The sequence below is a fragment of the Mirounga leonina genome, unplaced genomic scaffold (genome assembly GCF_011800145.1).
Source record: "Mirounga leonina isolate KUSES-001 unplaced genomic scaffold, KU_Mleo_1.0 Mir_115, whole genome shotgun sequence".
In the NCBI taxonomy this organism is placed as follows: domain Eukaryota; kingdom Metazoa; phylum Chordata; class Mammalia; order Carnivora; family Phocidae; genus Mirounga; species Mirounga leonina.
Genome location: NW_023270268.1, coordinates 61699825 through 61843583, shown reverse-complemented (window position 1 = coordinate 61843583; position 143759 = coordinate 61699825). Strand labels below are relative to the sequence as shown.

The 143759-nt window shown below is 40.4% G+C and overlaps 5 protein-coding genes and 1 non-coding gene across 8 annotated transcripts; 3 read left to right on the top strand and 3 right to left on the bottom strand.

Moving 5' to 3' along the window:
- Positions 1-30700: 30700 nt before the first annotated feature.
- Positions 30701-55462, top strand: LRRC31 (leucine rich repeat containing 31). Its single transcript, XM_034998720.1, has 9 exons — positions 30701-30949; positions 36170-36313; positions 38039-38206; positions 40845-41012; positions 41250-41417; positions 42195-42362; positions 44680-44847; positions 48522-48689; positions 54847-55462. Exons 1-9 carry the CDS (start codon positions 30760-30762, stop codon positions 55176-55178), a joined length of 1674 nt encoding a protein of 557 aa, XP_034854611.1. The 5' UTR covers positions 30701-30759; the 3' UTR covers positions 55179-55462.
- A 1185-nt stretch (positions 55463-56647) lies between these two features.
- LRRIQ4 (leucine rich repeats and IQ motif containing 4) lies at positions 56648-70504 on the bottom strand. Its single transcript, XM_034988773.1, has 6 exons — positions 69482-70504; positions 65368-65541; positions 63989-64127; positions 62871-63067; positions 57531-57647; positions 56648-56659 (listed from the first exon to the last, which is right to left on the bottom strand). The coding sequence occupies exons 1-6, from the start codon at positions 70502-70504 to the stop codon at positions 56648-56650; spliced, it is 1662 nt and encodes a 553-aa protein (XP_034844664.1).
- A 6331-nt stretch (positions 70505-76835) lies between these two features.
- On the top strand, positions 76836-92966 carry LRRC34 (leucine rich repeat containing 34). 2 transcript variants are annotated; one of them, XM_034998699.1, is made up of 11 exons: positions 76838-77308; positions 80154-80274; positions 80968-81086; positions 81187-81251; positions 82291-82374; positions 84938-85066; positions 86782-86877; positions 89912-90066; positions 90429-90584; positions 91140-91266; positions 92517-92956. In XM_034998699.1, exons 1-11 carry the CDS (start codon positions 77206-77208, stop codon positions 92718-92720), a joined length of 1359 nt encoding a protein of 452 aa, XP_034854590.1. In that variant the 5' UTR covers positions 76838-77205; the 3' UTR covers positions 92721-92956. The 2 variants fall into 2 exon arrangements, with proteins under 2 accessions (XP_034854597.1, XP_034854590.1); XM_034998706.1 differs by lacking the exon at positions 82291-82374 and having other exon boundaries at positions 76836-77308; positions 92517-92966.
- A 12919-nt stretch (positions 92967-105885) lies between these two features.
- MYNN (myoneurin) lies at positions 105886-122043 on the bottom strand. 2 transcript variants are annotated; one of them, XM_034998679.1, is made up of 9 exons: positions 121682-122043; positions 120529-120825; positions 115379-116172; positions 114471-114630; positions 112289-112467; positions 111310-111393; positions 110234-110320; positions 108235-108555; positions 105886-106609 (listed from the first exon to the last, which is right to left on the bottom strand). In XM_034998679.1, the coding sequence occupies exons 2-8, from the start codon at positions 120792-120794 to the stop codon at positions 108293-108295; spliced, it is 1833 nt and encodes a 610-aa protein (XP_034854570.1). In that variant the 5' UTR covers positions 120795-120825; positions 121682-122043; the 3' UTR covers positions 105886-106609; positions 108235-108292. The 2 variants fall into 2 exon arrangements, with proteins under 2 accessions (XP_034854570.1, XP_034854579.1); XM_034998688.1 differs by lacking the exons at positions 105886-106609; positions 111310-111393 and having other exon boundaries at positions 106618-108555; positions 121682-122038.
- Positions 122044-123311: 1268 nt separating this feature from the next.
- TRNAV-AAC lies at positions 123312-123384 on the bottom strand. Its single transcript has one exon. It is a non-coding gene; the product is annotated as a tRNA-Val (tRNA).
- Positions 123385-125158: 1774 nt separating this feature from the next.
- On the top strand, positions 125159-126809 carry ACTRT3 (actin related protein T3). The gene is made up of 2 exons (XM_034989838.1): positions 125159-125358; positions 125891-126809. Exons 1-2 carry the CDS (start codon positions 125159-125161, stop codon positions 126807-126809), a joined length of 1119 nt encoding a protein of 372 aa, XP_034845729.1.
- The last annotated feature ends 16950 nt before the right edge of the window (positions 126810-143759 follow it).

Sequence of the window (143759 nt, the reverse complement as noted above, 5' to 3'; positions counted from 1 at the left end):
ACCGCCGCAGCCTCCAGCCTCCTCAGGGCGCATCCCCTTCCCCCCTACACCTAAACACAGGAGTCCCCGTTTTGCACAAGCAGTGCTTCATTTTCATTTTTTTGTAGTGTCTCCCTCTTAGATCTCTGGTCAAAACAGCAGAGATTCACACAAAAAATTTGAGAATCAAACGTCCCCAACTTTTAAGTAAAGAAAGTCACCCCTGACCAAACGTTTGCACCTCGTACCCCCACCTAGGTCCGCAAACCCAGGTTCTCTGGATTGGATGAAGAAACATGCTTCAGAGCAAAAACAAGCTGCAGCTGGTGACCGTGCTGATTACCCAAGTGGCTTCCCCGAGTTCGACCCACTTAGGAAGTGCCCAGAGGGGACGCTGGGGCAATGAGGGACCAGCCAGCGGAGCCAAAACCAGTCAGGAAGAGAAGTCAACTGCAAATACGAGCAACTGCCGGTATATCAAGTAATTTTCTGGCTGAATTATGAATTCTTTAGGTACAACAAAAAAGTAATTTTTCTCTTTTGTCCATAAGGTTAATGCATCACTTTTTCATGTTGCTCGTTTTTCGACTTTCTGCTCATCTACTGTTGCCCTTCTAAAGACACACTAAGAGAAACAAGGGTGAGATCTTGTCCGTCTATTATAATGCAGAAATAGTATTGCTGCCTCTACCCCTGTCAGAAACCATGGCAACAGCCTTGGTTGAAACCAAAGCCCAGAAACCTGGATGCCGGCAGCTAGAGTTTCCCCCTTCTTACTCTTGAAGAGAAGGCTGCCTGTGTCCCTGCCCTCCATTAGAGAGATGTCCGTTGGGTTCAAGTCCTTCTAGGCATGCCTTTTGGGACACGGTTCCAATTTTGTGGACGTTTCATTTTCTTTGGTGAGATTGATGAGCTAGCCACGTTCTACTGAATTGTCGAAGGTGTAAAGACAGGGAGATTCTGAAATGTGACATTGGAAGATGCATGCACCTCCACCTTACAAAATGCCAAAGAAATTCGGCAGTTTTGCCCTGGCCTCTGGGGGAAATGTGCCAGCATGTTTTTCATAGAGTAACACTGACCTCAGGTGCTGATTTGAGTTGAGAGAGGGAATTCTTTGTCCATAAATGCGGGTGGCTCAGGCTAAATCGGTCACCTCTGTTCCTCCAGCAGAACAGAGCCATGGACTTCATACAGCAATAACGCTGAGAGCTAACATTTATTGAGTCCTTACCCTGTATTAAGTCCTGGGCCATGTGCGTCTCACACACTGTCTCATGCATTCATCACAATGAACCTGTGAGGTGGTACTGTTATGACTTTCATTTTATAAACGAGAATGCTAAGACAAGGACACAGGTGGGTTCGCACTGCTGGTTAGAGGCAGCTGGGATTTGAACCCACGTCTGTCTGGCTTTACAGGCTTCTCACCCTCACCCACTGCCTTAGGTTGGAGTTGAATGGATTGGCGTAGAACACCTCCCCTCCCACTCCCCACCCCTGCTCCCCAAGTCTGTGCCATTGGAGGCTCTGGGCCTTTTCTTGGTTCTCCTGCTCCTAGTCCTGTCTCCCCAGGCTAGTCATTTTTTCTTCTTGCAGTTGAGGTCTTGGCATGCAATTATTACTATTGTCTGGTGACCTGGAGTATAACTGTCCACTCTCAGAAAACACAAGGGGAGTATACGTTTCTTAAGGTTCTATGCTAATGATGCTTGGCACTCTTTAGCTAAGGGGCCATGAGTGCACAGCTGTCATCTTTCTAGCTCTAATTTTGGAAGTACTCTGATTAAGAATGTAGCCTATCAGGTTGGGCATCTATATATCCAAAAGGACAAGGCTTTCCTTTGTTAGCTTGCTCTGGGCAGAGACTACAAACAGCAGGAATGATAGTTATATGAAGATGTAATCCTATAGTGAGAGCTAGATGGCCACGGGTTTGCACACTGGCTGTGAGAAATCTGGAATATCATAGCCGGTTACTAGGATTTCTATTGCATGAGAACCCCTCAGGGTCCTGGAAAAATGGGGAAGTGAATTTTGAGAAGTTATAAACTCCTAGACCATCAAGAAGAGGAATCTCAAAGATGTGATGAAGGCTTCCTTCAATTTAGGGGGATATGGGTACCCTGAAAAGCAGAGCATGTACCATGTCCTGAATGAGAGAAGGAAAACTGGTCCCTAAAAAAGGGCTCAAGGTCAATAGGGGAGAAATACTCTATTACCTGCCCACATTTGTCTAGATCTGGGAAATCTTTCCCAAGTTCCTCCAAAAGGAGCAGGCTACCTTTCAAAGAAAGCTCAAAGAATAGAATAACCAGTGTAAGGCCAGGCCACAGGAAGTTAATCCAAAAAAGGTTTGCTGGTAGAGAAGAAACTCTTCTTTAGTGTTAAGGATCATTGCAGTGAAAGAAGAGGGAGCAGAGAAGAATATTCCAGTGACAGGGAAGTAACAGCCACAAACCCAGGCCACCAAGAGCCAGAACAGGCAACATTAAGTGCAGCCATGTCGAGAAAGCTTCAGAAGCAAGACCAGGAAGACTACTGTGGAGCCAATAGGGAAAGGAAGAGAGCTCGTGACCTTGTCACCCAGTGACTTCCTTGGAAAACTCAGTCTAAGATAGTGTAATTGTCCCTGAGGACAGGGAGGCCTGGGAAGATAGGGGATACCCAATATTATGGGTTGAATTGTGCCCCTCCAGAATTTATGTGTTGAAGTCCTAACCCCTCCCTCGCCCCCCCCCCCCCCCCCGCCCCCTACCACAGAATCTGACCTGGTATGGAGATACGGTTTTACAGAAGTCATTGCCCAAATTAAAGTGAGGTCATTAGAATGGGCTCTAATCTAATGACTGGTATCCTTATAAGAAGGGAACTTTGGACATAGACATTCAGGGAGAATTGCTTGTGAACATGAAGGCAGAAACCAGAATGATGCTTCTACAAGCCAAGGTATTATAAAGAGTGTGAGCAAATCATCTCAAGCTAGGTGAAAGGCATGGAACTAACTTTTTCTTACGGTCCTCAGAAGGCACCAGCCCTGCCAACACCTGGGGGCTAGAAGTCCGAAGATCTTGGACTTCTAGCCTCCAAACTGAGACTAAAAATTTGTGCTGCTTAAGCCACCCAGTTGTGAGGCTTTGTTAGAGTAGCCCCATGCAACTAACATACCCAGTAAAGCCCTCAGAGCACCAGTAATGGAACATTTTAGTTCTAATAGCAGGGAACCAAAGGGACGGCAGGTCCCACTATCACGATAAAGTTATGCCCCTTAAATTGTGTTCTCCATTCAGGCCATGTTCTGGTGAATCACTAGAATGACCTCTCTCCTGTGGCCTAAGTGTAAATTCTATGAAACACTCGAAGCACAAATTTTCATTCAAAGACCGCTTACAGGCAAACACTATATGCCCGATGACCTTGCAGATTTTAAAACATGACAAATGAAATGAGGTTACATACTCAGTCATCTCCTTTTGAAAATATTTTAATAAACAGATTTATTGAAATCCATCTCCAACATTGCTGCCCTGGCCAGCTCTCCAGAGGGAAGTTGGGGTGGGGAGGAGAACTGACATAGCAATCAGGGCATGCAACAGGGTGTCCTTTGTTTCAACGATGCTTTATGGTTCCTGTATGGAATGTTTTCTTGAAAGCACTAAATGCTGCAACATTTCCCTTTCCAGAGTGGAAATCCTGTATGGAACAATCATCAGGATAATCGTGGACTCTTTTGCTCGGCTTTCCCTTAGAGGCGAGATTGGAGCAGAGATTCATTGGTCCACTTCATCTAGTTTTGTTGGATTCCACTAGAGCATTTGAAATTCTTGTTTCTGAGGAATATTTTCTCTTCTCTGGTGTGTGGTTTAGGAATATAGAGGAGGATGGTGGTTGGACATAGCCTTAAAAAAAAAAACAACAAATTCTCATTGTAGATAATTTCAAACATACTCTAAAGGAGACAGACTAGAACAATAAACCTGAATGTACCAGTAATGTAGCTCCAACAATGACAAACTCTTCCCTGTTCTTGTTTCATCCATGCCTTCTGCTTCTCCTTCCCCACACTGGATTATACTGAAACAGAGGCCAGCAATGATATCATTTCATCCATAAATATTGCAGTATACATCTCTAAGAGAGAAAGATCCTTAAAACCATTATCATGACACCATGACCACAACTCAAACATCCACAATTCTAAACATCGTTTATTGTCTAGTCAAGGTTCAAGTTGCCTTGATGGTCTCATAGTTTTTAAAAAGTTGGTTTGTTTGAGAATCAAAAAAATGCCCATGTGGTTTATGTGCATTTGTTGATGTGCACTGAGTTTCTTTGAAGCTATAGGTTCTCCTCTCTCTTCTTTTTCCTTGGAATGTATTTAAGAAAACAGGTTATTTTTTTCTGTCAGGTCTCTGGTTTTGGTTATTGCATTCCCCTGGGGTTGTTACCATGTTCCCCAGGCCTTCATATTTCTCAAATATTAGCTTTAGATGCTCGATCTGATTCAGGTTTGATATTTTGGCAAGGTCAAAATATATATAAAGATGGTGTTGAATCTTCCATCAGGAGGCACATCCTGTTCAGTTCTCCCCTGTGATGTTAGTGTCTGCTGATAACCAAAACCTAGATCTTATTTCTTTTGAGATTTGCCAAATGATGGTATTCTAATTCTATTATTTCTTGAGCGTGAGGGTACAGCTCACACAGGAAAGACAGGTTCAATGCTTGATTGATTTTAGAATAATTGGTTTACTAATATCCTTCAAAGGTGACCAGTGAGTTTACTTTAAAAAATTCATTATTGGGGCACCTGGTGGTTCAGTCAGTTAAGTGTCTACCTTTGGCTCAGGTCATGATCCTGAGGTCCTGGGATCGAGCCCTGCATTGGGATCCCTGCTCAGCGGGGGGTCTGCTTCTCCTTCTGTCGCTGGCAGCTCCCCCTGCTTGTGTGTGCTCTCTCTCTCTGACAAATAAATAAATAAAATCTTTAAAAAAAAATAAACTTCATTATGAACTCATTACTTTTTAATTTATTTACTATGTTTTAATCCATTGTTGGCATTAGTACTCAAATTGTCCCATCATTGGCTATTTGGAGCTGTTTCAAGTTGGTTCTTGAGTCTTGGACATAAGCTTTTCAACTGCTTTTGGGGAAAGGGCACAGAGACCCTTACCAGAACTTTCACTCATGGATCAGTGGTGTCCAAACTTTTTTGATTGTGAACTCCCATTAGAAAATATTTTCAAGGGGGGCACCTGGGTGGCTCAATTGTTAAGCTCGGGTCATGATCTCAGGGTCCTGGGATCGAGCCCCACATCGGGCTCCCTGCTCTGCTGGGAGCCTGCTTCTCCCTCTCCCACTCCCCCTCCCCCATCTGTGTGCTCCCTCTCTCCCTCTCTCAAATAAATAAATAAAATTAAAAAAAAATATTTTCAAGCATGAATCCCCTCTATATGCTTATTTATAAATTATACACATATCCTAGGATTTAATATATTATATACATAACAAAACACCTCCAAATAGAAATCTTGGATCATAAGAAAAAGCTGAAATAAACAATGTTTAAAAATGAGAGTCACTGGGGCACCTGGGTGGCTCAGTTGTTAAGTGTCTGCCTTTGGCTCAGGTCATGATCCCAGGGTCCTGGGATCGAGCCCCACATCAGGCTCCCTGCTCCGCGGGAAGCCTGATTCTCCCCCTCCCACTCTCCCTGCTTGTGTTCCCTCTCTCGCTGTGTCTCTCTCTGTCAAATAAATAAAATCTTAAAAAAAAAAAAATGAGAGTCACCTAGGAGGTCACTAGACCTAGCTCTCTTAGCCAACCCAACAGGGGAGTTGGAGGGGGAAGAATCTTTGCCTGCTGAGGAGCCAGGAATCCTAGAAGAGACCAGGCTGCTGGCCTCCAGCCCCACGGCCTGGAGAGCTCAGCCCTGTTTCCTGCCAAGTTCTTGGCCATGAGCAGGGAGGAGATGCCTAACAGTGTCCTGGCACCCCACCAAGCTCTTTCACTGGCCAGCAATCTGGCAAGCAGGCCTGGTTGGGTCAATGCTCAGGAGAGGAGGCATGCAGGCTGGCTTCACGGATATGGAAGTAGAATCATGTCTGCTTTCTTTCTAGGAAGGAAAAGTCTGAAGTTGCAAAAGTTTAACTTCCTTTAAAAAGGGAATAGGCTTTAATTAAAAAGAATTGATAAAGCAAATTATTGTAAAAGGACCTTTTCGGGGCATCTGGGTAGCTCAGTGGGTTAAGTGTCTGCCTTCGGCTCAGGTCATGCTCTCAGGGTCCTGGGATTGAGCCCCACATCGGGCTCCCTGCTTAGCGGGGAGCCTGCTTCTCCATCTCCTGTTCCCCTTTCTTGTACCCTCTCTCTCTCTCTTGCTCTCTGGTAAATAAATAAATAAAATCTTAAAAAAAAAAAAAAGGATGTCGTCATTGGCTTTCTATGCCGATAAAACCAGAAGATGAATACTGATGACTCAGGCTGCTACACCAGTGACTTGGTTAAGTAACCTGGTTGAGACAAGCTCTTAGGTAGAGATTTGGCTCCATCATAAGTAGCAGATTCCCTCAGCTGTGTTTTTATGATACTCAGTTTAAATTGTGAGGACCCCTTACTGCCAAATTGTTTTGATATCCATTTAAATGGCAGAACTTTGTGTTTGTCAATAACTCTGAAATGTGGCTGGAAAATTATGGAACATCAAAAAGTAAGGCAGGTATTGGAAGTAATGGTGGTTTATGCAAGGAAATTGTCCTTAATTGCCTCAAAGTATCTGAACGTAAAATCAACTCCAAAATTTGCTACGAAAAAAAAACCATCTTTTGTTCTCCAAAACAATAAAAAAAAAATCAGAATAGCATTTGACTTTTGAAGTGTTGGTTACTATTTCCTGATTCTTGGTTGTAAAAAGCTCGAAAGCAAATTTGAATAAAATAGAATGTTCTCTTCTGACAGTTTCTAAACTTAAATATAGAATTTTGCTCATAATTTGCAATTGTAACAAGTAAGTTAAGAGGAAGTAGACCTCAGACAGTAAGATAATCTTTAAGAGGAAGTAGAAACTTCTGAGTAGTTCATCATCTGAAGTCATTCCTGTGAGTTAAGGATTGCTGATCCTGGAAGAATATAAATATCCCCAGGAAGTGGAGCATCGTGTTGCTAACATTTTGTGTGTAGAAGTCATGGTTTTCTACTGATCGGTGGGACCCAGGCAGAGACACTGAAACTTTTGAATGAGTCTTTTCAAAGAATGGGAAAATTTCTCACCTACTGACTTATTTTCTATATAAGCACCTAAGCCCCATTTTTGTAACCCCAACCACTCTTACTGAAAAATAAAATATGACCAATTTTAGTATCCATATGAGAAATTATCCAAAAGTTCAGTTCACAAAATTGGGGGGGAAAAAAGGCCCAAACTGAAACCTTAAGAGCCTTTACTCTATCACAACCACCTTGACCGGAAGGAGGACTGGGGGGCCCCTCAGTCATGTGGTATTAACCCACCACTCTCACTTCTTCGTTTATAAAGTGCCTTGGGATTCTAAACGATTTTTCAACAAATGCTCAGCATCACCGATTTATCAAAAAAAAAAAAAAAGGAGACAAATAGATTACATCATCATGGAAAAATATTCCATTCCTTTTGATTTCTCAACTGGATTAAGTGCTTAGAGGCCCCAAGGCAGGTGTTGTAAAGACAACAGTGCTGTTTCTATTATGTAAACAAGTAAAAAACTTCCAAACTACATAAAATACTTGTAGGGAGTCCAGCAAAGGATTTCTGTTTCCCATGATGATTACTTCAATTTTTAAATTTTTTTTTCAGATATCAAATACGAACTTTTTCAGAAAAGAGGTTATTGGGTGCTTCTCTTTTGCTCATCAGCCTGTGCCTGCTAGTCCCCTCTGCGGACCTGGTCCCACATGTTTTCATCACAAAAGACCGTTTGCTCCAAAAAGCTCAGTGTCAGGATTTCAGTTTCTCAGGGGAACAGGCTTACCAGTTACTACACAGGTTTTTATTAAGCGTTTGCTAATGCCCAGCACCGTGCTAAGTCCTGCAGGGAACTCCAAGACTTACGAGGGCGAAGATAGTGTGACATTCAAAGAGTTTATATTCAAGTAGCGGAAGACCACTTACGTAAAAAAATGAGACAACAACCAAATGTCAATTGTTGGTCAAGGTGAATGTGGAATTGAGGGCCTGGGAGGCCCTTTGGAAAGAAGTTGGACTTGTGGGTTGTGTTTTTATTACTTTACATTTTATTGTATATTTTAAGTAAATATGTATTCCCAAGGCCCAAAATTCCAAAGAGCTCCCTTTCTCCCCTGCCCTTTGACTGCAATTTCCCTCCTCAAGGCAATCAACCTGGTGACTTTTGCCTATTTTTTCAGAGCTGTATTATGTATATATGTAAATAAATATGATAAATCTTTCCTTCCCCTTTGGCGTTACAAAGGGTAGCTATTCTGTGCCTTGAAACACAGAGTGGTAGAACGGTAGAGTTATTAAAAGCTGAGGCTCTGGAGCCTGTGTTCCAGTCTTGACTCTGTCAATTTTTACCAGGGTGACCTTGGGCATAAGTCACAGAGCTGCTTCCTGATCTCTGTAAGGGAGGCAAATACGAGTACATGCCTCTTATGTTTGAAACAAGCTAATGTATATTAAATGCTTAGAACAGTGCCCAGCATGTAGAAAGCACTGTAATATATGCTAGATTGTGCTATTTTCACTTAATATATCTTAGAAATTGTTCCGTATCAGCACAAATAGACAAATTTATTTATTTACAAATGCTTAATATTTCATTGAGGGACATGCTCTCTTGTGCTTGGCCTTGTGTGATGAAGACCGTTTAGAAAATTAGGAAAACAGTGTTCTAGGGTTTCCAGGAGGTAGAGCAAAAGTAGCAGGTTATCACTACACACCTTTATTTGGCTAAAGTTTAAAAGACTAACCACACTGAGTGTTGGTAAGGATGTGGAACATTGGAACTCTCTCACACACTGCTGATAGGAAAGTGAAATAGGGTGATCATGTTGGAAAACAGTTTGAGCATATCTTATAAAGTTAAACACACATCTGCCATTTTCTTCAGTCATTGCACTAGGTATTCACCCGAGAGAAACAAAACATATGTTCACACAAAGACTTGTACCCAAATATACCTAGCAGCTTTATTTGTAATAGCCAAAACCTGGAAACAACCCAATGTCCATCAATGTGTGGATGGATGAACAAGTTTTGGTAAATCTAAACAATAGAATATTACTCAGCAATAAAAATGAGCAAACTAATGATAAATGCCACATGGATAGAACTCAAAGTAACGTTGTAAAAGAGTACATACTATATGATTTCATTTTTATACAGAACTCTAGAAAATGCAAACTAATCTGTAGTAAACAGAAAGCAGATTAGTGTTTGAGGATAGAAGTAGAAGAATGGGGGGTGAATTACAAACGGCACAAGGAAACTTTAGGGGGATGATGCATATGTTTATGATGATAGTTTCACAGGTATGTACATGTGTCAAAGCTCATCAAATTATGTACTCTATGTGCAGTTTATTATGATAAAATATACCTCAACAGACTTGGGGAAGGGAAAAGAAAACAGATGTATTCAAAACGAAAGGATTAAAGCACCCCTAAGAAGCTAACAGAAAAACTAAAATTTTTGGAATCTCCAAATTTCAGTTGAGTATGCATGCAAACATAGCCTAATACCTAAATAATCATTTACATTTAGTTCTTCTTTTGTGCTTTTCCTTCCTCATATCCATACTAGGTATGTTGGTAGGGGAGGCAAAACCTTTCCTTCCAACCTTCTATGTTTTCAGCTGGGCCTCTGGAACAAAGACAGATTAAACAAAACAAAACAACCCAAGTTTGTTAGCATGTATATCTCATATATGCATGGGAGAAACTCAGAAAAACAGAAACTAAATAAAAAAGGTGGCTTAGGACTCCTACTTATGCAGCATCTTTGGCATAGAGCAATAAACGTTGGAAGAAATGACAAGACCCAGGAAGGCTATGTTAGCCTTCCAGGGGAGACAAACTGAGGGAAGGAAATACAGGGGTGGAAGCTGATGGAATTGGATTTGTGGGCAGATTCCTCTGGTGCTGTCTCTGGGCTGATGCGAGTCTAGAGTCATCTCCAAGAAAGGGGAATTGGCATACTGCCTTTAGGCAGAAAAGGTGGAAGGTAGAGAGTTTTCCCGTGTTTGCTGCTGCTTAATTGCCTTCAGCTCAACGTAAGAGTTCAAAGAGGTATATTTTGGGGTGACATACCCTGGTTTCCTCCTTCATTGCTCAGTTGGGGGACTTTTTTCTTTCAGTTGCTCTGATGAGTCGCTTAATATTTACTTATTGAATGAACCTGTTTTTTTTCTTAAGTAAGAGATGGGAAAGAGCTCAGTTGGTGTGTGTGTTGCGTGCTCTTCAAGGTGGGACATGTGGAAAGGTGGCTAGTAAATGGTAGGGACGTCTCAACATTTCCCTTACACCAGCAATTCTCAAACTGTTTTTGGTCTCAGGATCCATTTTGTTCTTAAAATGTATTGAGTGCCTCAAAAAACTTTTGTTTAAATGGGTATGTATATCAATATTTACTGTATTAGAAATTCAACCAAGAGAATTTTTAAAAATATTTATCAATTTGGGGCATCTGGGTGGCTCAGTTGGTTAAGAGTCCAACTCTTGATTTCTGCTCAACTCATGATCTCAGGGTTGTGAGATAGAGCCCTGCATCAGGCTCCACACTGGGCATGAAGCCTGCTTAAGATTCTCTCTCTCGGGGCACCTGGGTGGCTCAGATGGTTAAGTGTCTGCCTTCGGCTCAGGTCATGATCCCAGGGTCCTGGGATCGAGCCCTGAATCGGGCTCCCTGCTCAGTGGGGGGCCTGCTTCTCTCCCTCCCTCTGCTTCTCCCCCTACTCATGTTCTCTCTCTCTGTATGTCTGTGTCTTGAATGAATAAATAAAAAATAAAAATCTTAAAAAAAAATCTCTCTCTAACAACAAAAAATTTAATTAAAGAAATATTTATCAATTCATTTAAAAAACAATAAACCCCTTACGTGTTAATGTGAGTAAGATGTTCTTATGAACAATATCTTTTCAAAAAAAATTTAGTGTGAAGAATGGCATTGTTTTCCATTTTTGTCAATCTCTGGAACATCTGGCTTAAAAGAAGACAGCTGGATTCTCCTATCTGCTTCTTATTCCATCTGGTGTGACATCATGTCATGTAGTCACTGGCAAAGTCCACTGTACAATCATGAGAGTATGGGAGTGAAGCAGGCAAATAACCTCTTAGTATTGTTATGAAAATTGTTTTTACTTCAAGGACCTTAATGGAAGGATTTTTATTGGCCCCAAATCTCTTCTCTGGGAGAGACTTTGAGCCCATGTCTTATAGGACCACATGTAAGTCACAGCATACAGCTAAAAATCTATCCTGTTTTACAAGAGTACCTTTGAAAGAGAGTCAACAACTGTCCCAGTTTTATAAAATATTTGCCAGATAATGAAGCTGGAGCCGGAGAAATGTTAGGCTGGAAAAAACGGATATGAGGCCAGAGATGAAAAGGAATGTTTGTGTATATATATACATAGTTAACGTTTACCCCTGAAACCTTAAAGAATGTATCTAACACCGGATTTAAAAAATCTTTACTATGGCCAGACTACTCTGAAAATTGACCCACTAAAACATCCGGGAGTTGCTTTAGCAATCAAGGGAAGAGTCCCCTGACCACATTTTTCTTGAATGGCAACAGAGTTTCCACTATTTTCCTAGACAACAACAGTTAGTCATTAAGGGCTCTTTTAGGGCAGAATGTGGTCTCACAGTCATGCCCAAACCAGTGGATTAATTTAAAGTAATTATGTAGTAGAAACCCAGTATTGTGTTTAAATGATACTGCTCCTAGCCACAGAATTTGGGAATTGGTGGTGATTGCACCTCCAGAAAAGATCTAACTTCGCTTAATGTATAAATGACATAAAGCTTATTTGAGGAACAAAACAGACAGTAGGTTTTTGTTGTGCGTTGGTTCTTAAGGTTAATTGCATAATTTCTCAGTGGGACAAAGACATAAAATATATTAAAAACCAGAGCAAAATCCTCATGGCAAAATCCCTCCTTTCCCACACTCCAGGAGTTCTTTCGGATGGTTTCTGTTTCCATTCAACCATGTGTAATTTTACCCTGTCAATGCTGTGCAGAAGATCTGTGATTGATAGGTATCCAGGGCCAGAACCAGTCATACAATCCTTGGCAACTAACTAATTGAGGGGGAGGGGGAGGGTAAAGGAGCTTGCTTTCCAAACCTAGGACAAAGTAACAATATGCATTGTGGGGATCAAATAAATCAACGTAGGCAAAAGAAACCTACAAAATTCTAAACTGTTTCATCATCAACAGATGTTTATTGAAGCCCCACTATGCATTCTGCCAAGCAGTTATCAAAGTGTTCTGTGCTGGGCAAGGTGCAGCATGTATCGAGGTGTAAAGTACCTTCCAACTCTGGATTTTACACTCTAGTTGGAGAGAGAAGCACACAGGTAATATTAGACCAGATCAGAGGTGTGGGGGAAGATTTCACAAGGCTGAGAGATCCCTTCTGCTATAGACTGAATGTTTGCATTCCCCCAAAACTCGTATGTTGAAACCTACTCCCCAATGTGATGGTATTTGGAGGTGGGGCCTTTGGAAGGTGATTAGGTCCCTCCTGAATGGGCTTAATGCCCTTTGAAAAGGGGGTCCAAAAGAGCTCCCTAGCCCCTTCTGCTGTGTGAGGGCACAGTGAAAAAATGGCTTTCTGGGGACCAGGAAGCATGTTCTCACCAGACACAGAATCTGCCTGTCAGTACCTTGATCTTGGACTTTGCAGCCTCCAGAACCTTGAGAAATAAATTTCTGTTTATAAGCCATCCAGTCTATGGTATTCAGTTAGAGCAGCCTAAATGTAAGACAGCTTTTGTCTGGAATTGCCCGAGAAAGTTTTGTGGGTATGGTGTGATGTGAGTACTCAAGGTCTGGAAGAATGTGGTCCATAGGATATTATTAACACCAATATTATTATTCATGATTTCCTCACCTGAAACTAGGTTTTTGGTTATATTAAATGTTTAAAATACCTGGTATAAACTTCTTTACTCTTTTTCCCACCAATATTTAAAGAAGAAGAGAACCACAAAATTTCCATTGTGAAATTGTTTAATGAGTTAAGTGTAAATGATTCAAAAACATAAGGATTTTTATTTCCCTTAAAATACACAAAGATCCCTGGCCAAGGGGAAAACGTGTGGCCCCAGTGTAGTTTGCTGTTTGCCAGAGGGGGCATGTTTGGGCAGAGAGTGAATTTGGGGGGATCATTTGACCAGGGTCCTGGCATGGTTTCTCTTTGCCACATGTTGAGCCAATTGCTGTCAAGGACACTTTTTGTTATTGAGTCAATTGATGGGTCTTCCTATTTTGTTTGATTAAATACATTTCTTTTTTTTAATAGGAACTTTATGTTTTTATTTATTTTTTTCTGTTTTATTTTTTTAAATTTTATTTTATTATGTTAATCACCATACATTACATCATTAGTTTTTGATGTAGTGTTCCATGATTCATTGCATATAACACCCAGTGCTCCATTCAATACGTGCCCTCCTTAATACCCATCACTGGGCTAACCCATCCCCCTCCTCCTCTCCTCTAGAACCCTCAGTTTGTTTCTCAGAGTCCATAGTTTCTCATGGTTCATCTCCCCCTCCGATTACCCCCTCTTCATTTTTCCCTTCCTCCTATCTTCTTCTTCTTCTTCTTTTTTTCTTTTTAACATATAATGTATTATTTGTTTCAGAGGTACAGGTCCGTGATTCTTCAGTCTTACACAATTCACAGTGCTCACCGCTCACCATAGCACATACCCTCCCCAATGTCTATCACCCAGCCACCCCATCCCTCCCACCGCCCACCACTCCAGCAACCTTCAGTTTGTTTCCTGAGATTAGGAATTCTTCAATCAGTGAGATCATATGATACATGTTTTTCTCTGATTGATTTATTTCGCTTAGCATAATACCCTCCAGTTCCATCCACGTCATTGCAAATGGCAAGATTTAGTTTTTTTTGATGGCTGCTATTATAATATTCCATCGTATATATATACCACAGCAAAATGGCGGAGGAGTAGGAAATGTGATTAAATACATTTCTCAGGAAAGAAACTGGATATTATTTTTTAGGGATTTATTTATTTATTTGAGGGAGAGTGAGCAGGGGGAGGGCCAGAGGGAGAGGGAGAAAGGGAATCTCAAGCGGATTCCCCTGACATGGGGCTCGATCCCATGATCCTGAGATTATGACCTGAACCAAAATCAACAGCCAGACGCTTAACTGACTGAGCCACCCAGGTGCCCCCCAAAATTGGACATTATTAATTAGATGTTTCCCAGAAAAATTTTATGGAATCGATTCTGTTTTTGGTACTGCATGCCGAAGAATCTAGCCTTTACACCAAAAAGAGGTCTGGTCTCTGTCCTCAGCTTCCTGATAGGAGTGTCTTTGTTTGCCTGGGAACCCTGCACCAGACAGATAGTCACAACTCGAAAGAGGTTGGGGGATTTGAGCCATGTGATATCAGTTGAACTCCCAAGGGGCTAGAACCGAAGATCGCCCACTGGATGGGGCCCTAATAGAGACTCTGGACCCCAAGGCTTGGGTAAACCTCCTTGGTTGGCAATACTCACTGCATATTGTGTCACATCAATGCCAAGAAAGTGACAGTGTCATGGGTTCATGGGGAGAGGACAAAAGTTCAGGATTTCGTACTTCATCTTGACTTCTGCGCTAGGTACTTCTTCCCTCACCTGATTCTAATCAGTACCATTCAGCTGTGTTATAGCCTAACCATTGCATAATAGCTTTCAATGAGTTCTGTGAGTTCTAGCAAGTGATCAAACCTAAGGATAGTTTTAGGTACCCCTGAACTTGCACCTGGTATCAGAAATGAGGGTAGTCTCTTGTGCAGACTGTTTGTTCTAATTTCTCAGTTGGCTAAACTCACACAGGTATAAAGGCACATTAGTATGTCCTACAAAACTCCCTGTGAGTTCAACTTTACTGCCTGAAGGCTGTCCATCCTGGCCTATCCTAATAAAGTACAGACTAGGATTTTTCTCCCCAACATTTTGGTCAGGAGAAGTCACATTAAAATGAAGATTAAGGGCAGTTTGGGAAAAGAGGACACATACACACATAAAGATGTCCATTGGGCGTTTGGCTTTCGGCTCAGAGGAGGAGGTGAAGATGCAACTGTCTTTGGTCATCCTGATTCTGGGCTCATCTGACACCAGCCACTTCCACCATGCCACCTCAGTTCAACCTCAGCAAGATCAAAGTCATGTACCTGAGGTGCACCCATGGGAAAGTCAGTGCCTGTCTGCCCTGGCTCCCAAGATCGGCCCTGAGTCTGTCTCCCAGAAAGGTTGGTGATGACATCACCAAGGCAACTGGTGATTGGAAGGGTCTGAGGATAACAGTGAAAATGACCATTCTGAGCAGATAGGCCCAGACTGAAGTAGTACCTTCTGCCTCTGCCCTGATTATGAGAGCCCTCAAGGAACTGCCAAGGGACAGAAAGAAGCAGAAAAACATTCAGCACAGTGGAAATACCATTTTTGATGGGATTGTCAACATTGCCTGACAGATGTAGCACTGATCTTTAGCCAGAGAACTCTCTGGAACCATTAAAAAGATCCTGGGGACCCCCCATTCTGGGGGCTGCCATGTTGATGGCCGATAACATCAACACTGTTGCACTGGAATGCCTCACTAGTTAAGAACTACAAAGGAAAATATTTCAATAAATATTTCAATCAATTTGATGATGCCCCCTAAAAAAGATGTCCATTGAAGTATTTATCATAAGAATGAATAGAGAACTGATTATATGAAGTATGATATTCTGTAGAGTGAATACTATTTTAAAAATTAGAAATACATGTACTAATATGAAAAGATCTCCAATATAACTTATTAAATTATAAGAGCAAGGTGCAAAGAATTTGCTTTTTTTTTTAAACTTTTTATTTTTTTTAATTTTTTTATTTTTTTTAAAGATTTTATTTATTTATTTGAGAGAGAGAGAATGAGAGACAGAGAGCATGAGAGGGAGGAGAGTCAGAGGGAGAAGCAGACTCCCCGCTGAGCAGGGAGCCCGATGTGGAACTCGATCCCGGGACTCCAGGATCATGACCTGAGCCGAAGGCAGTTGCTTAACCAACTGAGCCACCCAGGCGCCCCAAGAATTTGCTTTTTTTTAACCTCAGTAAATAACCCTGAGGCAAGGGGGTAAATGTTTAATGATGAAATAAATAAACAAGTTTATTATTTATTTATTTATTTTTAAAATAAGCAAGTTTAAAGAGTTTTCTTTCCTTATTTGGGCATGAGGACTTACTTCTTTGGGGACCTGGAAGATGAAACAGAAGAAGGAAAAGCCAGTCCAGAGTGTGTTAAAGAGGGCAGTGGTGGTTCACTCCCTTTGGGGACCCCCTGTGGAAATATGTAAAATACCCTCAGAATTGTCAGCCCAAGAGACAGAAGAGGGGAGCATGTATCTGCTGCATTTCCTTCCCGCAGAGTTCCCCTTTGGTGAGGTTTGCCCCAGAGGTGCTAACTCCCTGGCACTTGAGGCTTGTGCCCACAGAAGAATGTCTGGGCAGCTTCCTCCAGCATCTTTCAAGATGGCGGCAGAGCTCCAGAGCAGGGAAGAGCCCTTGGGTTCGGCCAAGGCAGTGCTGTTAGCTTAGGCCTGCTCATGCCTGCTTGTGGCAGCAATGGCCAGGGCGGCCATGGGCTGAGAGGATGTCAGACACACACAAAGATGTTTGACGTGACATAGGATTTGGATATTAATCCCAATGCTGGACTTCCTAGAAGACCTAGAGTTTCTGGATTCTCAGGTGCAATTATGACCTGAGGACAACCCGACATCAGGACTGACATGGCTGGACCAACTGGAGGCCACCACTGGGCTAAGTCCCCTGCTTTCAGTATTTCTCCCCACTGCTTCGACAGCATCCTCTCTGCATCCGTTGCTGGTAAATGTTCTCTCCCTATCACTGTTGCTGATCATGCTACTCTCTGTCCTCTCTCAGGCTCTCCATAGGGAAGCCCAGGCCTGGTGGTGGGGTGGGGAGAACCATACTCTGCTTGCTGAAACCTACCACCCCCCAAGCACAGATCACTTTCCACATACCCCCACAGACCTGACTATACAACACTATGTGGAATTTTCTTGCTTCTGAAATTCTTTTTATCGCCCCACCACTGAGTCTGTGTTTAAATTTACATGGCCATGAGTTTAGGTGATATTTAGGGGGGGTTACATCTTGTTTTCTCAGCTGGAGTTAGTTCCTTGAGGACAAGAGCCATAAATTGTATTTCTTTGTCCCTCTTAATACCTAGTAAAGGAATTACAGGTAACAGATGTTCAATAAATGTGTGGTTGATTGGTGATGCAGGCCCCATTCTGCAAAGCCCCAAGAACAGCCAATTTCAAAGCAAATGAATGAAAGCAACAGTACACCCATGGTTCATGTGTAACAAAGGGACTAAATCTGCTTGTCCTCATTAAGGCAATGAATAGATGATGAGCCAGCTTGGGTAAGCGAATTCTGCTATTGACCTAAAGTTCATTTTCACAGGGACATTTCTGGTAAAGCCCTGAGCTTAGGACTGCCAAGATATGAATGCACATTAGCCAGTAGAGAACATAACAATAAAAGTGAAATGGGAAAAATGTGCCTTAGAACAAAGAATGCAATGTGCTTGCTTTAGGAAGTAAAACTCAAGCCACTACTTACAGACTAATCAGTTCTTCTCCCTATCCCAGCCTTAATGTTTGGGTTAGCCTCTCGGGTGGGGAGCTGCAACAGGCCAATATTTGCAGTTCTCTTCCCATTCTTGATCACCCTTTTGAATGCAGATGGCCTCGTGACTTGCTTTGGCCAATGAAATGTTAGTGGGAAGGGATGCATGTCACTCCCACGCAGAAGCATTTAGGAACCTGTGGCCGATCCTGCAGGCTATCTTCCCTTGCTGCAACAATCTGGGGGCAGGTGTTCAGATAGAGATACGACAAAATTGAACCAGGAAGATGGAGCGCGTTCACTCAAACTACACTTATTGAGTACCAGCCATGTGCAAAGCACTGTTAGACACCTTGAATATGCTAGCCCACAAGGCAGTTTCTGCTCCCATGAACTTCCTTGTCTGCAGGGCAGACGTCTATTTTTAACTTCCATAAATCAGTCTTTAATTCTGGCTGTGACTTATTATGAAGGGAGATAGAACATGTCAAGAGAACACATAACATGAACATGCCAAGGTCTGAGATTTGATGGGAGGATTGACTTAAGAACAAGTAGGAGTTATCAGTTAAGAATGTCCCAGGCTGGGGTTCTGAGGCAGAGAAGGGCATAGTGAATCTGAAAAAGAAAAGGCCGGCATGGCTGGGCAAGAAAAAGGGGGGGAACAGTCCACCAGGCTTGTGAAACGCAGAGAAACCACACTGGATGGGCCTTGTGGGCTTTGTTAAAGATCTCGATATCTTATTCTAAATTCATTTGGGTTTTCTTGAAACAAACAGTGGTCATGCATCACCCTTCTATAATCCTTCTCTTTACCCCAGCAGCCCCTGTGGAGCGGCACTGAGTTCCTCCTTGTTGGGAGGCACAGAACCAAGTTGAGAGATTGAGCATGTCCCCCTGTCCTAAGTTCAGCGAGTGGTGTCTCCCACTCCTTCAGAAGTTACCATCACCTCCTACCATCGGAGGTATCCAGCCTGATCCAATCTGGCTAGATTGGTAGAAAGGCATCTGTTACAGGTATTAAATGGCTTATGGAATCATGGAGAAATGGGTTCTACACTGTGTTTCCAGGAAGAACCTAGAGCCACCCCACATGACTGGCCCAGCAAGAACGCCACTGCCCTGGAGCCATGAGGATGCTGCTTGTGAAACTGGAAGCAGCTGTCCCAGCTGCTGGCTTGAAATCACACAATCAGGAAATTGGGCGTCACGTGACCTGCCCCTGTTCCCCAAGTACCTCGCTTGCAGAGTCAAGGCTTGCACAAATGAGAGGGATCAGCAAGACCTAGATCACATCCAGAACCTCACTTCAGGGGAGGCTGGGAAAAGTCCTTCAACGTTTGTAGTCTCAGGGCTCCTGGGGGGCTCAGTTGGTTAAGCGTCTGACTCTTGCTTTCGGCTCAGGTCATGATCTCAGGGTCGTGAGCCCCGAGTGGGGCTCCACGCTCAGCATGGAGTCTGTGTGAGATTCTCTTGCTCCCTCTCCCCCTCCCCCCAGCTTGCATGTGCTCTCTCTCTCTCTCTCTCTAAAAAATAAATAAATAAATAAATAAATCTTTTTTAAAAAAGAAAAAAAAAGCTTGTAGTCTCTGCAATATGGAAAAGCTGCTGGAAGAGGGTTGAAGGAGATTCTGAATGTGCAAATCATGGTGCTCATCACACCATGTCTCAGAGGAACCAAGTTTAAATAAGAGCCCTGCTTTCGAAAGCCTTCCCAGCTCTCACTTTAGCTCAAAACATTTTAGGTCTGATCTGCATTTATTTTATGCAGAATTGACTCCCAGGCCATAAGTTTTTGTTTCTTCAGTTTCTTCTGGGATATCTTGTTCTTCTGTGCGACCTCCTCTTCTGGTTTAGGAACAACCTGCTCTTTTTCAGTAAGGATCATCATCTTGATGCGGCAGGGAGGGCTCATGCACAGGTTAATCTGACCAGGAGCCCCGTAAGTTCTACACTGCCTCATAGGGGCTTTGTTTTCCTGGATGTGCTTGATGACCAGAGAATCTACATCTAAACCCTGAAGTTCAACATTACTCTCTGCATTTTTAAAGCATGCTCAGTACAAATTCAGCACTCCTTTTGAGCCCACAGGCCTGTGTCCAGTCCCACTGTTTGGCCCAGGCACACCTACTAGGTCCACCACTGTAGGGATGGAATGGCACACGTGGCTTCAGATACCTGGTGGCTTCTCGGATCTGCATACCCTTGATGGCCTGGGCAGTTTCACGTGTGTTCTTAAAGTGAACATGAAGATTTGAAACTCCTGCATGATTTTGTAAGGTTTTCTGGGTCAAGTGAATAGCGAACCATTTTCAGAGATCACCTCAGGCCACTTAGGGGAAGCTGAAAACCCTGTACGGATCTAGTGCTGCACTTGTTGTCTTTCGTCTTTTCTCTGCCAAGAGTGAAACCACTGTCTTTCTCCATTTCTCCTGCATTTCATTAAAGCATGTACCCTTCTGCTTATCTGTTCCTTATGTTAGGAACGTTAGAAGCTATAAGAGGACAAGTTCATCAAGGGTGAGCTTTGTCAGAACTCAGCGCTGTGTAGTGTACAAACACATGCGTATCATACAAATGTTGTTTGTCTCATTAAGTTCCTCTGTAAGGGAGTCACTACTCCAGACTGCTTGGAGAAGGTTTAAAAGGGAGTATAAGGAATACAGTTGGGATGAGCTACATTGAGCATCTAGCTTAAGGACCAGAGGGAAGTAGATGTTTCAAACCTCTCTGGACCTATATAATTTTCTGTGACTAACCGGGCAGTGTTTTTACAGCTTTCTAATTCTCTTAAAGCATTTTCTTTACCTTAAGCTGATTTCACGATCAGGATTTGTCTAGATAGACCTTTGATGTTTGGGATTTTGTCTGAGTTTTAATGTTTTCCTGGCACTGAGCACAGGGGAACTGCTAGTTTATTGTCTAAAGTGATTGTGCCCCCCCCCAAGAAAACAAAAACAACAAACAACAAAAAAAAACAAACAAAAACAAAAAAAGCGAACAAAGTGATTGTGCCATTTTCTGTTCCCACCAGCAGTGTATGAGGGTTTTGAATTCTCCACATCCTTGTTATTATCTGACTTTTTGATTCTAACCATCCTAGTGAATGTGAAGTGGTATCTCATCGTAGTCTAGGTTTGCATTTCTCTGGTGACTAATGATGTTGAGTGTCTTTTCATGAGCTTATTGGCCATCTGTCTGTTTTCTTAGGAAAAATGTATATTCAGATCATTTGCCCATTTTAAGTTACCAATTGGGTTAGTCTTTTTATTATTGAGTTGTAATAGTTCTTTATATGTTCTAGATACCAGTTTCTTATCACATAAATGATTTACAAGTATTTTCTCCTATTCTGTGAGTTTTTTCACTTTCTTGATAATATCCCCCAAAACTCAAAAGTTTTAAATTTTGATAAAGCCCAATTGATCTATTTCTTCCCTTTGTTGCTTTTGTTACTTGTGTTTTTGGTATCATATCTACGAATTGGCAAGTCAAAGTTCACAAAGATTTACTGCTATGTTACCTCTTAAGAATTTTATAGTTTTGCCTCTTACATTTTTTTAAAAAAGATTTTATTTTTAAGTAATCTCTACACCCAATATGGGGCTCAAACTTACAAACCCAACATCAAGAGTCACATGCTCTACTGACTGAGCCAGCCATGCGCCCCACCTCTTACATTTTAGGTCTTTGATGTGGATGGTACTAGAGGGTATTATGGTAAGTGAAATAAGTCAGTCAGAGAAAGACAGTTATCATATGATCTCACTCATATGTGGAATTTAAGAAACAAAACAGAGGAGCATAGGGGAAGGGAGGGGGAAAAAAAGATGAAATCAGAGAGGGAGACAAACCATAAGAGACTCTTAATCATAGGAAACAAACTGAGGTTGCTGGAGGGGAGGGGCTGGGGGGATGCAGTAACTGGATGATGGGCATTAGGGCACTTGATGTGATGAGCACTGGGTGTTATATATATGACTGATGAATCACTGAACTCTACTTTTGAAACTAATAATATACTATATGTTAATTAATTGGATTTAAATAAAATAAAGTTAAAAAAAACTAGCTGAACCACAAAAAAAACCCTCAAAACATTTTAGGTCTTTGATTTATTGAAATTAATTTTTGTAATGGTGTGAGATGAGGGCCCAATCTCATTCTTTTGCATGTGAATACAGTTGTTCCAGCACTGTTTGTTGAAAGAACCTCTCTTTCCCATTGAATAGTCTCAGCACCTTGTTGAAAATTAATTGACCATAAATAAGTGAGTTTATTTTTGGACTCTCAATTCTATTCCATTCATCTTTGTGTCTATTCTAATGCCAGGAGCACACTGGCTTGATTATTGTTACTTTGTAGTAAGTTTTGAACAGGGAAAATGTGAGTCCTCCAACTTTGTTCTTTTTCAAGAGTGTTTTGGCTCTTTGGGGTCCTTTGAGTTTCCATATGAATTTTAGGATCAGCTTATCAATTTCTACAAAGAAGTCAGTTGGGATTCTGATGGTGATCGTGTTGAATCTTTGGACCAATTTGGGGAATACTACCATCTTAACATATTAGGTCTTCTGCTCCTTGGACATGGAATGTCTTTCCATTTATTTAGATGTTCTTTAATTGCTTTCAACAATTGTTATAATTTTCAGAGTATAGGTTTCACACTTCTTTTGCTAAATTTTTTCCCAAGTATTTTATTCTTCTGATACTATTATAAATGGAATTGTTCTCTTAATTTCATCTTCGGATTGTTCATTGCTAAGTTATAAAAATTCAATTGATTTTTGTATATTGATCCTACAATTTTGACAAACTTAATACTTCTAATAGTTTCTAATAATTGTTGCAGTTAATTTTTTAAAAAATGTTTCAAGTTTTTATTTAAATTCTAGTTAGTTAACAGATAGTGTAATATTAGTTTCAGGAGTGGGATTTCATGATTCATCACTTACATATAACACCTAGTGCTCATCACAAGTGCCCTCCTTAATACCCATCACCCATTTAGCCCATCCCCCTACCCCCCTCCCCTTCAACAACCCTCAGTGTGTTCTCTATAGTTAAGAATCACTGCAGTTTAAAATTTGCTTTCTGTTGTACTTATTACTAATTCATGCACAGACTCTGGCAGAGCTTCAAAACTTCCTCCAATATGCCAGATAAATCAGAAATCACTCCTGCCTGTTTTTTTGTTTTTTTTTTTTAACTGAGAAATCCCTCTTAAAATCCTCTGTTTTTGACCACTAATGGACTGATTGACCCTAAACCTAGGGCCTGTCATTCTGGGATTTCCCTTTGTAAACATCTTGGGACTTTTTCCTTTCTGGATCCTATGTTTTTTCTTTATCTTGGCTAATTGCCTCATTTTCATGGAGCACATAATCCATTGGCTTCCTGAGAAAGTATACATGAGAGGGAAATTTTTCTGAGACTTAATTTGTTTGAAAAGCTCTATCCCTTACCTTCCACAAAACAGGTTACTTGGGAATGTAGACTTCTACGTTGGAAATAACTTTCCATAGAGTTTTGAAGACACTATTCTATAGTCTTTTAGCTTTTTTTTTAAAAAAAGATTTTATTTATTTATTTGTCAGAGAGGAAGAGAGAGCCAGAGAGAGAGAGAGAGCAAAAGCAGGGGGAACGGCAAGCAGAGGGAGAAGCAGGCTCTCCGCTGAGCAGGGAGCCCGATGCGGGACTCGATCCCAGGAGCCTGGGATCATGACTTGAGCTGAAGGCAGACGCTTCACTGACTGAGCCACCCAGGCATCCCTATAGTCTTCTAGCTTTTAAAGTTAATGCTAAAAGTCCAATGCCAGTTTGAGTCCTAATCTTTATGGACCTAAGTTTTTCCTCTATAGCAGCTTCTAGGATCCTCTATTAGTCATTGTTTAGAAATGCCAGGAACAAGTGCCTTTTTTTTTTTTAAAGATTTTATTTATTCATTTGAGAGACAATGAGATAGAGAGAGAGCATGAGAGGGGGGAAGGTCAGAGGGAGAAGCAGACTCCCTGCCGAGCAGGGAGCCCGATGCGGGACTCGATCCCGGGACTCCAGGATCATGACCTGAGCCGAAGGCAGTAGTCCAACCAACTGAGCCACCCAGGCGCCCAGCAAGTGCTTTGATACAAGTATTTTCTTCTTCATTCTTTTAATGACTACTCGGGAGGCTATTTCAATGTAGAAACTCATACTTTCCAGTTCTGGGCAATTTTCTTAAAAAATTTCTTTGCTTTTTTTCTCTTTCTGGAGAGAATAGACTATTATTGATAGTTTTACTTGCAGCTATTTCTTTTTAGCTTTTTCTGTAATACAGAAACCATATTCTGTTATACTATAGTTGCTATTTCTTTTTCATAGTTTTCATAATTTAATATTCATAATGTCAGAGCACACAACTATTAAATACTTGGTCTCCCTTAAATGTATCAATTATTCCTAGACCCACACATAAGTATACATTCAGTGATCAACATCAGTTAGTCCTTATGCTGATGTCATTTCAATTACTTTTGTTGTCTAAAGATCATTCTTTAGATTAAGATTCCCCCAGGAAGAGTTCATGGCAACAGTATTTCCTTATTCTTAAATGTTCATAGCAGAGTTCAACTTGGCTAATTATAAAATCCTTGGCTCATTTTCTTCCTTCAGTATTTTAAATATGTATCCCACTATCTGGAAAAAATAGTAAACTATTGTTGAAAAGTCTGCTGACAGTCTGATTACTTTCCTTTACAAATGACATCATCTTTTTGCCTATTCTTTATTTCTTTTTTTAAAGTTCATTTGTCTTACTCGAATATGTCTTGGTGTTATCCATTCCAGGTAGATTGTCCTAGGTATGCTCTATGTCATTTAAATACGCCAGTTTAAGTCTTCGTTGAGAAGTAGTTTCATGAATTAAAGGTTTTAGTATTAGCTTTGGGTTTCTTCAGGGAATCCCCTTATGCAGATATTGGTTTGTCTTTGCCTATCATCTATTTATATCTCTCACTTTCTACTTTTTTTAATATTGTAGGACTGTTTCTAATGTCCACAAATTCTTTTATACTCCTTCCTTGAAGGGGTAGAACCTAATTTCCCTTATCTTGTGTGAGGGCAGGACTTAGTGACTTACTTTTAATGAATAGAATGTGATGGAATGGATGGTGAGTTACTAGGGCACCATAGGCCTCACAGCTTTCTCCTAGTTCTCGCTCATGAATCATGTGCTCTTTTTGTGAGCTGCCATTTTGTGAGAACACATCAAACAGCCCTATGAAGAGACCTGCAAGGTGTACCTTAGGAGAGGAGAGTGGGCCAGGACTGCTTCCCTAGCTCAGTGGCTATTCTGTTGTTACTAGAAAGAGTTAAACCTGGGCGCCTGGATGGCTCAGTCAGTGAAGTGTCTGCCTTCGGCTCAGGTCATGATCCCGGGGCCCTGGGATCAAGCCCCGCATCGGGCTCCCTGCTCAGCGGGGGGTCTGCTTCTCCCTCTCCCTCTGCCGCTCTCTCTCTCTCTGACAAATAAATAAATAAAATCTTTAAAAAAAATTGCCTTGTGCTTTTTCAAACTACCTTTTCTGCCTCCTCCCCCACTTTATCTGGATCTTCTCTTGCCTTTGCCCACAGTGTCTCTGTGCTACTCTATTTAGATTCTACTCGCAGACTCTCCTCTGAGAGGGACTTTGTTCTGCAAAGGAGATTCCATTGGTTAGTGCTGAGACTTAAGAGGGCCTAGACCATCCCATACAATGTAACCTTTCTTTTGCCTCCACCCTCAGGAATCCCTTTCCAGCTCTGGCACCGCTCCCCAAAAAGTTCAATTAGCTTTCAATGGCGAGTGGGAACATTTACATTTTGGGATGAATACCTTTGGCAGTTTGATTATGAGTTTGCTGGCACTCAGTGCCCCCAGAAATCCTTTCTTTGCCTGCTTTCGACTGTCTCCCTCCACTTGATGATATCATGTGGGTCTTGCTGCTGCCAGTTAATCAGCCCTCTCCTTGTACTTGGAAACTCACAGGATACCTTATTACTTTTATAGTAGGTCACTGTTGTGCATTTGTGGTGGTGATGGCTATTGTTGGAGGATTAGGTAGATTCAAAACAATACCACTTTACTCTTATACAGAAAATATCACATTTTTCATTTCTAGAAGTCCTTCTGTTCTCTGGATTTTCCCTTTCTTACATCTTCTGGTTCTTGGTTTATGGACCCTCCATCAACTCCTAACTCTCTAATAGTGATTTTTAAAAAATCTTTTAGTCTCCCTACATTGTCCTTATTTTCTCTAAGTTCCCTTTCTCTTCTTGTTTCTGCATCTCATTTGCATGTCAGTCTTCCCTCCACTATCTTGAGATTTTTGGCCCTCCAAGCATATATAGAATTTAGGCATATTTTCAGGAGCTCTGTGTATATATTTGGAACTTCTCAATCAGTGAGCATCTCTGTAATTGCTTGGCAGAGACAGATTTATGTAGTTGAGGGATGCTGCACAGTCAGTATTGGTTTCCCCAGATTGGTGTCCTCCCATATGCCGCTTTGGGTTGGGGAAGTGGGGGATCAAGCTTGGTTGCCAGTGTATTCTTAGTGGAACTGAAGGGGGAGTAGGGAGGAGTCTCATGGTTCAATATACAGACCTTACTTAACTTCCCTATCCAATAAGGTACTCAAAACATGACCAATGTTTGAGTCCAGATCCTCTATGTTTCAACCTGTCCTGAAAATAAACTTTCTATCTTTTGCCAGGGTGGAGGAGAGGCCATCTCTTGTCTGCCCTGGTGTGAGAAATAAAATTTAATTGTTTAACCTCTCACAGATTGGGGCACCTGGCTGCTCAGTTGGCAGAGCGTGTAACTCTTGATTTTGGGTTTGTGGGTTTGGGCCCCATGTTGGGTGTAGAGATTACTTAAAAATAAAATCTTAAAAAAATAAAAACCAAAAAAAGGTCTTACAAATTTTTAACTAATCACTCTGTTTTCAGTCCACCCATACTCACCTCTTCCTTCAGAGTTACCTGGTACAATTATTGGTTCATTTACCAGTCTTTCGGGATACTGAATTTTTAAAAATTTGTTCCCCAACTCTTGCACACACTTAACTATAAAGTCAGTTCAATTCTTCTTATGCTCTCTAGATTCCAAAACTTTGCTGGCATCTATCCAGTTCTCTTTATCCTTAGAGATTTATGAAGTGGGTTTTTTTTAACCCCTTAATTATTATTTAAGTGGGGTTCAAAAGGATGCAGGCAAATACATGTTTACCTCTGCCACCCTCTTAATAAATTCTTTTTCTGCTTAAACTGAGAATAGTAATATTAACAATAATGCTAGAAATATATCTACAAATAGTGTGTTTTCTAGAGAAGAGTTCTGAATAGGGCTGAACTAAGTCCATCAGATATATAACTCAAGACACCATAATACTTTTTTAAACAATTACCTAGGATTTTTACTTTGTACTCAATAAAATATATTTTAAAAAATCATATCATACTTGTACACACGTAAGAAAAGTAAAATCAGAAATTAAGGTACTTCTAAAACTTCTTGCATTTAGTGTTCTAGTCCTCTGAGTCATATATCTAAAATGTGTAATTGTGTTAAAAAAACCACCATAAAATTTACCATCTTCACATTTTTTTTTAAAGATTTTATTTTAAAGCAATCTCTACACCCAACATGGGGCTTGAACCCACAACCCCAAGAGTTGCATGCTCCACTCACTGAGTCAGCCAGGTGCCCCCCATCTTAACCATTTTTAAGGGTACAGTTCAGTAGTTTTAAATATATTCACATTGTTGTGCAACCCATCTCCAGAACTTTGTCATCTCGTAAAACTGAAACTCTGTACCCATTAAACAACTCCCCATTTTCCCCTCCCCTCTACCTCTGGTAACCACCATTCTATTTTCTGTTTCTATGAATTTGACTAGGTTAGATCCCTCAAGTAAGTGGAATCATACTGCATTTGTCTTTTTGCGACTGGCTTATTTCACTTAGTATAATGTCTTCAAGGTTCATTCATGCTGTAACATGTGTCAGGACTTCCCCTTTAATGAAGCACATTTTGTGGAGAAAGAAAAATGCAATTCCCTTTAACAAGCAACAGTGGAAATATGATTCACTCTGAAACACTGGATCAGAAATGTTAAATAAGTGTTAAGCCCAAACCTGAGGATGGAAAAGAAAGAAAAGGCATTTCTCACTTTTGCAAAAATAAATAAAAACAGCTTAGATGCAAGAGAAACAACATGCCAAATATGTATTATCCTTGGGGTTTCATGGCAAATAACCTTATCTAGCGATAATATAGTAAATATAAAAAAATAACCGCTCAATTAATGTTGTTAAGTTGACTTGGAGTACCAGCCCTTAGTTTTCCCAAAGGGCTCTTAAATGAATGTGTCTGATCCTAGGAGAAGAGACAAAGCCCAGTTTTTAGCTGCTGTAGTCTGGTTGTTATGTTGTGATCTGCAAATTTCCCAATTCTGTTTCCAGGCTTTGCCTTCACACAGTAAAACCCAGCGCAGGGACAAGGGGAAAATGGAAGGTCTGTGTAAGCCTGAATTGGTACAGGAAGCTGGAGTACTTGTTCAAGTTTGTATAGAGAGAGAAATTTCCTGAACACATATTGGAAAAAAAAAAAAAAGATGTTTTTAGAGTGAGCATGGTAACCTACTACTCACCCACTGTAAGTTAAGCAACGTGCAAATGCTTTCTGCTTGACATTGACACGTCTGCCTTCCTTATATTTGGTCCTTTTCTATCTCCCTGGCTTCCTGTCTGTTGTTTCTTACCCTTGCCTTTCTCTTCTTTCTGCCTTCCCCCACCGAACTTCTGTTTGCTCTTCTGTCCCCTGAGTCCTGAGTCCTGCATCCTGGGTTGTGTCTTGCCTCCCCCGCCCCCTCTGGCCCTTCCCATTCTGCCTGCAAGGGCTCTCCTCTGCAGAGGACCTGGAGGGGCCTCCCAAGCTGGGTGGGGTTTCACTTGGCTAAATTACCACATCCTGGAGCACTATCCGGCAGTGTTTTCTTAAGACTTGGAAATTGAAGTCAGTGCAGTTAGTGGGGGGAAAAGTGAAACCATTTCGTGGGATGACACTCCAGAGAATGGCTCTGTGTTCATCTCTAAAAGGTGCAGTTGCATGACAATGACCATGGAGGTAAATCTTTGTTGTGGGGGAGGGCAGAGGACCAGCCAAAGGACAAAGACCCCTGAGGTGAGAGTGGAATCAGGATGGGACAGCCAGTGCTGCTGGTTGTGGCTAGGTTCATTGCCAGTGGTCTTTTTTTCTTTCCCACCTAACCCACTGACCTTGGTCAGCTGTGGGGCTGTAGCAGGAGGCTACTGTCTGGTTCCATTGCTGTCTGTTCCTGGGTAAACCTGGGCCACACCCTGCTCTAATTTGAAAAGAAAATGCAAAAAGAAAAAGATGCCCAATTGTGACTTCTAAAACAGTACTCCAGGTATTTTGAATATTCCACCTCCCTGGCATGGAGGTGGGCTCTCCAAGGTCATTTTTAGGAGCCCCTATGCAAAGGTTCTTGAGTCATTCTAGAATATAGTATTACAGAAAGACCTATTTAATAGGGAAGAAGCCATGAACAATGTAATTTCAAGAATACCTATTAGACTCTGTCCCAAGGACAGGATCTAAATTTTATTAACAAAAGCTAAAATTCCAAGAGGGAGTAGGGGATGGAGTAACTGGGTGATGGACATTAAGAGGGCACGGGATGTAATGAGCACTGGGTGTTGTAGAAGACTGATGAATCATTGAACTCTACCTCTGAAACTAATAATACACTACATGTTAATTAATTGGATTTTAATTTTGTTTAAATGCCAAAAAAAAAAATCTAAAATTCCATTGATGTTTTATCCCCAGTTTAAGTATTCAACCCTCCCTTAAAATGTAAGCAAATCCCAGGAGGGACAATAGATTGACCCTTATGAATCTTTAGCCTCAAATCACAGCAGACCCATTCCTTACCTCCATCCCCTACATCTTTTGCGCCAGGTAAACCAGAATTCACTGCTGGAGCCAACCCTAGGCTTTTTCCAGCCTTCATTCCTGGAGACTTCTGAGCTTGTTTTTTCTACCTGGGACACTCTTCCCTCTCCTCTTTTTTTAGCTAACTCCCCAGGCTAAAAATCAGGCTCCAAATTTGTTCTCCAAGGCAGGCATAGTCCATTGGAGCCTTCCCTGACTATCTGGGTCCCTCCTCCCTGGCGGCCCTTACCCTGGGGTGTTCTCTGGCTTACAGGTTAAGCCTCCATCAAAGACAGGAGCTGTGTCTTGCTCCTTGTCGAATCTCCCATCTGGAACAGTATCCAACCCAGAGTAGGCTCTGCTTATGGAGTGAGTGAACGTTTTACTGCCAGTGTGTTTTTTGTGGGGTGGCAGAGGAGGGCTGGAGTGGAAAAGGGAAGATGCCAGGAGAAAAAGCAGCAATACGTGAAGAGAGGAGGCTGGGCTCACCGAAGGCAGACTCTTCTGGGCGACAGTTTTGCAAAGGGCCAGATAGTTGAGAGACATGCTAAAATCCTCCTTTACTGTCGTCCCTTAGAAGGTAACTGTAATTGACTGCTGAAATATCAAATGTATTGGCACATTTGAGTGGTTTTAAATGACCTGTATCTCACACAATAGAATAGGGCAAAGTTAAAAACCAAGTTTGCTTTAGATTTGTATCTGCCACCATCTGTTGGTTCCCAGATCCTGGCTTACGTCATTCTTATTTTTACATTAAACATTACCAGTAATAAAAACAAAGGAAGGGGGGAAATAAAAACTCATGTAGGGAAATTCTGATTTCACACAGGCTTGACAGTCTTTTTCTTCTCAGTAATCCTAGAAACAGAAAACAACAGGAAGATGTCTTACTGAGAAAGGCCCCCTTTAACTTCACCATGAGTCAAACACGGAAGAAAAATTCTTCAGATGGAGAAACTAAACCCCGGACTTCATTTGTCAACAAATTCCTCAGGGGCTCAAAACTTATGTCCTCCAAAGCTGAAAGCAGAAAAGAGAGCAATGACCTTGCAACAACTGATTTCCAACCCCGCAACGACGCACAGAAAACAGCCACTTTAGATACGGGTAAACTTCTGACTGCTGTTATTTCTTTACTTTTTTAGAGTAATGTTTTTCCCTACAGAGATCATATGGGTTAAACTAAACCTAATCTGAGTCTCTATTCTAAGCATTTACTGTGTGACTTAAATGCTTTCAATACTTGCCTAATTTGACTTTTAAATTATCAAAAGTAACACTACAGGAAGGTATAGAGAAAATACCTTGTTTCCTTTCATTCTAACACAAATGATCATTTCTTCAAGATTCTTTTCAGTCTTTTGTTCATATGCATGCATTTACGGTCAGTCAGCCAGTCAACACTGACTGAGTACCTACTGTATGTCAGCTACTGTTGTAAGTGTTAGAAATGCAGCCACGAAAAACAGGACCTCATGTACACAAAGAACCGAATGCAGACATAATTTCAGTGTGATAAGTAATAGGAAGAAAAATAAAGCAGGCTAAGGAGACAGAGGATAGATGGGGTCCTACTCTAGGTGGGGTTGCAGGGAAGGAGTCTCTGATTTGGTGGCATTTGAGCAGAGATCTGAATAAAGTAAGCCAAGTGGAATGAATGAATCAAGCCAGTCCCATGGATGTCTATGGCAATGGCTTCCCAGGCAAAGGGAACTGTAAATGCAAAGGCCCGAGGTGGGACTGGGCCTGGCATGCTTGAGAGTGAGCCCAAGGTCAGGGGTGCTGAAGCAAGATGAGAGAGGAGAGAGGACAAGAGCAGTAGAACAGTCACCCACCCCCCCAGGGGTTCCTGGGGGCCAGAGCGGGCATCTTTTGTAGTTATAATAGCTTACAAATCCCTCTTGAGCTTACATGGAGCTGATATCCTACTTCTGCAACATATGATTATATTGCTCAGTCCCCACATGGCAGACATACATAAAATGATGTTCGTATGCCTAATTTTAACAGCTGCATAATATTCTATCCACACATATGCCATAATTACTTAAGTTCCTTTTTTGCCCTTCAGTGAATATTTTTATCTTTCCCTCTTGCTTATTCCCAGCTTCATTGTATTTCAGCCTTTTTCTTAGAACAGAGATTAAAAATTCAAGGGTTATGAAAATAAATATTGGCAGGTCTCTCCCTAAAGCTATGTGTCATACACAATGCCATTAATATAGTATCTATTAGATTAAATGTATTTTTTAAACATCTATATACACAGAAGTAGAGAGAACAGTCTAAGAACTCCCCATGATCACTTCCCTCTAACAATTATCAACCCGTGGCCAATCTTGATTCATTTATACCTACCCTCAATTCTATCAGATTATTTGTATCAAATACCAAAAATAGTATCATTTTATGTGAAAGCAGATTAAGTATCTTTTTAAATCTATTTTGGAAATAGGAAGTTAAAGTCTACTTTTTAAAAAAAGGACAACCTCTATCAGAAAATTGTTGATACTTGTTCTAAAGTAGGAATCGAACCTTCAGGAACATGGTTCATGAATACCTGTAACCATGATGAAATTAACAGTGCAAGGCTAGGCACTGGTTATCCCAGCTGGGTAACACTGGTCCCTCAACCTTGCATGGCTTCTCCATTTCCATAATTCAGTGGCTCCTGGAGTCATGTCAATTCTGCCCCCAAAATGGCTCTCAGACCTGGTTCCTCTTCTCCGTTGTTGTTCTGGCTTTCACTGTTTTTTGACTGGACCACTGGGCCAGCTTCCTAATTGGTTTCTCTACTTCTAGTCTGGCTTTCTTGCCAACTTGTCCTCCACAGTGCCATGGGGTGCTCTTTCTAAATCACAGACATGATGTCTTTTTGCCTGCTTAAAATCTTTCCCTGAGTCTTTCTTGCCTTGAAAAGAAAGTCTACACTCCCAAGCATGGTCTTCAAGGTATTTGTGATCAGATGGATCTCTCTTCATGACCTCTGCCTTCCCCCAACCTCATGTTCATCCTCGACTCCTGAAATTCAGATTCACTTGCAGTTTCCTGAACTGGCCATATTCTTCCAAAAGGGTTCCCTGGGCTTATAAAGACCTTCCCTTGTGTCACCATGCTCCTTCTGCACCCCTCCCCCATTTATTCCTCCTTCTTGTCCACCCACCTGCCTGACTATTGCTCACCCTTAAGGTGCAATTCATGTACCCCTTTCTCTTGAAAGCTTGCCAAGACCTGCCCATGGGACCTGAGGTACTTATTGTCACTACCTTGTGTTCTCATGCACCCTCCACATGCCTCCATCATTGCACGTCTCCTCTGTACTGTAAGCATGGCTTTCGTGTCTGTCTCTTCCATTAGACAGGTAGCTCCTTGAAAACAGGAACTTGTTATCTTGGTTCCCTGTACAGCTCCACCCATGTTACAAACATGTAATCATGTTTTATGAAACCACTGGGATTCTTGGTTGTTTATAACCAAGAAACCAACCCTTAGAGCTTTAGGTTAGAAAAGAACTTAATGTGAAGATACTGCTTAGCTCACAGAATCCCGTGGAGAAGGCAGAAGCTCAGTTCAGCAGTAAAGCAGCCAGGAAAAGGCCCTGAGTCACTCCACAGAACTGCTCACGTGTGATAACTTTGTCCTCTTCATGATGTGCCCATCATCCTACCTCAGCCAACGGGTAGCAACTCTGACTCAACCGTTTTATGTCTTGAGCTGTGATATAAGCTATTCTTTGAAGAAAGGGTTTTATGTATTTAAAAAAATTGAAATATGTGGTCTGTAAGGACATGTCCAGGGATCTCATAAATTGGTACTCATATTTATACTTAGGCGTTTGATAAAGATTTGCCATGTTGATTTATTTTGGTCATTAAGGAGCTTTAAAGCTAATATTTCTTCCTTCCTTCCTTCCTTCCTTCCTTCCTTCCTTCCTTCCTTCAATTATCTGTGCATTCAACAAATATTTACAGAATACCTCTCATATAAAAGGCACTGCGGAGTCCCATCTCCCTGGGAGGCCCCAATAAATGAGAAGTGAACCAGGCAGGAATTATAATCTCTACTTTATAGATGAGTAAACCAAGGCTCAAAGAAGTTCAGTGACTTGCTCACCTGAGGGACCCGTGATTTGAACCAGGTCTTCCACTTATGCTGTCTTAGCCTTGCCAGTCCTATCAAACATTACGGAGGACCCAAGTAGGATGCGGTCTGAGAAGAGATTCCTTGATCTGTCAATTGGTAGGTCACTGCTGGTGACCTTTGAGAATGTGAATGTGGTCACCAGAACATAGAGGGTTAATTGGCAAATGTGGTGAATTGGGACCAGCAAGTACAAACCACCCTTTCCAAACATATGACAGTAATCATTTCCTAATGATAGACAAAACAGTGGCTTGAGAAAACAAAGAAGCTTTTGTGAGGCTGGAACTTGAGCATGATTGTAAGTTGAGCCTATGGAGATAAAAAGTTCAAAAAGAGAAGGGAGAAAGCATCAGATAGCATGCAGAGAGATTTTTTTAACACAAAAATTCAAAAACACACACATATATATAATGGGCTTTGGAGCAGACTGTTCTGGGTTCAAATTCTGACTCTGCTACTTACTAATTGACAGTCTCTCTGTCTCAGGTTCCAAACTTATGAAATAGTGCGATTGTGTCTCCTTGCATGAAGTTTACACAAAATGTCCTGGCACATAAGAGTTAGTCCCTCTGCACCCCCCACCCACCATTCTCTTCTGCTCCACCCAAAATTAGAGTTGCCAGATAAAATACATGCAATATTTGGGATATAGTTTTACTAAGCAATGATTCCTTGTTTACTTGAAGTTTAAATTTAATTGGACAGGCTGTTTTTGTTTTTCCTAAATCTGGCAACCCTACCCAAAATGAAATACGTTTTATTTACCAGTGCATGATACAAGTGGAAGACCAGAATGGGAAGAGGTAAAATGGTGGTTGGTGCTGTCTCCTACTGGCGGAATGTGGCAACACCAGCCATCCCTGCAAAGATGTACACCCCATGGGCGTCGGGGCGTGTTTTCTTAAAAATAGCCAGCCACCAGACACACCGCGGAGGAGAGGTTGAGTTTGTATTACTCTCCTAATATTTAAGTCTAAGTTGATTACTACTGAAATCCTACTATTAATTTTCACTGGTACCAGTATATTTCTTTTTAGCGATGTGGTTTTATACTTTGGAAGGTATAGTAGAATATCACTGCATATTTGGAACTTAACACTTTCATGTTGGATTCCAGTATACTCTTTTTATATGTTTTAAATTGTACATTTTCATCTACAAAACCTCCTTAAAGTCACTGTCAGTACCTGCATATTCGTTTCTCCTTACAAAAGTATGATGTGTTTTTTTGTTTTTGTTTTTGTTTTTTTTGTTGTTTTTTTAAAGATTTTATTTATTTATTTGAGACAGAGAGAATGAGATAGAGAGAGCATGAGAGGGAGGAGGGTCAGAGGGAGAAGCAGACACCCCTGCCGAGCCGGGAGCCCGATGCGGGACTCGATCCCGGGACTCCAGGATCATGACCTGAGCCGTCGCTTAACCAACTGAGCCACCCAGGCGCCCAAAAGTATGATGTGTTTTATATGTGTCTTAAATGCTGGCACATACTGGGACATAATAGGTGTTCAATAAAAGTAAAGCTTTTCTTATTTTAGTGTTCGCATGTTAGCACAGCGTTAGTACAGAGGAACTTGATGAGGGTGCCATGTAAGTGGTCTCTAATAACAAGAAGGATTAACGGGGCTTTCTGAGCATATTCTCTGGCAGGGGTGGAGACAAGCTCTCCCCGGCACTCCCCTCTCTGGATCTGTCAACTGAATGGTCTAGGAGACAGCAGTGTTTCATTAGCTCCCAGTAGGCAACTGAAGCTCCCAGCCGGGTGACAACGCTTCCCCTTCTTCACCTGTTTGGTCAAATACCTGTGCTCCCCACCTGGCGTGCACCCGGCTGTGTGTCCCTCAGCAGCGCTCGGCTTAAACGCTGTGCTAACAAGTTCGCCACTTCGTTCGGGAAGACAACACTTTCTACACGCTGAGAACCCTGTCAGGCCGTGAAAGAAGAGCCCCTGAGTGCCTCAGTTTCATTGCTAAGAAGAGGGTCACTGGAGCGATCAGTGTCCAGCACCTGGAGGCAGGACAGCGGTCAAGTTCTGTCTCTGGTAAATGTTTCCCCTTCAGGGTTGAGGCTTCACAAAGGACCTGCTCAGGATTGTTGTTAGTCTGTTGACTTGTCTTACTGCAATCACTGTGCATCTTTAACACGATCTGTCATTCACGCAAGTTCTTCTTTATTCTTATAATGTAGCTCAGCCTCTCACTTCAGACGAGGAATGGGGATCCAGGATGGAGAAAAATGAGCAGTTCCTGCAGAAGCTGGGCAGAACGGCTGTGGACAAGTGTCTAGATCTGAATAACTGCAGACTAACGGCAGCGGACGTGAGGGAAGTGGGTCTGTATGCAGTTGACTTCGCACGGAGGGCCACGGGAGCCCTCAGGTTGAGATGAGCAGGCAAAACACGCTCATTACTCACCTGGCAACCCAAGGTCTCAGGGTGGCCCCAGACAACTCAGGAATAGCAGCTGTACCACTAAAACAAACAAACAAACAAAAAAACAAAAAACAAGTTAATTGATCCTTCTTCAAACTTCAAAGATTTGAGCTGAGTTTAGGAGGAAGGTTCATTTGTCTGTTTGTTCTTCCCGAGCATTTTACCTCCCTACTGATGGCTCCTTACTCCCTGAAAAACATTTGTCTTGCACACAATATGAGATATAAACTCGTGCAACTCATCCATTAAGCTGAGCCCCGCTGGGAATGTAACGGGGTGTTGTGCTCAGTTGTCTGTGGAATGAAAGAGGAACTACCAGCAATTATTGCTTACAACTTGTGTACTCAACAGCGTAATCACCACTTGTCACACGTAAGCGGGCCTCTGGTTGTGAAGACGCCCCTCCCCACACAACTATTACCACCTTTCTTTTCTCTTTTTCTCAGAGACCTTAAGTCGAGTCTTTCATCAAACTAGATGTGTCTACCAGCACAGAGGTATCAAAAAAACTGAATCGGGAGTGAGGGGTCCTTGACTATTTTAATTAAAATCCATGCCACTGTATTTTGGACAATTCTCTGAAGAGAGAACCCTAACCGTGTCTGTGTTTCCAGATACCTGTGTGTCAGAATCACTAGCAGAGCTCGTGTTCACTGCAGCTCAACCCAAGCCCACCAACTTGGAGTCTCTGAGAGCGGGCCCCAGCAATATGGTTTTTAATTTTTTTTTTCCTTCTTAATGTGTTCAAAAGACTTTCAGGCTTGATAAAGTTAGGATTTTGGCGAACAAGTTGAAATTGAAGGCTAGTAAAAAACCAAAAAGCAAAAACAATTTCACTCCTAATCATGGGCTCAGAATTTTGGACGCAGCTGTGTCTGTAACTGTAAAAGCTCAGCTTGCTACTTCTGACGGCTGCCCTTACCTTCAAGACAGAGATTTAAAAGCAAACAAAGATTTTTCATCCACTCTTCGTTGGCATTTCCACCCTTGAGTCTTGTTGCTTCAGGAGATAAAGATGGCCTTAGCAAATCTTTTTTCACAGACAGTAAGGTCACTTAATGGGCGATGGCAGATACTCAGAGAAGGTTCCGGACAGGCTTTGTGCCTGTCTAAACCTCTACATGTTGGTCTATTTAAATATAATGGGAGCTTTTTAAGGTGATGATACCCAGGTAAACAAGATATAAAAGAAAGGGTAACAGGTACCCTCAATCTCAGCAATCCTGGCCAACAGAGAGTCCTCTGGCTTTCAGCCCGAGGGTCCAATAGGATGAAGGGGTGAGGAATTATTTTTGCAAAATAAAGGGCTAGTATACATATCACAGTGGCAGTGGTAGTAACAGTAGAATTACCATTTCTGCTACAATAAAGGAGCTCCTATGAAATCTTATGAAGATACCACTCCATTTTTGGAGTGCATTTATTTGGCAGAAATAGAAAATATCCTAGGAAATAGGAAATATAAAGGTCACATTCTCCCCAGTTGCATGGCTGAGGGATCCCTGCTTTGCTGAAAGCCAATACATCCACCCCTCCCTTCTTACAGTGCAATAGGCATTGGATCCTATTTACTACCAGTCGCACATTACATATGCAAATCTGTATATCCTCTTGTTCTTTTCCAGTTGCTTTGCTGCCTTTTCTCCCAGACTTGGAAAAACTGGATATTTCCTGGAATGATTCTGTAGGTGGAAACCTCCATTCAATCACCCAGCAAATGCATCTCGTCAGCAAGTTAAAAATCCTGAGGCTGGGAAGTTGCAGACTTACCATGGATGATGTTCGAGCCCTGGGTATGATGAATGCTTCACTGGAAGCAGCTTTGAAGTGTCAAGGGCAAACTATCTGGGTCACACCCCCTCGGGTGCTCATGGATGAGAGCACATGGATGATGGAATGCCATGCTGAGCACTTGCATAACTTCTAAAAGGCTACACAGCCTGTACCTACTAGCACTGTGGTAAGCCCCAGGATAGAGAAGGGAACAAGGCTGGCCAGATAGATACCTGCTCTCATGGAATTTAAATGGAGATAATTTGTCAAATTTGCTTACTCTCAGTCTGTTACTCGTCTGTAAAATTAAGGAGTTGGGGTAAGTAATGATTATTTTCCAATTCCAAAATAATCTCTTCTATTTTTCCACTCCCATTTTAAAAAATGGATCAAAACAAGATATTTAAATTAAAAGCAATGGTTTAAATAGAACTAGAACCTCAATTAATTTATATACTGAACATAGAATTTAGGATAAAATTTGTCATGCTACTAATCCAACTCTTTACTATGATCCTTGATGGTTTTAGATGCCATTCATATTTTTTAAAGTCCTTTTGGTCTGAAGTTTCTTATTTCAGTGATTATTTTGGTCATTTACATCTTGGCAAACATTTCTGTAAAAACAACACAACTTATGTCAAATGTCTTCTCTCTGATCTCTCTGTAGAAAATCAGGATCCGTTTATGCCCCCTGGCCTTCCTGTAGCTGAGGAGAAACACCATACATCTCAGAGCCAGGTCTCAGTTCAAATTCTATCCCTACTTCTAACTAGCTTTGTGACGATGGACAATTATTTAAACTTCGTAAGCCTCAGCTTTCTTATCTCTGAAATAAGTTTGATATCCACCTCAAAAAACTACTGTGAGGATTAAATAATTTCTGTGACGCACTTACTACATGCCTGGCACATAGTACGTGCTCAGTAATTGAGCACAGTTCCTCCTTTCACTACTCCCACTGAAATTAACTTTCAGTGGTTTTATGTGACCAGTTGAGCCCCACTGGTTAGCAGCTGGTTATTGTGTAGTGGAGTTGCAAATTTAACTCACTGCTACTCAGGGGTGAAAAGAAAATGTAGTTTCTTTATTTCCTATGATTAATCTAAATTTTGTTCATGGTCTTCCATCCTTAAAAAATGGGGAAGTGGGGACGCCTGGTTGGCTCAGTCGTTAAGTCCTGGGATGGAGCCCCGCATCGGGCTCCCTGATCAGCAGGGAGCCTGCTTCTCCCTCTCCCACTCCCCCTGCTTGTGTTCCCTCTCTCGCTGTCTCTCTCTGTCTGTCAAATAAATATATAAATAAAAATCTTAAAAAAAAAAAAAAGAAGAAATGGGGAAATGGAATTTCTCTCCTGGGACTCACTCCAAACTTATCCGGTTCAGGAGAGAGTCTGCATCTTTGGTGCTGTGATGTTTTGTAACCTGCTCCCTCTCCCAGACTCCCTCTCCACTCTGGAAGGGCTTCTGCATCTTCTCCATCAGAAGGGACTTTCCTTAGCATTGATGGCAGATGGGGTACAGGGAGAATAAATGGTTTAATGAAAAGAGACCATAAATCAGGAGGCATTCCAACATTATTATACCTGTTACAACTGCTGAGTGTGGGATGACAGAAGCATGGCTCCCCAGTACCATGTGCACTGCAGACATGGCTGATCAGTCATGTACTCTCTGTCGCTGAAGCTGAGGAGTGCTTCAGGGCTATCGAAAGCCACCCCAACTGACTGGTGATGGCACACAAAATGGCACCTGTGCTGGGAGAACATGCATTTTAACGTGAGGCTCCTGGACTCCCGAAACCTCAGTCCTCACAATGAATAGCCAATGGCAGAAGTCCACGTCCAGTAGTGGACCATGGAGGAGAGGCTTCTAGACACAGGGGACTTTCCAGTACTCTTAACGCTTCGGTGTTGAGATCGACTCTGCACATTGCGTAAGTGCATTTTCCATGTGTGTGCCTCTCCGCCCTGTTCTCCCCAAGGCAGTGGAAGTCATTCCTAAGGCTGATTTCCCTGGTGACTTCCCTGTTCTCGCCCAGCCTCCGTTCTAGCCCTCGGTTGCTTTCCTCTGCTGAAGGGTTTCAGAAATGTGAAGTTCCACCCCTTTCTCACTGCATCCTCCTCTACCCTCCAAGGCTGCGTGGCTGTTATGAGCCGCTAGCGCCTTCTGCTTTATTACTAGTTCTCTGGAGGGCTCGTTTCAGTTGTACGTGATATTCTTGATGTCAAAGTGAGCTTTACCCCCGTGGCGGCCAGGGCTCTGCGTGGCCTCACCTCATCCTCTGGTCCAGCTTCCCAGTGATGCTGACCCCAGACAAGGTGGGCGAGAGAAAGGAGTTGGAATAGTACATGTATTTACTACCATAAAAACAACTCTGTGAAACCACCCTACTGACAGGTGGGGTTTTCTTGACAATAATTTTTGTACAGAGGCATGGCTTCTGAACCTTGGAGGGTCTAGAATTGCTGTGCCTGTAAATACAGGGGCTTAGCCTGCTGGGAGCGGGCGGTAACTGGGTCTGCTCTGTTCCTCGGCACCTGACCAGTCCCTGGCCCAGCCATTATCATTCCATAAATCACGCTTGTGCTGATTTCGAGGTGGATTCCCTGCTTTGTGGATTAGCAGTCGACCCCATCTTCGGGCTCTTTTGTAACAGGAGAAGCACTCGAGGTGATACTTGAACTGAAAGAGCTGAACTTGTCCTGGAACAGTGAAGTGGGAGGAAATTTGCCTCTGACCCTCCAGAAGTTCCAAGAAGGGAGCAAGATACAAACACTTGAGCTTGTGGATTGTGACCTCACATCTGAAGATGGGGCATTTGTGGGTAAGTGGAAATCGGAAGGGTCCTTCCCAGAATATAAATGTGAAGATACCCACAAGCAGACAGCCTGAGAGTCAAAGGGTCAAAGTTGGCTGTGCTTTGTTTCACCCTGAATGGGAGGAGTGGCTCACTATAGCCCCGGGGTCACATGAGGCTGCCCTCCCTTTCCTGCCCCAACATTCACAACCTGGGTTTTTACTGAGTTGCTCTTCTCATTTGGATTCACTTCCTTCCCTCTAGGTCAGTTGCTACCCATGATGCAAAATCTCGAAGTCCTTGATCTTTCCATTAACAGAAACATTGGTGCCAGTCTGAACAGTATTGCTCAGGGATTAAAAAGTACCTCAAATCTGAAAGTACTGAAGTTACACTCATGTGGACTATCACAAGAGAGTGTCAAACTACTGGGTGAGTTAGCAGTGACTGGGGTTTTTACATACACATGTAATTTTAGTTTATATTTAATTTTTTAAGGTGTTAGGAAATTCAACAAAATATACACAGTGGTTATGTTGGGGAATGAGATTATAGGTAATTTAAATCTTCTTTGTTTTATCCTTTTCAGAGTCTTTTACAGTAAGCACATACTTTCATGATTCTAAAAATAACCTCTTAAAATGGCTGCCTCTGAAAAGGCCAGGATATTCTGGGTTTGAGATAGACACTGGGCAAAAGAAAAGTTATGTGGTACAAAAGCTCTCCATTTTTCTCTTACTTCTGAAAATGTCAGCATTATTTTATGCTCAGTAGTAGGAAGGAATTGGTACTGATAAAAAGAATAGCTCCAGTGGCATCTGTGGGGAGAACATGACATGAAATTGTGTGTTCCCCTTTGACTTACAGAGTCTATAATATCCTTCTCACTGGCATTTTGAGGAAGTCTAGAATTCTGTGAAATGCCAATGCCTCCAGTGTAGGAGGAGGAGAACCATCCGTTGCAGGGTTCCACCAAAGCCATTGGCAGTCAACGCAGATCACGGGGTGCTGGGGGTGGGGTGTTTGAAGCCATGGTCAAGTCCAAAGAGGGCCAGATGGCAGGGAGTCTAAAGTTACTCCTCTGTCTTGGCTTTTCCCAACCCAGTGTATTTTCTCCATCTCCCTTCTGCACACCTGCCCCCTCCCCTGTTCCACAACTGCCTTCCACCTTCTAACCTGTCAGAATGGGACTTTTGACTTTCTTTGTAGATGCTGCTTTTAGGTCCTTGTGTGAACTGAAGAAATTAGACCTTTCCTGCAACAGGGAGCTGGGTGGGGGTTTTGAAGACTCATCAGCTCAGCTGGCCACGTTGGAGCATCTAGAAGTTTTGGATCTTCACCAGTGCTCGCTAACGGCAGATGATGTGATGTCACTGAGTAAGTGTGAACGATAGAGCCAAGGAAGGACTTTTGGAACCTCAGTATATGTTTGGAACTTGGCAAATTTGAGGTGTCCCCTGAAACTTACTTAAACTTAACCAAAAGCATCAAACCATAAAAGTTCTGTGAATGCCCCAATATTGTATTTGGCATATATTACGTGCCCAGTAAATGTTAGTGAATCTAAATTCCTCCTATACATGTTTGTAAATGATGGATGTGGCACTTGGTGGAGAACATTTTGAATATATGTTACTGTTTAGAAATGACTCTGTTAGTCACAAAGTTTGTTTCAAACAGGGATGTAGAGAGAAAGCCAAACAAAGGGCGTTGAGGCTTACTGACTAACAAGTGAAGTCAAGCCCCTTAGATACAAATGAAATTACAGAAGAATTTAGGGTGGTGCATCACAGGTGTATATTTTACCTTTAGGTGCCTACGCTTAACTTCCCACTGTAGGCATAATCCTGTAATTATAAAACGTAATGTATAAATGCAGTTTCCCATAACAAGCAGTGTAAGTGCAGCCTTGCCATTAAGGATTTTACTCCATCTGTGGCCACAGTAAACTTTCAAAATACCTCCAGGATCTCACCACAGCTCACCATCTAGACCTTTACCACCCTGGTTCAGGCTACTGTCATCTCGTGCCCAGATTATTACGAGTCCAAATGGTCTTACTGTTCCTCCTCTGTCGTTCTGACTTCGTTCCCTAGCCTTCCCCTCCTGGACTCCACACCAGCCACTTGTCTGGGCTGACCCTCTGTCCCTGGGGCCTTTGTCCTTGCTCCCTCTCCAGATCATGGGCCCCTCCTGTGTTGGGAGCCCCTTCAGCATCTCTCCTTTGTTCAGGTACGGGGGTTGGTACATAGTTGGCACCCAGGAAATGATTGTTGAATATGATCGAATGAATGAATCAATTAAGAACAAGAATAAAAAGAATTTTTTAGTTGTTTTTAGTACAATTTGGGAAGGAAAAGAGTAAAATAGGTTCTTAGGTCTAACATCTGTATTTTAGACCTGCTAAATTACATTTGGGACTCATGCCTCAATTTGGAAAACAGAAAAGTTCAAGGCTTTCATAAGGATTTTAAAGGAACAAAACAATCCGTTTCTGAGCTCCAGGTGGAGCGTATGGGGTATCACCATCCCCTTTACTTCTGAGCATCATACCTAGAGGAAACACTCTTGGATTATCAGCGAGCAGATTCCAAAGAATGAATTTCCCTTGGTACAACGGAGTAACATGAATATCACCTCTCATCTTGTTACTCAGAGGAAGCTTCCAGGGCCAGAGGGACCTCAACTGTTACCAATAGCCTAAGAGGGGGATCAGCTTCTCTTACCAGATTCACCACCACCAACATGGGTGAAAGGCCCTGGAAAGCTCATGATTTATTTAAGAACTGTAGCAAATTGCATCGTTCTACTGCCTAATTTTGAAAAGATGGAAATGAAAATACATTCCGTTTATACCTTAGGAGGCTAAATAACTCACCATTCTTTTATCTGATCATTCTAGATAGCTCCAAAGAAATGGAATTACAGATTGTTTAGCCAACAACTTTTGATTAACCATCTAGTTGTACGAGGCACTGTGCCATGTGCTAAGGGAAATTCACAGTCTGGGAGCCTCTGTCTGGTAGGGACAGGAATAAACCAACTACATGGTGAAGAGGAAGAAACCGTGACATCTCTTGGGATCCCACCTGCCTGTCTTCCTTTCCTTCCCATCTTCCTCCCCTCCTTCCACAAATGTCTGTGCCTCTAGTGTTCTGGATTCTTCTGCACACTCTGGGGAGGAAGCAGGCCCTACAGACAGAGCTCACCTTTGGTGGGGGAGGACAGAAAACAAACACATAAGCAAAAATAAATAGGGTGATGTAACAGTGACCAAGGGCTTCTGTGGCTTAGGGGGCCCTGAAGGCTCTGCGGAGGTGAGCCAGCCCAACAGAGATCCCAACATACCTACCTATACCAAGTCATTTTTTTCTTCCCGGTGACCCTGTGAAGTACTGTTGTTATTATTATGGCGATAACCGAGGTTCAAAGAGGTTAAGTAACTTTCCTAAAATCACACAGTTCTTTAGCAGCAGAGGCAGGATTAGAACCCAATTCTGTCTCCAAGGTCTTTGCTCTTAACGTCTAGCCTGGAGAGAGGCTTGGAAGTAGAACAGCCCAAGCTACACACTGGGGAGTGTGGCTGGTGTGCGTGTGTGTAAGGGACGGAGACTGTGGGACCGTGGGACCCAAATATCCAGAAGACTCTTTGTGAGATGGTGCCTAAAACATGTCACTGCTGACATTTTAACAGCCCAGGTAATCCCTTTACTCTCGAGTCTTCAAGAGTTGGATTTATCTGCCAACAAAAAGATGGGCAGCTCTTCTGAAAACCTCCTCAGCCGGCTCCGATTTTTACCAGCACTGAAGTCCTTACTCATCAACAGCTGTGCTCTGGAGAGTGAGACTTTTACCGCCCTCGGTAAGAGAATTCCCCAGATCCCTGCAGGCATGTACAGTAACACATGAGTCCACATATTCCTACATAGGAATTTCATGCCAAGCCTCTGCCAGAGGCAAAGTTGTGAATTACTAATTTGTCTTCTTCTCAGGAAATGTGCTTTCTTAAAAGTGGCTTTTGGGGGGCCAGATGAATGATTCTGGCTGGCATTTGCAAATTTAACATTTAAAATCTAAAGTGTATGTAGCCGACTCTGGAGGCCATATCCATGGTAACTTGGGATTTCACTGAGGTGCCAATATAAACTGGATTGCTGGGAGTCTGATGGGAAAAGTGAGGCAATTGCTAGTGTGTGAGCCTAGTTGACTGCCCAGCACCCACTTTCCAGCAGGATTTGTTGTCCTTTCTAGGAACCTGGGCCTGCTGGAAGGTCACAGACACAGTCCAGCTTAGATCAAGGGCCTACAGAATCTGGAATGTGCCTCTTCCGGGGCAAGAACATCGTCTGCAAGTAGAGGGAGATATTTTGAGGCAAAGGCACTTTGCATTATTTTGCAGAATCTGCCACCCAGGCAAAGAACTTTGGGCACACATTGCTGGATGGGGGTCCCCAACGCCACCTTTAGGTTCAGTGATTCGCTAGGAGGACTCACAGGTCTCAGCATAGAGTCGGACTCACTGTTGGGATTTATTACAACAAAAGGGTACAAAGCAAAATCAGCGAAGGGAACAGGGCGTGGCACAAAGTTTAGAGGAAACCAAGTACAAGCTTCCAAGAGACCTCCACCTGTGGAGTAACATGGGACACACTTCCTTCTCCCAGCGACTTCTGACAACACGTGTGAAATGATGCCTTCCGGGGAAGCTCACCTGAACCTTCCGTCTGGGGCTTTTACTGGGTGGTGGTCACACAGGCACCCTCTACCAAAATTCCAGAGCATAGAAGGAAACCTGGTGTTCCACATAAGTCATGGAATTTGTAGACACACAGGGGAGGCACAGCGAGCCACTCTTATTAGGTAAGGAATGGCTGGAACAGAGCCAAACTGCAAGTGCTCAGATGCCAGCCAACCTTGCCAGGAAGTCTTTAGGGGGTCGCAGCCTCAGGCCTGGCAGGTTAGCTCTTGTTTTGCACACATACACAGACTAGAGAGCTTGCATTCCGGGGCTTCCTGGATAAGGATGAAAACAGAGTCCTTCTCTCTGACCCTCAAGTATTGTTTGTCAGTTGACACTTCTAGAAAAATGAATTGTACCATGGACCAAACATGGATTATTATTAATGAAATAGGCATATTCTAGTAATAAAATAAGCTATTTATTGATATCTATTAACAGAAATGAATGCATATAACTCACCCCAAATTCTAAGACCTTTATATTTAAGGCACTCTTGCCTCCCTTTCAGCCCAAGTATTTTGTTCAACCCACATAGACTTGGTCTTTGCTGTGAACTGCGCCCACGCCTCTCCCAGCATTGCTCATCTCCTTGTCCCCATGTCTGGTTGGGGAAAATAGCAAGATATGTACCTTTCAGATCTGGAGTTCTCAACCTGGGTCAGAGAGTCAGTCTAGAGTTGTGCCCTGGGGGAGGGGACTGTGAACTCCCGGAAATTGATTGTAATTATTTTGTGGGGGACATATGTGGTACATTTTCTGGCTCCAAAGCACCTAGAATCAGGCTGCCTAAAATCAAATCCTGGCCCTGGCTCTTGTGACCTGAGATAGTTAACATCTCCGTGCTTCAGTCTCCTTGTCTGTAAAATGTAAAATGGAATAATAGTACATACTTCATGGGGTTGTAAGAAATAAATGTGTTGATACATGTAAAGTTCTTGAAAAGGTACCCAGCACATAGTAAATGCTCAGTGAATGTTAGTTGTTAATATTATTATGGGGAGGGAATCTATAAATTTCATTTACCAAGTAATTTGGATCTTATCACTCCCCAGTTTAAAAAGACACCAGAGGCTCATAGCACCTCTGGTAAAATCCACATTCCTTCATGGGGTCTAAAAGGCCCAGGTAATCTGGCCCTAGTACCTCTTGGCCACTCTCCCCCTTGCTCCCTGAACAAGCCTCGGCTGGCTTCTTTCCATTCCTTCCTGTCACTGAGCAATCCCTTGTCTCCAGGCCTTCCTGTTCTCTGGATGGAATGCCCCTCGCCTGCACCTGCCTCCTGTTCTTTCCTGGGGAGCTCTGACTTCAGGTCTCAGCATAAAGGCTCCCTGTGAGGACAGCATCTCTGATCTAAATGAGGAGGCCCTGTATCTTTTTTATAGCCTTTATTAGAATTTCTAATTATCTATTTATTTGTGTGTTTTTCTCAGTGTATGTATTTCCCACAGTTTATAACCTCCTTGAAGGCAGAGATTGTTTTTATTCTTCACTGCATACCCTAACCCCATTTTAGGTATTTCTGAATATTAGTTAAGCAAGTAAACAAACTAACTTTTCAAAGCGGTCTGTAATCCCCAAAATGGTTAGGTAAACACACATATACACATCAAACACACACGACACATTACACTGTTCAGACTAATGTTCAGTTAGGAAAGTTCCACAAAAAATAAATTTAGGGACAACATGATGTCCCTAGTTGGAAAAAGTTGGATATTTTTTAAAGAAAATTTTGTTTTTAATTTTGTGTCTTTTGCCATCAGAAGATAGAGCTCTTCCCAGTTATTGCTGCATAATGAATCATAATCAAGTAGATATTACATTAAATTATATAATCTGAAATAAATGTATCATTCAATTTGAATTAAGAAGTAAATCAAGCAGGGGCACCTGGGTGGCTCAGTTGGTTAAGTGTCTGACGCTTGATTTTGGCTCAGGTCATAATCTCAGGGTCATGAGATCAAGCCCCACATGGAGCCTGCTTAAGATTCTCTCTCTCTTGCCCTCTGCCCTTCTCCTCCCACCCTCCCAACACTCTCATGCTCTCTCTCCCCTCCCCTCCAAAAAAAGAAGTTAGTCAAGTAAACATATAATTCTCCATATCACTTTTAGAAGAAAAAGTTCCATTTCTTATTGGTAGGTCTCTGCACCATGCAGGTGGGAGGGATTTTCTTAATAGATATCATAAAAGGATATATATTTGCCGCTTGGACACCTGTTATTCTTTAGAAAGAAGAGTGGAGTTAAAGTATAATTAACTATATCTTAGGAATAAGTTGTTAGGGTTAATTTCAGCATTAGGGGCAACTGAGAATTAAGCAGAACCTTTTAAACCTCATTTAAAAATCTCTCCAAAATCCACTAGTTCTCTTCCTTGTTTCTATAACTGCAGGTAAGTCGACACAAACACATTTGGGTGTTTCAGAGTCCTGAGGAGGCTTGGCCCCATCTCTGAACTTCAGCCGTGACTGAACACAGGAATATATAAAACCAGGACATGCTCTGGAAATCTCAACTAGCTGTCCAAATCCTCTGCCTCTTTCTCCTTCCTAGAAGGGAACTAAAGGAGAAAAATCCCAATTGATAATGAATTCCACTTAATCAAGTTTTACTTTTCTAAAGTTTCCAACATTTCTCCCAATTAAAACTAGACAGTGTAAGTTGTGGTCATGAATTTCGGGCAAAAGAAAACAGTCTCTGTAACTTTCTTATCTCAGTTATATTAATATGTTGCCCCAGGTTCCTCAGTTTCAAAGAGGGAAACCTAACGATTGCTCGTCTGTTACCAATTTTAGCTGAAGCCTCCACTTACCTCCCTGCTCTGGAAATATTCGACCTTTCTTGGAATAAATGTGTTGGTGGCAACCTGAAGCTGCTTCTGGAAACACTGAAGTTTTTAGGGTCCCTTCGAGTGCTGAGACTGAGCAGCTGTGGCCTGGTGACAGAGGACGTCGCTCTCCTGGGTTGGTATCTACTGGTCCCAAAGCAGTCCCGGCCCGCGCAGCGCAGTGTGCCTCTGCCGCAGTGGAAGGGCGGGCGGGGAGCTGGGCCAGGCCTGTGGCTGAGCCCTCTGCGCAGCTTCCCTTCTTTCTCTCCGACATCTGCTTAGGAGAGAGCCGGCAAAAACGAAGAAGGGCAATCCCCAAGCCAGGAAGGCAGTGGAGGGCATTTCACAAAGGGAGAGATGAGCATAGCCGTGGCAGTGGGTCGTTCCAGCTTCTGTTCCTTGCCTTCCAGGTACAGGGGAAGGATCCTGTTCCCCGGCCAGCCCAGTGTTACTCAAACTTGGGTTACCTACAGTCTGCTTTCACAAAGTTTGCCCTGTCCACGTGGTACCCACCCCGTTACTTAATTTTTTCTTCATATTGACTCTTTAACCTAAATGTTTTTATTTAAACAGGAAACTCATCATCACCATAACTGAAATCTAGGAATCACTTCTCATAGACAGACATTATTAGACTGTTGCCAGCTGAAGGCTTTGAATAGAGGTTCATTCTCTCTCTGTTACAAAAAGGGGATGAGAGGGCTTTAAAAGCATACTAGCATCAATCTGACCCTTTCTCCATGTCAATTTAGAAAGGTGGAAAGAGATTTGAATAAGGAATAACTTTTGCACTGCAGGATTCCAGAGTATATAATACCTTTCCCAAATATCCCCTAAAATCACCTCTATTATGTCCACTTCTCATTGGCAAACAGTGAATTGGAGAGTACGTCTGTGTCTCTCATCTACCCTCGTGCCTGTGTCCCCAGCACTACGCAGCCATCTACTCCCAGACCTCTGAAGCAATGAGCACCCCTCCAAAAATTTTTTCGTGAATAACAAGTATTACTATGTGTGGTTAGCCATTGCCACTTTTATATTGCTTGGGTTATTTTAACAAGCATTCTTTAAGAATTACTTAATCACTTGTAGCTTTTTTTCTTTTAAAATTAACAACACTTTCTCAGAGTAAACTACAAAAGTATTTCCATAACCTATGATCCTACTACTCAGATTTTAAAAATATATAATAAGTATAAAACAGTGAAATATAATAATTAGGATACTCACACGATTGGAAAATTCAAACAGTACAGGAAAGTTAAAACAATGTCTGGGATTTGTTTTAAAATACAGTAATATCATCTCAAAAATCATATAATCATCTCAGGACATGCAGAAAAAGCATTTGACAAGATTCAACATCGATTTGTGATAAAAACTCTCAACAAAGTGGGATTAGAGGGAACATACCTCAAAATAATAAAGTCACATACATCAAACCTACAGCTCACATCATACTCAATGGTGAAAAATGGAGAGGCTTTTCCTCTAAGGTCTGGAACAAGAGAAGGATGTTTACTATTGCCACTTTTATTCAGCATAGTACTGGAAGTCCTAGCCACAGCAGTCAGACAGGAAATAAAAGGCATTCAAATTGGTAAGGAAGAAGTAAAACTTTTACTATTTGCAGATGACTTAGTACTATATCTAGAAAACCTAAAGTCTCCACCAAAAACTATTAGAACTGATAAATGAATTCAGTAAAGCTGCAGGATACAAAATCAATATACAGAATTCTGTTGCATTTTTATACACTAATAATAAAGCAGCAGAAAGAGAAATTTAAGAAAATAATCCCATTTAAAATTACACCAAAAATAATAAAATACCTAGGAATAACTTAACCAAGGAAGTGAAAGGCCTGTACTCGATAACTACAGAACACTGATGGAAGAAATTGAAGATGACACAAACAAATGGAAAGATATTCCATGCTCATGGGCTGGGAGAACAAATATTGTTAAAATGTCCATACTGCCCAAAGCAATCTACAAATTTAATGCAATCCCTATCAAATTTCAACAGCATTTTTCACAGAACTAGAACAAATAATCCTAAAATTTGTATGGAACCACAGAAGATCCCAAATGGCCAAAACAATCAAGAAAAAGAACAAAATTGGAGTTATCACAATCCCAGATGTCAAGATATACTACAAAGTTATAGTAATCGAAACAGTATGGTACTGGCACAAAAACAGACACGTAGATCAATAGAACAAAGACCTAAGGAAAAAAATCTATGCATATATGGTCGAGGAATCTATGACAAAGGAGGCAAGAATATACAATGGGGGAAAAGACAGTCTCTTCAACAACTGGTGCTGGGAAAACTAAACAGCTACATGCAGAAGAATGGAACTGGATCACTTTCTTACACCACACACAAAAACTCAAAATGGATTAGAGGCCTAATCTGAGACCTACAACCATAAAACTCTTGGAAGAAAACATAGGCAGTGATCTCTTTGACACTGGCCTTAGCAACACTTTTCTAGATGTCTCCTAGGGCAAGGGAAACAAAAGCAAAATTAAACTATTGGGACTACACAAAATAAAAAGCTTTTGAACAATGAAGGAAACCATCAAAAAACATGAAAAGGCAACTTACTGAATGGGAGAAAATACTTGCAAGTGATATATTTAATAAGGCGTTAATATCCAAAATATATAAAGAATTTATACAATTCAACACCAAAAAACAAAAACAAAAACAAAAACAAATAATCCAATTTAAAAATAGGGAAAGGAACTGAAGAGACATTTTTCCAAAGAAGACATATAGATGGCCAACAGACACATGAAAAGATTCTCAACATCACTAATCATCAGGGGAATGTAAATCAAAATCACAATGAGAGAGCGGCTGGCTGGCTCAGTTGGTAGAGCATGTGACTCTTGATCTTAGGCTTGTATGTTTGAGCACCACATTGGGTGTAGAGAATACTTAAAAATAAAATCTTTAAAAAAAAACCCCACAACACTATGAAGTATCACCTTCAGAATGGCTAAAATAAAAAAGATAAGAAATAAGTCTTGGAGAAGATGTGGAGAAAAAGTAACCCTCATGCACTGTTGGTGGAAGTGTAAATTGGTGCAGCCATTCTGGAAAACCGTATGGAGGCTCCTCAAAAAATTAAAAATAGAAATAGCAAATGATCCAGTAATTCTACCACTGGGTACTTACCCAAAGAAAACAAAAACACTAATTTGGAAAGATATATGCACCCCTATGTTTATCCCAGCGTTATTTACAATATTCAAGATATGGAAGCAACCTAAGTATCCACAGATAGATGAATGGGTAGAGAAGAGTGGTACACACACACACATGAATATTACTCAGACATAAAAAAGAATGAGATCCTTTTTTTAAGATACACACATTTTATTTATTTATTTTTAAAGTAAGCTTTATGCCTAACATGGGGCTTAAAGTCATGACCCAACAATGGGATCATTGACTCAACAATCTTGAACTTTTGTAGAGTCACATGCTCTATAGACTGAGCCAGCCAGGTGCCCCAAGAATGAGATCCTGCCATTTGTGACAAAGTGGTTGGGCCTAGAGGGTATAATCCTAAGTGAAATAAGTCAGAGAAAGACAAATACTATATGATTTCATATATATGTGGAATCTAAAATACAAAAAAACAAGACAAAAAATGGACTCTTTTTAAAATTTTTTTTAATTTTTATTTTTTTAAAGATTTTATTTATTTATTTGAGAGAGAGAGAATGAGAGAGCACATGAGAGGGGGAGGGTCAGAGGGAGAAGTAGGCTCCCTGCCGAGCAGGGAGCCCGATGTGGGACTCGATCCCGGGACTCCAGGATCATGACCTGAGCCGAAGGCAGTCGCTTAACCAACTGAGCCACCCAGGCGCCCCAAAAAATGGACTCTTAAATGCAGAGAACAAACTTACAGTTACCAGAGGGGAGGTGGTTGGGGATGGGTGAAATAGATAAAGGGAACTAAGTCGTACAAAAATAAATCATGCAGATGAAAAGTATAGAGAATACAGTCAATAATATTGTAGGATAAATAAAAATAAAATACAGTCATATCTCAGAGATATTGTGGGTTTGGTTCCAGACTACCACAGTAAAGCAAATATTGCAAAAAGGCAAGTCAAGTATATTTTCTGGTTTCCCAGTACATACAAAAGTTATGTGTACACTATACTGTGGTCTATTAAGCGTGCAGTTCATTATGTCTAAAAAAATGTACATACCTTAGTTCAAAAATACTTTATTGTGGGGTGCCCGGGTGGCTCAGTCAGTTTAGCATCTGATTCTTGATCTCAGCTCAGGTCATGATCTCAGGGTTGTGAGATTGAACCCCACTGGGCATGGAGCCTGCTTAGGATTCTCTCTCTCCCCTTCCCTCTGACCCTACTCCCCCTAAAAAAAAAAAAAAAAAAAAAAAATTCTTGCTAAAAAGTGCTAACCAACATCTGAGCTTTCAGCAAATCCTAATCACAGATCATTATAACAAATAAGGAAAAAGTGTGAAATATTGTGAGAATTACCAAAATGTGACACAGAGACACAAAGTGAGCAAATGCTGTTGGAAAAATAATGCTTGACGCAGCGTTGCCACAAAACTTCAATTTGTTAATTTAATAAAAGCAACATCTGTGAAGCACAGGAAAGCAAAGTACAATAAAATGAGGAATGCCTGTACTAAAAAAAAAAAAGTAGAAAGGAGGGAAATAGGTGGAACAGATTGGTGCAATGAAGGTAAGTGTTGAAGCTGAGTGATGGGGACATGGGAGTTTATGCTCCTATTCTGTCTGCTTTTTGTACCCTTGCAAATTTCCATAGTAGAAAAAATTGTAAAAAGGAAAAGCATGTACATTGTCTTTAACAGTTAGGTCTTGAGAACATGGTGAGTAATGTTGCAGAGAGAGGAAGAGACACACATCAACACGGACACCTACGAATGGAGTGCAGCTCTTGAGTGTACAGAATGCTAAGCTTTCGAATGCACCAAACTGTGGGCAAAGGAAAGCAATGGGGATGGAGCATGCTGCTTGCTCTGGGAGCCAGGACACATGAAGAATGACTGAAGGATTCAGGGCACATTTAATCCTAAAGGGAGAGAACTTGAGGGAACTGACTGTCGTCCAACATTCCAAGGCTGGTGTGAGGAAGGAGCTGAAGTGTTCAGCAGGCTGTGGGGTAATCAGTGAACGTCACTGGAAGGCAGAAAGGGACCCAAAGGATGGGGGCTTTCTCCTGCTGAGAGCCACCTCATTCTGTCAGGGCAACAGGAAAGGGTGCCTCAGGCAGGAGCTGGCTGGTGACCAGTAGAGAAGCTGTGAAAGAGTCATCTCTGATCATTGATCTGGAGGTTGAAGGAAGAGACCTCCAGGGTCCCTGCCAACTCTGAGATCCCATGCTACTCATCTGATCTCTGTGGTCCATCACTGCATTTGGCTGGCAAGGGAAGCACGCGCTGCTTGCTTTGGGTAGCTCTCCTATATCCTCTTACAAGCGTTACTATCTTTTCTTAGCTTCATCACTATTATTTATTAAGTGCCATTTTAGGTAGTACTGTGATATGTGCTCTTCAAAGGGAAAATTGTTCTGTGAATTGGAGGTCCCTAAGGTGACTTAGAAATTACCCACGTGTTGGGGTGCCAGGGTGGCTCAGTTGGTTAAATGTCTGCCTTCGGCTCAGGTCATAATCTCAGGGTCCTGGGATTGAGTCCCATGTCGGGCTCCCTGCTCAGCGAGGAGCCTGCTTCTCCCCCTGCCCCTCCCTCTGCTTGTGCTCTCACTCTCAAATAAATAAAATAAGATAAAAAAGAAATTACCCACGTGTATATTGCACGTGAAAAGTGCTCAGTTAATTACTTGTTGAATGAAGAATGACTGAATGAGCAGTGAACAATTAAACAGTATTAAACAGCAAGATGACTATTTATAAATGGTCCTCAGTTAAAGCCAGAGAGCCATCACTCCTCACATTTAACTGGAGAGAGTCTGCAGGAAGAGCTGGGACTGTAGTGGAGCCAATAGCAAAAAAGATATTCTTTGGGTTGGGATTTGGAAAGAGAAAAAAAAAAAAAACAATGTTCAAGCTGTACCTGGGATGTGCAGAGAATAGATTTGGTACTAAAGTGATTTCGGATGTCCTGAATAAAGCTGCTCGCTAATAACAAATCATTACTAAGCACCAATCTTGTCATTTCTAATCTTGGAATGACTGTGTTATTGGAAGTGGCAAACAGCCACAGGAGAAAGTATTCTTGTATTTTAGCATTTAGTGTGATTTTATTTTTCAGCTTCCGTAATACACACAGGTCACCTGGCCAAGCTACGGGAGCTCGACCTGAGTTATAATGACAGCATCTGTGATGCAGGATGGGCCATCTTCTGCCAAAATGTGCGGTTCCTCAAAGAGTTGACCGAGCTGGATATTAGCCTTCGGCCATCAACTTCTCGGGATTGCGGACAATGGTTTAGACACTTGTTATGTGCTGTCGCCAAACTTTCCGAGATCACGGAGATAGGAATGAAAAGATGGATCCTCCCCACTTCACAGGAGGAAGAACTAGAACATTTTCACCAAGGTCACAGATGCAACATTCACTTTGACCTTGGTGAGTTTCAGTAAGCTGATTTCCCAAGGCTTAACTAAGCTATAAACCATTATCTGGAGGAGGAAAAGAGCATGAGTGAAACTTAGTGTAATCAAAGGAGTATCAGCTTCTGGGATGTTTAATGGGATTGATGTTACAAAAGTTTTGTAAATATGTATATGGTAATCTAATATAAGTACAACTTTACTTTCTAATGACACGTATGACATGTTTCCATGAAGTTTCATTTATTTTGGATATATAGTTCACTTACTGTTTAGAAGACCTGCCAAAAATGTTTAGATTCTGGTAACACATTTCCTTTTTTCTTTTTTTTTTTTTAAGATTTTATTTATTTATTTGAGAGAGAGAGCACATGAGAGGGGGGAGGGTCAGAGGCAGAAGCAGGCTCGCTGCCGAGCAGGGAGCCCGATGCGGGACTCGATCCAGGGACTCCAGGATCATGACCTGAGCCGAAGGCAGTCACTTAACCAACTGAGCCACCCAGGCGCCCCTCCTTTTTTCTTGACCTGGAATTTTCTGTCTCTTCTTTTCCTACATGATAAATGTTCTAAATATAAGCATGCGTGAATGTGTGTATGTGTGAGTGTGTGTGTGAAATTCTACTGTGAAAGGCACTAGCTATGATAGTTTCATGTTATCTTTACTATTACATGTGTCTTCATGTAATCTACTTGCATTTTTGTCAGAAAGTATACCCTTCCATGGTTTATTATTTTATGTTCTGGTGCTTTTTATCTCAGATATAAACCATGAACGCTAATAATGGTCACAGACATATAAATCTTAGTTAAAAGTGGTCAAAACTTCGAAACCCAGTATCAAAAACACATCTTATTAAAACAAAGTAAAATCTTCTAGTGCTAAAATAAAATAACATTAGCTCTGGGCATTTTTTGGCATGGAATATTCTATGTAAAATCTATTTAATTCATTGATTAAAGTTTTTGTCTTGTTCTAAGTGATTTTTGAAATTTCTGGTTATCTTTTGCAGGAGCGTGAAACTCATTACACAGCAGAAGTGTTTGTTTGCTCACACATTTCTATTCTGATACACTCTAAGCAAATTATGCTTGGTTTCTTATCGTTACACTGGTAATTTATATTGCAATTACTGCTTGAAAGACATGTAGAATTTGAAATCAATATTACTCCAAAAGAAAGTCATCAGGATGGGGAGATTTTGGGTGGTGTAGATGGGGATGTTTTAGGCAATCGTGGTATTCTTCATTCTCTGGGCATTCCCATGAATTCCATGAGGACCTCTGCTCATGTGTTTCCATGAATATATGCAAAGCCTATGAACAACTAGCCAAAAACTGGGAACAGTCCAATATTCTTCAATGGGTGGATGGTTAAACAAATTATGGTACTAGGTGATATTACTCAGCAACAAATTGATCCATGCAACAATGTGGATGGACTTTGAGTTATGTGGAATAAAAAAGCCAATCCCCAAAGGTTACACATTATGTGATTCCATTTACATGACATCCTTGAAACAACAAAATTATAGAGCTGGAGAAAAGTTTAGGGATCGGGAGATGGGGTGGACAGTAGGTGTGACTAAAAGGAATAGCACCAGGGAGATTTGTGGTGATGGCTACATAAAGCTTACATGTGACAAAACCTCATTGAACTACACACACATACACACGCACACACGTAAGTGCACCTACAACCCATAGAATCCGAATAAGCTCGGTTGATGGGCAGATATAATATAATCTCTGGTTTTGGTATAAAACCAGATATATATTTATAAATATAATTTATATATATATATAAATTCTCTGGTTTTGGTATTGTATTAGAGTTATGCAAGATGTCCACACTGAGGGAGGGTGAAGGGTGCACGGACCTCCCTGTCCATTTCTTTGGAACTTCCTATGAGTATTTCAAAATTAAAAGTTTTAGGGGTGCCTGGCTGGCTCAGTCCAAAACGCATACAACTCTTGATCTCGGGGTCATGAGTTGGAGCCCCACATTGGGGGTAGAGATTACTTAAATAAAGAAACTTTAAAAAAAGTTTTAAAGTAGACAGGATAGTACAATGAACCTCCATTTACCTATCACATGCATCTACAATTATCAACTTATGGCCAATCCTGTTTCATTGGGATCTCCCACACTTACTTCTCCCTGATACTTTTCTGCTGCAGTTCCCAGGCATCAAATCATTTTATCTATAAATATTTCAATAAAGTGAGAACCTTTATTTTTATACATAATCATGATTCTATGAATAATTTTAGTGTCATAGGCATCTAATTCCTACATATTTTGCTTTCTTAATCCGACAGGGTTCATTACCTCAATTCATTATAGAATTATTTCCTATTTTTCTTTGCAGTTTTTTCTTTTACATCCTTTTTTCCTTTCTTATCTTTTGGAGAATTCTTTCCCTTCTTTAGCAATTTTTGCAGTTCTTCAAATCTCCCCAATCCTTTCTGGACCATTATTCCACGCCACCATGCCTGAATCTGAAAACAAGATAAACCCAAACAGCATTAGCTGGTATCACTTAGGACTGGGGAAGGTTATCTCTTCATTCTGGTATGTAGTTTTAAAGATGTGAAGAATGGAATATCATTAGAACTCTACACCTTATTTTCTCTCTCAATTGGCCAGTCATCCTGGCAAATGTAAAAAATAAAAATAAAAATAAATCAGTGCTTTTACGTCCCAGGCACTGCTGTAGACATTTAGGGAACAGCAGTTAAATGCCAACGTCCCAGACCTCACATTGCAGCGAGAAGAGACAAACACAGGGATGTACGATTTGATAGATGGTAGTAAATGCCACAGAGACAACAGTGCACACTAAGGGGAATCAGGAGGGCCTGCATCTGCCCTCCCTCTCATCACTGGACTGCTGGGCTTCTACCTACAGCCAGCCCCCACTCCTTCCGAGATCCTATTCCCTCCCACCTACTCAGAAACATCCCTGCCCTAGTGCTAGGCTCTGAACCTCCCCACTTCTCTCCAAATAAAAGCTCAAGTCCTTACAATGGGCTTACAAGGCCCTATCTGATCTGCTCACTTCCTCTTGACCGCACGGACCTCTTTGCTCCTTCGCTCACTCTGCTCCAGCTGTGCGGGCCTGCTCACAGTCGGACACACCAAGCACAACCCCAGCTCCAGGCCTTTGCTTTTGCCGCTGCGTCTGCCTGGAATGCTCTTCCCAATATTCAGATGGTTTACCTTCCAGTTCTTCAAGTATTTGCTTAGTTGGCACGGCTGTGGACTGAACTGTCTCCCCTCATCCCCAACTCATATTAAAAGCCCTAACCCCCAGTGTGATTGTCTTTGGAGATGGGCCCTGGGGAGGTAATTAGGCTTGGATGTGCTCACGAGGGTAGGGTCTTCATGATGGGATTAGTGCTCTTATAAGAGACCCCAGACAACTTACTCTCCTCTCTATCTTGTGAGGGCACAGCAAGAAGACAGCCACATGCGAGGCAGAAAGAGAGCTCTCACCAGAGACCGACCATGCTGGCACCCTAATCCTGGACCTCTTGTCTCTAGCACTGTGAGAAAATTTCTGTTGTTTGAGCCACCCAGTCTATGGTATAGTGTTATGGAAGCCAGAGCTGACTAAGCCAGTCATTTTTCCAATGAGGCCAACCTGACCATCTCATTTAAGTCGAACCCCCCAACCCCCCCAACACACACACACACACACACACACACACGACTCCTGGGCATCTCAGTTCCCCTTAGCTTGAACTTTTTTCCAATGCCACTTATCACTTTCTAACAGACTATATAATTTTATGTTTTATATTTCATGTTTTTATTTCCATCATACTAGACTTTAAGCAATATGAGGATAGAAAAATTTGTTTTGTTCACTGATGTACTTCTAGTGCCTACAGCAGTGCCTGGCACATAGCAGAAGCTCAGTAAGGATTTGCTGAATGAATGAACAAATGAATGAATGAGGTGGGTGGGGGATGCTGTTTTATATAACGTGGATCAAGGGCAGGTATGAGGATATTTGAGCGGGGACTGAACTAGGTGAGGGCTGGAGTCTTGTCCATATCCGGGGGAAGCATCTTTGGGCAGAGGGAGGAGCAGGCTTGGACTTTGGGAAAACACCAAGGACCCGTTTGTGACGTGAAAATGGGATGGAGGAGATGGGGAGTGAGAGCAGCCACACAGGAGTTCGGGTGGTGCTTTTCCAGGGGAACAGTACCGCCCCCTAGAGGCATTCTAGACTTTCGGGGCTTTTTGTTGTCTTGAGGTTTAGCAGTCTTCAACTGTGGGACGTGCGCCCTAGTGCAGACTTTCCCAGGGTGTGCGTGCTTACATAGTTTGGAGGCAATCCATTTCCAGAGCTTCAGCTTCCACATGCACCCCTTGCTACAATGAATCTGCCGAGGAACACAACTGCTGGTTCTCCGTTCCCGCCTCTGCTTCACCACTGACCCTCTGGCACACCTCTCAGCCACCTGAATCTGACTCCAGTGTGTTGCCCTAGACTCCAAAACCCTCTGGGACACCGCAAATACAATACAAAATAGTAGTATCGAAAAAATAAGACGAACAAACAACAACAACATAAAACAGACTCTTAAATACAGAGAACTGTTGGTTGCGGGGCGGGGGGGTGGGTAGTTGGGTGGTGGGATGAGTAGAATAGGTGAAGGAATGAAGAGGTACAAACTTCCAGTTATAAAGTAAGTAAGTCATGGAGATGAAAAGTACAGCATAAGGGAACATAGTCAATAATATTGTAATAATGTCGTATGGTGACAGATGGGGACTACACTTGGGGTGAGCACTGTGTAGTGCATAGAATTGTCAATATGTTGTGCACCTGAAACTAACATAAAATTGTATGTCGATTATATATCAATAATAAAAGACTAGCAGTATTGATGTTGGCCCTACGGACTAGGCAACCAATTCTTTTGTAAGGCAAGTGGTTCCCAGCTCTTTGCCTTCAAGAAAATTGAAAGAAGACCAGTTGATTTGCCAGCCATGAGCCCGCTATCTGGTTTTTGGGGATATAAATCTGGAAGAAGTTCAGAGAAGTGTGAAGCATTACCATTTAAAACAAAATAATATAAGCACACACACACAAAGGCTTCTTCCATTCTTGTCAACTTATCTGTGTCAACAAGGTTTCTCAGTGCTTCATCTGTAAAATGAAAAGTAGAAATAGAACCAATGTCAACCCTAGCAATAAGTAACATTTATGCAGGGATATATAAACTATGGGGGAAAGTCTCTCATTTGTGTATGTATTTTCCCCAAGTCCTCTAGGTCAAATAATTAAATACCAAAATTTGTAATGGATTTTATAGTGGTTTGGTCAATTTTATACCACTAATAATTGTAATATGACTTAATCCAGGACATTAAAAACCCTATGGTCACAGAAAAAAATTTTAATTTTAAAACTTAACTTGTATAAATATTTGTGTTGCCTGAAAATATGAAAGGTGATCTATAAATTACTTAAAATTATACACATTAAGCTCAATTCATAGGGGAAAGTGAAATAGAAATACATGTTCAAGAAGAAAAAGAAAGGATATAAAATTTCTGCTGGGCGCCTGGGTGGCTCAGTTGGTTAGGCGACTGTCTTCGGCTCAGGTCATGATCCTGGAGTCCCTGGATCGAGTCCCGCATCGGGCTCCCTCCTCGGCAGGGAGTCTGCTTCTCCCTCTGATCCTCCCCCCTCTCATGTGCTCTCTCTCTCATTCTTTCTCTCAAGTAAAAATAAAATAAAATCTTAAAAAAAAAAAAATTTCTGCCTATGGTTGGCTCAAGTCCGGCTCGTGATATCAGCTCAGGTCACCATCTCATGGGTTGTGAGACTGAGCCCACCCATGGGCTCCGCATTCAGCATGGAGTCTGCTTAAGCGATTCTTTCTCCCTCTTCCTCTGCCCCTCCCCCACTCAGCTACACACACACACACACACACACACACACACACAGACACACTCTCTCTCTCTCTCTCTCTCAATCTCAAATAAATAAATCCTAAAAAAAAAATTTCTGGGCGCCTCAGTGGCTCAGTCGTTAAGCTTCTGCCTTCGGCTCAGGTCGTGATCCCAGGGTCCTGGGATCGAGCCCCACACCGGGCTCCCTGCTCGGCGGGAGGCCTGTTTCTCCCTCTCCCACTCCCCCTGCTTGTGTTCCTGCTCTCACTATCTCTCTCTGTCAAATAAATAAAATCTTAAAAAAAAGAAATTCTGCCTATAAAATAAGAGCTTGCTCAAGTATTTTATAAATTGATATGACTGACATATCAAATCATAATGGTATTTAGATTCCACTGAGTGTGTTTAAAATACTGATCTAAGAGCTCTATTTTAAGATGTCAATATTTAAAAGTCACTGAAAAGTAAATCCTTTGCAATAATTTAAACTTAGTGGCAAAAGAATTGAAATACCAATTTCAAAATGTGCAAGAGGGTACATGGTTTTTCAAAATACTTTTAGGAAGTATCCAAAAAATATTATTTTCATTCTTCCAATGTAGCCACTCTTGAGTATATACATATTAAAATAAATATTTTAATATAAATTACTTTCCTTTCTCCTTTATGTTGCAGCTGAGGCATTATTTTCATTTGTTGAAATGATGGGTTTTGGTAGGTTATATTATGTGAGTTTAATTTCAGAAGAGTAAAGAAGGTATCACATACTATTTATCATAAAAGAGAGGATATTAGGTTTGATATGGTTGAGGGCCATTGACAGAAGAGGGTCTTGCAAAGCAAAGACTCACTCTTGCTTCAGGTGAAAAAGAGAATCATGGATTTCAGTAGAGTAGTGATAAGATCCCCCCTGTATTTTAACAGCACTGGTCTGACTGCTGAGTGGAAGGTATACTGTAAGGGGAGCAGGTGTGGAAGCAGGGATACTAGTTGGAGGACTAGGGTGGTCATGAGGGGCTTGGACCACCTGCATAAAGAATATTGAATCCTGAGGGGTGCCTGGGTGGCTCAGTTGGTTAAGCAACTGCCCTCGGCTCAGGTCATGATCCTGGAGTCCCGGGATTGAGTCCCACATCGGGCTCCCTGCTCAGCAGGGAGTCTGCTTCTCCCTCTGACCCTACCCCTCTCGTGTTCTCTCTCTCATTCTCTCTCTCGCTCTCAAATAAATAAATAAAATTAAAAAAAAAAAAGAATATTGAATCCTGACTGAAATGGACACAGGCCTGGCCTGGACTGGCCTGTCTGGGGTATCCTATTATCTCCATGGACTAGGTGGGCAAGGAGGAGATGACAAGGTTCTTTGCTGCCCCTTCCTTTTAAGGCTCTTTGCCCTTTGATCCTATTAGTGGCAGAGCAGAACTCTGGTCTCTACAGCCTTGCTCCATAAATACTTTCATTCCTAATTTTTCAGCCTTATCTTAGTGACTTTGTGAACATAAGCTTTTCAGTCCAGTGAACAGTCCAAGAATTTTAGACTGCTTTGGGATTGGAAGTTTGGGTTTCTTTCGCCTGTATGTTGTCTTCTTAACTGACAAAGAGCTGAAGAACGAAAATGCAAAAACGCTAAGATGATGTTCAAAGACCCTCTTGCTTAATTCTGAGGTTAAAAAGGAAATAAGAGGGTCTACTCTCAACAAGGACAAGGTATAGATGTGTAAAGAGCTGCCCCAGAATAGTCTGTAATATGTTTACCCCTGGCCCTTCTCCAAAGCAACTGTGAATGTGCTAGCCAGAATTTTTGCTGATTTTACCTTTGTTGCCATTATCTTCATGTTTCTTTTTTTCTTAAAGTCCGCCCATATAGCCTGGATGCTTTCAGTACACACTTCTTTTGGGGGGTCATCCAGGGGGTTGTCCATCAGTGTCAAAACTTTTAGATTCACCAGACTATCTAAATTCTCTGGAAGACAGGTGATCAAGTTGTCTTCAAGCAGTAATTCTTTCAAAGCTGAAACAATTTGTTTTTAATGATAGATTTATTTTAAGAAGAAGCAAAGTTAGCATTCTTCAGTCCAGTGACTTTGAAATGTGTGTCTCCTGCTGTGTCATGTAATAAAAGACACAGGTTTAAGGAGGTAAACCAAGTTATCTTCCTTATAACAATTCAGAGGTGTGGGAGCCAGTGTATATAAGTATTAGAGACAGAAAAGTAGTACACACGGAAAAAATCTGACAATGTTTCAGTCCTTCAATGACCAAGGACAGGATAAAAACGGATGGTCAGGAGCATTACTAAGGAGTACTGCATGCCCACCCTCGACTCTATGGCAAAAATCACTTTTTTATTTGGTCCCACTGAAAGGTCAGCAAAAGGCTGTTAAATGGATGGACAGATTGACAGAGGTACGAATAAAGAATGGTTTAGCCTAGTGTAAAATGTTTGGGTGTTTAAATATGGATCATATATGATTCTTCATGCCAATCATACAGCTCCAAAAGTCCTCCCTTGCTGATTTCACCACTCTGGGTCAACAGTTTTCCTTTTATTCAAGTGACTTAGTGACCTCATGCAAATTTGCTGCAGGAGCCCAACTCCAAATTCTGGCATATAGTAAGTAGGCAGTAAAGTATGATTAGTGGTAAAATGACCGTGTGGATGAATGCTAATTTTCTTAGCAGGTCCTATTTACTCCTCTATTCAGTTCCAAATAAACAATCTAACTGCCTTTGTGAAGTTCTTAGCTGTCCTAATCAAGCACCTGGCCTTCCCTGTCTCACCAGTGAGGTCTGCAAGGAGGTGACGGGCTAGGGCTACGCTCTCTAAACATTGAGATTGGTCTTCAGTGAATCAAGGAAATGGGAAACGCTTCATCATGGGAAATGCTGACCTCACGCTTCACTAGGCTGAGCATCTACTAAGATCCCTCACCTTGTGCTTGGCAAATGGAATCTGGAAGTTGCTTAAGCCGGTTGTGGCGGCAGTCAAGAATTTCCAGGTTAGGCATTGATCCCAAGGAGGTGGGCAGGTACTCCAAATAGTTGTTCTCTATATACAGCTCTTTAAGACTCTGCAAAACATGACAGTAGACCATAATGATCCTTGCATTGATAAAAGAATTAAAATAACCAGAATCACCGGTGAGTTCCCATACTCTTTCAATGGGGGATACTATGCACTGGGATCAAGGGAAAAACATACTTCTTTAAAGAACCATCATCAAACATAAAATTATTTTTGGGTAAAACCATTAGACATGGTTCCCATCTATGCAGGGAAAAGAAAACATGGGAATCTAGTGTTTGTTTCACATGAACTTTATGGAAAAATAATTGTGATAATTTAACTATATATATCATTTGCTCCCTTTCAATAGCTAATTATCTGCAGCAGTTGATATAGAACTGAAATCGCATCAAGTATCAACCGAACGTTGTCCAGGTTTGAGGTAACCAAAATGTGCAGATAACAAGTTAGCTATTTTCAAATCCGCTGAGGAAAAATGTAGTGTTTGCATCTGACCCAAAGACTTCAGAGAGTGTCACATGGCCTGTCAAGGAGCCAGATGATGAGAAGGGTTCTGAACACAGGACAAAGCACTGGAGAATCAGGAACCGGACCTCTGAGTCACAGGTAAGAAGTACCCGTGCTATACATGCTGTCGCTCAGTTCCACGACTTGGGGGGCAGGGGGGGGTGTCGCGGCCTTATCTACTTTATTGTTAGTAGGAGTGCAGTACCACAAACATGGAAAAAATCTCAGTTCTTCATGCATACATTGAGACGTAGGGGTATGGCTAGTTTGAATGAAGTTATCTTGTTGCTTTGCTAGGATTTAGCACAGGGCTGTGGACCCATCTCCATAGGAACCTGGGACAATGTTAAATATACCCTGATTTGCCTGCCATCATGCAGGGAGGGAGGTCACTTTGCCCCATCCAAAATGCAGGCTCCTAGCCATGTCACCTGTATGACACTTTAACTTCAAAATAGTACAATTTTCAGGGGCCTCTTACAAAAAGGTAGAGATCGAATGGAAAGCAGAATGACTCAATTTCTGTAAATAAAACATGCCAAACCACACAGTGGAAAGGAGTATGGCATGGCATAGCCTCTTGGCTATGTTCTTTGAGGATGGATCCAGGGGCTCAGGAAAACAATGTTAGAATTACCGCTTGTTTGGGATTGGAAATCTAGTATGGATGATTCCACAGGCAGCCTACAGGGACACCACCATGTTTTCTCATTATCAGCCAACTTAAGGAATCAGTGGGCACGTACTTCTTTGCCTACTCATTTGGAGAAGCTTACCTGTAGTTTACTAATGTGTTCTGGCAAAGAGGTGAACTTGGCTCCCTGATCTTGCCCAATGTATAATTTCTCTAAAGACTCTAAAGAAAGGATTTCCTCTGGAAATGAAAGGAACTGATTTCCCGTTAATCCAAGCATCTTCAGCTTTGAAAGTGAACCGAAGTCTGAGGGTAACTAGAAGTATTCCAAAAAGATAAGCTTCAGATCAAGGTTATTTTAAACAGTAAGATAATAAATGGGGTTTTTAGTTTTGAGGCCAATTGATAAACATAAAGAAGAGCAATTTAGCAATTCCTACTGGTGAAAAGTTGGCACACATGTTTGCATATAGAGTATTTATATTTGTAGATCTAAAGTCTGGAGTCCCACTCTTTCCCCAAGCCTCTCTGCTCTTCACTTTTAGGCACTGCTTTAAATCGAAGCAATTTTTAACCTACGTTATTGCACATTTTTGAACTGTAGTGTAGCAAATGCTTGACAAAACCGAAAAAGTACTAACTTTTTTAGTGTAATATTGCAACTATAATATTAATAAGTTCAGTTATTGGAACTGATCAATTTAGGAGCATGACCTCTCACCCTGAAAGGCTTTAGGTCAGCAATTTAGAGACTTCAGTTGAATTTTCAGTTGGGGGTACCTGGGTGGCTTAGTTGGTTAAGTGTCTGCCTTCAGCTCAGGTCATGATCCCAGAGTCTTGGGATCCCATGTCACGCTCTCTGCTTAGTGCAGAGTCTGCTTCTCCCTCCCCCTTTGCCTCTCCCCCTGCTCCTCCTCCTCTCTCTCTCTCTCACTCTTTCTCTCTCAAATAAATAAAATCTTAAAATCTCAGTTGGAAGAAAACAGTGAAGACTACTGTGATTTTTATCTTATCATATTCTGCTCTCCAATGAACACCAAGGCTTATGTGCCCTTTGTAGGTATTGGGTAGCCATTTCCCAGACTCCCAGACTGTCAGGCTTAGGAGGCCTTAGAAAGGTTATCTATTCTAGTCCTTTAATAGGATGGTTGAATATATTCCACAGCTAGCCATCCAGCATACATTTAAACACCACCTCCTGGAATGAAAAGCTCATTACTTGGATGGAGACCTCTAATCATCAGATTTCCTTCTTCTGTCAAGTCAAAATTTGTGTCACTATTATGTTCACCTATTGGTCTCTTTCTAGCCCTCTAGAGCCACATGGAAAAATCTCATTCTTAAAATGTGTGACAGTCTCCCTATTGTTTATGTTACAGAGACACCTATTTTCTTATAGAAAAAAAAAAAGCCCAGCTATATATCTCAAGAGCTTCTTAACTCACTTTGAACCACCTTCCTTTATCTGGCTTTATTCCTAACAGGGAAATCATTCCCCACAGTTGCCTGTCCTAAGCCCGGGCTTCTCCTCCACCCATTTCTCTCTTCTTCATGAGAATGGTTACAGTTCAACTCAGCCTGATCTCTCCATAAATGGGGGGATAGATAAATAATAGGGGAGTAGTCAAAAGAAAGCCCCTTAGAGGGATAACATAACAGTAAGTCTCACACACCTGCAATCTTGCATAAGATATTTTTCTCCTCATTGTGTAGGGTGAGGGCTCATTTTCCTAAAAATGCTATAAAATGTGTATAGTTTTATTTATTTTTTTTAATCAGAGGAAGTCAATCTCCAGAGAAACTGATGTTTAAGCTTTTCTTCTTGGCTATTTCAAAATTCTTCATCAGGCACTTAGATCCCTTTAATACAAAGCATCTGCATCAGTGCAGTCCAAAATAATAGGAAAAGGTTTTTCGATCTAACCCCTTCATTATAATCTAGTAATGTCCCTCTTACTGCTGTTCAGTTAGCTCATAGGTTTAGCTTTTCTTTTTCAAAGCACATTGAATGTTTAAATATTTTTTTTCAGGATATTCAAGATCCAATAATTAATCCCATTACGGTCACATTAAAGTAGCAGGAATAAATCTGGAGGTAGAGAAAACCTACAGAGCATCGAATGAGGACAATCATTATGGATGCTCTAACTGAGCTTTAGTCATTTGAGGTTGAGTTGTCCCTTAACAGAAATGTACCATACAAATAAAATCCATCTAGATACACACTGAAAGTCAGCTATTTTGCATCCACCTAGGCAAGAAAAAGCTACTGGCCAGGCTCCAAAAGCCAGAAACCCATCAGGTAAGTCTTTGGGGTAGGAGAGGTAAGGAGCTGGCTAAAAACCATGTGTCATTATACAGAGAGATGCACTGGGAAGTTACTGGAGGGATTAGCATAATAGGAAATGAGAGAAGAAGACAAAAAAACACAGAAATACCTTCATACGAACTGAAGAATAACAAGCAATGGTACATAGAGATTTTCACATTCAACATAATGATACTGAACATGTCCACATTTCAGCACGGCTTGACTTGTGGTAAAACCTGGTATTGGATGAGGCTTATCTCTATTAATGCGCCATCTGTGTGTGATTCCCTCCTCTATTCTGATCTCTGAAAAAGTCTCACAGGAAAGAATTACGTATCATTCAAGACTCAGTAGGAATTAAGTCAATGTGTTATTCTTCCCAAGGGCACTTTATATTTTGAGCCTTTCACTCCCAGTGTAGAACTGGACAGACTTTGTCCACTGTAAAAGGAATTTCTTACCTCAATGGTGGAATAGCTGGGGGGTTGGGCAGAGGGCCTCTGATAAACCTCTGAAATCCTCCAGTGGAGATCAAGCCCTAGATTCTCTTCCTAAATCCTAAATTACCAGCAGAATGGTTACTTCCTGAAAAGCAGTTTTAAAACTATAGCGACTAGGAAAAACAACAGCACCCCCCACGAAGTTCTAAATGAAAAATCGAGTAAGAGATTAAACAAAAACAAAAACACCCCTAACAAACCTTTAAGGCCTAGGACTAGTATAAAGTATGGTGAGCACAGGAGATCAGAGTCCATGGCCAGGAAAAGCAGACCTATTATTAGATAACAGTCGTGGATTTCCAAATCTCCTGATTTCTCCCTCTACATTTGTAACAGAACTAACTGTTCTTTTTAATTTTCAAATATTAAAAATAAAGAGGGGTGCCTGGGTGGCTCAGTCGGTAAGCGTCTGCCTTCTGCTCAGGTCATGATCCCAGGGTCCTGGGATCGAGCCCCGCATCGGGCTCCTTGCTCAGCGGGGAGCCTGTTTCTCCCTCTCCCACTCCCCCTGCTTGTGTTCCCTCTCTCACTGTGTCTCTCTCTATAAATCTTTAAAAAAAAATAAACACATGTGTATGCACCACCCAAACCATTTGTTAATAAACAAAATGAAATTTGTGTCAACTCTACTCAAAAAAAAGGAATTTTCAAATCAATAAAATGAAATGCTGCAGTTAAAACTGAGCTTCCCCGGTGACCCCCTCCTCATTTCCTTCACTTCCTTCCTCTTCCCACAGGCAGCCACTATTAAGAATTGAGCGAGTGTTTTCCTAGTTCATATGTTTTATACTTTTATTACATATATACATATCCACAAAATAGGTGTTGTGTGTGTATGTATATAGTTTTGTGTAAGAATTTATAGTGTCAGGTTCTGCAATTTAGTGTTTTCCTTTTTAATAAATATCACAATTTTGAGGTCTATCTGCCCAGGCACACAGTGCTCTAGTTCAGTTAAATTATTGTAGGGTTTTTTAATTTTATGAATATAGCACCATCTGTTTGCTCATCGCTCTACTGACATTTGGGTTGTCTCCCACACTTCCTGACTGTCAATAGCACTATGATGAACATTTTTGCACACGCCACCCTGCACACATGGGACAGAGTTTCTTTAGGGACTGCTTTTGCGGTTCACCAGAGTGGAACATTAAGGCCTGAGGTCGTAGGTGTCAGGAAAAACCCCTGCCGTGTGAGGAACCCCCATTAGGAGGTGGTCTCGATTCAGAATACAGACTCTGGGGCCCAGGCGCTCTGGGTTGGAACAGGCTCCGGCTCGGACAGGGGTGTGGCCTCGGCAAGTCAGTTAAGCTCCCCGTGCCTCGCTTTCCCCATGTATCACTGAGGATAATAGCACCCACAACAAAATGAGGACATCAACACCAGCTCAGGGGCAGGAAAAGCCCTTGTGGAAGCACCGTGACAGCCAGGAAAGGAACCAGTACCTGCCATATCTTATTATCATCCAGCGCCAGCATTTCCAGGTTCTTCAGCGCACCGATCTCCGACGGACAGCGCTCCAGATGGTTCTGGCTGAGGTCCAGGAAGCGCAAGTTGGCCAGCCGTCGGAAGGAGCGCCGCAGCCCCCGCAGGCCGGTGTCGCGGAGGTAGAGCAGGTGCAAGGAGGGCCACTTGCAGAGGAGGCGCGGCACCTTCTCCAGGTGGTTGCCGCTCAGCCCGATCTCCGTCATCCCCGTTAGCTCGGCCAGGGTGTGCGGGATCGAGTGGAGGCGGTTGTGGGACAAATCCAGCACCGACAGTTTGCTGCAGTGGCCCAGCGACTCGGGGAGAACGGGCAGGCTGTTAGAAGCGACATAGAACTTCTGCAGCCTCGTCAGGCTCCCAACCTCTTCTGGGATGACAGTTAGTTTGTTCTCATCCAGGTCAATGATCTCCAGGTTGTAGAGAACACAGAGCTCCGCAGGAAAGACTTCAAATTGGTTTTGCTTCAGGTAGATCTCCCTCAGTTTGGTCTGGTTCACTAATTCCCTGGGCAGAGACTTCAGGCTGTTGCCGGTCAGCCCGAGCAGCTCGAGGTGGTGCAGGAGTTTGCAGATGGCGATGGGGATCTCGGCCAGGCCCGTGTGGTAGAGGCGCAGCTCGCGCAGCGTGCGCAGGCCGCTCAGGACCGGAAGGGACGAGGGCAGCAGCGGGTTGTGGCTCAGGTCCAGGCCCTCCAGGCTGCTCAGCTTGCCCAGCTCCGGGCACAGCTCGGTCAGCCTGTTCTTGTTCAGGTAGAGGATCCGGGCGTTCTTTAAATGCTCAATCCCTTGGGGGATTGCTTCAAGCTGGTTGTTTTCCAGATGCGCTTCTTCTAAGTCTTCTAATTCTAAGATCTCTGAGGGAATGGTAGTCAAGTTCTGATGAGAAGCATCAATGAAAAATGTTCTACCAGAGGCCTGTTGTGGATCACCTTTCTGATGAATTCTAGATGCACGTCCTATTGACTTTATGATGTCATTTGACATTGTGTTGATGGAAAGTTCAAGTATTCAGAATCTGAAATATTGGGAAAAGAAAAAAAATCTATTTACTTGCCGTGAGATTCCATATCCTTAAGAGAGATAAAATTTAAGCTTAGTTGATTGAATCTAGGGCTTGACATTCTAACAGGGCATGAAATGTAGGTTTTTGTGTTTTGTGTTGGGAGATGAATTCAAGCATAGACTCCTCCTAACAGATTGACTTATGTGAAAAGAAAAAAGATTGTCTAATTTCAATTTTTTAAAAAATCCCTATCTTGATTCTATTTCCAGGTAGAATGGAGAAGAGAGCCAAAGATCGCTCTTACCATAAACACTGAGAGAACACTAGGAAAAAATAATATTTTAAAATATTGCATTTTTTTTCTTGAAGTCACCAGAGAGTTGTGGATGTAAAGAAGGCCGAAAGAATTAAATTCTAGAGATGGACTACTCTTTCCTAAGTAAGTAGAGACCAGTGGGCACTTTGATGCCTGGTGGCATTTTTCAACTTTGGGGACCAGCAGGAAGAGAATCCAGCCTTCCATATGCACAAGCAAAGGAACTTCTGAGACAAAGAGAAACCAGCCAAACTTTTTAAAGCCATGTATGGATTAGCATGGAAGGGCCTCAGATGCAGAGCCGGTTCTCCCCCGCTAGACTGGGGCTGACTCAGTGGCCTAGGAAAAGTTGCAGGCTAGGTGAAAGAGCAGAGAGACCTCGTGGTCTTAGATCCCTAAGCCTGGCTGGGGGTAGGGGCTTAAATCCCTAGGCAAGATAATCTGAAATTGCCTCGAATTGAAATGAACTACAGCAGCAACCTAGAAAGAAATTAAATGAGAAGTAAATCATGTCCATGGATTAGAACACTCAGTGTTAAGAGGTTAATATATTCCCCAAATTGATCTTCTGTTTCAGTACAATCTCAATCAAAATCTCAATAGGCTTTTTCTTTTTTGGTAGAACTTAACAAGCTGATTCTAAAATTTATATGAAAATGCAAAGAATGCAGAATTGCAAAAGACAATCTTGAATAATAACAAAATTGGCAGACTTGCACTACTGGATTTATAAATCTTATAAATCTAAGATGTTAATATTGTGTTACAGAAGACTAAGTCCTTGGTCATTAACACACACACACCTCAAAGCCTAACAAGGAAGGCTGAGAAGACGATGAGGCGATGGTGGCCCGGTTAATTGTAGCATCTTTGACTTGCCTTCTAGGATGGGGGCTTTCCTGCTGAAGTACTGGACCTCTCCTCCCACACAGAGCCTAGGCCCTAGATGGAGGTGATGTGCTTCGAGCCCCACACTTAATATTACTGCGCCTTGCAACACAAAGTATGTGGTCTAGATCCTCATTACTATACGTCTAGCCTCCAACAGAGTTCTGGGACAGTGTTGCTCTCTGTTATTTAGAGAAAGGAAACGACTTATCATTGATTAAATCATGTCTAGAAAAAGCTGTCTCCAACATTTCTCATTTGATCATTAGATTGGTTTAATACTGTTCAGTCCTGTGGATAAAATTTCCAATGTCCTGAATATAAACTACGGACAATGCTGAAGACTCCTAAACAATCTGTGGTGTATGGACTAAGGCCATGGTAGAAATGAAAATAGAGAACACTGGGGACACTATATGCTCTAAGCTTTACTTAATGTATGTAATCCTCACTAGAACCCTAAGCAGCAGGCACCATTATGATCTTGGTTTTACAGATACAGAAACTAACCAAAAGGGCTTTTCTCAGAACCTAGTAGGAAGTGGGAGCAGGAGCGAAGAATTTGCCTTAACCTCACAGAGGATATTAACATCATTTGTTTACAAGAAGTCTGGTTTTTATTAAAATCAGCCTTGGGTGTGAGTATTCAGGCTTGATTTTCTTTTGCGGCCTTCTGGGGACTAGCCATCTGATTAGGGTTAGCACAAGTGCATCTGGGCTTCCAGACACATAAAAGAACTTATTTCTCCTAACATTCGTCTTGTTCCACGATGAGACCGGCCTAGAATGTCTGAATGTGTGTGTACATATGTTATCTTGCCAGAATCATTTACCCCACATGTGTCTGGAACCAATTTGATGGACTCTGAAAGCTATATATATTGCATATCCATTAATGGACTTCATAAAAGGAGGTTGTAAAGTCAGATTTGCAACAGGTTGGCCAGTAATTCAGCCACAGTAAATAAGAACAGAGAAGATTGACTCCTTATTGGCTATGTTTTTCATAAGGATTGCTACCGCAACATGGTCAAATTAACTTGTTACAACCCAATATTACTGTGGAATTTCTAGGTGTAATAACTGTGGTGTCATTTCAAGGAGTCAGGGTTTGGATAGTTTAATAATTGGCCCTTTTTCGTGTAATTTTAATGCCCGAGAAAAACCATTTAGGAAAATGATCAACCTTCTCAAATTTCTATCAAGTGTTGACACTTTTGTTTCCAAGTCTGTTTACACACCAACTGGATAGGTAAGACTAGGGTCCTGAGGTTAACATGGCTCTCTCTGATAGCATAAATAACCATTTCTAGTTAAAATAATTTCAAGATTTTACTTAAAGCTTCACCTGGGAGATCTTCTCCCTCTAACACAGACAAGCCAAAAACCTCAATATACCTAGGATGGAGAACCATATAATGGTAATGGTAACACCCTTTCTTTGATAAAAATTTCTGGGAAACTAAAACCCCAGGAAAAATTTTTCGGTCTCCTCTCAAGTAATACTGAGTAATAAACTAGAGACTTGAGTGGAAAACTTTTATAAGCAAGCAACTTTAGATTTGGCAGGGGCAAGGGAGAATCTAAAGGGCTCAGCCAATAATAAAGGCAAGATGTTGTGATATAGTAATAAATATATATTTGGTCTTTGTTCCCAAGTTCCTGATACAAGAGCTTCTAAAACCTTTGGTATTTTCTGAGGAGTTGGAGAGGAGTGTCTTTTGTTATTCATAATAAGCCCCAGTCAACCACACCTGAGCCCATACTAAGGGGTTGCCCTCCTTAGGCCCCCAGATAGCCTCACGAGGGCAGCTGTTTGCCAGAGGAACCATCCATGCGATTAGAGGGGTGGAACTTGCAGCCCCACCCCACGACCTCAAGAAGGGGTCCCTGGGAGAGGGGTTGGAGGTTGAGTTAATCACCAATGGCCAGTGATTTAATCAATCGTGTCTTGGGAATGGAACCTCTATAAAAACCCTAAACAACAGGGTTGGGGGAGCTTTTGGGTTGGGGAGCACATCAAGGTGCTGTAAGGATAAAGTGCCCGGAGAAGGTGTGGAAACTCTTCGCCCTCTCCTCGTACCCTCTCTTCCCCACGTGCATCTCTTCCATTTGGCTGTTCCTGAACCATAGTTTTTAGAATACAGCGGTAATGGTAAGTAAAGTGTTTCTCTGAGTTCTGTAAACCATTAAAGCAAATTATCGAACGTCAGGAGAGAGCTGTGGGCACCCCTGATCTGTAGTCCACTGGTACCAGTGACCACCTGGGACTTGTGACTGGCATCTCAGGTGGGAAGCAGTCTTGTGGGACTGAGCCCTCAACCTGTATGGTCTGGCTAACTCTGGGTGTGTCGTGTCATAATCAAACCTTAGGACAACTACTTGGCATCTGCAGAGAACTGGAGACTGGCTTGTTTGGAAAACCCACACCGTTGGTGTCAGGTGTTCTGTAAGTAGAAACTTCTTAATTAGAACTGGGATATGGAGATGTTTGGTATGTTAAGAGAAATAGAAGGGAAAAAAGTCTATAATCTGATAATGAACTCTGAAAGTTTTGTAGAGTGGAGTCTTTCAAGCACGGGCCCAGTGACTCTGGCCTTTGGAAAACCTCAGATCAGTCACCTAAAGGTAAAAGAGGCCTTAGAGAAACATTCATTTCCCAGAATTGTTAGCCATGTTGCACGGTGTGCCCCCATCCCCATTGTCACCAAATAATTAATCTGAAATAGCTTCTCAGGACTTGTTTTCTTTAAATAGACTCAGACAGGCATTTTACCCATTTTCAAAAATGTTTCTACCCTTTATTCCTCTACGTGTACCACCAAACTATAGATCTAGTAATTCCTAGGCAAAACTTTATTCTTTTAGAATGCGGTTTTTCAGATTATTGTCTTGCACAATGAATGAGAAGGTTTGAGGTGCTATTCTATTACTAATCACCAATACTTTCTTGTCTCGTCAGATAATAAAAATGTAAACTTTTCAGACCACTCGCTCTTTTATCCATGGGCCAAATCAGTTTTTTTAATAACACTAATTTTTCCGCCTGCATATTTAGTACCTAAACAGCACATATGCATGAACAACACGGGAAGTCAGCACTTCAGATACTTATCAGAAAATTCAACCAGGAATTTGCTCTGTTCTGACACTTGCTAGCAGCTCAGTTGAGCCTTCTGGTAGTTGGGGAAAAATAGCTAATGGGTGTGTTAAATATTAATTCTCCCAGATCCTTTGAGTTCAATCTCCATGTTAGCAAGAAACAACTTACCTAGACCTTATTATCTGTGTTTCCTCAAGACAGGAGGATCATAATTAGATCCTAATAAAGCCTCATGCTGTTGGGCTTTTTAAATAGTTACAATAAAAGAAACATTTGAAAAATATTTCTGGATTTTCTATAAAACTATAGTCAAAGACCTGTCTATTAAGATGTAGGTGTATATAAAGATACACCTACTAAACCTTCCTACAATAAGGTGCCAGAGAAATGTAAATGCTGCCTTTTATTGAAGAATGGGGATTACATACCCTCCTATATTCTCTTTGGCTCTGACTTCTAGAAAGCTGAGATTCAAGTTAGACCTCCACTCTGGGTTCTTGACACCTAAGCACCCAGCGAATCCACTTAAGTCTCCTTGAAACCAGCTCAGCAACATCTGTTTCCCCCACCACACTACCCTCCCCCCCAGTCAGTGATTCTCAAGGGGAGGGTTTTTAAAATTACATCCCTCCTCCATCTGGAAATCATGGGGTTAATGAAAAATGTACTGATGGAAATGAATTGTACATGTGGTCAGGTTTTTTTTTGACCATCCTACTTGATATGCATTTTGATGTGCAGGCTGTAGTTGTATGCAAATACGGTTGTTGTGTTGTGTTTTTTGCTAAGGTGGATAGGGAGAACAGTGCTTTAAGTGCTGTTTGTCTAGTTAAAAGCAGCTCTTTTCTGCTTATTCTGTTCTGACCCTGTTTTTTAGTCACTCTCTAGAACAAAAGTGATTGGCACTTCTTGATCCCTTAGAAGAGTATCCCTCCCTTCCCCTAGAGCAGCAATTAATAAATCCTGAACCTCTCTTTACTTTCCCTAGTTCACTCCAAATACTCTGAAAGGGGTTGGGAGGGTAGATGCTGAACTGTGCCCACACGCATGCTTTAGTATTTCAAGCTACCTCTCGGCTTTGTTGGTAGAACATGGGGTAAATGAAAACAGTATTTTCTATTCATGTTTAACCTGAAAGAATTCAAGTGATGTTTAAAATCTGTGGGTTACACAGGGTGTGAAGAGACCCCTGCCTTGCCCAGCACAATTTCTTAGCAGTGGAGTGCTGTTCTGGAATTGCCTAGTGGGGTAGCTTCAGGGACAGAGGTCCTGGACGTTTTTGTTTTTCACCTTTGAACTGTGTTCAGAAACGTCCTGGTTTCACCTTGAAGGTCTCCCTTCCTTCTCCCAGGCAACGAGTCTCTGGTTGGCTCCAGAGCTCTCTACAGGGGCCCTTCAACTACTTCCCCTATGGTCTATGGTAACCCCAAACAGAAGACCTTTCCTTCCCTCCTTCCTCTTTTTCTCTCTCCCACGTCCAATTACCTGAGCATGTTGCCCTGTAACGATGGCTGGGTTTTGTCCCCTTCTCCTCCTTTCCCCAAGTCCAGCCTCAGCTGGATCTTCTCTCGGCTGGGCTACTGCAGGTGCTTCAGACCTCATCTCCTCTAGGTCCTGTCAAATCCACCCTCCACCAGCTGCTCCCTGTCTGAGGGCTCCCAGCATCCTTGTCCCATAACAGCTGTGCTGCTCAGGGGATGCTCCACGTGGGTCCGACCCTGCCTGCCACCCTTCCCCCCCCCCCCACTCATCTGGGCGGCCCCAAGTTTCGTTTCCTGGGAAACTGCGCTTCTCCAGCACCCACCAAGCAGTTCCGCCCTGGGGTGGCTTCACTGGGACCACTCAGGAAGTTACGTCCTACAGAAAGCCCTCCCTGATACCCCCGCCCCTCCACAAGACGATCTACATACCCCTTTAAGCTCCCTTAGCTCCGTGCCTTATCGGTGCTGCTGCTACTATCTGCTTCTGCACTTGGCCCCCACAGGTATGTACACACTTTGGGGAGGAGACTGTGTCATAATCGTCTTTGTAGCCCCGGCCCCTGACCCATCAGCCGTGCCCCCTAAACCTCAAGAACTTCCCTCTGCAGAGGAGCCGGAGCACCCTCCCTCTGTTTTTCCCCCAGGTCTGGGTGATCCGGAGCCAGAGGGGGTGGCCAAGGAACTTCCATAGCATTGGCAATCACCGCCTGCCCAGTCAGGCTTCAGAGCCCAAGCGGGTCATGGCAGGGAACGCGCGGCTGGCTGGAGGTGGCGCTCAGGGTCTGGCGGTCATCCGAGCCCAGACGCGGCAGGCGGGGCGCCTGGGACCGGGCAGGCGCATGCGCACCGTCGTCATGACAACGCCTGCGCGGCGGCCTCGGACTGAAAAGGAGCATGTGGGGCAGCGGGGAGGAGGCCGCCTGCGCGGGGCCCCGGTCCTCCCTTCCCGCTCCCACTACGACCCCTAATCCGTCCTGGGCCCTGGCCGACGGTAGTGGTAAGAACTAGGGTGTCCTTTGGCGCCTGCCTGGCCCACCGGAAGCGCACGAGGGACTCCGGCCCCAGCTGCAGGGTTGCTCGCGCCAGCCCACTCCTCTGAGCGGGCTGCCGGCTCGAGGCGGTGTGGCAGGAGGGTGCCCCTGGGAACCCCAGCTTTGGCCAGAACTCTGGGGCCCCCCAAATGTGGGCGGGAAGGGAGCCCCAAGTCCCCCTGGTGGGTCTGCCTTCACATGAGCCCTTGTCCTGGAGGAAGGTGTGTCTGTTGCTTTGCTCTTACGGTCTCCGGGAAGGGTGTCCAGGTGCTCTTCTAGGGCTCTTTTTTGTGGAAGCTCCAGAAAGCGGGGCCTAGGTGGGCAAGAGGGTCTTGAGACAGCTCCGACTTTGCCTCTCTGTGCAGCCTCCGTTTTAAGTATTTCTGCAGATGTGAATTATCTCTAGCAAGTTAAGCGTAGCCTGCACGCCCCTCCTCCTGCCACCGATTCCATTTTGGATGCTTGTGTTAAAGTGTGTGCTTGTAGATGGGGAACTGTGCTAGCAGCCTTACGTATTCCTCACTGCATCCTTGAGATGGGCACCGTGCTCTGCTTTTAGCGTAAGAGGAAATTTAAGACGGGAGAATTAAGGTAACTTGTACAAAGGCACACAGGTGATCCTGGGTAGGTAGCCCAGTCTGACTCACTCCCAACCCTTGGATTTCCTGCTACTTGGCTGTTCCTGTATAGAAGGGATGGGGGACCACCTCCGAAATGAGCCCTTTCTTTAGAAATTCTAACACGTGCTGCCAGGTGAAAAATATTTGGAATACAAGACTGTGGCATGGATGAAAAATGACATTTGAGTTAGAGTCTTGATATTTTCTTGTGTAACTGGCTAGTCCTAGTTTAAGCTTTACAATTTGAAGACGGATTTATTATTTTCCCCTAATATGAATACAGGAAATAAATTATTGGTGCCATAAAATCCTGACACACAACACTTAGGTGAATTTTAAATGAAAGAGAGCATAGCAGAAAAATATAGCAGAAACTTTTAAATACTTTAAATCCATGGTCAGGTAATAAGAATTTTCTTTTCTTTTCTTTTCTTTTTTAAAGATTTTATTTATTTATTTGAGAGAGGGAGAGCACAAGCTGGGGAGAGAGGCAGAGGGAGAAGCAGACTCCCCACTGAGCAAGGAACCTGATGGGAGACTTAATCCCAGGACCCCAGGATCATGACCTGAGCTGAAGACAGATGCTTAACCAACTGAGCCACCCAGGCACCCCAAGAATTTTCTTGTATTTTTCTTTAGCTATATTTAAGTTGTAGTCTAAGATTCCTTTCTTCAGAGAAACATGAGTTCTGACACATTTCTTCTGCATGTGTTGGGTTGGTGCGGCCAGCTGAGGGCAGGCACTGAACCTCAGAGATTCTCAGGCCAGTCTTTTTAATAGCAAGGAAGGTAGTATGCAAGAAGGGAGGAAAGAAGCCCAGTGGGAGCCCAGCTCCAACAAGTAAATTTGTTAAAGATCTATTTACTGTGTTTCCTGTGGAGAATGCTAAAGTAGCATTGTGTAGTTTGAATTCCATGTGAACCATGGTCACATAAGTCTGGGAAATGGAATATTTTTTTTCTCCCTTCCCTCCAGGCTCAACAATTTGAAGAGTCTTTGTGCACCTGAGTGTTGTAAATGTCCTGAGAAGTATTATAGAGGTCTGCTTAGGTTTAATTCAGCACTTCCCAAACTTACTTGACAATAAAAATCTATTCTATTTAGAACATCTTTGATCATCTCCTGGAAGATTAGTATTCTGAGGAACACAGTTTGGGAAATATTGTGCTAAAATGTTATATAAATTCATGGAAACTTCCTAAAATAAGTGTAGGGTTTCTTATGTACATCCACCCATAAGACAGGAAATTCTGTTGACATTAAAATTTTTCCCAGACCGACATGGGAAAGCTCACACAGACCTTAATTGTAATAGTTCTTTAGCAGTGGGATTGCTGATAAATATTTATTTCTTTTTGATATTGAAATTTCCAAGTTGTCTGGAATAAGTGGGCTAATTTTTTTAAAAGCTTATTTAAAAACAACTATTAAAAGTTTACTGCTTTCATTTTTAATGTAATGTTCCTCATTTTAAATCTTGTTCTGCAAGTTTGTTTAGCAAACTCTTGAGTTCATACAGTGCAGAAATCTCAGCAAAGAACATCTCTTGAGATACAGAGACTTAGAGAGGCTGGCTCCTGAAGATACCAGGCTGGTTGAATAGCGAAATCTCTGAGCCAATTTTTTTTTTTTAAGAGACCTATACAAAAGATAGGACAGAAAACAAAGATAGTGGTATGTGCTTCTAAGAAGAGGGACATCATTTCCACCCCCAGAAGGCTTGGGTCTTGCAAAAGATCCTTTAGTATCAAAGACAGTGAGACCATTAAGGAAAGATGCAGGCATAACAGAGGAAGGAGATTTCAACTCCTGCTTTGTTTCTGTCTTCTTTATTAAGGACTGAACAGAGAAAAATCAACCTTTAGAAATTTCTTTGAATATCCTTTTACTCTGCTACCTCTGTTAGTTCTCCGTTTATGTCACTTCCAAGTTAGTGTCTGCCTACCCTCAGTGGGTGCTTCTATGGCCCTGCTTCTCCAAACAGCATTCTTATTCCCCCCAGTTCTTCTATTTCCCTCTTCTTTCTCTATTCTTAATTCTGTTGCCTTTTCTTCCTCACCCCTGACTCTATGCATACACACATTCGTATCTTTGAAAGAAGTGTGTTTTGGGGGAGGGGAGGGAGGGGAACAGGAAAGGTCTTGGTATAATTTGTATGTGATGAAGAGTAATGCACTTATTTTTCAAAAGCTCCAGAAGTTATTGGCCATCTCCAGGAAAATTATTATAATCTCTGTATGGAAAAGTCCCAGAAAATTAATTCTTTTATATTGCATATACTCCAAGAACTGGATGAAGAAATTGAAAAGGGGTAAGGAAGACACTTACTTGACTACATAAGTAATATTCACTGACATCCATCTGTGTGAAAATCCTGGAATACCGAGTGATTTGTTTAAAGCCATTTGCCCGTGCTTTTTAAAACAGACCTACCTTTTGATTTAGGACAGTGGCTGATGGGCACTGTTAGCTGGTCTTGGAGGTAGTGGAGTACGTGGGGAAGAGCACTAGACCAGCCATCTCTGAGTCTAGCCTTCACATTTGTCCTAAACTCCTGTGAGCTGGATTGATTTATGAAAAACCTTGAAGTCTTTGATATCATTTATCTATCAGGTGGAGATACTTTTTTTTTTTTAAGATTCCATTTATTTATTTGTCAGAGAGAGAGAGAGCACACAAGCAGGGGAAGCAGCAGGCTCCCCACTGGCTGAGCAAGGAGCCAGATGTGGAACCCGATCCCAGCAGAAGGCAGATGCTCAACCGACTGAGCCACCCAGGCATCCTGATACATTGGGGGTTTTTTTGTTTTTTTTTTTGTGAAAGAAAAATTATATAATATAAAAGTGTTTACAAAATCTATAGAATATTCAGTCATCTTAAGTTACTTAGTGTGAATCTGTATTGTGGTACATACTTGGTTTCAGTAAATGCTATTCATGATGTTACTATTTATATAGGAGGAAAAAATACTTCTTTAGTGGGTTTCTTTTTTGTATTTTAATAGATCGGAAGGAATCACATTAAACATTGCTGGTAACAGTCGCTTAATGCCAGAAGAAAGAGTAACAGGTGAAGATTTTTGGATTCTTTTCAGAATTTTAAAGAAGAATCCATATATTAATGGTATATGTCTCCTTAACAATCATTACCTCTTGCTTTCATTTTGCTGATTTTAATTATTCAGTATAAGGAACATCAGCCTGTATTCATCTGTGTTCTTCAGGTTTGGATGTTAGATATAACTTCATAAGTGATGTTGGTGCATACTATGCTGCAAGACTGCTTCAGGTATTTTACTACAAAATGTTCTTAGTTCTTTTTGTTTTCTTCCAGGAGTCAGTTAAGAACCAGTCCTTTTTCTTTGGAATGTACAGGGTTTGAGCACCCCAAGCCTGCTAAGTTAACCCTTTATTGCAGCCTTCACTTTGGAGATGCCCATGCTGCATTGCAGTTCATTTTATTTAAGACAGACAGTGGGGTCAAAAAACAAAAACAAGGACAGTGTGGTCCACCAATCAGAGTAGGTGTACTTTAAGAAAAGGCTTTATTTCAGCGTCAGAAGATTGGCAAATACGGGTATATGTCTGTATTTTCACTTAAAATGTTTAAAGCAGCATATATAATTTTTTGATACCTCTCTTAAATTGGTTTTTTAAGTTCCTAACTACTTGTCCCAATCTCAGTTGCTAAATGTGCTTCCAATGAGCTTAAAAATGATCCTAAAATTCTCATATCCATGCGATGGCACACGGCACAAGAACAGAGTAAAGATTAAAAAATACGAACTAATTCTCAGCAACTACAAAAATGCTGCAAAAACAATCAAAATGTTCTTGAGTTTTCTTAGTTCTCTTTGTGGTGAAACCACCTACTCTAGTGGCGCACACACACAAAATGCTAGTTTTGTAAAATGTCCAGGGTCCTGACCTTGCACTATATTTATAACACTTGAAATAAGCGGAACACCCACTTATGTATTTGTTACTGGTAGGTTGCTGGTACCTAGAGCTCCTGAGTCCTCTTTTGCAAACTTGTACACTATGGTTAAATCAAGGACATTCATACTTTGAATGATTGATCAAAATAGAATATAGTCTTTTTCTTTCATTTATATTGCAACTATGTTTAAATGAGCATGGTGACCCCCCCCCCCCCCCCCGCACACCTTAATGGTAGCTTCTTTTGCTGGACTTTCAGATTTTCTGTTACAAAGATTTTCTTTGGAGGTAAATACTTTTACTTAAATACTTTTACTTAAATAGCTCCTATATTATTTTTTTTCCTAATAATTATATACGTAATAGCTTCTTTCCTCTCCTTATTATAGAAACAACATAACCTCATTTACTTAAACCTTATGTTTAATGATATTGGGCCCGAAGGTGGAGAACTGATTGCTAAAGCACTACATGTAAGCATTTATATACCTCAAACTAACATTTTCTTTGGGAATTTTAACTTCTGATGGCTTGTAATTAACAGAATGAAATGTAATTGTGATCTCATTGTGCAAATGTGTACTTTTATTACACTTCAATTTATTAAAATGTAACATGAGCACTTTTGAACTCCCTTAAAAAAAGCTTTATTAAGATACATCCAGCACATCCAGGTACATCGTCTCTACATCCAGCACTTGTTACTGTCCTCTTGATTTTAGCCATCCTAGTGGATATGCAGAGGTTTTTTGGTTTTGGTTTGCATTTCCATCATGAATAATGATGCTGAGCATCTTTTCATGTGCCATTCTTTGGAAAAAATGTTCAATGCCCATGTCTAGTTGTCTTTTTAAATTCTAAGAGTTCTTTATATGTTCTGGGTATAAGTCCCTTATATATGATTTGCAAATGTTTTCTCTCATTCTGTAGGTTGCCTTTTCACTTCCTTAATTGTGTCTTTTGAAGCACAAAATTAATTTTGATAAAGCTCAACTTATTTTTTCTTTTGTTTATGCTTTTGGTGTTATATCTAAGGCCTTGCCTAACTCAAAGTTATGAAGATTTACACTTGCATATTCTTCTAACAGTTTTTGTTTTAGCTCCTTTTAGTTCTTCGATCTGTTTTAAATTAACTTTTGTATATTATGTGAGGTAGGAGTCTAACTTCATTCTTTTGCATGTGGATATCCAGTTATCCCAACACTATTTAAAACTATTCCTCCCCCATTAATTTTCTTGATGCCCTTGTCAAAAATCTATTACAAATGGTTTATTTCTCTACTCCTCATTCTACTCTATTAACCTGTATGTCTATCCTTATGTCAGTCCCACACTATCTTGATTACTGTAGTTTGTAGTCAGTTTTGAAGTCAAGAAGTGAATCCTTTTTGTTCTTGTTTCAAGACGTGGTGACTCTTCAGGATCCCTTGCATTTCCAAATGAATTTTAAGATCAGTTTATCAATTTCTGCAAGAAAAACAAGGATTTTGAGAGGAATTGCTTTAAATCTTAATTTGGGGAGTACTGCCATCCTAACAGTATTGTCTTCTGATCCATGAACGTGGGATGTGTTTCCATTATTTATATCTTTCATTTCCTTCAACAGTGCTTTGTTTTTAATGTGCAAGTCTTGCTTTTGCTAAATTTATTCCTAATGCTTTATTCTTTTTGATGCTATTGTAAATGGGATAGTCTTAATTTCAATCTTGGATTGTTCATTGCTAGTGTGTAGAAATACAATTGATTTTTTTTTTTAAAGATTTTATTTATTTATTTGAGAGAGAGAATGAGAGAGAGAGAGCACATGAGAGGGGGGAGGGTCAGAGGGAGAAGCAGGCTCCCCGCCGAGCAGGGAGCCCGATGCGGGACTCGATCCCGGGACTCCAGGATCATGACCTGAGCCGAAGGCAGTCGCCTAACCAACTGAGCCACCCAGGCGCCCCAATTGATTTTTATATATTGATGTGTCCTGCGGTCTTGCTGAACTCACTAGTTCTAACAGCTTTTTTTGGGTGGATTCCTTAGGATTTTCCATATATAAGATCATGTTATATGCAGACAGAGATAGTTTTCTTTTCCAATGTGGATGCATTTTTTTGTTACTTTTCCTTGCCTAATTGCCTCATCTAGAACCTCCAGTACACTTGAAGTATTAACAGTAGATATCCTGGGGCACCTGGGTGGCTCAGTGTATTAAACGTCTGCCTTCAGCTCAGGTCATGATCCCAGGTTCCTGGGATCGAGCCCCACATCAGGTTTCCTGCTCAGTGGGGAGCATGCTTCTCCCTCACCCTCTGCTGCTCCCCCTACTTGTTCTCTCTGTAAAATAAATAAAATCTTTAAAAAAACAAACAGTAGACATCCTTGCCTTCTTCCTGCTCTTAAGGGGTTTCAATTAATAACTATTTGCAGTTATATATCCTCTAATATTCATTAGAACACTGAAACGTCTGATTTTTCTTTGTGAAAGAATTATTAAGAGTGGAATGAGAGGAGTTAAAATTTTGCAAGTGTCTGAGGAATTATATTCCTTTAAAAGTGATACAGGGAGAATATGGAGTGATTGCTGAATGGGTGCAGGGTCTCCTTTGTGGGGAGTGGGGGGGGGTGAAGTATTTTGAAACTAGTTAGGTGATGACCAATAACATTGAATTTATTAAACACCAGTGAATTGTATACTTTAAAATAGTTAACTTTGGGTTATATGAATTTCACCTCAATAAAAAAAAGTGGTATAATTTTCTTAGAAAACAAATTTATAGATTTCCCAATTAAAGGAAAATTTATTAAAAATCTGCTTCATTTACTGGGCATTGTTTGGACATGTTTCCTGGGCATTCTTCCCAGTAAAAAACTAGATTTCTTATCTCTTATTGGGAAACTGAATGTTACCTTTAAGGAGTATATCTTATTCTATCTCCATGAAACCATGAAAAATTGAGGAGTCTGCAAATAGTAAGTCTCCTAACTCATGTATACCAAAGAGAATTCTATGGAATAAAAATTTAATGAAGTTTTGATTCTTTTCCTTTTCAGAAGAATGCAACTCTGAAATACCTAAGAATGACTGGAAACAAGATTGAAAATAAAGGCGGAATGTTTTTTGCTGCAATGCTACAAATTAATTCATCTTTAGAAAAATTAGATCTGGGTGACTGTGATCTGGTGAGTAAAATGGTTGAGAAAAATCACCCAGGTACTACATCATTCTCCTTGGAAACCAGGATAGGGAATTGTTAAAGAGACCAGCTAAATGACAGTCTTATGAATTATTAAGTTTGCCCCTAATATCTAATATCAGAGAAAAAGGTTTTTTTGTTTGTTTTTACTATTAGGCATAATAGTGCTATTAATCAGATTGTATTAAATAATACTGTAGAGGAATAACTAGAATAAAATTCTTCCTAAACTTCTATCTATAACCCTTCTTAACCTATGTGGGACTTCTTGAGAAATTGTTTAATTAAAAAAAAATGCTATTTCATTAGAAAGCCTATATTCTAGTTGGGAAAACATCAATAAAGAGAAAGGTGCTACAAAGATGGCGAAGTACTCTGGTAGGAGGTAATCTGCATGATAAGACAGTTGCCTAATATCTGAGGAGGTAATACTTGAGTCATGAAGGGTGAGAAAAAAACTGCCTTGGAGAGGGTCCATGGCAGAACATTCCAGGCAGGGGTCCAGCACACATAGACTCTAAAAGATAGTGTTACCCCAAGTGTGATATGAGTAGCATTGCTATTATAGATTGAGGTAATTTTACTACTCATGTATTTATTTTTACAAATGCTCTATTTTGAGGAATTACAGTTTTCCATTTATGGTAGTGATAGAGCTTTAAAATAAAGTGGAAAAAGTGAGTTGATTTAATAGAGCACTATTAAGTAAATACTAAAACGGAGATTCCAATATGGCAAAAATCGTGAGTGGCACATGAATAATGAAATGTTGAGTCTGGCAGGTTTTAAGAACTGAAAAGCTAGAGTGGCTAGACAGAAGGAGTTAAGAGTATCTCAAGTGAAGGTGAGAGATGTGCAGAGGCCAGATCCAGCAACGTTGTATGGGTTGTGGGTCACAGGCCAGGGGAAGAAGGGATTGTGTTATACGTATCATGGTAAGGCCTTGAGGGGTGACATGATTTGTCCTTTAAAAAGACCACTCTGGTTTCTATGGAGAATTAGAGGGTGGCGAGAGGAAGCTCACTGACCACTTAGGAAGTTACTATAGTCCAGGCGGGCAGTAAGGACTGGGGGTGGGGTGGTGGCACACAGATGTGTTAATTTGAGACCTCTTTTGGAGACAGAATCTCTAAGACTTATTAATTGGATGGGAGGGTGAGTAGACTGGCGGAGAGGAGGCCCAGGTTTTCTGGCGTAACAGATAGGGGTGTGTGGTGGTGTCCATCACAGAAATTGGAGAATTAGGCCCTTCCAATAAGGTAAAGAGGGAATCCTGTGGAAGCTGTGAAAAATGTGATTAGTAAACCTTTCCCACTGCACAGACACTGGAAGTGAGTATGCATATAAAAGAATGCTTGCATAAGGTCTGTTCTAAGTAGTGTAGAACCCTAGCTGGGATCCGCATCTGTGTCTGGGTATCTGAGGTCCGAAACACACAGAACCTTGAGGGCTTAGAAGCAAACCTGGAGGTGAACGTCCTAGGAAATGGATACCGAAACTTTAAGAACTCCCCCGTGCATGTTATAGATTTTAGGGCAGGGAGAAAAGAACATAGTAACAATTCACTTCTGAATCTGACCAAACTATAATTCAGGGTTTACAATTTAAAATACAATTTATTTCTAGGAGTCCAGATTACTAATTTTGAAATAGGAAGGTTATATACTTTGTCAGTTTCTTTAATGAATTTACTGTTTCTAGGGAATGCAAAGTGTGATAGCATTGGCTACAGTCCTAACTCAAAACCAAACAATTAAGGGAATAAACCTAAACCGACCTATACTGTATGGTGAACAGGTATGTATTCAAAGTGATGACAGCTAATATTACTACATGTGAATAAAATGAAGGTACTCGTTACTGAAGTTTATGTCAAGGTTCATATTTTTAGAATTTACTGCATTTACAAAGAAAAGCTTATTTGAAGAAAAATTGAGTTAAATTACGATTTTAGATGTTGTTTATTTAAGCAGTAAACATGTCTTTTTTCTTCCTTTCTTTCTTGTAAACTCAGATTACAGTGAGTAAACCTGTAAAGAGGCAGAGTAGTTAAGGCAAGAACAGTGATTAAAAGTTTTAAAGGTTGGATAAGAGCTCAGTGTAAATTGTTTTGTTGTTTGTTATATTGATATCACTAAACTGCTTTGAAATCAAGAGTAACAGTGGCCAAATATGTGTGAAGAGCAGCATGGGAAGTCTGGACTTGATCCTATAGGTAAGCTGCATGCTGGAGACAAGATGATGAGTAAAAACATTGTAGCTGCTTTTAAGGCTTCTCCTTGCTCTTTAACATTCTTTTAGAAGTGGCAGAGCAGGTTTTCAGATTGAGGACATGAGATTTGAAGGCTAAATCAAAATTTTCTGGATTAGACCTTGAGGAAATAAATCTTTTTTTTTTTAAGATTTTATTTATTTATTTGAGAGAGACAATGAGATAGAGCATGAGAGGGGGGAGGGTCAGAGGGAGAAGCAGACTCCCTGCCGAGCAGGGAACCCGATGCGGGACTCGATCCCGGGACTCCAGGATCATGACCTGAGCCGAAGGCAGTCGCTTAACCAACTGAGCCACCCAGGCGCCCTAAAAAATTTTTTTTTTTTTAAAGATTTTTTATTTATTTGAGAGAGAGAGTGAGAGAGAGAAAGAGCACAAGAGGGGGGAGCGGGAGAGGGAGAAGCAGACTACCCGCTGAGCAGGGAGCCCAATGCGGGACTCCAGGATCATGACCTGAGCTGAAGGCAGTCGCTTAACCAACTGAGCCACCCAGGCGCCCCGGAAATCTGTTAAACTATATGGAAATCACACTAGAAGCACGATTTTTTTTTTAAGATTTATTTGACAGAGAGAGACACAGCAAGAGAGGGAACACAAGTAGGGGGAGTGAGAGAGGGAGAAGCCAGCTTCCCTGATGTGGGTCTTGATCCCAGGACCGACCTGAGCTGAAGGCAGACGCTTAACGACTGAGCCACGCAGGCACCCCAACGATTCCTCTTTTAAGTGTGTCAAGTGGTGTCATTATTCCCAAATCAGAGAATAGTTAAGAAAAGCCCAAGGTCTTTCTCAGGTCCAGGCCCTTGCTGTTAGCCTGGTGCTTCTAGCAGTCAGCTAAACTCCAGCCTGCTTTCTATTCCTCTCCAAGGCAGCCACTACCCTTTGTCCCTGTGAGTACTAGTCTCTTCAAGTGGCTGTGGAGTAGAGGCCTCCTGTGCTTCTTCCTACTTTGCTGTTCCCAAACATAAGCCCTGCAAACCTCTCTTCCATTTCACTATCTGGGGAGCCTGGAAAGATATGGATGCCAAGTGCCATCCTAGGCAAATTGTCAAAGTTGGTAAATGGATCTAAAAACACTACTATTTCTGATTTTAGTTCCCTTCCTTAATAAGGGTGGTCCCTGAACCAGACTTCTTGAGCTAAAAAAAAAAAATGCAATCAAAGCATAAAACACAAATATGTATCCTGTCCTCTGTTCCAGGCACCATGCAGAGCAATACTGGACCCCCTAAGTGGTCAGTTTGCATTTGTTAAGATCCCAAACTATAGCTTCCCTTTGGATCTCTTTCAATGCCAGCAATAATTTAAACAAATCAGACATAGGATTATAGACTACTGAACAATAAAAAATGCTTTATAGTGTTCTACAGAACAGTTATTTTATGCCAGGTACTTTTTTGTTACTTGTGAGGGAAGTATAATTTTACCTATCTTACAGAAAAGAAAACTGAGACTTAGCTTGATGAAATAATTTGCCCAAAGTCAGACAGCTAGTATAAAGCTAGTATTTGGACAATTTTATTATAAAGCTCATATACTTTTATTATAAAACTCATGTACTATCTGCTACTGCTATGTGGTTTCATTTAACTTTTGTAGTTTTTCTGAGTTATTATGTAGAAGTACATAATTTGAGCATACGTAGTTATCCATGTTCGTGATCAGCATTTCCAGTGACTATAAAACTTATAAAAAGAGCAATCTTGGGGAACCTGGGTGGCTTGGTCAGTTAAGCATCATACTCTTGATCTCAGCTCAGGTCTTGATCTCAGTTCAAACCCTGCATTGGACTCCATGCTAGGCATGGAGCTTACTTTAAAAAGAAAAAAAATGCAGCAATCAAGTAAGAGGACTTTTCCTTACCATAAAATACTGACCCATTCATTTTAAGACCTGGTTTGACTTTGTTAAAAACTTAAAGTGTTTAGTATTCAAATCCTCACTGAAGTTATATACTTTTTGCCTGGAAGCAGCTAGAATTTGGAATTAAAAATAAGTCTTCCAGTGACTAGAACAGTAAAACATATTTAGAAATTTGGGATGATTATAAAACGGAAGAACTGGATATCACAGGACTAATGAGTATATTTTTAAAATAGAATCAACATTGAGAAATGTCTTTGTATTTTATCTATAAAGAGTAGAGATCAAGAGAAAAGTTCAGGAACATATGGAGGGTATAAGAAACATTTAGAGATTCTTGAGAGGACAGCAATAAGGGAGCTTAATATGCACAAAATATCATGGGGCCAAGTTTTTTTTTTTTTTTCCCCTCCCCTTCTGGAGTGTTGTTTAGAATTGATTTTTTAAAACCAGCCTCTTTTACATCACTTAGTCACTGTACTTTCCAAGGGCCTGCTGCCGGTTTTTAAAACGATGAACTATCATTTGTGGCAAAAGTGATTTTTCTTAAAAGCCAAGCCCAAACAAATACAAATTATAGGCTAATAGTCTTAACTGGTATCTTTTTAAAAAGCTAATTTAAGTAACTTAGCATATATTTGGAATAAACATGTACAGCTTCAAAACTGTATTTTAGAAAAAGATTTTACCTATTTTTAGGAAGAGTCCACAGTTCATCTAGGCCACATGTTGAAAGAAAATCACTGCCTTGTTGAACTACACATGTGTAAGCATAATATAAAGAACTGTGGTATTAAACAGTTATGTGATGCACTGTATCTGAACAGAAGCCTACGCTACCTTGATGTCAGCTGGTAAGTGATAATACATTAATCCAGAAGTCCTGGGAATAATCTATGTAAATATTCACAGTACACAGGATACACTGTTAGATCAGAAAATGCAACCATTGTTGTCAACTTTTTGTCCTAAGCCTTAGTATTTAGTTTATATGCTATTTTATCTCCTAACAATGTGAATGAGCAATTTAATCATGAGTAAACCAGAACGGAAACATTTTATGGCAAATCTGCATTAACTTTTTTGGAAACTGAGTGATTAAAATCTTTACTAAACTAGAAAGTAATGTTCTATACAACTGTTTTGAAGCATGTTAATCTCTGTGAATAAAATACTTCGTATTTTCAAATGTAACCATGTATTTTTCCCTTCCCAGCAATAAAATAACTTGTGACGGAATGGTGTGTTTGGCTGATGTACTGAAAAGCAATACTACCCTGGAAGTATTAGATCTTTCTTTTAACAGAATAGAAAATGCAGGAACAAAGTATCTCAGTGAAACTCTTGCTTCACACAACAGGAGTCTTAGAGCGTTAGTATGGTTTTATATTTAATCAAAATAAGAGAAAAACTTTTAAAATACTAACCGCAAGCCCCTTAAAACTCAAGATTCATGATGAAATATGAGAAGTTTCTAAACTGACATTTCATTAAACATTTCAATTTCTTTTTCAAGAGTAATGTCTATTAAAAATTAGACTGATTCTAGTTATGATTGCTTAAGATTGAGAAAATTCTTACTGCCTACAGTATTTATCCTGAATTCTATAGAAAAATCATAATATGATCAAGACAAAAAATGAAGTATTATTGGATGATTTTATCCTGAAGGGACCCCAAACATTTACTGAATGAGATAAAACAGGCTGTTGGTTTCTAAAATGTAGTTAACTATACTGGATACATGAAGCATCCACTTAGAAAATGAAGTTTCCTGGATTTTAGTTAGCATTATTCTTAAGTATTTTTAATATAATTCCTAAGATTTTACACAATAAAATGTAATAAATGTTTTTGACTAACTTACGCATCATCTTTGTGGAAGTATGTATTGGTTTTCAGGGTTATTACTTCTTGTTTCTCATAGGTTGTCAGTAGTCAGCAACAACATAGAGGGAGAAGGACTTGTTGCACTTTCAGAGTCAATGAAAACAAACCCCACATTATCGAATGTCTACATTTGGGGAAACAAATTTGATGAGGCTACATGTGTGGTGAGTTGTTTTTTTTTCTTCACTAAAGGCTTTTTCTGGGGTCTTCTCTATAATATCAGGCATTTACAGGTGGCCTTGGAAATGATTCCAAAATGTAGTAAGACACTTCAGTTTGATAAATTTTAACATAAATCCTAAAAATTAAGCACTAGAAAGTTTTGTGGTTGAAATAGAAGACATCAAATACTACATATTAATAGAGAGATCACTGAATTATACAGTCCCAATTCCTCCAAAGTTAAAACATTTTAAAAGTCACAACTGTTGATTTATTCTAAATTTGATGTAGCACAATCTCCAGTCTGCTGCCCAATAATTAAACCAAGACATGGAATTTGGAGACATACAGTGCTTTTATGTTGCTTATGTAAATAGAGCCCTTGATACGACTTTCAAAACAAAAAGCATTGTAACAAATAGTTTTTATTTGGAAAGAATGAAGATGCTTTTTTTGCAAAAAGACTATCCAAAATCCCACCTCTAAAAAGAGTAATAAAATATACTACTCAAACCCTTGATTTCAGAGAAAGATCATATTCTACACATTAGAATTAGTTTGGAATAATAAGCTAAAGTAGAAAGCAGCTAAAATTTTAAATCTTTTATTGTCTAAATATCTGCCTTTCTCTATACTCACAACCTTATGGACCAACCATTTTAACATGTTTGTATGACACCCTTACAAAGATACCAATGACCCATAAGAGATATACAAAGAAAATTCTACAATGAAGACGGAATTAGGCTACCGCCAGGCCAGCATCTAATACTACAGAAATTGTCTAAGTCTCAGTCTATAAGTTAGCTTCAGGGAGTTCATGAACTCCATACAGTTGTATGCCAAAATTTGGTTGCTTATTTTTCTGAGAAATGGGTCCCTGGCTACCATCAGACTTTCAAGGTATATACAACTCCCACCTCCCTCATTTAAGAACACCTGTAGGACTTGAAAATTTTGACCATGGGACCTTTGGCCCATAAAATCTAATACAGAGAACTGTTAATTCTGGGAGCCATAAAACAAAATACCTTAAAACTTAGAAATAATTTTTTCAAGATTATAATTTCATTATGTGATATTAGGTGAACAAAAATCATATGTAAAAAATACTAAAATTCAGTAATTTACTCAGAATATTTTAAACTAAAAATCAGCACAGCTAATCTGAATACTGAAATTAGCTTATTCATTTTTGTGGTAATTAAACAATTTTCTTAATGATAGGTTTTTCTTTTCTTAAAAATCATAGGCTTATTCAGACTTAATTCAAATGGACCGTCTAAAACCAGATAATACAGATGTGGAGCCATTTGTGGTGGATGGACATGTGTATCTTGCAGAAGTCTCCAATGGCCTTAAAAAGCATTATTACTGGAGACCAACTTATGGAGAAGCTTGCACGAACTCACCTAACGCAGGTTTTACTCTTGTACCAGTAGGTGGACATCTATGAAAAACAAGCTCTAAAATAATTTTCACATATTTGTCTTATGTTAATATTTTATTGCCTATTACATTTTTCTTAAATTAGAATGTTTTACCTTTTATACATTTGGAAATGACTATATTAAAATGACTTTGTATAACTATCCATTGTGGAAAAAACAGTAGTATTTTTTAAAAGAACTTTTAGAGGAGAGGGAAGATGGCAGAGTAGGAGAACCCTGAATTTACCTTCCCCACGGACACATGGAGGCAACAGCTACATGTACTGCAGCTCACTCTGAAAACCACCTGAAGGGTGTCCACAGCTAGGTGTAGACACAAGGTCACATCAAAAAGGGTAGGAGGGACAGATGCATCAGGAATGAGACTCCCGGAGTGACTACTCAACAAAGGTGAGGGACATCACAGGCAAGGAGGAGCGACCCCACAATGGACACCCCTGGCCCTGGGGACTTGCACTGGGAAGACCCAGTCTCCATAATGTCTGGCTTTGAAAATCAGTGTGGCTTAACTCCAGGAGAGCTGGAGGACCTAGGAAACCAAGTCCTCACCCTTTAAAAGCCAACACATTACATAACTTGGCCCGAGACAGACCATAGAAGGAACAGTTTGAAAAGTGCCTGGGGTATATGTGAGGGAGATTTATTGACTAGTTTTAGGATGTGTACAGGAGGGGCAGGAATCTACAGGAAAACAGGAGCTTTCTCCAGGCATGAAAGTGCTGGTAGGTGCCCTTTTTCTTGCTCTCTCCCAGCCTAGATAGCCAGGCACTTGGAGAAGCCAGTTCTGACATTCTCCCCCTACCTTGCTAGCCCTGTGTGTCCTGCCCTGTCCAACCTGCTCGCTGTGGTAGGCACCCCTCCACAGCACCTCCTGCCCTGGGGAGGGGGGAGCTAACCCCACACACCAGTGCAGGTGCAATTGCTGTAGCCATGCTCCTCAGCTGCCTATGGATGGAGCAAGCCCTACCCTCAGTGTCTGCAGCAGTCACAGAGGCTCGTTCCAGACAGCTGGGCTAACGGCTAGCCCTGCCTACCAGCAAACCCACAGGTGCTGCAACCAGGTCTCACAGCCAGCCAAACAGGAAGCAAGCCCTGCTTACCAGTGAGCCCAGAGCAGGCAAAGCAGACCACTGGAGACAGGCTGAGCACGTAGAGACTACTAGGGCTTATTAGCTAGCTGTGCAGCGGACAAGCCCTGCCCACAATTGTCCCCTTAACACGACAGGATGATCATTGTAGCCAGTGGGGCAGAGGGCTAGCAACATCCACCAGCATGCCAGCATCTGTCATGGCTCAACCTCAACAGGTTCTGGTGACCAGGGAGGACTGTGTTGCAGGAAACCACAGGATGCCTTCCACACAAGGCCACTACTTTCAAGAGCAGGAGAAGCAGCTGACCTACCTAATTTATAGAAACACAAAATGAGGACACACAGGAGTATGTCCCAAATGAAAGAAGGAAAAACCACAGAAAAAGAGCTAAGCAAATGCCTGACAAGAGCTCAAGGTAATGGTCAGAAAGATACTCACCAGACTTGAAAGAAGAGTGGATGAACTGAGAAAGAACTAGTCAGAGGTGAAGAATATAATAAAATAAAAAATGTGTTAGAGGAAATCAGTAGATTAGAGGATACAGAAGAACAGATCAGTGATCTGGAAGACAGGGTAATGGAAAACACCCAAGCTGAACAGCAAAAAAAATAAAAAATGAGAATAGGTTAAGGGGCCTCTGTGACATATCAATTGTATGAACATTTGCATTATAGGGATCCCAGAAGGAGATAAGAGAAGGGGGACAGAAAACTTATTTGAAGAAATAACAGCTGAAAACTTCCTTAACCTGGGGAAGGAAACTGACATCTAGGTGCAAGAAGCAAGGAGAGCCTTAAGATGAACCCAGGGAGGTCCACACCAAGACACATAATTAAAATGACAAAAATTAAAGAGAGAATCCCAAAAGCAAGAGAAAAGCAAACAGTTACATACATATATGGCAAACCCCATAAGGCTATCAGCTCATTTTTAGCAGGACTCTACAGGCCAGAAGTGAATGGCATAATCAAAGTGCTGAAAGAAAAAAAAAAACAAAAAACCAAAAACCCTGCAACCAAGAATACTCTATCCAGCAAGATTATCACTCAGAATTGGAGAGTGTCCCAGATAAACAAAAGTTAAAGGAGTTCACCACCATTAAACTAGCTTTACAAGAAATGTTAAAGGTAATTCTCTAAGTGGAAAGAAAAGGCCACAGTGGAAGAAAATTATGAGAGGAGAAAATTTCACAGTAAAAGTAAACATATAGTTAAGGTAGTAGATCAATCACTTATAAACCTAGAAAGGAGGTTAAAATAAAAGTATTAAGATCAATTATTTTTATAAAAACTAATCAAGGGATACACAAAGAGGCATAATATGACCTCATATACATAAAACATGGAGGGGGGAATAAAACTTTAGTGCTCTTCGAGAACTTAAAAGACCATGATCTCAATATAGACTGCTATACACATAGGGTGTTATATATGAACCCCATGGTAACCACAAACCAAAAACCTGTAATAGATACACAGAGAAAAGAATCCAAACCCGACACTAAAGAAAGCCATCAATCACAAGGGAAGACAGAACTACAAAAACAACCAAAAAACAACAAAATGGTAGTAAGTACATACCTATCAATAATTACTTCAAATGTAAATGGACTAAATGCTCCAAGGAAAAGATATAAGGTGACTGAATGAAAACAAGACCCATCTATATGCTGCCTACAAGAGACTCACGTCAGACCTAAAGAAGCATACAGATTGAAAGTGAAGGGATGGAGGGATGCCTGGGTGGCTCAGTTAAGCATCTGCCTTCAGCTCAGGTCATGATCCCAGGGTCCTGGGATCGAGCCCCGCATTGGGCTCCCTGTTCAGTGGGGAGTCTGCTTCTCCCTCTGCCCCTCCCCTCTACTTGTGTGCTCTCTCTCTAATGAATAAATAAAATCTTAAAAAAAAAAAAAAGTGAAGGGATGGAAAAAGATATTCCATGCAAATGAAGCAGAGGGAAAACAGGATACCAATACTCGTATCAGGTAAAATATACTTTAAAACAAAGACTGTAAAAAGAGACCAAAAAGGTCATTAAATAATGATAAAAAGGATCAGTTCACTAAGAGGATATAATAATTATAAATATCTATGCATCCAACATAGGAGCACCATCTAAATAAAGCAAATATTAACAGACATATAGGGAGAAATTGACAATAACACAGTAATAGTAGGGGGCTCTAACACCTACTTACATCAATGGATAGATCATTCAGACAGAAAATCAAACAGTGGCTTTGAATGAAACACTAGACCAGGTGGACTTAACAGATATAAACAGAATTTTCCACCCCGAAACAGCAGAATATCTATTCAAGTGCACATGGAACATTCTCCAGGACGGATCACATGGTAGGCCATAAAACAAGTCTAAGAACACTGAAATCATATCAAGCTTCTTTTCCCACCATAACAGTATGAAATTAGAAAGAAATCAATTACAAGAAAACTAAAAGAAACATAAAATACCTGGAAGCTAAATAATAGATTACTAAGCAACTGATCGATAAACAAAGAAACAAAGAGGAAATCAAAACATACTTGGAGCCAAACTAAAATGGAAACACTACAGTTCAAAATCTTTACCACACAGCAAAAGCATTTCTAAGAGGGAAATTTATAGTGATACAGGCCCACCTCAAGAAACAAGAGCATTTTAAATAATCTAACCTTACATCTAAAGGAACTAGAAAAAGAAGAACCAACAAAGCCCAAAGTCAGTAGAAGAAATAATAAAGGTTAGAGTGGAAATAAATGAAATAGAGACTAAAAAAAAAAAAAACAACAGAGACGATCAATGAGACTAAGAGCTGGTTCTCTGAAAAGATGAACAAAATTGATAAAACTTTAGCCAGACTAATCAAGAAAAAGAACTCAAAATCAGAAATGAAAGATGAGTTAAAATGACACCATAAAAATATAAAAAATTATAAACAATTACTACAAAAAACTATATGCCAACAAATTGTACAACCTAGGGGCGCCTGGGTGGCTCAGTCGTTAGGCGTCTGCCTTCGGCTCAGGTCATGATCCCGGGGTCCTGGGATCGAGCCCCACATCAGGCTCCCTGCTTGGCAGGAGGCCTGCCTCTCCCTCTCCCACTCCCCCTGCTTGTGTTCCCTCTCTCACCATGTCTCTGTCAAATAAAATCTTAAAAAAAAAAAAAAATTGTACAACCTAGAAGAAAGAATTCCTAGAAACATACAATCTTCCAACTGAATCAGGAGGAAATAGAAAATCTGAACAGACCAATTAATAGTAACAAAATTGGACCAGTAATAAAAAACTCCCAATAAACAAAAGTCCAGGATCAGATGGCTTCACAAAAACCATCTACCAAATGGTTTTTCTACCAAACATTTCTACCAAATGTTTGGTAAATTCTACCAAACATTTAACAAAGAGTTAATACTAACTATCCTCAAGCTATCCCAAAAAACAGAAGGAGAAAGTCTTCAAAATTCATTCTATGAGGCCAGCATTACCCTGATACCAAAACCAAAGACACTATAAAACAAACAAACACAAAAAAACCTACAGGCCAATTATCCTTGATGAACATAAATGCAAAAATCCTCAATAAAATATTAGTGAACAGAATTCAAAAATACATTAAAAGGATCATTCACCATGATCAAGTCATATTTATTCCAGGGATGCAAAGATGGTTCAATACTTGTAAATCAATTGATGTGAAGTACATTAACAAAATGGATAAAAGTCATATGATCATCTCAGTAGATGTAGAAAAAGAATGACAAAATTGAACATCCATTAATGATAAAAACTCAAAGTGGGCACAGAAGGAACATCCCTCAATATAAAAGACATATGACAAGCCCAAAGCTAACATCATAATGGTAAAAAGCTAAAGCTCTCTCCCCCTAAGATTAGAAACAAGGATGTCCACTTTCACCACTTTTATTCAGTATTGTACTAGAAGTCCTAGGCGTAGCACTCAAGACAAAAAAATAAATAAAATAAAATAAAGGCACCCAAATTGGTAAGGAATAAGTAAAACTGTCACTGTTTGCAGATGACATACTATATATAGAAAACCCTAAAGATTCCACCAAAAAATTATTAGAATAAATGAATTCAGTTAAGTTGCAGGATACAAAATATAGAGATCTGTTGCATTCCTGTACACTAATAACAAAACAGCAGAAAGGGAAATTAAGAAAACAATCCTATGTATAACTATCAAAAATAATAAAATACTGGGATGCCTGTCTGGCTCAGTCAGAACAGCACGTGATTCTTGATCTTGGGGTTGTGAGTTTGAGCCCCACATTGGGTGTACAGCTTTCTTAAAAACATTAATAAAGGTTAAAAAAAAAAAAAAAGACATTGATGAAAGAAATTGAGGACAACACAAACAAATGGAAAGATATTCTGTGCTCATGGATTAGAAGACTTAATATTTTTAAAATGTCCATATTACCCAGAGCAATCTACAGGTTTAATTGAATTCTTATCAAAATACCAATAGCATTTTTCACAGAACTAGAACAAAAAAATCCTAAAGTGTGTATGGAACCACATAAGACGCTGAATAGCCAGGGCGCCTGGGTGGCTCAGTTGGTTGAGCGACTGCCTTCGGCTCAGGTCATGATCCCGGGGTCCTGGGATCGAGCCCCGCATCAGGCTCCCTGCTTAGCAGGAAGCCTTCTTCTCCCTCTCCCTCTGCCTGCTGCTCCCCCTGCTTGTGCTCTGTCAAATAAATAAAATCTTAAAAAAAAAAAGTCTCTTCAATAAATGGTGTTGGGAAAACAGGACCACTTTCTTATACCATACACAAAAGTAAACTCAAAATGAGTTAAAAACCTAAGTGTAAGAGACCTGAAACCACAAAACTCCTAAAGAAAAACAGGCTGTAGTCTCTTGGACATCAGTATTAGTAGTATTTTTCTGGATATAGGTCTCCTCAGGCAAGGGGAAAAAAAGCAAAAATAAACAATTGGGACTATTATCAAACTAAAAAGCTTTTGCACCGTGAGAGAAGAATCAACAAAACAAAAAAGCAACCTACTGAATGGGAGAGATATTTGCAACTGACATTATGATAAGATGTTAATATCCAAAATATATAAAGAACTCCTATAACTCAATGCCAAAAACCCCCCCAAATGACCTAGTTAAAAATGGGCAGAGGACCTGAATGGACATTTTCCCAAAGAAGACATAGAGATGGCCAACACACATGAAAAGATGCTTAACATCACTAATCATCAGGAAAATGAAAATCAAAACCACAATTATATCACCTCACACCTATTAGAATGGCTAGTATCAAAAAGAGAAGAGATAAGTGTTGGCAAGAAAAGTGTTGGTGTGGAAAAAAGGGACCCCTTATGGACTGCTAATGAGAATGTAAATTGGTATCACCACTACGGAAGACAGTATGGAGTTCCTCAAAAAAACTAAAAATACAACTACCATATGATCTAGCAATTCCATTTTTAGGTATTTACCCAAAGAAAACAAAAACACTAATTTGAAAAGATGTACCCCTATGTTTATAGCAGCTTTATTTACAATACCCAAGATACAGAAGCAACCTAAGTGTCCATCAATAGATGAATGGATAAAGATGTGGTACAGATACACAGTGGAATGTTACTCAACCATAAAAAAGAACGAAATCTTGCCATTGGCAACATCGATGGACCTAGAGGTTATGCTAAGTGAGACAGGTCAGATGGAGAAAGACAAATAACATGTGCTTTCACTTATATGTGCCATCAAAAACAAATGAACAAACACGAGACTCATAAACAACTAGTGGTTGCCAGAGGGGAGAGAGAGGAGAGGACAGACAAAATAGGTGAAAGGGATTAAGAGGTACAAATTTCCAAATGTATTAAAATAATAAGTGATGAGAATGAAAAAGTACAGCATAGAGAACATATTCAATAATATTGTAATAACATTGTACAGTGACAGATGGTAACTACACTTATCATTTTGTAATGTATATAATTGTCAAATCACTGTGTTGTAACCCTGAAACTAGTATGTCAACTATACATCAATTAAAATACAAAAGAAAAAAGGACTGGAAGGAAAAAAGAATAGAAACTAAAATTTTAACCATGGAGGGGGAAAAAAAAAATCAAGGAATTAAACTAATTTGTTTTTAAAAAGAAAATATCATTAAGTAGTAAAATAGCATAAAAAGAAAAAGTCATTATAGGTATCCTAACTGAAAGTTGTCATGAAGTGGTAAAAAGGGTTCAGGTGGCAGACTGCCAGGGAATTTCAGAGGGTTTAGAAGTTGAAAAAATATTTTATATATTTAGGTAATTATGATTGTTGATAAAATTTCACAAATACAGGCAAAGATATAATATAAACATATATATTACAAATACATATAAATATATGCTTTCTAAACAAGTCAGTAATGCCAGTGAACTTTTTAAGATCATTCTCTTTTAGAAGATGCCAGTAAAATTTTAATGATTTGATGGCAAATAATTACTGTTGTCCATGGCCAATCTCGTTTTCAAATTAAGATTCCTATGAGGAGGCAACAAACACTATGATGCTTTGACTACAGACCTACATTCACAAATTTATTTACACATGCCAAGAAGAGGTTGCTTCACCTGAATGATTTACTCATCAAGCAAAGTGTGAAAAAAAGACATGTGGACAGTTTTAAAAGGGTACTTTAAATTAAGCTGAGGTTCTGCAGTCTAAAAGAAAATACCATCTATCTCCAGGTGTCGACAGGGAGGAGGTGGAATAAAGGCAGTGGTCAACTTTACAGCTGTCAAAGTACTGGCCTTCACTTAAAGTATTGTGAATTCCTCATCATAGCTGTATTTATTTTTTTTAATCAGCATATCAAAAAATCACATCTGTCCACTTCTTTAGTAGATTAAACAATTAAGATCAATATCCCCTACTCACTACTTATTTTTGAAGGTTTATAGGTCTTTCCTTACAATTGGCACCTAACACCATGTTCCTATACTCCCTGGGAGGAATGGGGGGAGGGTGGGCACAGAGGGTAGTGGTGGCTATGTAAGGGGAAGAACATCTAATAAACTGTACGGGCATTATTTCACTTAATGTTACAGAGTCACTGAGCCAGAAAAGACCTCAATGCCTTACCAAATCCATTCTCACGCTTTCAGAGATAATCTGAATCATCCAGGACAGGACAGATGGTTGCTATCAGGTTGAGTCTGTGCTGAAAAACAAAATCTTAAAACATCTGGAATTGGTTGAAAAATACATACTCAATAGTTCATGTTAATTAACAATGTGTGAAATGGATTTGAAGTTGTTTTCATTTTTTTTAGATACTGTTTATATGTTATATCAAAGAGAACTATCACAATCTGGTAACGGATTTCAGAAATAATATGACCTTCCATTGATGTGAAAATCATGTAAAAGATCTGCCAATGTTTACAATGGAACTAACAAAACTGTACTGTATAGATTACAGAATTCTATAAATGATGTTGTGTATCCTGACACTTAAACTGACTGATTTTACTAGTTACTGATTTTACTTATTAGGTTTTATCAAACCTTACTTGGCAACATTCTGTGTGTTCAAATCTTATTTTAGTTCCATTTTAAGATCTCTGCTCTGCAGATATAAAGACTGGTCATTCTTTACAGACTTCTTTTACATTAGCACATGCTAAATAGTCTAGAACTAAATAGCTGTATCTAAAAAGGCTATATATCCCAGGAAAATCAAACGTCTTTGTATTGTTAAAACTGCAATAGGAAATGAATAAAGTCTTTTGTCTTTTAATCAAATTTGAAAATCTGCAGAATTTAATGGATGCAATAAAACCATGCTATAGGAAAAAAAAGAAAAGAAACATTTTAAACAACTGTCATTACATTTGTAAAACATTAAGGTGGTTAGGAAATGCTACACCTAGCAATTAGAGATCCAATAATTTCAGACTCAGGTAACCATATGACAAACCTCTTATACTTGAATATCTGTCCAGAGAGTTAAGGAGAGTTTGTTGAACTACAGATACTAAATCAGCATTTTTAAAGTGTGGAGCATCAGAACCACTGAGGCAAATGTTAAAATAGATTCTGAGAGTCAGACCTACTGAATCAAAACTTTTAAGGATAGTTTGGGTGATCTGCATTTTTACAATCCAGGTCTTTAATCTCATTAAAGTTTAAGAACCGATGCTCTGGTTTTCTTCATTCTTCAAATTTGTTTTTTTAATATGTACTTTTTAAAATGGAAGTATGGCAATCATTCAGAAAGTACACAAATTTTTTTTTTTTAAAGTAGGCTCCATGCCCAGCGTGGAGCCCAATGTGGGGTTTGAACTCACAACCCTATGCTCAGGGCCTGAGCTGAGATCAAGAGTTAGATGTTTAACTGACTGAGCCACCCAGGCGCCCCTTGAAAAGTACACAAATCTTAAGTGAACAGGTAGATGAGTTATCACAAAGCTAACCCATCCCTGTCAGCCATGACCTAGATAAAGATAGTAAATGCCACAGGCTTCCCAGAAGCTCCTCCAACCTTCTTTCAATAGGAAACCACTCTCCTGCCTTCAAACACTACAGCGTAGTTTTGCGTGTTTTTGAATTTTATATAAACTGAATCTTAGAGTACACACTATTTCTGACTTCTTTTGTACAACATTAATGTGATTCATTCATGTTTAATGTGGCAACAGCCCATCTTTTATTGAAGGATCTGTAATATGCTGGGTAGTAGAGGAGTTTACAGGATTCTGGAAAGAAGTGGCCTCATCAAGCTAGGTAGGGCACAGTCACACGGAAGTAAACCTTGGTAATGAGATTTGTTTGTCTAGGTTAATCTCTGTTCTTGTGTGGTATGGAGGGGACCCACAAGTTTCTATATTCTCCCAAGGGGAGACTCAGAAGGTAGCTGAGTGGGAAGCAAGTTGATGAATGGGAAGCAAAAAGGCTTACTTTGAGCCTGCAGGACGGTGGGGCAGGTTAAACCTGCACCCTGATCTACACTGGCCTGCTTGAAACAGAGCTGCAGAAATGTCAAGAGTTCTCCACATTTGTTAGAACAAAGGTGAGGCCAATTCAGTCAAGAACTACTGGGCTCTGACCAAGCTAGGAAAAACCTGATCACATGTTTTACAAGCTGTGGCCTACTGCATCAGAGCCCAGAGAATGGAAGAAATGAAGATGCTGTCCTCCCTGATAACATTATATCATGTTAAGTCCCCTCCATATATCTGGACACCAGTTTAAAGAGAAGACAAAGGACAGAAATAAGAGCATTCTCCCCAAAGTTTAAGCATTACCTCAAAATCTTATAAATTGTATCTCCTTTATATCAGACTAAGTTTTAAACTGGCTGGGACTAAAAGTTAATTTTTTCCTGATTTCCCATGGGGTGGGAGCTCAAGAGGAAGGAAATGCAAATTCCATCAGAAAACTCCACTTCCTCTGCACATCTGAACTGTAATGAGTAAATGTGCAACCATATAAAGTTTCCATCTATCTTCCTCTTACCATCCTTTAAGATCAGGTTCAGATACAGCCTCTGATTACAGTGTTGCAAATCATACTATGTTCATTATTTTACAGTGTTTCAGATTTGAAAACAAGTAATGACATGCTTTATATTTTTTACATATTTGACAAAAAAAAATCCTGCTCCACACTGCTTTTCAGCTAAATAGTAGTATTCAATGTCTTAACTACTTGAACCATATCCACCTAACTTCTACTCCCGCTATTACTATTACTGCCTTCTCAAAGGATCATCATGCTTCAATTACCCAACCTAAAGTTGTCTTTGATTTGCACCCTATTTAGTCTCTGTACTAGTACAAAACCACTTCTGTCTTCATAAAACTTGAACTACCCTGGTGTTCTTTCTGTTATCACTTTTTATCTCCATCTTTTGCTCATTTTTTTTTAAGAGTATATTCTTCTTGAAATTAAATACTACACTGGGTGTGGAGCCAAAGTGGGGCTTGAACTCATGACCCTGAGACCAAGGCCTGAGCTGAGATCAAGAGTCAGATGCTTAAATGACTGAGCCACCCAGGCGCTACTATCTTTTGCTCATTCTTTAAATGTATTTCCCCAAAGATTTTCTTAGCTTTTGTTCTATACCATCTCCCAGGGCTGCCTTAATCATTTCTATTGCAATAATTATTAGCCTTATGCTATAAAATCTGTATCTCTAGCTCTAACCTCTCCTGGATTTTGGGCTCCATTTCCAAGGACTGCTAGACATTTTCACGTGGCTGTTGTACCACCAACCAAATTCAGTGCATCTAAAATAAAGTCTTCTCTTCCATAAATGTCTTCCATATCTTCCCTATCACAGTTAAAGGCATCACCATCTTCTCAATCATTAAGGATCAAAACTTAGGTGTCTAAGTCAGGGCTAATTACAAGGAAAAGAAACGGATTCGAGCCTGTGTAAGAGAAGGGGGATTTACTGTAAGGATATAACAGGAAAAAGTCACTGGCACCCAGGGACAAGGAAATGAAGCATAGAGCTGTGCCACCTCAAGAATGGGACTGCAAAGCCAGACACCAAGGCCACACCTCTCTCTCACAGGTAATCAGTGGCTTGGTTCTGTAAACCTATTTTATTCCCTTGCTTCACTCTATAGATCAGCTTTCTCTGCTTGTTCATAATTTCTTTTAGATTTTGGCTTGCTTCACTCACTCTGGGCCAGTTCTAAATGATCTTTTCATTTACACGTATACCAAAACCTAACAGTCTCTGAATTTCAGAGCTCAAATTCTTGAGAATCTAACTAGCTCGGTCAGAACTAAGAATTGTTTCCTTCTGGTAAGGTGTTCAGTTAAACTGTGGACATAAGTATGGCATCATGTGTTATAAATGTGGCTGTCTAATCCTCTAATCCCTGACCTTCAGCAATCAACTGTGCTTGGATGTGTGAGATTAGGGGTTAAAAACCTGGGTATCCAATCCTACTCCTTCAGCACAGGTTAAGGACAGAGGACTATTTCATGTAAGATGGTGAAGGCATAGTGCTGGACATTTCTTTGACTCCTATCTCCTCCCTGTTTCATACTTTCTTCATTTGGCCTATTTCAGTTGGCTGTGTGCACATTCCTTCCCATCAGCATCATCCATCTCTTCTGGTTTGTCTATCCAGAGGAACAATGGCCCTTTTTCTGTCCATTCAACTCTTCCTTGCCTTCCCCCATAGCACTTGACATTCTGTCTTGTTTTACTGCCATTATATTCAGGTTTGTCTTTCCCATTTGACTTAAGGGTAGCATTTATCTTATCTTTGTTAGGTTTATGTATCCTGATTTCAATAATTTTCCAGCATTTGAAATACTGGCCAGACACTTTAATCCAAGTATCTGTTCACATCCATGATGTAAGTATATTCTTCTTGAAATTAAATACCCTATTTCTGGATCATTATTATGTCTACCTGATAATTACCAAATTCCTTAAGCGAATATAACAAATCTCTCTTGAATAAATGGGGGCAGGGGTTGCAGAGAATAAAAGAGTAACCATACCATTGTCTCAAAAAATTAATGTTCCAATAACTAAATCTCCATACTGTTCATAAATAGTGAGTAAAAATGCAGAAATTACTAGGTGGTATTTCTAGGGAAATTCTAAAGACTCAAAATCTGAGTATAAGATGGAAGTTATATCAAGAGCTTCAATTTTAAATGCTTCCCGAAAGAACACCAAGAAACATTTAGGATATTAGTTCTCAACATCTGGTTACATTAAAACCACCTGTGGAGCTTTTCTAGCATGTATGTCCCAGAGATTGTATGATTCAATAGGCCTAAGGTGGGGTGGGGCTTGGATAGTGTTATTTTTAAAATGTTTCTGATATGCATCAAATGTTAGAACTATTATTCTAGGATATTTTAAAAAACAAGAACATGTATATTGTCTTTATACATGTACATTTCAACTACTCTTGTTTGTACAATTTCTGCAGAATTGAAACATACAGAAGTGATAAACTACTTTTACAAGAGAACTGATAGAACCTTTTCTTTAAAAAAATTTTTTCTAAAATTTGTCTATCAAAATCATCCTATGAAATTAAACATAAAACAAGTACCATTTAAAAACAGCAAAAAATCATTTATATATAATCTATGGTTTCTTTTTAAAAAGTCTACAATCTAACAATACAGTAGGAATAATCTAATACATACAAAATTATTTTAGAAAATAATCTCTCAGTAAGATCTTCAACATCCTAAACAGACTTTCAAAAATGTAGTCATATTTAATTAAGAATAGAGTTTTCCACAAACTGCATTGTAACAAATATATTTAAAAATAGGCTTAATAAAAATGATAATTACGAGTGTTAGGATGATACCAGATACATCTGAAATATATCCACATTATGATAAAGAAGAGTATAGTATTATGAGAGCGACAAGACAGGAACCTCAGCCTTCAAGACTTCTTACATGTCACTCCGGAAGAGCATCAAGCCATGTCAATTTAAAATAAAATTATTTTAGCTATGAAACATAATGTGATGAAGAAAAAGCACAATAAATCAACCTTAGTCATTCCAATCCAATAATATTAAAAATAATAAATCTGAAGACTAATCTATGCAAAATGCTAATTACCATCACATTAGTGGAAATTTGGTTAACTACTGCTCTCATAAAATTTTGACATCACTGTAGCAGTTTTTGAAATTTTATTCATTAGATGCTTGGATTAATGAAGATGTGAATTAAATATAACCTCTCCATTTCAGCAGACTTCTTAAAGAGGCTGAGTCTTTTAATTTTCTTTAATTTCTTCACATTCCAATAAATTCCTATTGAATTTAAGCCAGAATAGATTAGTTGAACATTTTATAACTTTGTAAATTGTATTTAAGCCAGTATATTAATACACATGCATAATTAGATTTCTTAGATAAATAATTAAATACTAAGCTTGATGTCTATTATACAAAGGCAACAGTTCAAAATCTATTGAGTTAAGTCAGTCCCATTGGTGGCAATCCATTCTGAAAATGCTGAGTGTGTTGGGAAATAGTGACAATCTCTACAAGAATTAAGTTTTACTACATCCTCTTTTAGTTGGTTCCTCTGACTAGGACACCAGAGAAAATACAATTAAAGAAATCAATACCAAAAAAACCCTGACATTAACTTCATTATAGGTGTAGTTTAAAGCCAGAAAACAAATAAGGCAAAGCTAATGCACGGCAGAAATAAGAAATGTCACCATGGTGTTTGATCAGCAGTATAGGAAATGGACTCTGTGGAACTGATAATTTAATGTCCAAAGATTAGGCAGCAAAATAAATCAATTATGTGGGAAAAGTGGGATGGGGAAGACTGGTAGTAAGTATCAGAAGGATACTCAATTTTCTACATTCAGCAGGAAGGAAACAGACTACTGTGAAACTATGACAACAGCCAAATGTTGTGGTTTAATTTATAAAATTTTAAAACTCAAAACTTATAGAAAACTTAAACATAAAATAGTTAATAAACTGGTTTTATGATAACTCAAATGTTCACTTATAATTGAAGCTAGTTTCTTAACTCTTTATGTAATTACAATGTGTCAATTCAGAGGCCAAGTGATTTAGAGTATGCATTAAGTTTATATTTAAAAAATTCTTTTTAGAACTTAGTATTTTAAAAAGAGAGTAGCAGGTATAAGAGAGGCTTATCAAAAATTTTCAAAACTCAGTATATTTTCCGCATCACCAGTAATGTAGAAACCTATTAAAACATAACCTGAATCAATTTTGAAACTGTCTTTTAACAAGTTAAAAACATCAAATGATTTATTTAAAACTCGTTTTGCAAATGTAGTCTCAGATAACTCAGTTAAGTCGAAAGTACTGACCCTTGCTTTTCTCCAGAATACTGAATTCTAAAAGAACAAAATTGTACATACAGTTTTCTAGCTTTTAAGAAAAACACTTTTTAAATTCATTAGAAAAGTTACCTCCAATGGAATATACTAAATAGCACAATTCTTATTCAGTACCTAAATTCTCTTAAGTAGAAATATGAAAATTTACTTCTCCGCCATAGTTTATATATTGATCTATGGGGCTTAGTAACAGCAACACTCTTGGCCTGATACTATCATGGATTTTGCTTAAATTTTGAGGGGAAAAAACTAAAAAATCCCACAGGTCAAAACTGACTCATATAAACGGAAAGATTCCACTTCAATAAATGACAGGCAATTTAAAATGCAAAATAAAAATGAAGTAAGGCAGCTCTAAAAGAAAATATAACTTATCCATCCAAAATAGTGCTACTACTGTATAATTCACTTCTTACACGTTGTGTTTATAATCTAGACATAACAAGCATTGCAGTTATGATGCAGCATCAGGTGTTTACTTCAGTGAATGAAAAAAATAATGCTTACAACTCGAATGGTAATTTAATATGAATATATGCATCTTACCAGAGATGTTTATGTTTACTACCAGAGACGTCTTAGAAATTCCATATTCCTCACAAAGTCAGTATAATTGCTGTAAAAAAATCAACTGTGGTTCTGAATACCCATTCACAGTTGATCTCAACAATGTATCTGATGTAGGAGACTGATTATCTGTGACAGGCAGAAGGATGTGGTGGTCCTCAGTTCCAAGTGGAAGAGAGAGCGGTAAAGTCATATCAGAAGGTTTCACATCCAATGTTTCTGATAACGGACTTTTTTGTATGGAATCTTGTTCACTCAAGGGATGCTCCTCTATACTAGAATCTAGAATTTTATCTGCACCTGAAATAGAAGGGAAACAAATTTATGCTATCTCTCAAAACAAAACAAAAACCCTTAGACTAAATCTGCTTACCATTCCCAGAACTTGCATTCCAACCTCCACACTTTTTACTCACGCTGTTTCTCTTATGCTGATTTACCCTCATTATCTATGCAAATCCAATTTGGGCCTCAAGCCTAGGTTCAAGCACCAACTTGAACTTAAAATGGACTTAACTGTTCTAGACTAGGGTGAGCTGTTATCTATTTTATCACTCGCTTGTCAATTTCTCATGTATCACCTAGTAACATCTATCGCTCTTATTGCTACTGAACATTCTACTTCAGTATGCTCTGAATTCTCAACCAGGCTAAATTCCTTAAGGGCAAATATCAAGTTATGTTTTTCTAACTCCTTCAAAGTACTTAACAGTGCTATACACATAATAAATTTGTTCACTGAACATATTAGTGAGTAAGTCATACTATTCTCTGAGTTCAAGTTCAGAGGTATGGCACTTTTGTATATTTTCAGAAGTGAGAAATTCTGCTCTCCTTAGGGAGTGATTATCACACTATCATACACTTTTGCCTTCAAATTTCCCATGAGTTTACCATGCTCCTGTCACTCAAAGGATTTACATGATTTCAATCTCCCTGTCTTCATTAGACAAAACTGCCTATTAGCTTTCATAAAATTATAATTCTCTCTGTTCTTGCCAAACTACTCTCAGTTCAACCAGCCAAGAATATAACCTGTACTTCCTTGTCCCAAAGACTCCCTTTACAATGTTCTCTCTGCCTGGGACAACTGCTCCTTTTCCTATCTCCATCTTTTGAACTCTCCTTCAAGTTTCCTAGAATTAAGCCTTTCTAGGACTTACTTCAGAAGGACTTTATCTCTTCTTTAGCACTTTTGTGTCTCTATTATACCCTACATTTTATCTTGTAATCAGTTATTTAGCTTTCTGGTCTCCCACACTAAATTGTAAATTCTTTGAGGACTAAGAATGTGCCTTGTTCAACTTCATATATCTTGCAGTTATGTGTACTTTGGAGACAGAGGCATTTAATGTTTGTTGAATTAATGACACTGCAGTTTTCAGAAGTTACTGACTTAATCCTTATTATGTTTCAGTTCACTATCAGACTTGTTAACATCTCTACACACTGAAGAAGCCTAGTATTTTGTTTCTAATCATGACAAACACAGCGAAACTTTTTCAAGGATTCATTTTAAGCAACAGATTCAAAATTTTGTAGTCTCGCTTTCCATTTCTATGTAACAATTTGGGGCTACCTATTTCCCTATTTATATGTTTCTATTATATTCCCTCTTATATGTTTCTGGATTAGGGTTCATAATGCCCTTTTCTTCACATAACTATAGTAATCCCCAGACTCTAATATGGAGAATAGTGATACATATTTTTTTTTCATATTCTTTCATTCTTGAAACTTCATAAATCAGGTTTTTAAAAGAGGAAATATTTCAAGTACTGTTTATTAGAAGGTCAATATGGAAGGAAAGAAATTCTTACTGAACTTATCTACAAATTATAAAGCTACATACCTAATATGTGTATATCTAGTTTTCAAAAATATATATCTAATTTAAACTGTTATAATGTGCATCTCAACATGTTAGGAATAGCACCAATATGAGAGCACCAAATTTTTATAAAACACAAACATTTACCGGAATGGACTTTTGTTTTGTGCTTCTTTAAATTTTTAATATCTGTGTAAGAATTTCCACATAATTCGCAGATAAATGGCCTTTCTCCTGAAAAGCAAGTTAAAAAGTTTAAACTATTTTAGAAGCTGCTAAGACAAAAATATCAATGTCTATGAACACAGTGCAAACATTACTATACTGTTTAAATTTAGTTTCAAATGACCTTTTTAATCACTTGGTTATAATACAGTGAAATGAAAACTTCTATACATATTAGGCACTCCTTTACTTTATACAAGGCATCCCCATTTCTGGGAAAATGGAGCATTTTCATAACAGAAACTTAACTTACTCTTTTACTTCTATTAAACATTTCATTAGTGCCAGTTATCTGCCAGACCCTAAGAGGAATAGCTAAGGGAAAAAAATGTGTAATTATGGTTTCTGCTTTCTGGCAGCTTACAAATTAGAAAAGCCTTTAAAAATAGTGACAGAATAAAATGCTACAGAATTATAATTCCTTTGAAATAAGAACTGTTCAATACTTTATAAACAGAGGAGCATGAGAATATAGACGTTTATTAAATGTCTACTAGGTGCTCACACTATTCTAGATAGGAATTATGAGGAATAATTTTAAAAATGAAAAAGTCACAACAGTACATTTTCGAGGTGGCATTTTCCTTTATTCGTTCCGTTTTTCTTCATACTACATAATACTATTACAAGAAACATGTCAATACTAAAATTCATTCTGAAAACTTGCTTACTGAACACTATTTGATAAGAAAATATATTATCCACCTATTCCTTTTCATTTCTTGGTACACCTCTGCAATTTAATCCAAACCATCTAAAAACTATTATTATCTGGCATATTAGAAAATCTATACAATTCTAGACCAAACTTAATTACTACTACTCCAAATAACTAAAAAAAAAAAAAAAAAGTAAAAAATTGATATTTATACATGAAAATATTGCTATAGGTAGAGTACGACTAGATACCATAGAGTCCATAATGGTTTAAAAGTCAAGGTTTACATAAAAAGAAATTAGAGAGAACCAAAAATAATACGTTCTCCCTAAACACAGACCTGTATGGGATCGAAAGTGTTTGTTGAGCTCTCCTGAGGAAATAAAACTTTTCCCACAAATACCACATATGTATGGTTTTTCACCTAGATGGAAAATAAAAGATAGCGAAGTGGTGTACTATACCAATATAATATTTATCAATTACAATAATCTAAAGTAACCTGTTCTAAAATATTATTTAAATTAAAACCTCCTTATATATTGTACTTTAGAGGTATCTTCAGTGTGATCCTACTTAGATGAATATTAGTAATTATTTTACACTGTTCATGAGACCTGATGCTTTTCATATAATAAAACTTTATTTCTGCAAATATCCTTCCAGTAGACTAGAGTTGGGCAAGAAGTTCAATTTTTATATGATTACAAACATGTGATTAAAAATTCATCAATCCATTACTTTAATTCTTGCTATCTACTATATTATTAAGAGGAATAAGATTATTTAGGAAAGATCTGTTTTAAAAGGTAGGTACCCTATCAAAACTGAAAATCTTTGAGTATAATTTGCTTCAAAACTGATACTCTGCATTTGAAGTATCTGTTTAATTTGCAAATCTTAGAATGTCTGCGTAGGAAAAGTCCTAAGAAGTCATAAAAATCAATGTTCTACCTAAGCCCACCCCCACCCCATAATTTCACTCTACAGTTTCATCCAAGGAAAGTAAAACAAGAGGCTAAGGAGTTTTTCTAAGGTCATAAAATATGTCTCAACTCAAGTTTATATATTGTCAAAACTCTCTGATGTTAATGTACATAAGTTACATAATAAAAAATTCCAACCACCGTTAGTACTCTAGAAAATCTATCTGCTTTTACAGCTAATATTTATGTGAAAATCACAAACTGAACAAGCACAAACACAACAGATATACAACACAGAGTCTATAATCTATTTTCTTTAAGGGCTCAATTTCCCTTTTTCTTTCTTTTATTTACAACTTTTCCTTATTTTAAACATCTCTGTCAAATTCTTACCTGTATGTTTTCGAGAATGAGTGATAAGAGAACTAGAGACAGCAAATGCCTTCCCACAAGTATCACACACGTAAGGCTTTTCTCCAGTATGCCTACGAACATGATAGGTCAAAGTGCTGGCTTGAGCAAATCTCTGTCCACACCTATCACAGACATATGGCTTCTCTCCACTATGCTTCCTATTCATAAATAAATATAAAGTTATATGCTGGTAAGTAAAACAATTTGGGTCCCATCTATATAATAAGCATTTTTCATATAATTTTCATGCAGTATTTTCTTTCATCTTAACAGACCAAAAATATGTATTTAAAATCAACAGTTTCAATGTACATGTTCTGGTTATCAAAACATCTGTTCTAAGATCAGTTAAAAAAAAATTGTGCCATCATATTCATATGGTTGTCAAGTGTGCCCCTAATACCCCAATTATTTTCACTTGTCCATTCACTCACTCTTCAAAACTCTTTCCTTAAACCTTCAGCACCTCCTCACCCAACCTCACCCTTAGCTGATGTCCTTGCTTCCTCTTTTACTGAGAAAAATTTAAGCAATCAGAAGAAAATTTCCACCATCCCAATTCTCTACCTATAGGCATCTGCATCTATGTATTTGCTGTTCTTCTGTTAACTCTAACATGAGGGTGACAGTTCATCTGAATCCAGCTACTCCCATTTGCATAATGAAGATACTATCCTATCCCCCATGTCTACTCAATGATTTTACTCCTGCAATTTCCTCCACCATTCACTTTTCCCATCCCATTGTATCGCAGCATACAAATATACTGATGTCTTCAATCTTTAAAAAAAAGACCCCTGATCTCTCTTGCTCCTCCACTTCTCTGCTCCCCTTTATCAAAAATTTGAGTCTCCAACTGTTCTACTTTCATTTCTTCTCTACTAATCTCTTCTCTACTAGCCTCTCCTAACATTGCTTTTGTCAAGAGCACTGCTGACCTCTTACTCTGCTAAATTCAATAGTCATTTCTCAGTCTTCACCTCCCTATCATTAGAATTTGACATAGCTGATTGCTCCCTTCTGGAATAATTTCCTTCACGTGGATTCCAGGGCAGTCTACTCTTGGTTTTCCTCCTAGACTAGATGCTCCTTCCTTGTTACCTCTAAGGGCCTCCTGACTCAGTCCTTTGATCTCTTTTCTATCCACATTCATTTTCCTGGTGACCTCATTCACTGTTACAGTCTTAACATATAGTCTTATATGCTAAAGACTCCCCAATTTTTTTTTTTTTAAGATTTTATTTATTTATTTGAGAGAGAGAATGAGAGAGAGCAGGGTCAGAGGGAGAAGCAGATTCCCTGCAGAGCAGGGAGCCCGATGCGGGACTCGATCCAGGGACTCCAGGATCATGACCTGAGCTGAAGGCAGTCGCTTAACCAACTGAGCCACCCAGGCGCCCAAGACTCCCAAATTTTTATCTTCAGCTCAAACCAGTCCCCTGAACTACAGACTTACATAACCAATGTACATATCCACTCAGATGTCTAATAGTCACCTCAAATTTAACATGTTCAGATCTCTACTCCCTCTTTAACTGCTCTATCCACAAATCTTCTCCATTTCCATTAACAGTAATTCCATTTTTTCAGGTGCTCAGGGCTATAAACCTCAGAATCATCTTTGGATACCACTCTTCTTTCCTTCTTTCATACCCCACATCCAATCTGCAGCAAACTCTGTTGTGCTATCTTTAAAAATATGTCCAGAATCTGACTACTTATCTCTTCCACTGTTACCACTTTGGCCTGAATCACTATCACTCTCACTTGAGTTTTATCTATAGCTTCCTCACTGGTAACTTTGCTTCCATTCTTGCAATCTTACATTCTTTTTCTAATATTGCAGCCAGAGTCATCCCCTTAAAATGCAAGCAAAATACATCACCTACTTCTCAATCTCAAGAGTAAAAGCTTTATAATGGCTTATAAAACCTTATACCATCTAGATGCTCTATCACCATTCTGACCTTATGTCTCGCCCTTATTTATTCCTCTCCAGTCACCTTGGCTTCCTTCTGGTTTCTTGACTACATTAAGAAAATTTAATGGTGGAGCCACAATTAGAACTCTAGTGTCCTGAGTGCTAATACAGTAGTCTATTCAAAAGACTATGGTGAATGACAAACTCAAAGATCAAACAACTTATTTTTTTGTTTTTTACCTTGCATGAATCTTGAGATTGCTAGAAGTTGCAAATTGTAAATTGCATACATCACATTTATAGGGTTTTTCCTCACCATGATGCATACGACTATGGAAGACCAGCTGGCATTTCTGAGCAAATCCTTTATCACACAATTCACATTTGTATGGCTTCTCACCTAAAAGAACAAGCAAATAAAATTTATATTTAAAAGGAGATACTCTGTTTTAGTTGCTTGAGCCACATAAGCTTTCAAAAGAGTTCATAACAGTACTATTTTCAGTATTCAGAAAACGTTAACTGCTAGAAGTAAAAAACAAATAGGATTTTTTCTGGATTGTCTATTGAAAACATTGGTAGAATTAAAAGAAATCAGTGTTTCTCAATTCATAATAGTGAAAGGTGATCAATGAGAGAAATACACACTGCATCTTAAAATGTACAAATCTAAGTGTACCAACAGGTAAACGTAGAGGCTGAGGAATGGATGTGTGTGTAATTCTAAGAAACATGTTCAGAAGTTGACAAAGTCTAGGAAGCAGAAGGTAAGATGTGTTGGCAAAGTCTGAGAACTGTCCTGAGTTGTAATTACTTTGTCTCTTTATCAGTTCTCTTAATCTTTGTCTCTGTTAAATACTTAGCAAGCTAGAAGCAAGTTTGTGTTTATTTTAACTGAGGGAAAATGGTACAAAGACCTCATACATTAGGACTTCAGAGTTACCAGCAGCAATAAAACCACCATTAAATACTTGGTCACAATTAAAAAGAAATTTTCAACAATCTAATATGCTAAATACTTTGTGAATGCAAGTATATACCAAATGTTGGTCACAAATAGTCAACACTGCATATTAATATGTTCTATACGAAAATATTATTTCAGTCACAGTACAAAAGCAATTATATCTCCCACAAACCAGTCTTACCTGTATGAGTTCTTACATGCGTTTTCAGCTGGTTACACTGGGTAAATGCCTTTCCACACAAGTGGCAGACATAAGGTTTAACTCCTTTATGTATTCTCATATGCCTTCTCAAGCTGCTGGCTTCTGAAAACACTTTCCCACATGTGTTACACATTGGCTTGGCCTTGGAATACCTCTGATCCAGCTCTTCCCCAGAGCTCTCCAGCTCATAAGAATTCTTGACACTGGCTATATTAGACATAGAGTGTTCTTTCAGAGCACAGTTTGGTTGTGATTTTCCACGTTTCCGTTTCACTGTAACAGTTTGCACAATATCTTGTGCTGGAAAAGTATTTTCCACAACTGACGTCAATTCGAGTTCTGAATTATCATTTCTTTGTGCAACTTGTTCTATTACAGGTGTGGATAATTTATTTGCATCTAAAAATAATTCAACAGATGCATTCTCTAAAATGTCACTGGGATATTGCACTGTTTTATTCTGTCCTGTTTTCTGGGAGTTGAAGGCCTTCTTCTTCTTTTTAGTTTGAGATGACTTCTTTGCTAAAGCCCCTTGTTTAGGATTTGCCTGAACTAAATCTGTAGACACTTCTGATTTTTCCCGACTGTTATAATCTCGTAGAGTAAGGAGACAAGTCTGTTGATTCAATTCAATGTTCCCAGTAATACTAGATATCTCTGTAGAAGAGGGATTAGCAATAAAAGCAAAATCTTCCATCTTTATTTTACATTTAGTGACCACCTCTTCCACTTTGAGATAGTCAGCAGCCTGATGAATTTCTTTAACATTCCAACTGTAAGGAAACAAGGCTAAATGACAATATTCTGAACAAAGAAAAACTATTTGTGAAACAGAGCTGCACATATATTTCAATGTCTTTTAAAAACCTAATGAAGCAGAATGATGAAAAAGGCATAACTAGAAGAACAAATTTACGAAAACTCATTCACTCATTCAGAATAACGTGTAGGCAAAAATCTCCAGTTTTGCAGAACTTGAAAAGATGAAAAAAAAATGGTTACAAATTACATTATGTACCACTATGGAAAAAGAAAATGTTAAAATTACTGTGTGTTTTAAAAAATACTTGCAACACAAAAGTAGCTGTTGGCAACTTACTGCCTCCTCCCATTATCCTGAGCCCTGTTCAGATATAACCACCTTTTCTGGACTGGCAACAGCGAGTCTAAAAAATTATTTCCTATTATCTTTCTCTGCTCCCCTATGAGGGACTTTAACTGTGCTTCTCAAACTTTCCCATGCATCTAAGTCACCCAGGTATTTTGTTAAATGTAGATTCAGATTCTGTGGGGAGGTCTGTGATGGGACCTAAGTGTCTGCATTTCCAACACACTTGCTGGTGATGCCAATGCGGCCGGTTTATTGATTACACTTGGAAGGAACAAGGATTTAGAATGCACTAAGGTCTAACAACCCTCCCGTGTGTGCGTGTGTGTGTGTGTGTTACTCAACTCATGTTAGTTGGAGAGTCTGTCATCATTAGAATTATATAAAAAGACTTAAGTTCATCCTGTTCAACATTCCAGTCAGTATTTACTGAGCATCTACCATGTGTGGTACACTAGGAGGGATATTAAGAAATATCAAATAGTCCCTGCCCTTCAGAAGCTTATAATGTAGTGAAAAATTGTTTGATTACTCTAGCATTACAATGTCAATTAATCAGGGTAAGTCAGCACCTTTAGGCACTTCGACTTTCTTAGCTATAAAATCTGAGAGCTGAGGGGCACCTGGGTGGCTCAGTTGGTTAAGCATCTGCCTTCAGCTCAGGTCATGATTCTGGGGCCCTGGGAGTGACCACCACATCTGGCTCCCTGCTCAGCAGGGAGCCTGTTTCTCTCTCTTCCTCTGTGTGCTCTCCCTCTGTCTCTCAAATAAATAAACAAAATCTTTATTTAAAAAAATCTGAGAGTTGAGTCGGTATTAATTAAAAAATATGATTCTTTTAATTATCGGAGGACAGATATACATACACACACACAAACACACCCTTCAAGTAACCTTACTACTTGCCATTTTCCCCGAATGATATTTAACTCTTCAGAAAAAAAATATATTTTCCCTTTTCCCTCTTCATTATACATATAAGCCAGAAAAGGGTTTTAGTCATAGCTGATAATATAAATATAATGCTATTAATACATCTTTTTTTTTCTTTAAAAAGGAGTAAAATTTGAAATGAAATTAAAAATTAACTAGTGTCATGAACCACTCGGGTCTTTGAAAGTATAGTACAGTATCTACAGATCTCTATCCATTTTCTCATCATCTAATGAAAACGTCTTTATTCCAAGTGCCACTTGTTTCTTCTTTTTTAATTTAACATTACACTGGCTTTTAAAAAATTGCCTTTCATCATATACATAATCATTTTTCAGCTCATTAATGATTAAGTAAGTTTATAGGCCAGTTTGGAAACCTAATCACAAGTTTAGGGAACATTTTGTTTTCTGGGAAAATATACCTAAAGTTCCTAAATATACTATAAATAAACTTTTGGAGTATAATCTATTTGCAAATGGAGTCTTTCCCCTAGATAAGAAAATATTACTTAAAGATTTCTTTTCTTATGTCCCTTGGTTATAATTTTGGAATATATAACGAATGATCTTTGTAATGAAGTTAATTCTCTATTTGCAAAGATGTAGCACAAATGCCCCAAATATAAACACAATCTTGTTCATCTTTTATACAAAATGTTTTTTGCCATATATACAGTAGCATTATCACTTTCTAAAAATATGTTTTTCCTTAAGCATTTTTATTAATTTTGTTACATAGTCTGTTATTAAATTACAATAAATGAGAGATACCACTAGAATGAAACCAAATTTATCACTTATTATACTTAGGCCTCCAATTATAATTGTGCTTAGTGCTCCATAAAAATGAACCACCAAACACGTAACAAGGTCTGGTAGCCTTTAAGACCAATACAAACTAGCACTGAGTGGCACATTGTTTAGAACTGATACAGTATTTCGTACAAATTATTCATCTATTTCACAGCCTATAATCTCAGTTACAGTTAAGGGAATCAATCAGCATTTGTTTACATCAATAACTGCTTTTGTTTACAAGCATGAAGTTACACTGCTTGCAAACTTGCTTTCATCTTTTGAACAGTCACTGAAAGTCATTTAATTACATATTGCCAGGTATATGGCTAAACGCTTTACATGAATAGTCCATTTAATCCTTAGGACATATCTATGCAATCTGTAATAATCCCATTTTACATTCAAATGAAGGCTCGGAGGTCCAAAGAAAGTAACTTGTACAAGATCACAGTGTGTTAGAACTAAGATTTGACCAAGGAAATCTGGCTCATGAGTCCACTTAATTCTTTATTATTTTGTTTTCTTTCACTAAATTTAATCACTAAGTTGTACAGACTTTCTACTTTTGAGGTAAGCCGTCTCACATTTGTGGCTGGGCTCAAACAACTAGTTCTCAGGAAAGAAGATATGTACCAAAAAAGATTGAGCAAAAATCTGGCTCTTTTTCACACTGGTTCTTTGCATGAAGGCTCAAAGTTAAGCTGCTCTTCAGTGTGTTCAAATCAATTCAAGATTGTTCTGGAAAAGTTAATTGAGAAAGGGAAACCACTAAATTGAAGATCAACCAAAATTCACTAGTTCTGTGGTTATTTTATAGTACATATTCTAAATATAGATAAGAGGCACCTGTAGAGTCAACTACTCAGTAAATTTAAATAATTCGTCATGTAGGTTAATCTATGACAAAGGTCTGTTCCTTTAATCAATTCATACAGAACTGACTCAAAGATATCATTACACCAAAATTTAAAAATAATTCCAAATAGTATGAATGTTTCCTTTTCAAAAGGAACATCCTGATTCTAGCTTTTTAAAGAAGTATAGTTCCACAATAAGCTGCAGTGTAAAACAGAGAGAAGGATTCTGCTTAATGTGTATATGCATATATATAAAGATCATCCGGAAAAGAATGAAAGAATATTTATCAAAATGTTAACAATGATTATCAGTGGGTGGCAGAATTTCAGGTGTTTCCTTTTGGTTTCTTTCCTAATTTTTCTCCAAAAATTGTGGAGTTAAAGGGAGAGAGGAGAGTAGAAATGAGAAAATAAATGAAACTAATGTTCATCGGGAGAAGGGCCTTTGAGTAGATCCTTGATCTTCACAGTAACACCAAGGTAGTTATTACCATCACATTTTTACAGATGGGGAAACTGAGGCCCTCAGAGGTCGCATCTTGCTCAGAGACACAGCGACTGACAGGCTGGATCTAACCCTAAAGCCCATAATCTTTTTAGGTCAGATTATGATCTAGTCATGTTCACACTTTCATCATTAAGAGATGGAGGAAAGAAAACAGGAGTAATCTGATTGGTTTCTCTTTCACCTCCACCTTTCTCTCCACAACTGATAAATGCATTAGTATTAAACCAATTATATAGTTCACTATGCATGGGGGAGACACAGTGCCTGCATTATCAAATTCCTCAGAACCTACTTCTTGTAGTGCAGTGAGAGCATTAAGCATTTCAGAAAAGCCTTCTAGCACCTTGGATCTAATTTAAGCATTAGTACTGATAGCTTTACAGAGATGACAGGAGTCACCTGCCATTTACACTCCAAGTAAATTATTGTCCTGAAACAAGATCAGGAAGAGGTCCTGCACATTGCTATCTATGGTTAGAAATGGGAGTACTATTAAACGAACACAGAGAAGCATCCTTCTTTCTTCATCTACACTCCCTTACCTCAAGCACCTTAAGAAGTAAGGGACAGAGTAAGGAAGAGAGAAGAAAAGAGGTACATAAAGACCAAAGAAACTGGAATTCATTTAGAATTCATTGTGTGTGTTCCCTAAGTTTTCATAACTGAAATCATAAGCTTTAAGTAGATAAATCAAATGTGTCAGAAAAAAGGCTTTAATCTTATTAACACCTGTGCTTTTTGTGCTTAAGAAATGTAGTCTGTTCATTCCCAATCAGTAATACGGACTTCTTTATTAAAAACAACAGTAGCATTATGCACATGACTATATGAAGACTCCAAGTTAAGGGGAAAAAATACAAATATATTTTAGCTCTACAGACTGCTGACCAGCTTTTGTAGTGAAAATAAAATGTGTACCTTACCTGTCAAGATTTAAAGTTCCTGTGTATATAAACTCCAACAGTTTCTGAAATCCATCAGCCTTCACCTGACTCTGATCAAGGAAGACATTGTTCTCAGAAGTGCTTCTGTAGATCGCACCAAAATACTCACTAAATGAGGCAAGCACATTCCTATGAGCTTTAAACTGGAATTCCCCAATCACTACGGTGCAGTCACAAAGAAAACCTGCTTCCCGTTGTTTGTTCAGTCTCTCTAAAAGGTGCTCACAGTGGTGCGAATACTGCATTTTGATATCAGAATGGAATTTTACCCTTGTTCTAAAAGACAAAAAGAAATAGTAAGTCAGTAACCCTAAGTTTTCATCAAACGTTTCACCCAAGCAATTGGTAAGGGGAGAAGGGACATGGGACAGAACATGGACAAAAACAAAGTCAGTCCTCATTTATTCCCCCGCCCCGAAAATTCTTATCAAACAGAATAGTTACAAATGCTGAAAGTAAGTTCCTGTGTATCTTTGTTACATCTTGGACAATTAACACAATCCTTTGGACACACAAATAAATGGCGATGAATGAAAACACTTGCACAAGCTGAAAAAAAAAACACCGCAAAATTTCACGTTTTTGCAGCAGCTGAACCTTCAGACTTTCAAGCTCAGTACGCATGCACATGCTGGGGAAAAAACTTAACGAACCACTAAGAAATGACCTCCTTTGAACAGATGGCAAAAAAACACGGTACGAGTTCTTTAAAATTGTTCTCGAATCACCGAAACCTGTTAAGTTTCCGTGGTGCACAGCTGCTTCAAAACGCGAGGCGGCTGCCCACGGGGCGGAGAAAGAGCAGGGCCAAGAGTTGTCAAGGTTCCGTCACTCGCCCGGAGGAGGCCACACCCCCTTTCTTCCCACTTCTCCATTCCCGACCGCAACGGAGAGTGACAACCGAAGCCGGTGTCTCCCGGCTTCTGCCGCGCTGCCCTTCGCCAAGCTCCCACTACCTCAAGTTCCCATACCAGAGGCTGTGGCCAAGGCCAACACGGGGCTGCCTCCCCAGGCTTTCCGCGTTAATACCTTCGCCCCGACCTGAATTCGAACTCCAAGAAGCCTATCCTCCAATGGCCCAGCGTCTGGAGAGAGCGGGACTGGCAAGCTGGGGGGTGAAAAAAGAACTCACCTAGAGCAATCCAAGGGGGAACAGTTTCTTCACGCTCTCTCTGCCATTTTGGAAGGACGTCACCGCGCCCGCTCCGCCTCTTCCTTCTTCCTCTACGGCGACATCATATCCGGCCCAGGCGTCACATGGAAACGGTGGAGGCTCTGGGACTGTGGAGGTCCGGCACCGGGGAGGACAGACAAGACTCGCCCACAGAAATTCCACTCCTCAGCATCCTAGGGCCCCCACGCGAAACCGCAAACGTCATGAATACGGGACTTGAGGGCTCATTCATAGCGCCCCACTTGTCTTCCTCATTCTGAACATTGTGGTCGGCCGACAGTCAGCATCTCTCCTACGGCCCGCGGTCGGGCGGCGCCGCACGGAGGCCCTCTTTCCAGGAGCCAGATTGTGCACTGCATGCTGGGGCTTGTAGTTTCTCGTCTTCTCCCATCATCCTCCCCTTCCTCGGGACCCCGCGAGTGCAAACAGCTTGTGTACTTAGGCTCCTAGCCATGGGAGATTTTCGGGCTGAGACAGATCACCCCTTTTCAGTTTACGTGCCCGAAAGCTTCTGGGGCCCTCCTGGGTTTTGTTTGCATCAGCCGACTGTAGCCTAGTTTCCAGGATATCCTTACCTGTTACAAGTCTGCGATGCAGCAAAGCGGAGCAAAGCAGTAAGGTACACTGAGCACGCGCAACATTGCAGGAAGGTGGGCTTTATACCGGAAAAGGTTCTGCGTCGGGACCAGAAAAATTTTAATATCATGATTTATATCGAATTCAGATTTTGTACAGTGAAGGAAAAGGAAGCCAGTTATCTGCGTAACATACAAAAGGCGCAGAAACAGTAAGATAAGTCCTGTTAATATGTTACAGTGAATTTTTCCCTAGTACTTGTGGACATCATAAATCTCAGAAAACCAAAACTTCATTTATTCTTGTTAAAAGTTGTGTCAGGACTTTAGGATATTTACTCGTGACTTTATTTTAAAGGACAGTCAACTGGAATTTACTCGTTTCTTCTGAGATTTTTCCAACGACATTCTGTTTGCTCTTTAACTTCTTTTCTCTGGTCCGTAAAAATCATATTTGTGAATAAAGCCACTACCCTTATGTTTATAAGGGGAAAAGTTGAGTCGGGTTATTGATTTCATCTTTCTGATTCCACTTTTATATTTTGTCGGAACCCAATTCAGTAGTTTATTCAGAAATATTTATGAGTCTCTACCAGGTGTTAAGCATTACACCAAGTATTTATAAAATAAGAGTAAAATATGGTCTCCTGGCGTTTAGGGATATTTGCAGTCTGAAGGGGAAAACTAATGGAAAACTAAATGACTTGTAATACAAAGAGTGCTAAGGAGGCAACAGGGTTAAAAGTTTTTAACACCGTGTTTGAGGTCCTCTTCTAGGTTGTACATTACATTCTTTTTCAGTAGTAGGTTGGGAGTTGAATTGTTTTTTTGAACCATTTCTGCGTGGCAAGCTGTCAGTAAAAACATTTGCTGAATAAAATAACCAACGCGAAAGTTCAAATTCCCACTGTTCCACAAGTTTGTATTTAGGTTGTCTTTTAAAAAACTAATAAATTAGTGAAAAATCCCACGGCCCTGTTTGAAGGAAGCCAGTACGGAAAAAGGACAGCAGTTGTTTCCGCCCGGTTTCGAACCGGGGACCTTTCGCGTGTTAGGCGAACGTGATAACCACTACACTACGGAAACCTAACTGGTGTCTGTGGTTCAGAATAGCCTTGATATGGATGTAGTACCGTGAAATTCCTGGGCATTTAAAGTAATATTAAGGCAGCTTTTAACAGGAAAACAACAACAAACAAACAGAAAAGGAAAAATGACTATACTTCTAATTGTGTAGTGCTGAAACTATTTCGAAAGTTCAATTTGCCTGCGCTTTTTCCCCCCAGAGGCTCCTACGGACCGCTGCAAAAACCAGGCACAGGTTCCTTGCACTTCCTTTGGGTACACTTTCTTCTGTGGGAAAGAAATGTTTTATTTGACGTTCTTTCCCCGCCACGCATTGCTGAGAAGCGCAGGGCAAGTGCCGGGCTTCGTTGGCGTTCCCCGTCTTGCCGCTGTTTGCAGCACCAAATGCCACCGCTGTTATTTAGTAACGTGACCTTTCAGCCTCTGGTGGAGAGACAGGTAAATAGCTTCTGAATTTCCTCCCCTGCTTCCATAGGCCAACCAGAGGTTCGAACTTGCCTCCTTTTAAAATTCTCTACACGGTGTGTACAATTAGGGGGTAAAAAAATCAGACATCAAGATGCACTTTTTGGCACGCAGTGTACGTAAATTATTCTAAGCCTGAACTTCGCATGACCTAAGGAATATCGCTTTTCTTGCAAAGAGGCAGACACATCCTTATGCCTAAAAATAAAATATTTTTAGGAAATGAGAATGACCTTCCATATCACATGAGGGATAACCGGGTGAGATTGTTAACAATCAATCAATCAAAACAAAACAAAACAAAACAAAACAAGATTCTACCTTTTTGGTTTTGAGTACATTTTGCTTAGAAACTGAAGGAAAGATACACAACAAAGTATTTGCCCATTATATAGAAACATTAATAAAAGTGTATAAAACCCACTTTTTTTCTTTCAAGATTTTATTTAAATTCAAGTTAGTTCACATATATTGTAGTATTAGTTTCAGGGGTAGAATTTAGCGATTCATCTGTTGCATATTAACACCCAGTGCTCATTACATGAAGGGCTCTCCTTAATGCCCATCACCCAATTACCCCATCCCCCACCCTCTCTTTTCTAGCATCCCTCAGTTTGTTTCCTATATTTAGGAGTGTCTTAAGGTTTACCTCCCTCTCTGTCTTTATCTTATTTCATTTTTCCTTCCCTTCCCCAATGTTCATCTGTATAAAACCCAGGTTAAATCCTAGCATTCTTTCCTTTTTCTTTTCAGAAGTTGAGGAGGGTTTCAGAAGAGCTTCTGAAACCGAGCTTCTTCTCCGACAACTTTCCCCTGTCAAATCTCTCCACCTTTTGCTAGTTTCAAGGGCACATTCCAGAGCTTTCCGCAGGCCCCTGGGCAGATACATATTAAGCAGAATTTAAAGGCTTTGGAAAAGAAAATTGTTTTTATGGCTCATCGAGGTATTAGAGAAAGCCACTTGTAAAGGGTTAGATTTGTATCGTTAAGGAAGAAAGTTGGGTTTTCCTGATATTGGTATCCCTGGATTCCAGGGGGTGGCAAGTGACCCACCCCCTGTGAGATGCAATCGGTGGGCAGCACTTTGGAGAGTCAATGGGCCAGGCCTCTCCCTGGCCCCTGCCCTCACTTGCAGGCGCAGGCCTCGTGGGGCTAGGCCAGGGCCTCTGTGACGCGACGTTCCAGGCCGTGGGCCTGTTAACGCTGCCCGGAGTCCGCGGCCCGCACTGTCCGCGCTCCTGGCACAGCCCGCAGGCAGGGCGGCCGGTGTGGCCAGGCGACGGGAGGCGGCGGCGGCGGCGGCGGCGGTATGAGCTACTACCAGCTACCAGTGGTGATCGACAACGGCTCGGGAATGATCAAGGCGGGCCTGGCTGGCTCGCGGGAACCCCAGTTTGTCTACCCGAACATTATCGGCCGAGCCAAAGGCCAGAACTGGGTGGCCAAGGGCGCGCCGGAACTGTATGTGGGCGACGAGGCGCAGGAAAGGAGAAACTCACTGTCCATCAGGTATGGCCGTCTCCCAGCAGGCAGGACCCACGGGGGGGCAGGGTAAGTCCAGATGAGGGGCGCAAGGGTGCGAGGATAAGGAAGCGGGGAACAGGAAGGTCTCAGCCTGCTAGTGCAGGCCACAAATCTCCAAGGGTGTATAAATAAAGTTATCGTTCATAAAATACAAGTTCATTAAGAATATCACTTAATTCATAGTACCCTCATCATGTGGGTTTCTTCAGTTAATTGATATTAAAACTGTACTATATTATGTAAAGATTTCCCAATTTTTTAAAAGAGATTGTCTTCTAAAGGGGGGGGGACAAATGGAAAGCAACAAAAATTGCAGAGGAAGGTAGTAGCTATGCTAACTTTTGCTGGCAGTTACATTTTCTGACTGGCAGTCACTGCCCACAAAGGGATACTGGTAATAAATATGGGGATTAATCCAAGCTTGAAGAGAATAGATGCTGGAGAAATTAAAAGCTGCCATTGTTTAAAAAAAAAACAAAACAAAACGCTGCCATTTATCTTACTGCTTTTCCTACAGCTACCCAGTGGAGCGTGGTCTGGTTACTTCTTGGGGAGACATGGAGATCATGTGGAAGCATATCTATGATCATAACCTGAAGCTAAAGGCCTGTGATGGCCCAGTCTTGATTACCGAGCCAGCACTGAACCCACTGGTGAACCGGCAACAGATCACTGAAGTGTTTTTTGAGCATCTGCAGGTTCCTGCCTTCTATATGTGCATCCAAGGGGTGCTGGCTCTCTTTGCCGCTGGCTTCACAACCGGCTTTGTGCTGAGTTCAGGTGCTGGGGTTACCCAGTGTGTGCCCATCTTCGAGGGTTACTGTCTGCCTCATGGTGTCCAGCAGCTAGATATGGCAGGCCTTGACCTCACCAACTACCTCATGATGCTGTTGAAGGACCATGGCATCATGCTGCTTAGTGCTGCAGACAGAAAGATTGTCACAGACATTAAGGAAACCTCTTGTTATGTGGTAATGAACTATGAAGAGGAAATGGCCAAGAATCCTGAGTCTATAGAGAAAGTTTACCAACTGCCTGATGGAAAGATGATCAAACTCCATGACCAGCTCTTTCATTGTCCAGAGGCCCTCTTCTCTCCACATCTTATGAAACTTGATACGCCTGGCATTGATAAGTTGTGTTTCAGCAGCATAATGAAATGCGATACAGATCTGAGGAATTCGTTTTTCTCCAATATTATCCTTGCTGGGGGATCAACCTCTTTCCCTGGTTTAGACAGGCGGCTAGTTAAAGATATAGCAAATATGGTACCTGCCAATACACCCGTGCAGGTTACAGCTCTCCCAGAAAGGAAACTATCAGTGTGGATGGGAGGCTCTATTCTTGCATCCCTGTCTGCCTTCCAGGACATGTGGATCACCGAGGCAGAATTTAAAGAAGTTGGGCCCAACATAGTACACCAAAGATGCTTCTGAATACAGATAAAATGGTTAGAAAAAAAAAGGTTTTGACAGAAAACTGGATATTATAAGTATCTGGGGGGAACAGGAAGTATTTCAATTATTGGATTGTCCATGTCTCTTGCATTTCTATGATGGGGGAAAATAATGTGGAAGTAAACCATTAAGTAGAGACAAATTAAATGCTAGAGGAAACTATTCTTGACCTTGGAGATCTTGTATTTCCTTTGGAAAAAGAGCAATTTGTAGTACAACACGTGTGCCCAATGAATGATATAGATTTAAGTTTGTTAAGGTTTACAGAAAGAAGGTTGCTGTGAGCAAAGATTTCATAGCAAATGTATGCCATCATGGATGGGGTGGCATTAGGATGGGTGTATGATAGAGGAGGAGGAAGAGGGCAGATATCCAGAAGAGCATAATGGAAATGAGCAAGGGTCTAGGGGTGAGAATGAACAAAGCATATTCAAAGCATGCTTAATAGACTGGTTTTAGTGAAACGAAGATCTCATAGGGAGCAAACTAAGAGCAATGACTAGGAAGGTAAAGGAAGGCCAGGGACTGGACTGGAAGGCTTTGTGTTAAATGTCCTATAGGCAAAGGGGAACAATTAAAGAATGAAGACACAGGAAATTAAGTTAAGATGAATGTGGCCGTAGTCTGGAAGATAAATTGGACTGGGAAGGCCCTGGAGATTGGGTGGTCAATTAACAAGTTACTAGTCTAGATATAAAATAGTCAAGTTTTATACTCAAGATTATAGGCAATAGGAATTAAAAAGAAGAAATTACAAAACCTGACAAGTCTTGGTGTCTAATTAGATACGAAGGGGGGGAAGAAGGGTGTAAAATGACCTGGATTCCTGATAATGACGGCAGTATTAACATAACTCAAAGTATTTCGTATTTGCTCTATGCAAAGCACTGTGCTGAGTGCAATGAATGCTAAATCAGGAGTCAGATCCTTTCCTTAAGAAGTCAGCAGTCTAGTATTACAGATGAAATTTTTACCTTAATTATAATAATACCAAATAGAAAGTGATTTAATGTTCTCAGAGAAATATAAAATGCTCTGAGGGCTCAAAGGAGGGAAAATACCTTGAGGGCTCATGGAAGACTTTCTAGTAGATTTGGCTTTTGGGCTGGGCTTGAAAGACAGTTGGAATTGAAACCTCATGCAATGCCCTTTCCTCAGAATTTAGGGGCAGCATATGTAGATTTAGGTCCAGGCCCTACCACCTACCAGCTGCAGGAACATTTCATCCATCAAGTGGGGCTGCTAATCCCTATCTGTCTCATAGTCACTGTGAGGTTCAAATGGGATAATGTCCCTAAAGATACTTTCAAAATACAATAAAACAAGTTATTTTTTGTTATAGAATTAGATAATTTAGAGGTCCAGCTTAGATGCTACTTCCTCCACGCAACCAAAATTCATTTTATACTCCAGCACATTGTATTACTTGTACTTCTATTGACCACTTAATTTATGCGGCCTTACTTGGTTTGCTTGTCTTTCTCCCGCACTAGATATGTTCTTGGAAGATAGGGATTGCGGGATTTCCTTTTTCATCTCTATCTCCTTCCCTAATGCTCTCTATGGTGCACTCCCAGTAGGTATGTAGATATGTAGAATTGACCAGAAGCACATTCTGGGCAGAGGTTGGAACGTTAGGGCAAAGGCTCCAAGGTGTAAAAATGATGGGCGCATTGTACAAGTAAGAGTAAGTAGACCTGAGTCAAGCATTTGTGAAGAGGTGCATTTCATTCCTTGGTACTTCTCTCCCTCTTTAGTGATTGTAAGCAAAACCAGATTGGATAAGGTGTAGAAAATGATTATCTGCGGGCAGTCTGAACAGTTGAAGCTGCGCTCACTAGATTCACAAGCACTGTACAGAGCATGAACTCACTCTTCACTTTAGAATTCCTAAAGTACTTTTTTTTCTAAAAGAAAATAAGGCTATTTATCTAATTATCTAATTTAAACTTCAACATCCCAGAGAGGTGGGTAAAATTATTCCTATTTTACAAATTAAGAAATTGAGATTTAAACAGGTTAAGAGATTTAAGTTTAAAGTGATCCCAAAGTAGCTTGCTAGGTTAGGCAGGCAAATGATCCTTAACCGTGGTCTCAGGTAGTTAACCCAACAACCAACCTGGAATATTCTGTACTGACTCCAGCCTCTAACATGGGGTCATAAATGATCCTTTTCAGGTAATCTAGGGATAGGGAATAAAATTCGAAAATCACGTTTGTATTTTCCCCACCCTTAACAATCGCTGGAAACCAACGCCCCTAACATTTTGCTTTTCTCTCAGATTTAAGTGTCAACAGCGACAACTCCACAGAATTCACCCAGTGGAACAATGAATTCAACAATTAGGATCTGCCAGTTGTATGTAAAACAGTATTATACCGGCCATTAGAGAAACCCGCTACAATTTATGGTGGATTGTTCTTTTTAACCTAATCACAATATTAAAGCAAAGCCAACGACTGAAAAGCTTTTATTCCTAATAAAAGGTAGATTCAATCCTGAATGTTAAAATTAAGAATGAAGTAGTTATACTTAATAAAACCCATCCTTTGTTCAAGGAGAAGTTGAAGAGCGGCATTCTAATGAGAAGGGAGCAGGGTAGGAACTCCAGGGCAGTCCAACGAGCCGAGCCAATATTCTGGTTTAGTCAAGGCTGTCCGGGAATCTATTTTCTTAAAGATCTCTAACAAATGTGATTACAGTTAATTTCCCCAGCCCTAAAATCCTTCTGTGAACTCCATTTTTTAAGGTGGTCGAGCGCACCGTACCCTGTCTGTAGTTGATGGAAAATGGAGCGGTGCAGTACTGCAAGTTAGTTTTTACTCTCCAAGTACGGACGGAAAGAAAGACCTAACACTTGCCCTAACGAAGGTGGAGGAGGGGCGCGATTGTCCGCATGGCCGGAAATAGAACTTCGGGGGCGCGGAGGGGGAAGTGCCGACGCCGCATCTCGCGAGAGCCGAGACGGGTAAGCTCCGGCCAATCGGCGCGGGCCGCGGCCGCTCCCTTTATAGGCAGACGCGGCCGCTTGTAGCTCGGATTGCGGAGGGTGGGCCTGGGAGGGGTGGCGGTCAGGTTCTCTCTAACCCTAACTGAGAAGGGCGTAGGTGTTGCGCTTTTGTTCCCCGCACGCTGTTTTTCTCGCTGACTTTCAGCGGGCGGAAAAGCCTCGGCCTACCGCCGTCCACCGTCCAGTTTGGAGCAAACAAAAAATGTCAGCCGCTGGCTTGCTCGCCCCTCCCGGGAGCCTGCGGTGCCTCGCCCGCTTAGCCCCCGCGTCCCGCCTGGAGGCCGCGGTCGGCCCGGGGCTTCTCCGGAGGCACCCATTGCCGTCGCGAAGAGTTGGGCTCTGTCAGCCGCGGGTCCCTTGGGGGCCAAGGGCGAAGGTCTGGCCGCAGGGAGAGAAACGGAGCGGGTCCCCGCACGCGGTGCGCTTCCCTAAGCTGTGGGACTTGCACCCGGGACTGGGCTCACACACATGCCACCTGCTGAGCGGCTGCTGGAGGCCCGCAAGTCGGCTTTCCCACGGGAAGGGGTTGTGGGCACTCCCTTTTGTGCGCTTCGCTCTCCCTTCCCCATCAGTGGTGGGCCTGTGGATCCCCAAACCTCCGGATTGGACCAGGGTGCGTGCAACTTGATAGACAGGTGGAGGGCATTTATTCAGTTTGCCCAAGTGAAAGGGCAATGAGCCAAGCAGCCAGCTAGCCATTCTTTTGTAGGGTTTTTGTCCTAATCCCCCTCTTCTGGTTTTGTTGCCCATTTGTATCTCAGGTATTTTCTGCTCTGCGGATTTTGTTGCAAGTTTTTGTCTTTACCAAAGTAGATTTCTCGGCCAGTCGCCTCAATCGGTTGCGAGATTGTGAAACATTTCATAAGTATTTGTTAACTAGAACTAGCGTGTTCTCCAAACAGTGAAAACTGTGTTCCTTGATGGTGGTTGCGTTTTAATTTTCTTTGCCTCTGCCTTTGGATGCGAAGTGTTAAGTGGTGGCAAACTGAAGGGGAGTTTACGGAGAAATATATTCCCCGCCCCCCATTGGATCTGGTTTTCTTCCCGAAAAGAAAACAAGCTGGTGGCCGTCTAGGTTAAAGGAAACGACCTACAGGCTCTTCTGCCCACTCATCCCCAAAACCCAATTCCTAATTCCAGGCTTATGTATTGGATTCACCCCAAATTTGGGCCTTCACATCCTTAAGACAGCTGTTCTGGGGGCAGTTGCTGGGAGAGATAGTAGCCAGCGGCCTGCATTACGAAGGAAATTATCAGGGGTGATACCCAACTCAAATCTGACCTGACAATGGAAAGGGTCAGTCAGGAGAACCATGTCAGCAAATTTGTAAATGTGTAGGTCTGTAGCATCTCAGCCCATTACCTAAAATAGGTCCTTCAATGTTGTCCAACACAGTTCTTAGCCCTATTATGGGGAAAATGGGAAATGGGGTGTGGGAAAAAACTGGAATTCACTTGCTGGTAATGTTCTCTAAGTAAAAAAGGAAAAAAATTTCCCTAGTCAGCTTGGTTTTGTGGAAAGGACACAGGGTGAGTAACCAAATGAAGTGATAGTTCTGATTTTCTAGATTCTTGAAGTAACTCAGCTTCACTAAGATTCCATTTACTCAGAAGTTGATCTTTGAAGATCTCTTGAGGATTGCCTGGGTTCCTTGAGCTAAAATAAAAGTCTTTTGTTCCTGCTCCATCTAGTGGTACTTTTGCTTCTCCACATTCACAAAATTGGTGGTGGTATGGGGCCCGAGGCAAGGATGGTCATCTACAAGGGAATGTTTTTGTCTCATTTTTAAAAAGAAAATGTAGGGTGCCTGGGTGGCTCAGATGGTTAAGCGTCTGCCTTCGGCTCAGGTCATGATTCCAGGGTCCTGGGATCGAGTCCTGTATCGGGCTCCCTGCCCCGTGGGAAGCCTGCTTCTCCCTCTGCCTCTCTCTCTCATGAATAAATAATTAAACTCTTTAAAAAAAATAAAAGAAAATAAAAAGAAAATGTAATTGAATAAACACAACTTAAAAATAAGCCCACAGCTGTTGTTGTTTTTTCTTGTTGTTGTTCTCATATTTGAAGTCCTCCCTGGATAATGTAAACATTCCAAAGGAAAGTTCTTAGTATTATAAACACTTGACATATTTATTCTATTTTGGTAAAATGATTCTCTTCCTTAAGTTATATAGTTTTGGAGTAAGAAGGGGCCATCAAGGTCATCCAATAAGAGAATTTACATGGAAACCTTTTGTAGATAATAAATAATTATGGCAAATGTGACTTACTGCTATAAGATTTAAATCCCTCTAGCAGATAAAGAAACTGATGCTTAAATGGGTTTAGATGACTTGCCTGAGTTAATTATTTGCTGAGTTGGGACCAGCAACAAGGCTTCCCAACCTTAAGTTCAGTCTTCTGTTTACTATGTGGCATCTTAATGCTGTGTTGGTTTGGCTGGGAGGGATGACTAGCATTAACTCCACCATCGTTTTCTCATTTAAAATAAAATAGCATCCTTAATTGTTACTTGCCTGTGAGCTTAGTTTTCATCCCCATCCCCACTCCCTCCACAGTGTCTTTGATGTGATTTTCTGCTGGAAAGTCCCATGTGCGCTGCACTATTTTACAAGTACAGTTTATCTTTGCATTTATGGAAGTTATGTTCTATAAAGTCATCATAAACACTGAATTAGTGAACACCGAACCATTTCTCTCAGGGGAAATATAGAATTCGGTTTCTGTGAGCCTCTGGTCAACATCTTCATCAACTGATTAATGCATAATCTTGTTTTATGTGTGTTTCTGTTTAAAGAACTATATTAATATATTCAATATATTGTTGACTTACTATTTTTAATATTCTATTATTTAATATATATCGTTTATTCATTAACACTCAACTCATGTCTGTACAAAGCTTATCTAGCACATGTGTTTTCTCTACAGGTCATATCACAGTCGTCTTGCACTTAGGAACACCGGATAGCACTTCAACACTATGCTTGGGGGTTGTTTTAAAGGGCAAAATCATTAAGAAAAAGCACAAAAGTGCAAAAATAGTGCCACTAAATAGAACACAAAAAGGGCAGTTATTTATAGTGTTCTTTTGGAAGAAGAGTGTAAAGTGTCACCTTGTTTGGCCTCAGCGGGGAAACTTCATAATCAGGTGACTCAAATTTTTCACTGCCCTGCACGTGTTTGTGATGACCATGAAAACATTGCAGGTACTGATTTTGGGGTTACAAATTTTAGTAGATGAATTCCAAATAGGAAATACACAAATATTGAGGATCAACTCAAGGGCTATGTGACACCCAAACCTGAGACTACAGGCCACTGATGTAGATGAGGCTTGTTTCCTGCCTTTTATATTCTTTAAACAAGTGATTTACAAAGGGGTTTACAAAGGGAGAAGGGTATATAAAGTTTGAAAATAACAGTTTTTGTCTCACTTATTTATTTTCAGTGAATGATGTTGAATTTCAAAGAATAAAGGAGGATGTGAGAATTTCATGCTCATGAAATAGCTTTGAAAATATTGAAAAACCTAGGTTTTGCTTTGTCTTTAGAATGAGAGGCTTCTTTTCTAAGGTCCTGGGTTGGCTATAGTCGTTGACTCTGAAAATGACACAAGTTTTATTTCAGGTTGTCCTGGTTCTGCAGTCGAAAATGTCATGCTAGCCTGGCTCGAGACTTAAGAGACACATTCATGGTACAGGCATGCGTATGTGCGCACATGCACCCAGCCTCACAGAGAGTGTAGAGGAAGAGTAGTTTGCAACAGAGAATGAAATGAGGTGAATTGTCATTCCTTCCCTACCTATTCCTTGAAGTTAATAATGTGTGATGCAGTAAAAACAGCCCAAATACCCAAGGCCTAGGCCAGAGTTTGCAAATGTAAATATTTGCATGAAGGAAACAAAGGAGCCAATCACACCGAGAATAAGAAAACAGAGAGATGGGAGATGGCAGGGAGCGTGAGTGTCCCTTTTAAAGGGGGCAGCAGCTTTATGGGAATGGAGGCCTAAAGTTGCCAATATGTTAGGGGAGGACAAAACATTTAGATTTTCATGTGAACACGGATTTTTAAATGTTGGTAGCTCTGGTGAAATAAAATTTAAATGTTGCGTGGGTTTCTAAATAATTTGGCTGGTCTTTGTTTCTGAGTTGTGGGGAGTAGTTTCTATACCCTTGGAATTCCCCCTCAGTGGTAGGAGTGCTTTTCTTGTTTATGGTGGGCCTCTTACAGTTTCTGAGGTGCCTAATAGTATGAGATGACTCAGTTTGGGGCTGGTCATGCCAGGAAGAGCAAACATGGGATTATCGCCCAGCCTCCTAGGAAGGGCGGGGGTGGGGCGGGGTGGGTGGGCAGAGACTGATTCATGATTTAGCCGATCATACTGATAAAATGAAGCCCCAGTAGGAACTCTGGACACACTGATGCTTGAACGAACTTTCCTGGTTCGTAATAATCTGTCTTGTCACATAGCAATGTGTTGGGAGAATAAGTCCCTGAGGACCCAGGAGAGAACAGTGGAAGCTCCACATCTGGGACCCTCCCAGACCTCACTCTATGCATCTTTCCTTCTTGCTGGTCCTGATTAGAATCCTTTTGCTATAATAAGACTGTAATTGTTAAGTATTGCATTTTCCTGAGTTCTGTGAGTCATCCTAGTAAATTATCAGACTTGAGGAGGTAGTAGGAACCTCTAAATCTGTAGCCAGCAGCTTAGAAGGGAGGGTGGCCTGGGACCCTTGAACTTGTGGCTAGTATCTGAAGTAAAGGCAGTTTTGTGGCCTATAACCTGTGAAGTTTGGCCTAACTTGGGTTGTTGGTGTCAGAAGTCATTGCAATGGGCCAATAGAAAAGCCTTTTGAGGTAAAATCTGACCCATTATAGGCTACTAACTTATGACCTTTGGCCTAGGCAAATTCAGCAATACCAGACCTCAGTTATGCCTTCCTTAGAAGTATAGGGGTTTGGGCCATCTCACCAGTTCAGGGCCTACCCAGGATAATTGTATTTGAGAAGAAGTTACGCTGTTGGCATCTTCTGTAGGCCCCTAAATATATCCCTGGAGACAGACATTTCAAAATTCAACTTTAATAATATTCTGAAATAGTGCTACCCCTTCCCCCATGTATAGGGCCTAGGGTATTTTCCCCAGGGTTCTTCTTGAGGGATGGGCTTATTGTCCGTCAGTGTCCATTCTGTCAGGTCCCGGTGGGGCTGTGAGCAGGCTTCTACCATCACTTGGTGGAATTGCGGTCATTTTCTCCCTACCATTCCTCTATTCTGGTTTAGCTCTCCCCTCCTAGAAAGTTATCAGAGTGTACAGTGTCTTCATTTGTGTTGCGTCAAATTCTAATTTCTTCCTTGAGAGAAAAAGGAAACAGGAAGGAATGGGAATGAGGGTATCCTTGTGGTCAAGCATTTTTATTTAGCTTGTGTTCTGACCTAGCTGGGAGACCTAGTATAAGTCACCCTGTTTCAGATTCCACATCTGTCAAGTGGATATATTAAGACTTACCTGGAGGGCGCCTGGGTGGCTCAGTCGGTTAGGCGACTGCCTTCGGCTCAGGTCATGATCCTGGAGTCCCGGGATCGAGTCCCGCATCGGCCTCCCTGCTCGGCAGGGAGTCTGCTTCTCCCTCTGACCCTCTTCCCTCTCATGTGCTCTCTCTCATGCTCTCTGTCTCAAATAAATAAATAAAATCTTTAAAAAAAAAAAAAAAGACTTACCTGGAATGGTGTTATTTTAGAGAAGGGAGGTAGGCCTTATTCTCTTACTTTGCAAGGAATGATTTTCTAGCACTCGACTGGGAGTGTTTTGGCTACTCTAGCAGGGAGAGTTTTGATTTGTGTTAGGCATATAGGTAAGATATGTATGGATAAGGATGGAGGTGCTAATGGTTTGTGAGTTTTTTAATATAATCCTAATTATGAACTTGATGCACATCTGTAATAAGAACGGTTGTTCTAGATGATGTTTACTCTCCTGTATTTTGTCTTGAGGCCTGCAGGTTTTTACTTTGGTGATATTTATGTGTGTACCCTGGCTATCTCTATAGATCTTCCTTGATTTACGATGGAGTTATGTCCTCTTAAACCCACCGTAAGCTGAAAATATCATAAGTTAAAAATGCATTTAATACACCTAACCTACCGAACATCATAGCTTTGCCTAGCTTACCGTAAATGTGCTCAGAACACTTACATTAGCTTACACTTGGGCAAAATCTCTAACTTAAAGCCTATGTTATAATAAAGTGTTGAATATCTCATGTAGTTTATTGAATACTGTGAAGAAAGTGAAAAAACGGAATGACTATGTATGGGTACAGAATGGTTGTAAGTGTATTGGTTGTTTACTCTGGTGATTGCGTGGCTGACTGGGACCTGCGGCTTGCTGTCACTGCCCAGCATCTCGAGAGAGCATCTCACCACATATTGCCAGCCCAGGAAAAGATCAAAATTCAAAATTTCAAGTATGGTTTCTACTGGAAGTATCCATATCGCTTTTGCACCTTCCTAAAGTAAAAAAGTTGTAAGACGAACGAACCATTGTAAGTCAGGGACCGTTTGTATTCGAAATGTTAAAATGCACAATTATTGCTATTAAAAGCAATTTTAGGAAAACCTATCAGAAAAAAATGCAACAAGGAAGAAATGAAAATACTGAATTTTTCATATCAATTTTTGAATGAGGATATTGTAGCTAAAATGAGAAATATTTATATATATCATTTGCATAGAATAGTTATATTCACCTCACAATCACTTTTTAGAGTGCAAGTAGCTTACTAAAGTGAACCAAAGGACTTATTTTCCACCTTGGGAGAAAAACTCAATTAAAGCTGCAATTGAACTATAATGGCTCGAAGGAGTTCAACTTGACCTCACATGCCAGATGATAATCATCTTTCAAGTGTACAAACAAGGAAGCATAGTTATCAAAGAATGAGAAAGACATTTGTTCAAAGACCATTTACTGCTTTAACAAGAGGTGAAAGCTTGCCAGAAATGTATAAACACCTAACACGGTGCTATTCATAGGCTTAACATGTTCAAAGACTTGGGGGGCAATTTAAAAATATCTTTGAAGTTGTGAGTATTCATCATTACATCTAATAATGCTTACTTTCTAGAGCCCCTTTCCAAGGAGGGCAAAGCAATTTATCTGACTTATTTTCATGACATCCTTGTGAGATAAGGCAACTACCATTATCTCCCTTTTGCAAATGGAGAAACTGAAACACTGGGAGGTAAAATCACTTGAAGTAGGTCAGTAGCGGGCCCAAGAATTTAAGCACACACATTAAAGCTTTTAATTCCCATTTTAGTTTAACTACAGAAAACTAAACAAACAAAGAATTAAAAAAATAGGAATCTCGTACTTTTTCTTTCTCTTTTTAAGTTGAAGGATAATTAATGGTCAATCAATTTCTCCTTGTCAGCCTTGGTAAGGAAAATTGTCGAAGACCAGGTTTTTCACCATTACTAGAATCTTATTACGTTGGAATGAATGAAATATTTGCAAAGCTGTGACGTTCGCTTACCAAATGCTTAATGGTACTCTGTAACATGTTGCATTGTTCAGGATGTTAAGATTTCAAAGGTGAAAAACATATTCCCCATTTTTAAAGGTCTTCCTGAAGAAAAAGATTATATAAGCAGATTATATATGGCAGTTCAGCATTACTTAAATTTAACTAAACTCTTCATTTTATCCCTCCAATATATTTCTTCTTCTATTTTCCCATCTGTGCAAGTGCCACTGCCATACACCCAACTGTTCAAACCATTAATCTGGCCACCATCTGTGACTCGCTCGCCCCGAATCCCACCATATCCTTTGGTCTATCTTGAAAACATACCCCGAAGCCTTTTAGTCTAATTCATCTCTTCGCAGGTGGCTGCAAACACCCCTGACTAGCCTCTCTTGCTTTTTATTTCATCCCCTACTCACTACCTACCAAATAATTTTCCGGAATACAGGGTGATCTTTTTTTTTTTTTTTAAGATTTTATTTATTTATTTGACAGAGAGAGACACAGCACAAGCAGGGGAAGCGGCAGGTAGAGGGAGAGGAAGAAGCAGACTCCCTGCTGAGCAGGGAACCCTGTTGTGGGGCTCGATTCCAGGACCCTGAGATCATGACCTGAGCTGAAGGCAGATGCTTAACCCACTGAGGCACCCAGGCGCCCCCAAGGGGTGAGCTTAATTAAAGTGTAAACTGAATCATGTTTCTTTTCTATACAACCCATCAATGATTTCACGTTGCATTCAGAATAAAATTCTGAATTCTTATCAAGGTTTGGCAGGAACTGGTCCCTGTTTACCTCCCAACCTCATTTTACCCCTCTTCTCCTCTTGCACTGTGCTCTAGCCATGCGGGCCTCCTGCTTTTAGTTACCAGGACTCTTTCTCACCTTAGGTCCCCTGCTGAAATTGCCCGGCCTCAGCACTTGCAGTTCGTGGCCACCTTCTCATTCTCATCTCATCTTAGATACTACTTCCTTGGAAGCGTCTCTGACCTCCTTTTCAAGCAGGTTCTCCTTCCTATTATGACGTTATTTGGTTACCTTCATACCATGTTTTCCTCATTTGTAACAAATTATTTGCCTATAGTCTGTCTTCTTCACTAGGCTGTAAGGATACGTCCAGGGACCACGTCATTTACTCATTGATATATCCCTGGTGCCTAGTAGGTAACAGTTGCTCAAAAATTATTTCTTGAATAAATGAATGAGTGCTGTTGGGACAGAGAACAGACCACTTAAATGGCATTGCTGCTTTTTTTTTTTTTAAAATTTAATCTCTACACTCAACGTGGGGCTCAAACTCACAACCCCAAGATCAAGAGTCACATGCTCCTCCCACTAAGCCAGCCAGGCGCCCCTGTAATTACTGTTTTGCCAGCATAGGGGCAAGCTGCTAAGTAGATATAAGTAATAATACTTTCTTTTGTTTTTTTCCAGTTATAAAATTAATGTAACAGTATCACAAAGTTGAGAAGTAGAGAACAATCACATTTCAATAAAACTCAAGTATTATTTGGTATATTTCTTTCCAGTCTCTTTTTCTTTTCCAATCATGTATATTTTACATGATTATATCTGATATGTACATTTTACATACTTATTTTCCAAATTCTGTTTTCATTCAGTAATTTGTGATATTACAGAGACTTCAGATCCATTAGTTAATATTGTTGCCTAATGTTCCATTGAATGGATGTACCAGGTCTACATAACACTTTGCCTGTTGATGGATATTTAAGTTGTTTTCAATTTTTTCCCCGCTATTGTGAATAATTATTATGCACAACATTTGCCATGTTTTTAGATTATTCTTTCACTTAATTACTAAGAGGGCATGACTAACACAAGGGGTAGTATTTGGTTTGAAGGAGAATCACGCATGCTTGTATAGTGCCTTTGGATAATCTACCTATTTTGCTTTGTCGTCCAAAATTTCCCAAAATAGAATTTTTCTTGATCACCATAAACATCTACTTATATAGAACATTAAATCTGGCCATAGCTGCAAGCGTTGCTTAACTGTACAGATTGAGTCATTGAATCTTTCTCAGAGTCTTTCTACTAAAATGAAGGGCACAGTATATATTCCCTGTCTTATCTTTCCTCATTCTCTTTCCTATCTTGCTTTCATGGTCAATCAGTTTTAACAAAGCAGGAGATAGAGATGATGGGAAGACCAAGATGGGGTGGGAAGAGAGGGAGGGATGCAGGGAGAGAGAGAGAGAGAGAGGAGAGAGAGGGTGTGGGAGCACAGGGGCGGGGCGGGGGGGGGAGAGAGAGAATGGTTTAAAAGGCTGCGTCTATTTCTCAGACAGTTTTGTTTGTGGTTCTAAGTTATAGGGACCAAGGAAATCAACACAGAGCCTTGATATGGACATGGACATTCTACATTATTCTTTCTTCCTGCATTCAGTTGCAGCTATGCATTATAGGTGGAAAGGACTGACCCTTGCCTATATCTGGAATGTTCTAATCCCATCTTCCTTGCCATCGTGATCAGTTCTGGTATGGTCCAATTGGAACACGTCCAGCACTTCACTTTAATGGTTGAGTGAAATTAGAGTCTCTCTCCTTGGATGGGAATGAAGAAGCTAGAAATCAATGTTGCTGCTATTGGCTATTAGAAGGAAAGCCAGTCTGAGGACAGAGTCAACACGTAAAGGAAGGCAGAGTCTAGAGAAACACAGAGCAATGTCGGGGTGGGGGAGCCCTTGATAGACTGTACTTAAAAGTTTGCTCTACTTCTGGAATTTCCAAATACATGACCTGATACATCGCCCTGATTGTTGAAGCCATTTGGAGTTGAGGTTTTTGTTGCTTCCACTCAAAACTACCTTAACTGATGCAGAAGGACTGGCATGACTGCAATATGATTGCTATCTTGCACGTAATCTTATTGTGGCCCTGTCCCAAAAGAAGGGTTATGGTGGCTTCTGTCCTAGAATGAAATGTTCTCTCCAGCACAGGAGGCCTGCCTCAGAGACTTCTGGACCTGCTCTTCTCCCACTTTGTACTCTCAGGCCCTGGACACAATGATAGGTGGCATTGCCATTTATTAGACTTGCAACTTTCAGATTCTGTATTTGCAAGTAAATGTTCTATTAGAGGGTTTTATAACTACCAAATGCCATGGATGTGGTTTGTGATGATTTATAATATATAAAGATAATATAATTTAACTTATACATATTTTATTGTAAAATCATATAATTTATAAATATATAAATAATATAATATATCAAATAGCAGAGGCACGGAGGCTGTAATTCTGAGGCAGAAGTGATCTGAACAGCCCTAGGCTATTCAGGGATGTAGGTCTTAAGGCTAGGGACTTGGAACCACAGGGCATGCTTGGAGTGCTTATTCTTAGAGGTGAAAAAAATTGTGTGTGTGTGTGTGCACGCGTGTGTGTGACACACAGCAATGAAAACTCGCAGTTCTCTGCCCTTCTCCATCTTCCACTCCTATTCCATCCTTCCCCCATCACTAGTTCTCCCCTTATTCAGCTGGTTGTTTATGACAGAGAGATTCACATGAATGATGTAATCGAAGTAAGAATATCTGTCTAGTTTAATTTTGTCTTAAAGTTAATGTTTTAAAAGAGTTAATGCATGTTATTAGATGACTGTCCAAGGTGTTATTCCCGTTATGGAGTAAGTCTTCCTTTGGTATTTTTTGCAACAAACTGACTCTAGCAAAAAATAGCACTGCTGATGATAATGCTTCTGAGTGGTGACTTCCCTATTAACAGGCCTCCTCTTTGCTACCAGATAGAACGGTGTTCCTTAATCAGAAAGATTGTTTTGACCTCTTTATTGATGGAATTTTCTCTGCTAGTGAAAGATACAGAATTAAAACAAAATTATATAGAGAGCAAAGGAGAGGAACAGTGGGAATGGTTTGAATTCACCAGGACTCTCTACTTTTCTCCATGCCTGGCTTCATTTTGCCTTTTCCCAGCACTAACTCTGACCTTACTTGGTTGTTTGGTCTTTGTCTCAGAGATTCCGATGCTGATTTTTGAATAGGGCACAAAGACCCAGCTATATTATTCTCAATTTCACAGTATTTATACCAGTATTTCCCAAAGGTGTTCTGCAGGATGTTTGATTATTTTTTCCTATTTGTTTATTCATGTATTCATTCATCTAATAAACATTTATTGAGTACCTGTTATGTTAGGTGCTAGGAATGCCAGGCACTGGGTGATCAAACCTCAGGGTCCCTGGCAGTAAACGAGAGAAGACACATAGTGACAAGTAAGCTAGCAAATATGTAATTACAGAGTATGAAGGAAATGAACAGGGTGATGGACTAAGGTACAACGGGTGGAGGAGGAGGACTTCCGTAGTGGCTGGAGGAGAGAAATATATATATTTGGATTATACTTTGTAGATAGACCTATGAGAGAAATTTTATGAAATCATTGTGAGTGGAAGAGAGAATTGGGCATGATTCCCAGGTTTCTGGCTTGAGCAAATGGGATAAATATAGATGGGATTTAATAATATGAGGAAAACAGGTTTTTTTAGAAAAATCAATGATTCAGTGTTATCATGTTGAATGAGATGTGAAACGTCTAAGTGGAAATATTTATAGAGTTGCCATAAATCCCAGTTTGTATATAAGACAGGGCCTGCTTGTGCTGATTATTCCAGTATAATTTTTTTTTTAAAGATTTTTCTTTATTTGAGAGAGAGAGAGAGCGGGGGGAAGGGCAGAGAGAGAATCTCAAGCAGACTCAGCGCTGAGTGCAGAGCCCAACGTGGGGCTTGATCCCATGATCCTGAGATCATGACCTGAGCCAAAATCAAGAGTCAGAAGCTTGACCAACTGAGCCACCCAGGCGCCCCTATTCCAGTGTAATTATTAATAATGTTACTTTTTATTCTCAAAAATCCTGCTTTGTGCAGTACATTACAGGGTGATTCTATGTATTGGTGAGACTAGTTTTGGTCAACTGGAGAGGTATGATATTGTTGTTTGTAGTAAGAAATACATATTGGTCTCCCACCCCATTTCTGGCACAGATCTCCTAAAACTTGGAATTTCCTGAGTGGTAAGAGTGATAAAGATGTCTCGATATTCTCTAACAAACCCCTTTTAGGCATATCTGAATTTACATTGATAAGGTAACTTTTGGAAAGCAGCTAAGGATGGGTCTGGTTGCTAGGGGAATCACCAGGTGCTTAGGGGGTTGGAACTTTCAGTCGCTTCTCTTCCCCGACCAACATGTGAAGTTAGAGCCTAGGTCATGTGTAAGGATTCCTTCATTCTTCTAATACTCCAATAACTCTTTGTTGAATATTTGAAAATAAGTACCTTATTTTAGTAGCACAAAGACATTGTACTTGGGCGCCTGGGTGGCTCAGTTGGTTAAGCGACTGCCTTCAGCTCAGGTCATGATCCCAGGGTCCTGGGATCGAGTCCTGCATCGGGCTCCCTGCTCTGCGGGGAGCCTGCTTCTCCCTCTCCCACTCCCCCTGCTTGTGTTCCCTCTCTCGCTGTGTCTCTCTCTGTCAAATAAATAAATAAAATCTTAAAAAAAAAAAAGACATTGTACTATAGCTACTATTATCTGAATTTTATATAGGATAAAATCGAGGGTGAGCAAGGTCTGTGACACCCTCCCTTAAGTAATGCTGCTTCTGTACTTCCAACCTCACTATGCCCCATGTACTTGTTCTTCTTTCCAACCTTTAGTGGAAATAAAGACAGAGAGAGCCATGTTTTCATTGCACTGAAATTTAGAGTTTTAGCTTGAGTGTCTGATGGGATTCCTCCTTTGGGAGCTCTCCCACAACTTGATCTTCATGCTTGAGTATTCTTTTTTTTTTTTTTAAAGATGTTATTCTATTATTATTATTTTAAGATTTTATTTTTAAGTAATTTCTACACCCAACATAGTGCTCGAATTCACATCCTTGAGATCAAGATTTGCATGCTCGACTTACTGACAGAACTAGCCAGGCACCCCTAGTGCTTGTGTATTCTTAATTTAAAAACCAACTCTTGGGGCGCCTGGGTGGCTCAGTCGTTAAGCGTCTGCCTTCCGCTCAGGTCATGATCCCAGTGTCTGGCTCCCTGCTCAGCGGGGAACCTGCTTCTCCCTCTCCAGCTCCCCCATGCTTGTGTTCCCTCTCTCGCTATCTCTATCAAATAAATAAATAAAATCTTTAAAAAAACCCATCTCTTATATTCCAACAATTATGAGTGTAGTAATGAGGAGACTATGGCTTCACATGTGAAATCTGACTGGCCCAGAAAATCAGACTTATTGTCCCCGGAAGTAGAAGGAACACTGAATTGAGAGAATATCTGGGCTTAAATCTCAATTTTGCCACATAGTTTCTCACTGACGGTGAGTAATTCATTTTAATTTGAGCCGGT

What these genes read in the sequence shown, in the direction of transcription:
- MYNN (XM_034998679.1), bottom strand. Translation starts at nt 120,794, where the DNA reads ATGCAGTATTCGCACCACTGTGAGCACCTTTTAGAGAGACTGAACAAA. An exon ending in GCATGTAAGAACTCATACAG is followed by an intron (nt 114,631 to 115,378) that starts GTAAGACTGGTT and finishes TTGTTCTTTTAG; the next exon opens with GTGAGAAGCCATACAAATGT. An exon ending in TCATTCTCGAAAACATACAG is followed by an intron (nt 111,394 to 112,288) that starts GTAAGAATTTGA and finishes TTTTCCATCTAG; the next exon opens with GTGAAAAACCATACATATGT.
- LRRC34 (XM_034998699.1), top strand. Translation starts at nt 77,206, where the DNA reads ATGTGGGGCAGCGGGGAGGAGGCCGCCTGCGCGGGGCCCCGGTCCTCC. An exon ending in GGCCCTGGCCGACGGTAGTG is followed by an intron (nt 77,309 to 80,153) that starts GTAAGAACTAGG and finishes ATTTTTCAAAAG; the next exon opens with CTCCAGAAGTTATTGGCCAT. An exon ending in GATGAAGAAATTGAAAAGGG is followed by an intron (nt 80,275 to 80,967) that starts GTAAGGAAGACA and finishes GTATTTTAATAG; the next exon opens with ATCGGAAGGAATCACATTAA.
- ACTRT3 (XM_034989838.1), top strand. Translation starts at nt 125,159, where the DNA reads ATGAGCTACTACCAGCTACCAGTGGTGATCGACAACGGCTCGGGAATG. An exon ending in AGAAACTCACTGTCCATCAG is followed by an intron (nt 125,359 to 125,890) that starts GTATGGCCGTCT and finishes CTTTTCCTACAG; the next exon opens with CTACCCAGTGGAGCGTGGTC.
- LRRC31 (XM_034998720.1), top strand. Translation starts at nt 30,760, where the DNA reads ATGAGTCAAACACGGAAGAAAAATTCTTCAGATGGAGAAACTAAACCC. An exon ending in AGAGAGTGTCAAACTACTGG is followed by an intron (nt 41,418 to 42,194) that starts GTGAGTTAGCAG and finishes CTTTCTTTGTAG; the next exon opens with ATGCTGCTTTTAGGTCCTTG. An exon ending in AGAGGACGTCGCTCTCCTGG is followed by an intron (nt 48,690 to 54,846) that starts GTTGGTATCTAC and finishes TTTATTTTTCAG; the next exon opens with CTTCCGTAATACACACAGGT.
- LRRIQ4 (XM_034988773.1), bottom strand. Translation starts at nt 70,504, where the DNA reads ATGTCAAATGACATCATAAAGTCAATAGGACGTGCATCTAGAATTCAT. An exon ending in AACACATTAGTAAACTACAG is followed by an intron (nt 64,128 to 65,367) that starts GTAAGCTTCTCC and finishes CATGTTTTGCAG; the next exon opens with AGTCTTAAAGAGCTGTATAT. An exon ending in TGAAGATAATGGCAACAAAG is followed by an intron (nt 57,648 to 62,870) that starts GTAAAATCAGCA and finishes TCTTGTTTTCAG; the next exon opens with ATTCAGGCATGGTGGCGTGG.